At 36.7% G+C, this 144,179-nt stretch overlaps 4 protein-coding genes and 1 long non-coding RNA gene across 7 annotated transcripts in view; 4 read left to right on the top strand and 1 right to left on the bottom strand.

Moving 5' to 3' along the window:
- LOC127832476 (complement C1q tumor necrosis factor-related protein 8-like) overlaps positions 1-6,258 on the top strand; it is a 16,926-nt gene extending 10,668 nt beyond the window's left edge. The window contains exons 3-5 of the mRNA XM_052357981.1: positions 530-633; positions 2,324-2,456; positions 6,029-6,258. Coding sequence (XP_052213941.1) covers positions 530-633; positions 2,324-2,456; positions 6,029-6,213 — 422 coding nt within the window. The 3' untranslated portion in view covers positions 6,214-6,258. The remainder of the gene's footprint in view (positions 1-529; positions 634-2,323; positions 2,457-6,028) is intronic.
- A 27,523-nt stretch (positions 6,259-33,781) lies between these two features.
- Positions 33,782-63,689, top strand: LOC127832487 (uncharacterized). Its single transcript, XR_008026919.1, has 3 exons — positions 33,782-34,140; positions 62,826-63,293; positions 63,451-63,689. It is a non-coding gene; the product is annotated as an uncharacterized LOC127832487 (long non-coding RNA).
- On the top strand, positions 41,659-59,054 carry LOC127832478 (histone-lysine N-methyltransferase PRDM7-like). 3 transcript variants are annotated; one of them, XR_008026908.1, is made up of 6 exons: positions 41,659-42,719; positions 46,615-46,664; positions 49,674-49,750; positions 49,944-50,135; positions 55,998-56,163; positions 56,916-59,054. XR_008026908.1 is itself a non-coding variant. In XM_052357984.1 (4 exons), the coding sequence occupies exons 2-4, from the start codon at positions 50,067-50,069 to the stop codon at positions 57,149-57,151; spliced, it is 471 nt and encodes a 156-aa protein (XP_052213944.1). In that variant the 5' UTR covers positions 49,507-49,750; positions 49,987-50,066; the 3' UTR covers positions 57,152-59,054. The 3 variants fall into 3 exon arrangements, 2 of the variants coding, with proteins under 2 accessions (XP_052213944.1, XP_052213943.1); XM_052357984.1 differs by lacking the exons at positions 41,659-42,719; positions 46,615-46,664 and having other exon boundaries at positions 49,507-49,750; positions 49,987-50,135; XM_052357983.1 differs by lacking the exons at positions 41,659-42,719; positions 46,615-46,664 and having other exon boundaries at positions 49,508-49,750.
- Positions 63,690-73,552: 9,863 nt separating the features above from the next.
- Positions 73,553-75,144, bottom strand: LOC127831138 (uncharacterized). Its single transcript, XM_052356129.1, has 4 exons — positions 74,941-75,144; positions 74,458-74,757; positions 73,950-74,247; positions 73,553-73,641 (listed from the first exon to the last, which is right to left on the bottom strand). The coding sequence occupies exons 1-4, from the start codon at positions 75,142-75,144 to the stop codon at positions 73,553-73,555; spliced, it is 891 nt and encodes a 296-aa protein (XP_052212089.1).
- A 15,181-nt stretch (positions 75,145-90,325) lies between these two features.
- On the top strand, positions 90,326-140,231 carry LOC127831137 (catenin beta-like). The gene is given in 20 exon segments (XM_052356127.1): positions 90,326-90,368; positions 92,346-92,423; positions 92,955-93,127; positions 93,807-93,870; positions 98,254-98,375; positions 103,390-103,494; positions 104,949-105,445; positions 106,424-106,520; positions 106,522-106,629; positions 107,096-107,240; positions 108,109-108,212; positions 108,598-108,804; positions 109,863-109,978; positions 110,342-110,480; positions 111,147-111,308; positions 127,870-128,020; positions 128,532-128,656; positions 128,814-128,922; positions 132,027-132,259; positions 140,043-140,231. Coding segments are annotated over 20 exon segments (2,967 nt in total).
- The last annotated feature ends 3,948 nt before the right edge of the window (positions 140,232-144,179 follow it).

Raw genomic sequence — 144,179 nt, 5'->3', positions numbered from 1 at the left:
TTTCGGCGGAAAGTGCCGTCTGTGATTAGCCTGTGATGTCTTCATGGGCTAATCTGGGACAACACTTAGTGCACATACATCTGGGACAACACTTAGTGCACATACATAAAGGACCGTGTTCCCGGCGCTAGGATCAAAATGCAATTGATTGCCAGTTTTTCTGGCGTTTTCGATGCCAAATAACTAAATATATAAATACATCTATAAGCGAGCCGATTTATACGAGCGTATAGCGTCCTTATTAGCGACGACGGTAGTTCGCTGACGTCACTTATTGCTTGATCGCACGAAACAAATCTAGGAGTCGAAAATAATGAATATCGACGAAAGTATATTGTTCTTTATGTGCTTTAACTTTGTGTCAAACTTGGCACGCACCACTGCTAGCTATTATACTATTTTGACTTTGTGCATGGCATAAGCGACATCTATAGCTTGTTTATGTGAACAGGAGTATTTTTCTAAGGTCTATGTTTGGAATTTTTAAGTCTAAGAACAGGTTGGTGAATATAGTCCCTGTATGTTGCAGTGACCTGTGGTTGCCCGGGCCGCCGCCCGCCGGTAGCGTTCTCGGCGACTCTGACCAATGAAATCACATCACTGGGGACCAACCAGCAGGTGCCTTTCGACAAGGTACCCGCCGTTTTCCTATACGTTACAGCATACTAAATAATTGAGATTTGCATTTCAATACTCTTAAAAAATCATATTGATTTACTTAAAGACATGTTTTCAGTAAATAACACTCGTTTTGTTATACTTGTTTTGACCTGTGTGCAGGAAAATCATTGATCGCTCACCAAGAAATCACTGTGTTCTATGATTGGAGACTACATTGGGAAATGTTCGCGAAGGCGGGTAACAATAAACTTAAACGTAGCCGGGGAAAAAAAAAGTTGGAAATAGTGAACTTTTATTCGTGCATAGTTCTTAACATATCGCATTTGATACCTTCTTTATTTCATACATGCATTCAGCTTATTACGATCTTTAAGAAAGTGTATGATAACGGGGGTCGCTACATGCAAAATTTTGACTTAACTGTTTGTATACGGAGTGGAATTACCGGTAGTATATTGTTGCCTAAAGGGGGGTGAATGCATCTTAAGTTAGACGATTTTTGCATCATTGACAAGTCCACGAACACAGGGTGATCCTATTCGCGGTGTAAGGTTTTTGTCCAAGGGTCCAAGGTTTTGAAGCCTATCGATCGAATAAAACATTAAATAATTATTCTTTAGCCTCGGTCTGAGAAAACTGATCGAAATGCATGTGCATAAAGTGTCGTACCAGATTAACCTGTGCAGTCCGCACAGGCTTACAAGGAACGACACTTTCCGCCTTATTTGGATTTTCGTTCAGAACAGACTTCTTTTAAACGAAAATGTCCATAAAAGCGGAAAGTGTCGTCCCTGATTAGCCATTGCTGTAGTAAGTGTCGTCCCTGATTAGCCATCGCGGTAGTAAGTGTCGTCCCTGATTAGCCATTGCGGTAGTAAGGCCCTTTTGCCTAGAGCACGGCTTAATTAAAATTGTAAATCTATCATTGATTGGAACATATGTTCTTGTAGATTATATATTGCCTCGATTGCACAGACAGACAGACAGACAGACAGACAGACAGACAGACAGACAGACAGACAGACAGACAGACAGACAGACAGACAGACAGACAGACAGACAGACAGACAGACAGACAGACAGACAGACAGACAGACAGACAGACAGACAGACAGACAGACAGACAGACAGACAGACAGACAGACAGACAGACAGACAGACAGACAGACAGACAGACAGACAGACAGACAGACAGACAGACAGACAGACAGACAGACAGACAGACAGACAGACAGACAGACAGACAGACAGACAGACAGACAGACAGACAGACAGACAGACAGACAGACAGACAGACAGACAGACAGACAGACAGACAGACAGACAGACAGACAGACAGACGACAGACAGACAGACAGACGACAGACAGACAGACAGACAGACAGACAGACAGTTTATTTCGACTTGCACAATGTACATCGTCGACAACACATAATGATAACAGTACAGTTTGTCAATTGTGCATGCAAAGCTATCACTATTAAACACCTGCAAGACGAGTAAAGTTGACTGGCGATCAGTGTTGCTTTTAAATACACAAGTGTACATGCTAATACGTAGTGTAATTGTGATACGTAAAAATGTATCACTTCAATTTAATATAACTGTTTTTTAATTCAATAAAACATTTCTATTTCGTAAGTGAAAACAAAATAATTATGGAATGACAAAAGCACGCTGTTATGTTCGTTCCCGTGTTCAGGTTCTCACAAATGTGGGTGGGGCCTACGACAGTCGCCATGGTGAGTTCCGCGCCCCCTACGACGGCACGTATGAGTTCTCCGTGTCGCTGTACATGCGTGGAGCGCGATGGGCGGGCCTAGAGATAGTCAGAGGTATGCAAGGTATTGATGGGCGGGTTTAGAGATAGTCAGAGGTACGCAAGGTGTTGCCAGACGGGCCTAGAGATAGTCGGATGTATGCAAGGTGTTGGTGGGCGGGCCGAGAGATAGTCAGAGGTATGCAAGGTGTTGGTGGGCAGGCCTAGTGATAGTCAGAGGTATGCAAGGTGTTGGCGGACCTAGAGATAGTCAGAGGTATGCAAGGTGTTGGCGGGCCTAGAGATAGTCAGAGGTAAGCAAGGTATTGGTGGGCGGGACTAGAGATAGTCAGAGGTATGCAAGGTGTTGGTGGGCGGGCCTAGAGATAGTCAGAGGTATGCAAGGTATTGGTGGTAGTCAGAGGCCTGCGAGGTGTTGGCGGGCCTAGAGATAGTCAGAGCTATGTAAGGCGTTAGTGGGCGGGCTAAGAGGTAGTCGGAGGTATGCAAGGTGTTTGTGGGCGGGCCTAGAGATAGTCTGAGGTATGCAAGGTGTTGGTGGGCGGGCCTAGAGATAGTCAGAGGTATGCGAGGTGTTGGCGGGCCTAGAGATAGTCAGAGGTATGCAAGGTGTTGGTGTTGCTATTGTTGTTGGTGTTTGTGATGGATCGGTTGTTATGTTGTGGTTGTGGTTCGAAATATATTTTAGCTTCAGTCTTTACGGGTCATCCGCACACCATGAAAAGCGCCTTGAATATTTAAGTAGTTTGTCTCACGTTTTGTCCTTATTATTTAAATTGTTTGGTTATGTATCCAAATGGCAAGCGTATTCTTGTATATTAAACTTGAGGTTGTTTTCCATGCTTTTTTACTTAGCATTTAAACTTCCACCTTTTTAACAAGGTTATTTCAGTAGTTATTAAAGTTAATCTCAAGATTTTTATTGTTCGCTGTCGGACTAATAGAAGCCAAAATACTTTAAAGGGAAAGTCCCTGTCAGTAGTAAAATGCTGATACAATAAACATTACCTTGTAAGATCATGTTACTAGAGAATCTATCAAAAACAACAATCAGTCGAATTCCCCGACGTTTACAATTTTTCAAACTTCCGTCTTTGTTGTTTATCACATATCAACATTTTAAATCTCGTATAGCTATAGTTGTTTACCAGCACCTATATTAACTTTAACCTAGATTCGTAGCGCGTAAGATTTGCGATTGTACTTTTCGTTTTGATAAGGATTTTGTTGTGGTTTTGCTGCTGTACGCTGGGGTTTTGTTTCACAGAGTGATTAATGAACGTTTTTGAACGTTTTTGTGAGCGCGCATTGAGAGTTTCAAAGCATGCTTTAATATAAATTTGTCATTTTTTTTACAGACAAGTAGAATAATATGCGGCTTCAGAGCTTCGTTTGTTTAACGACACACATAATCTGCTTCGAGGTCTCCCACATCGCATAAGGCGTAACATACCAGTTACATAAACACACTTGCTTTGCTCGTGCCAGCTTTCTTATTATTTTAATACAAGAGTATTTACAATTAACGACCCCACTTCACGTCTACAACGATTATTACCTTTAGTCAATCGTATTTTAGAATAAAACATTACCCATTTTGCACATAATGGTGAGCGGATGTTGTAGATGTTCCTTCATATTGGAAATGCAATACTCCTAAATTTTAAGGAAATAAATGTTGTCAATGAAGCGAACTGGTTTTAATGGATAAAAACGCTGTTTTTATGGTACATTTATAATTAGACTTCGCAGAGATTAAAAAGTCTTAAATGGATAAAAACGCCGTTTAAACGGTACATTTATAGTTAGCCTTCGTAGAGTTTAAAATGTCTTATATGTGTTAACGATACCCATATCATAATAAATATTCGTTATTTTAAACCTAAGATTTTATTGGTTGCGATAATTAAACAATAGGTCGCTCGTCGCATTCAACTATTGAATGTAAGCACAAAACCATATAGGAATAAAATAAGAGATGCACAGAAGTAAACAGGACTTCATATTGAAATATTTGCGTTTCTTTTCCTGCAAATCTCTTTATTTTTTAAATATTTTATTATTCAACTTCCATTTATCCGCATATCTCAAGTTTAGATACATGTATTACATAAAATCTAGCCACAATGCAACAATTTCGTCGCAGCAGTGATGTAACACACAAGGCGAAGTAACTGTTGAAAAACGGATGTATTTAGTATTGTAAGAGTTTTGCCGCTTAACTTAAAAAATATTGCTAATAAAATGATTTGTGAGACCAAATAATGCGACATTAGATTGAACTCTTCATTTTTTGGTATAGCATAGATAACAAAACGACTACCGGGGGTATGCCAAGTCTTACCTACGCCATTTTTGAAAAACAAAAACCTTTTTTTTCCAAGTAGATGTTTAAGATGTTTTTTGGCCGAGATTTCTTGCGAAAATTATTTGCAGCGATGTGCAACTGGGTGTTCTGTGTGAAACAACGTTTAGATTTCGTTTGGGTTACAGGTTTTTTTTTAAATCTAAAAATACATTTGGTTCTTTTCATTTTGTCTTTAAGGGGCGAGTAATAAGCAACTATTGAAGAATTGCATGATTTATCACTACGTAGTTGTGTCTTGACGGATTACGCCCATTATACCTGAACCTATGAAAGCTATCTCAATATATCGCATGAAAACACGGTGCCTATACCACGTGACTTTTTAAGATCTGTGTTGAGAGAATAAAGCGCGACCCAGTTGACATTTCTAAGGATCTCTTTTTAAATATTTCACCATTTTAATGGTATAAAATAGAGCCCGCTCATTCGTGAGAGTTTTCTATAAGTATCATGATCTTTAAAAAAACAAATAAGTATTTTTTTCAGTAAAGCGCAACCGCGCGTTTGTAATAGTAAGTCCCAACACAGATCCGACATTTTTCTAACCATTCAATCGCGCGGTTGCACTTTACTGAAAAAATACTTATTTGTTTAATCATGATAGAGAATGAATTATTATAAATGAATTAAGTTTTTTTTGCAAACATGTGGTCCTGCCGTGCACTTACATGAACAACTTATTTGTAAATCGCACCTTTATATTAAGCTATTCCGTAGATGTAAATGTGCGATGGTAATACAACTTCAGCAAGTAAAATGTTATGCAAGAAAATCAAATGTTGGAAAAGCAAGCGAAGACATGGGGTCCAGAAGAGACGCGTAACCAATGTTTACCATAATTTAGATTCTTTAAATAGAAGTATTAATATCAAAACTGAATGTCTTTATTAAAGGTATATCTTCTTTGTTTTGGTATGCTATCCACACTTAAGGGGCATTACCTAAACAAACGACGTTTATGTGCAAGCGTCTAACTCGTGTTTATTTGATAAATGCTATACTTAATGGGTCCTGTTCCGAGAGAACCTTGCCTAATAATTGTCAAGTATCGTCCCAGATTAGCCTGTGCATTTCGCACAGGTTACCAGATACTATCCGCTCTAAATGAATTTTGCGTTTAAAGTTTGTTTCTCCTAAACCGGAAAGTGTCGTCCCTGATTAGCCTGTGTGGTCTGCACAGGCTAATCTAGGAAAACACTTCACGCACATGCATTAAGCCCTGTTTTCCCAGAGCTTGCCTCATATGTTTTAACCAACAGAAGGCGTTGCGGTGTCCAAGGTGCGGACTGGGGACGGCTCGGAGTACACTATGGCCGGGACTACGGTGACCCTGGCGCTGAGGGCGGGGCAGGACGTGTGGGTGCGGCACATCGACGAGTCGGACAGCAACGCCATTGACGGCGAGACCTTCCCTACATTCTCTGGGCATCTCCTGCAAGTCTAGGAAATGTGCATTTGTATCATGTGAAAATAAAGTGTTCCGTTACAAGCTCTATTTTTTTTTCCGCAGCCAGATTTTTTTCTTTAACTAATTCATCACTGTGTGTTATTCTCGCTCGACTTCTTTTTCAAATACTTCTTTTTCAAACACACACCCTACCAAATTCTTCCCTTTCTGAGTACTTTAACCCTTTGCATGCCGGGATATTTGTCGTCTGCTAAATTAGTGTGTGCTGAATTTCTAAAGTTATCATTTTCTTCATTTTTTTTCGAAAACCACTATCAGAATAGCAAACAGTTTGGATCATGATCAGACGTCACGTTTTGTGGCGTCTGATCTTTATCCAAACTGTTTGCAAAGGCCTGTAAAATTCGGTTCCAGCGTTAAAAGGATTGAATCTTGACCTCAACTTCATGTACGTTTATTCATTTTCACCGCTCTTCATTATATTCTCTATTTTCATCCTTATCGAATCACTTTGACTCAATACTGCACTGTAAGAAAAACGAATTACCGACTTAGTCAATCAATCCATACACTATTTTATATTGTCAATACAGCTTTTCTCTTGGCCGGTTTCCACGTCGACCTCGCTCAAGCGTGTCCAAGAAAACAGTCTTGCGTAGAAAGTCTTGCATAGTAACATATTATACGAACGAAGTTATGAGATAATATCTATGAGTTGTATTTACTGTGCGGTTTGTTATTACTTCACCTATGGTGCCAAAAGGTGCCAGGCGTTTGGTTAAGTGAAGTGATGGTTATAATTACTATTTCACGGCGTAGGAGTCTTTTTTTCATAAATATTAACATAATGTTATACCATTATTTCAAATCCTTAAATTGCATGTAATTATTTTGGATCACATGGTATTTCCAATTTGTTTAATGGTTAAGAATCACATATTATAAAATAATAATAATAATAATTATTATTATTATTTTATTATTATTATTTTTATTATTTTTATTATTATTATTATTATCATTATCATTATTATTATTATTATTATTATTACAACAACTGTATTTATGTTCCTTCATGACTATATTTTGTTATTTAATGTTATGTTGATATGCCTAGTTACTTGACAGCGAATAATGTGTGTATTTAAGCATGAAAACGATGTATATTTACTAAATAAACTATCTGCCAGTCTGTCTGTCTATTTTTAATTGTTAAGAATCACAACTTTGCTCTTTAACATGTGACTTCACGACGTCAAAAACACGTGACGTAAATATAACGCTATTGTCATAGCAGAATTTCATTAGCAAAAGAGTCACGCTGCATATACAACCATGAGACAGATTGTCAAAAGTTGGCACGAGGCGATTATACGACGGAGATGGGATACAGAGAATGACGAAACGGATCAAGCAAAGATACGACACGAAATTGAGAAAACAAAAAGAGATAGAGAGTTAAAAAACGCAAAACGTGAACGCAGCAAAGAACCCAAGCTAATGAAAAAGCTTCACCGCCGAAGCAGGAAACGTGCTCTGAAAGCACTGGCTAATGATGACTGCTCATCTAATCATGAACAAGGTGGTGGGGATCGATACCAGACCGCAGAGGAAGATGTCGTAAAATGCGAGGAGGTCAACATCGAATGCGCCTTGTTGGATGAAGACGTCAGTATGCTGATCATGTTTTCGGGCTTTCATTGAAACTGTTTGCAATGACTGTTTATAAAATACGTGTGTTATTTCGTGAATAATAAATGTGAAAGGTACGAGTTAATCCTATGCTATGAACGAATAAAACATGTAATTTATCTGCATCTTGTGCAATTTATAAATATAAATATATATCGTATAAATACGATGAGGTTTTTACATCGAATACTGAACAGCTAATTAAACTTATTTCACTTTATTTAAACGCTTATTGAGGCACTCCCAGGTCCATTTCGAGTATAGACCTGACAATGTGTCTCTTCGTGAAACCTCGAGAACGCTCACAGAAAGCGAATCCGAGACTTCACGGTCACAAGACGGACACCAGTTTCAAAACGCGACCACGAATTTTCAAACAGAGGAACACGGTTTTCTTAAGTGAAGAAAAGTACTTCAAAATAATCGTGTTTTTTATTTCCAATTTAAATATCTTAACGCTTGAGATCTACCGTATGTTCGACGCACGATTAAATTGCTGATTATATTAGTATTTATTTTTGCGTAATATCGCGATATTTGCGACAAAAATGATGAGGATAAAGCTATTGATAATGTTGATGCTGATACAATATTGATGAGCGATAGGAAGAAAAAAGGTCGACCATCGGTTAGTTTGGACAAATAAGAAGATTACAAGTTACCTTGTGTTAGACACACAAATATCTTTTAAAAAATCGCGTGTCTAAAGCAACTTCTGGGACTTTTCCATTAATTTATTTGTAAAATATAACCAGATTGAACAGAATAAACAATTTTAAACCAAGATGTCATATACTTAAAACGCAAAGAAAAACACAACCTAAACAAAACATATTTTAAAAATAAGCGCAAGTGCACATGTCGACGTTATTGACGTGTTTATCTCAAAACAACATATTGATTACCACCTACAAGCACCGTTGTAGCGATTAATTTTCATTATTACTTTAAAATGGGGACGCAAGTTACTGCGTGTTGTGTATATATCAAGCTTGGCCCGATTTAAGCAACGGCGAGCCTCGTTCAATGCCTCACCTGATATATCAATCGTGATACATCGGCTATCTCCGGACTCCTCCGTAAGATTTAAGCAATACTGGATCACTTCAGCACGTTGATTGGAATTTTGGTGGAAAACATGTTAACACAACATCTTGTTATGAACAAATGGGGCTTTTTGTTTATCCCCTCCCTGTCATGGACCATATAACTAAATAGGTTACCTGCTCATGCACACAATGATACCTTCTTAATCTACAAACATAAAAAATAAACATATTAGGGCATTGTCCACCAAATAAAAAGTTTAATTTAGTTGACTCGATGATCACGCCAATACTTCGTTTTTGGTCTCATATATGGGGATATTAATATGTGGAGATTGTCGAATCTTGTCACCTTATGTTTTGTAAACGGTATCTTAAAAGATGACTACACAATATTGTATACTTTTTGGTGAATACGGAAGATTAGCACTATGTATAACTATAATACCATTTGTAAACGGAATTGGTGTAATTTACTTGAAATGCAACCTTATTGTTATCTAAGAAATTGCTATTTATTACTTAACTCACTTTATGAATCTGGTCGGACATAATGTGCATTCAACATTAGACATTATTATTTTCAAATGGTTTTGAAGATCAGCAGGTATAAGCTCAACGAGATAAAAGAATTGATGCGCCATTTGCAATTGTTACACTGGCATTATGCAAAGTTTGGTCGACAACTTTGACGCCGACATTTGATCCCAGAAAGGTTAAGTATCTAAACACTCATTGCTAATGTAAATAATGCAATCAGGATCTTCCTATACACACGAGATTGATGTTGGCAAAACCATACAACACACACACACACACAAATCAGACAACACACACAAAAATCAGATAGGGCCTAGCCGGCAGAGTTTGATATTGATATTGAGCTATTTCTTAAGAATCGAATAAACCGCAGGTGCCCCTAAAAATAGCACAAAAACATGTGTTGACAGTGAAAGTTCTGGCCAAAAGGGTTGTGTCCGCAAACCATGCAAAGCAAACTGACTTTGGTTATCGCAAACTGACGTTGGTTATCGCAAACTGACTTTCGTTATCGTCAAGATACACCTACCACACATTCATGTCCTGAATACAATGGATATAATGCGCGGTTATTCCGAGAGCATGCATGTATATATGAAACCTGCAGACCGGGACACGATAATCAGGGTGCAGAATCAACGGGATTATCAAGGATTTACACACGGGCTGGACAGAGTGTAAACACAACGTAAAGAACTTTACTTTTGCAAATATCGCAAGTTATTAAAATTCATTTGCAAAAATGTAAAGTGCATAAGACAGTTTTTCTTGCAGTTTGTGCCGATATCGTCAGGTATACGAATAAAGCTTTGAATACGCCTTAAGCTAAAACATAATAACTCACGAATAACGCGACTAACGCTACCAAATGATTGAAAAAAGTAAAACAAACCGACCTCTAAGTCCATCATAAAGCTTTGGACAACTGGTTGATCACGCCCCAGACCTTACAAGGGTCGATATATTGTGACACAGTTTGCATTTCTTCTCCTTGACATCATGACCAAGAGTAGGGGCATCTGCCTCAATTAATCTTAGTGTCGCAATAAGGCATTTCCAGACTGCAGTTCACAAAACGGCTTGCGGACGACGAGGAAAGTGCCGTTGAACTGCTGAAGTCTTGTCAGCTGTTTGGTGGTAGCGAACTCTATAGTCCTTTGTTAGATTAAATAAGTACATTTGTTCAATTGCAAGTATGTATAGTAATGCTTCTCATGGGCACGTTTTAGGATGAGCTTCAACGTCTGTGGTTTTTGAAGGTTGACGTCTGTGGCGCTGAAAACTTGTATATCCTCTTCTATTGTTCGTGACCACCCGGTCGTTATGCGGACACCATCTCCAATACACCACGATGAAGACGATTTCTGTAATCTTGTTTGTTTCGTCTGTTTCAGATTATTTACAGGTTTTAGAATTAATTTCTGAAGTGTATGAAATAATCACCAAATAAAGATGTAGTTCTAGTTTTCATACTATAAAGTCGATAATAGAGGTATTATCTAGCTCTTACTCCGATAGTATCGCTCCTCCTCATAGTATCGCGCCTTTAACGATAAAACCGTCAAGAAGTGCTGGAAAGTTAATGTTTTTTTCTTCAAGTTTTGGAAGTTGTAATTTATTTGATGGTTATCCATGACTTTTAAGACGATCATTCTCATGATTTCCGATGTTCGATGGAAAGTAGGTCATGTTTATTCCAGGGTATTGCTTTGATTTTTAATTATCTAACACACAATTATGTTAGTTTGTTTATGGATTAGAAGTAGCTTAATCAAATGTTTTATATGCCGGTTATTTTTGACTAAAATGTAAAACTATTTTAAGAACAACATGATCAAGAGTTTCGTTTATCCATTAAGTTGCTTTTTTTAGAGCAAGAAATATATAGCTATCGAAATTCATTTACTGGTATTTCGTAGAAGCAAAGACCTATACAATACATTTTATAGGTCTTTGGTAGCAGTGGATGCTTTTTCGTTTTATTACATGACAAACTTTAATAGAAATAAACTTTTAACAAACTTTTATCATGGGAACCAGACTGCGTGATGTTACTGTTTTGAAATGTGACCGTAATGACCCATCTAGACATTCTGCGCTACATAAAATTACATATCTTTAGGGTGGGGGTAAACTATAGTCTTTAATAATCAATTAGGTATATATTACATGTAGATGTATTTCTTGTGTTAAGGTTAAGAGAGAATGTCTCAAAATTTTGGATAAAAACATTGAAACTAATGACAGCTCCCTAGCAAGGAAATTTTGAATCTTCAAAAAGGAGGTTTTCACTTTTGGCGGAAGTCAATATTATCACGCTGCATTAGATTGAACTCTTCATTTTTTGGTATAGCTTAGATAACAAAACGACTACCGGGGGTATGCCAAGTCTTACCTACGCCATTTTTGAAAAACAAAAACCTTTTTTTTCCAAGTAGATGTTTAAGATGTTTTTTGGCCGAGATTTCTTGCGAAAATTATTTGCAGCGATGTGCAACTGGGTGTCTGTGTGAAACAACGTTTAGATTTCGTTTGGGTTACAGGTTTTTTTTTAATCTAAAAATACATTTGGTTCTTTTCATTTTGTCTTTAAGGAGCGAGTAATAAGCAACTATTGAAGAATTGCATGATTTATCACTACGTAGTTGTGTTTTGACGGATTACGCCCATTATACCTGAACCTATGAAAGCTATCTCAATATATCGCATGAAAACACGGTGCCTATACCACGTGACTTTTTAAGATCTGTGTTGAGAGAATAAAGCGCGACCCAGTTGACATTTCTAAGGATCTCTTTTTAAATATTTCACCATTTTAATGGTATAAAATAGAGCCCGCTCATTCGTGAGAGTTTTCTATAAGTATCATGATCTTTTAAAAAACAAATATGTATTTTTTTTCAGTAAAGCGCAACCGCGCGTTTGTAATAGTAAGTCCCAACACAGATCCGACATTTTTCTAACCATTCAATCGCGCGGTTGCACTTTACTGAAAAAAATACTTATTTGTTTAATCATGATAGAGAATGAATTATTATAAATGAATTAAGTTTTTTTTGCAAACTTGTGGTCCTGCCGTGCACTTACATGAACAACTTATTTGTAAATCGCACCTTTATATTAAGCTATTCCGTAGATGTAAATGTGCGATGGTAATACAACTTCAGCAAGTAAAATGTTATGCAAGAAAATCAAATGTTGGAAAAGCAAGCGAAGACATGGGGTCCAGAAGAGACGCGTAACCAATGTTTACCATAATTTAGATTCTTTAAATAGAAGTATTAATATCAAAACTGAATGTCTTTATTAAAGGTATATCTTCTTTGTTTTGGTATGCTATCCACACTTAAGGGGCATTACCTAAACAAACGACGTTTATGTGCATGCGTCTAACTCGTGTTTATTTGATAAATGCTATACTTAATGGGTCCTGTTCCGAGAGAACCTTGCCTAATAATTGTCAAGTATCGTCCCAGATTAGCCTGTGCATTTCGCACAGGTTACCAGATACTATCCGCTCTAAATGGATTTTGCGTTTAAAGTTTGTTTCTCCTAAACCGGAAAGTGTCGTCCCTGATTAGCCTGTGTGGTCTGCACAGGCTAATCTAGGAAAACACTTCACGCACATGCATTAAGCCCTGTTTTCCCAGAGCTTGCCTCATATGTTTTAACCAACAGAAGGCGTTGTGGTGTCCAAGGTGCGGACTGGGGACGGCTCGGAGTACACTATGGCCGGGACTACGGTAACCCTGGCGCTGAGGGCGGGGCAGGACGTGTGGGTGCGGCACATCGACGAGTCGGACAGCAACGCCATTGACGGCGCAACCTTCCCTACATTCTCTGGGCATCTCCTGCAAGTCTAGGAAATGTGCATTTGTATCATGTGAAAATAAAGTGTTACGTTACAAGCTCTATTTTTTTTAATTTCCGCAGCCAGATTTTTTTCTTTAACTAATTCATCACTGTGTGTTATTCTCGCTCGACTTCTTTTTCAAATACTTCTTTTTCAAACACACACCCTACCAAATTCTTCCCTTTCTGAGTACTTTAACCCTTTGCATGCCGGGATATTTGTCGTCTGCTAAATTAGTGTGTGCTGAATTTCTAAAGTTATCATTTTCTTCATTTTTTTTCGAAGACCACTATCAGAATAGCAAACAGTTTGGATCATGATCAGACGTCACGTTTTGTGGCGTCTGATCTTTATCCAAACTGTTTGCAAAGGCCTGTAAAATTCGGTTCCAGAGTTAAAAGGATTGAATCTTGACCTCAACTTCATGTACGTTTATTCATTTTCACCGCTCTTCATTATATTCTCTATTTTCATCCTTATCGAATCACTTTGACTCAATACTGCACTGTAAGAAAAACGAATTACCGAGTCAATCAATCCATACACTATTTTATATTGTCAATACAGCTTTTCTCCTGGCCTGTTTCCACGTCGACCTCGCTCAAGCGTGTCCAAGAAAACAGTCTTGCGTAGAAAGTCTTGCATAGTAACGTGTTATACGAACGAAGTTATGAGATAATATCTATGAGTTGTATTTACTGTGCGGTTTGTAATTACTTCACCTATGGTGCCAAACGGTGCCATGCGTTTGGTTAAGTGAAGTGATGGTTATAATTACTATTTCACGGCGTAGGAGTTTTTTTTTCATAAATATTAGCATAATGTTTTACCATTATTTCAAATCCTTAAATTGCATGTAATTATTTTGGATCACATGGTATTTCCAATTTGTTTTATGGTTAAGAATCACATATTATAAAATAATAATAATAATTATTATTATTATTTTTTTATTATTATTAATTTTTATTATTTTTATTATTATTATTATTATCATTATTATTATTATTATTATTATTATTACAACAACTGTATTTATGTTCCTTCATGACTATATTTTGTTATTTAATGTTATGTTGATATGCCTAGTTACTTGACAGCGAATAATGTGTGTATTTAAGCATGAAAACGATGTATATTTACTAAATAAAATATCTGCCAGTCTGTCTGTCTATTTTAAATTGTTAAGAATCACAACTTTGCTCTTTAACATGTGACGTCACGACGTCAAAAACACGTGACGTAAATATAACGCTATTGTCATAGCAGAATTTCATTAGCAAAAGAGTCACGCTGCATATACAACCATGAGACAGATTGTCAAAAGTTGGCACGAGGCGATTATACGACGGAGATGGGATACAGAGAATGACGAAACGGATCCAGCAAAGATACGACACGAAATTGAGAAAACAAAAAGAGATAGAGAGTTAAAAAACGCAAAACGTGAACGCACCAAATAATCCAAGCTTAACAAAAGGCTTCACCGCCAAAGCAGGAAGCGTGCTCTGAAAGCACTGGCTTATGATGACTGCTAATCTAATCATGAACAAGGTGGTGGGGATCGATACCAGACCGCAGAGGAAGATGTCGTAAAATGCGAGGAGGTCAACATCGAATGCGCCTTGTTGGATGAAGACGTCAGTATGCTGATCATGTTTCCGGGCTATCATTGAAACTGTTTACAATGACTGTATTTAAAATACGTGTGTTATTTCGTGAATAATAAATGTGAAAGGTACGAGTTAATCCTATGCTATGAACGAATAAAACATGTAATTTATCTGCATCTTGTGCAATTTATAAATATAAATATATATCGTATAAATACGATGAGGTTTTTACTTCGAATACTGAACAGCTAATTAAACTTATTTCACTTTACTTAAACGCTTATTGAGGCACTCCCAGGTCCATTTCGAGTATAGACCTGACAATGTGTCTCTTCGTGAAACCTCGAGAACGCTCACAGAAAGCGAATCCGAGACTTCACGGTCACAAGACGGACACCAGTTTCAAAACGCGACCACGAATTTTCAAACAGAGGAACACGGTTTTCTAAAAGTGAAGAAAAGTACTTCAAAATAATCGTGTTTTTTATTTCCAATTTAAATATCTTAACGCTTGAGATCTACCGTATGTTCGACGCACGATTAAATTGCTGATTATATTAGTATTTATTTTTGCGCAATATCGCGATATTTGCGACAAAAATGATGAGGATAAAGCTATTGATTATGTTGATGCTGATACAATATTGATGAGCGATAGGAAGAAAAAAGGTCGACCATCGGTTAGTTTGGACAAATAAGAAGATTACAAGTTACCTTGTGTTAGACACACAAATATCTTTTAAAAAATCGCGTGTCTAAAGCAACTTCTGGGACTTTTCCATTAATTTATTTGTAAAATATAACCAGATTGAACAGAATAAACAATTTTAAACCAAGATGTCATATACTTAAAACGCAAAGAAAAACACAACCTAAACAAAACATATTTTAAAAATAAGCGCAAGTGCACATGTCGACGTTATTGACGTGTTTATCTCAAAACAACATATTGATTACCACCTACAAGCACCGTCGTAGCGATTAATTTTCATTATTACTTTAAAATGGGGACGCAAGTTACTGCGTGTTGTGTATATATCAAGCTTGGCCCGATTTAAGCAACGGCGAGCCTCGTTCAATGCCTCACCTGATATATCAATCGTGATACATCGGCTATCTCCGGACTCCTCCGTAAGATTTAAGCAATACTGGATCACTTCAGCACGTTGATTGGAATTTTGGTGGAAAACATGTTAACACAACATCTTGTTATGAACAAATGGGGCTTTTTGTTTATCCCCTCCCTGTCATGGACCATATAACTAAATAGGTTACCTGCTCATGCACACAATGATACCTTCTTAATCTACAAACATAAAAAATAAACATATTAGGGCATTGTCCACCAAATAAAAAGTTTAATTTAGTTAACTCGATGATCACGCCAATACTTCGTTTTTGGTCTCATATATGGGGATATTAATATGTGGAGATTGTCGAATCTTGTCACCTTATGTTTTGTAAACGGTATCTTAAAAGATGACTACACAATATTGTATACTTTTTGGTGAATACGGAAGATTAGCACTATGTATAACTATAATACCATTTGTAAACGGAATTGGTGTAATTTACTTGAAATGCAACCTTATTGTTATCTAAGAAATTGCTATTTATTACTTAACTCACTTTATGAATCTGGTCGGACATAATGTGCATTCAACATTAGACATTATTATTTTCAAATGGTTTTGAAGATCAGCAGGTATAAGCTCAACAAGATAAAAGAATTGATGCGCCATTTGCAATTGTTACACTGGCATTATGCAAAGTTTGGTCGACAACTTTGACGCCGACATTTGATCCCAGATAGGTTAAGTATGTAAACACTCATTGCTCATGTAAATAATGCAATCAGGATCTTCCTATACACACGAGATTGATGTTGGCAAAACCATACAACACACACACACACAAATCAGACAACACACACAAAAATCAGATAGGGCCTAGCCGGCAGAGTTTGATATTGATATTGAGCTATTTCTTAAGAATCGAATAAACCGCAGGTGCCCCTAAAAATAGCACAAAAACATGTGTTGACAGTGAAAGTTCTGGCCAAAAGGGTTGTGTCCGCAAACCATGCAAAGCAAACTGACTTTGGTTATCGCAAACTGACGTTGGTTATCGCAAACTGACTTTCGTTATCGTCAAGATACACCTACCACACATTCATGTCCTGAATACAATGGATATAATGCGCGGTTATTCCGAGAGCATGCATGTATATATGAAACCTGCAGACCGGGACACGATAATCAGGGTGCAGAATCAACGGGATTATCAAGGATTTACACACGGGCTGGACAGAGTGTAAACACAACGTAAAGAACTTTACTTTTGCAAATATCGCAAGTTATTAAAATTCATTTGCAAAAATGTAAAGTGCATAAGACAGTTTTTCTTGCAGTTTGTGCCGATATCGTCAGATATACGAATAAAGCTTTGAATACGCCTTAAGCTAAAACATAATAACTCACGAATAACGCGACTAACGCTACCAAATGATTGAAAAAAGTAAAACAAACCGACCTCAAAGTCCATCATAAAGCTTTAGACAACTGGTTAATCACGCCCCAGACCTTACAAGGGTCGATATATTGTGACACAGTTTGCATTTCTTCTCCTTGACATCATGACCAAGAGTAGGGGCATCTGCCTCAATTAATCTTAGTGTCGCAATAAGGCATTTCCAGACTGCAGTTCACAAAACGACTTGCGGACGACGAGGAAAGTGCCGTTGAACTGCTGAAGTCTTGTCAGCTGTTTGGTGGTAGCGAACTCTATAGTCCTTTGTTAGATTAAATAAATACATTTGTTAAATTGCAAGTATGTATAGTAATGCTTCTCATGGGCACGTTTGAGGATGAGCTTCAACGTCTGAAAACTTCTATATCCTCTTTTATTGTTCGTGACCACCCGGTCGTTATGCGGACACCATCTCCAATACACCACGATGAAGACGATTTCTGTAATCTTGTTTGTTTCGTCTGCTTCAGATTATTTACAGGTTTTAGAATTAATTTCTGAAGTGTATGAAATAATCACCAAATAAAGATGTAGTTCTAGTTTGCATACTATAAAGTCGATAATAGAGGTATTATCTAGCTCTTACTCCGATAGTATCGCTCCTCCTCATAGTATCGCGCCTTTAACGATAAAACCGTCAAGAAGTGCTGGAAAGTTAATGTTTTTTTCTTCAAGTTTTGGAAGTTGTAATTTATTTGATGGTTATCCATGACTTTTACAACGATCATTCTCATGATTTCCGGCGTTCGATGGAAAGTAGGTCATGTTTATTCCAGGGTATTACTTTGATTTTTAATTATCTAACACACAATTATGTTAGTTTGTTTATGGATTAGAAGTAGCTTAATCAAATGTTTTATATGCCGGTTATTTTTGACTAAAATGTAAAACTATTTTAAGAACAACATGATCAAGAGTTTTTCCATTAAGTTGCTTTTTTTTAGAGCAAGAAATATATAGCTATTGAAATTCATTTACTGGTATTTCGTAGAAGCAAAGACCTATACAATACATTTTATAGGTCTTTGGTAGCAGTGGATGCTTGTTCGTTTTATTACATGACAAACTTTAATAGAAATAAACTTTTAACAAACTTTTATCATGGGAACCAGACTGCGTGATGTTACTGTTTTAAAATGTGACCGTAATGACCCATCTAGAAATTCTGCGCTACATAAAATTACATATCTTTAGGGTGGGGGTAAACTAAAGTCTTTAATAATCAATTAGGTATATATTACATGTAGATGTATTTCTTGTGTTAAGGTTAAGAGAGAATGCTCAAAATTTTGGATAAAAACATTGAAACTAATGACAGCTCCCTAGCAAGGAAATTTTGAATCTTCAAAAAGGAGGTTTTCACTTTTGGCGGAAGTCAATATTATCACGCTGCAGAATCAGAAAAGAACATTGAACGCAAATTGTGAAAAAACTAAACGTATGGGTGACACTTTTCTAGGTAAATAAACACAGCACATGGATGACATTAATGAGTAATGTAGCCAAAGCTAGGACTGCATTCTGTTTGAATGTACTGTGTTCAGGGTCGTGCTAAAAGGCGGATAAAAGAGCGGATGATATAGCGTATATAGTAAAGAGCGGATAATATAGACAAAGAAGGATTATCGGAAAGAGCGGATGATATGAACAAAGAAGGAAATAGAAGACGATATGGATTGTTATTGAACGATTGTTTTGTAATTGTTCTCGCGTTATGTTTTGGTACTGGAATATTTGAAAGTAAATATTAAGTTATTTAAGTTTAAATATAAAGCACAATAGTATTTTTAGTCTACTAAATATGTATGTATTTAGTAAATAATAACTTCGTTAGATATTGACTTAAGTTTAAACAAAAAGCAAAATACTATTAAATTTCTCTCTAAATATACATGAGGTAGTTTGCCAACAAAATGAATATGTTGCCCAGCTCTTTCCACGTGGAGGCCACCACTTGTAAGCGCCAAATTTTCAAAAAAAAAATAGGCCGAAATCGTCAATTATATAAACAATAAATTAAATTTTGAAGCAAGTGTAATTAAATATATGGTACATAATATAAATACATATAATAAAAAATGAGTCATACATTGCTATTTATCCCGTATTATGTTTTTATATAATAGAAGTTATTACATGTTGCAAAAATTAGATAATTATCAATGGCGATCAGCCGCCAAAAAAATCTGTAAAGAGCGGATAATATAGACAAAGAAGGATTATCGGAAAGAGCGTATGATATGAACAAAGAAGGAAACAGCGGATGAAATATACAAAGAAGAAAACTGCGGATAATATGAATAATTAATAAATCTGCGGATGTTATATACAAAGAACGAAACTGCGGATGATATGTTCAAAGAAGGAAACTGCGGATAATATGAATAATTAATAAATCTGCAGATGATATATACAAAGAACGAAACTTCGGATGATATGTACAAAGAAGGAAACTGCGGATAATATGAATAATTAATAAATCTGCGGATGATATATACAAAGAACGAAACTGCGGATGATATGTACAAAGAAGGAAACTGCGGATAATATGAATAATTAATAAATCTGCGGATAATATATACAAAGAACGAAACTGCGGATGATATATACAAAGAAGGAAACTGCGGATAATATGAATTATTAATAAATCTGCGGATGATATATGCAAAGAACGAAACTGCGGATGATATAAATAATTAATAAATCTGCGGATGATATATACAAAGAACGAAACTGCGGATGATATATATAGTCTGCTAATCTTAGTATAATAGTACATAGTAAAACGCACCAATGGCGGCCGAGCGCAAAATTTTGCGATCGGCCGACAAAAAATCTGTAAAAAGCGGATAATATAGACAAAGAAGGATTATCGGAAAGAGCGGATGATATGAACAAAGAAGGAAACAGCGGATGAAATATACAAAGAAGGAAACTGCGGACAATATGAATAATTAATAAACCTGCGGATGATATATACAAAGAAGGGATTTGCGGATAATATATACAAAGAACGAAACTGCGGATGATATGTACAAAGAAGGAAACTGCGAATAATATATAGAAATAAGGACCATTAAATAAATAAAAATTATCTGATGCAAATAAAAAAGTAAGCTGCGGATAATGTGTACAAAACTATCACTATTGAAATGCACTTTAAATAAATAATAATGATCTGATGCAAATAAGAAATGAAGCTGCGGATAATGTGTACAAAACTATTACTATAAAGAACTTATATAGAACTTACCGATTTCTGGCACAATTGCTTGTAAAATTCCAGGTGACCTCGCATGAAATCTTTCACTTTAAATCGAGGGTATGGGAACACTGGGCACAAACTGCTCGACTTATGATACTTAGTCTGTGAATGTCCAATTAACATGGCCATAATGACGCTATTTCTGCACACACGCACGCACGCACGCACGCACGCACGCACGCACGCACGCACGCACGCACGCACGCACGCACGCACGCACGCACGCACGCACGCACGCACGCACGCACGCACGCACACACACACACACACACACACACACACACACACACACACACACACACACACACACACACACACACACACACACACACACACACACACACACACACACACACACACACACACACACACACACACACACACACACACACACACACACACACACACACACACACACACACACACACACACACACACACACACACACACACGCGCTTCAATAATAAATATTTGTTACGAAAAAACACTGTGTAATGCTCACTATACTATAGATATGCTGTAAATGTTTGTAAAACAGCTGGATGATTTTGAAATATATATACGCAGTCGACATTTACTCTATCATTACAGCTGGTAAAAGGTGTGACATGTGGCTTTGATCATATACTTGTTAATGTAAATTAAAGGTACAACTGACTGACGATCATTACAGTTTGATAAAGGTGTGACCTGTGGCTTTGATCATATATTTGTTAGTGGAACTTAAACGGTACAACTTACTGACAATCATTACTGTTTGTTAAAGGTGTGATATGCGTCTTTAATCATAAAATTGTTAATGAAAATTAAAGGTAAAACTGTCAATCAACAACAACAACAACCTTTATTAGCATATAAGCATAATACAATGCTTTTTTGCCACAAAACAGAAAGTTACGCAGTGTGTGTGTTAAAAATACATTGATTCAATATTCAATAAGAGAAGTTTACAAAAAACAGTAGTACAGCAGTAATCAATATAATTATATCATCAACTGTAATACGAGGAAAATGTAGAATTATTTTAATTATACAAACATATTCAATGAAAAAATAAAATTAAAAATAACATGGCTATGTCTTGTAGAAGTTAACAATTATAACTGATTGTCTATATTATTACGCATTTCATTAGCATTGAAAATATATTTCGCAAATATATTTAGCAATCATTATAGCAGATCACAACAAATCCAAGTATCAATCTGTGAATAATTACAAACGTTTAACAGACATGGTACCTTAACAACACAATAAAAGTTGATATGTTAAGTATTTGTCTACAGTTGCTTCTAAACAAATTAATTGTTCCTTAAGTATTAACTGGTAAGTTGTAAGACTTGGATGATCAAACAAAATTGTTAATAAGCCATGCATTTTGGTGGAAATGTGAGAAAAACATCGAATTAATTGATTCATTTATAAGTGAGCATATGAATTGCGATTACATCGACATATTGTGAATGTCGTTTTTTTTTACTTAATTAGAACGGAAACAAACAAAAATTAAAACAACGACAAATATATTATACTTTTTTTTATTTCATGAAGTTTACATATTCATATTTGCTGCACATAATACATACAGCATTTATGTACTTTTACTTGCATGTGCAAATAGTGAAGATGTCATTAGAAAATATTTCCTTTGAAATTTGTAAAGTTTAATATTTACGTTATCTCATTCATATATTGGTAAAACCGCTATGCTACGCTTTAATGATCTGGGTGACTTGTTCTCAAAATTATTATCCGCTTATCAACAATTAGTTTTAAATAACATGCCAATTTTTTGTGTACTAGGAGCAATCGATAATCGATAATGCGCTAAATAGCTTCAGTAAGGACACTAAGGGTGCGTATTAATGATAACAATAGGGAGTCTTAACAGTTGTTGTTTACTTTTTCCAGAAAAAAGATATATATATATATATTATGATGCTTTTGTGGATAAAAATGTAAATCATTTTATAAATCTAACATTACTGATGTGTTTATCACCAATAAAGTAATGTCTTCTATTAAAATTTGATGTGCAATAAAACTTGGTTTTACAAAAAAATAATAATCTTATCATCCTTTTTCATCGAATCATAGCCAAACATATTTTTAATACTAATTCTTGTTAGCCATTCAGTGTAATATGGTATATTGTCTGTCCATTATCATGTCCACAGTTTCCTTACTTGTTACTATCATCCGCAGCTTCATAATGTCCGCAAATTTAAAAATTATTCATATATCCGCAAATCCCTTCTTTGTATATATCATCCTCTGTTTCCTTCTTTGTTCATATCATCCGCTCTCTCCGATAATCCTTCTTTGACTATATTATCTGCTCTTTAATATATACCCTATATCAAATATATCATTCGCAGATTCCTTCTTTGTATATATCATCCGCATTTTCCTTCTTTGTTCATATCATCCGCTCTTTCCGATAATCCTTCTTTGTCTATATTATCCGCTCTTTACTATATACCCTATATCACCCGCTCTTTTATCCGCCTTTTAGTACGTGCCCTGTGTTCATGCAATGAAATGGGTCATTTTTCTCAATTTTTCATTAAAAATGAGGTGGGTGGGGGGAAAGATCAAGGGCCATTGTTTCACAAGTGAAAACGCCAGCCTTGTCTTTGGTTGTATTTTCAATGTATGTTGCCTATGTTATGACACTGACACAAAAAGGCTTTCTTATCTGTTTTGATGAAATGGATTTGACTGTTTACAGCCTTTCGAAACTCGATATTTGGTCAAAAATATATCCCCTGCCCACTTAAATTTAAACAAACAAGAAAAAGTGTTACAAATGGACAATACGTTGATGAGGTTGATAAATGCTGTGATATTCGATCAATATTCGCAATACAGGGCTTCCGCTGTAGCTCGCCAAAGTCGCCAATGGCTAAAATTTAACCATTTCGGCGAATAAAAAAATTGTTTGGGAAGAACCTTCGGCGAGCAATTTTTTTTCCTGAAAAGTGCTGTCCCAGATTTCAAACTCTTTAAACCGTACACTGTGCTTCTATACATCACCGTGTTATTGACTGGAAAATTGGAAATGCAGTCTGCATCATCACACCGGTCAGAACCGGACATCGAGACAAAGGAAATAGTCTGGTGTGAAAACAAAACAACGGTATAACTGTACATCTTATTGGCTTAAGGAGTGTTGAGGCAGTTTATTTAACCTAGAATATATTTATAGCAACACTGATGATGCTATTATCACAACTCAATATTTTTGTTATCAGCATCATCCAATGACCGAGTTGGTTCATACACTAGGCGACCCGTGATTTTTGCCTAATTAGCGGAGTCAAGGCGGGCATTTTCAGGGCTCAACATTAACGGTTGTCCTATTGCTCCTGGCAAGTAACAGTTGGGTCCGGGCAAGTTATTGTATAATCTAGTTGTCCGCCCGGGCAAGTGAAAAAAACCCAAAGAGCATTTAATTTAGACTTTAATTGGTGTAATCATTTTGTTAAATGGTCAAGAATAAAGAAGATTTTGTGATGTATCATTTTTTGATCTTTATTAAAAAATATGAGGTTTACAGTTAATGTGATATTTCATGTTTGGGCAAGCTGCTTTACGTTCAGGGCAAGTAGATTTTCTAAGTACTTGCCCTGCAGGGCAAGTTGGTTATTCGGTTAATGTTAAGCCCTGATTTTGCTTTTTGGGTGTAAAATCACCGCGATTTCACGTGACTCGTCGCTCCGACGTCGCGCGAAAGCAAGATAATCTTCGCGCTAAATCCCCTCAATGTTGTGATGATTCGCTGCGATTCGCCGCAATTCGCCGTGATCGCAGTGGAAATCGGTGACATCGATGATTCGCCAGTTCATGCATACAAACCGAATCGTATCGATAACTGTATACATAACGCTTTTCTAATGTTCACAATTATCAAATAATCCATCATAATTGCAACATCACTTACGAAAAATAATCTTAAACATTTATGTCGGTAAATATGTTTGAAAATTTCATGTACACAACTATATGACTACGCCATTTTTCAGAAGTGTCAAGAGTACAGTGCATAATGTGTAACACAGCTTTCATTGGACGAGCGTATTTAAATTTAGATCCAATGCAATACGATCTTACAAAAAAAACGCTTTATTGCGTCATACGCCGTCATGTAAAAAACGTTTTCCTCCTGGAAATTGTGCTATTGATGCATATTATTATCAAAACAATTTTTCGACAAGTAAAGCGTTGTAACAAATTAATTTACAATTCAGAACAATTATACCATAAATAAATGTTCCGTTAATGCCCAAATGAGAATAATAATTTATAATCCGAAACACACTTCCGATGTTTTAATGTTAACACGACGTTTACAAATGCTTCCAAAATAGCCATAATGTATATTTCCCGACAAAAGAGCGCGAAAATTATGCGGCAATGTACAAGGTCAAGGTATAGAGTGTGCAAGTATTGATTTTTTATACAAACTGCGTAGCGCAGAGAACATTGAATTCTGTTGATTTCGGTTAAATGTTTCTTTGGTATTTTTAAAACAGTTATATCGCCAACAATTTGATATTTCTTTTAAAGTCATATCAAATCAAACACGCTGTATCCGTATCGTTACTGATAGAAGTAAAACATAATACCTTGACTTGTATAGTTTTTTTGTTGTGAGAGACCATCTGAGTAAACGCCGAAAAATATATACAAACTGTTATTTTTTGTCAATGCTCTTTGATCCATTATCGCACTTAATTGGCAGCGCCATCTTGTTGTTTCTGTGATTGACACATCTTTTTACAGTTTGAACACGTACAAAGAGTGCCAATTAGACACTAGAACAAACACTATCACCCGCTGGACAGTACACAATAAATAATCAAATGTTGAGGGTTTTTTGTTTTGGGCGTGAAAACCCAGAGAAATGCATGTACATTATACATCATCATATTTATTGAACTCTGCGAATGCTTAGTGCTACGTTGATATACTCGTTTTTTTCAGCAAAACAGACACAATGTTTAATGGCTTTAATATATAGGCAATTATGTAATAACAACATATTATATAACACGATGTCATAATAGCAGGTACTTAAAAATAGAACAGTTATGTATTTCCGATTTCCGGCTTATCAAGCATTGTGAATGTATGTACAACGCTGGGAAAGTAACGCGAGTAACACGAGTTATCCGCATTGGAGCCTGAAACAGAAAATAAATAAGTATAGCATAATTTAGTTCAAATAATGAGACGTAATCTACCGATTACATTTAAACTTAAAATGAAAGTGTTACTTAAACAATTTTCCGTGCCTTAAGGCGCGAATATTTTACAAAACACTGTTAACAAAAGGGCTACACGTTATAATTCTTAATGAAAAGAAAAAATAAGTATTTACATAATTAATAACGTCAATAAACACACACGGTAAGATCAAAGTTTAAAAGGAAAACTTATATCATATTTCTCATAAATTACCAAATTATAAGTTTCGTCTAAATCAAATACCATGTATAGAGAAACAAGGTATTTATAACCGACCAATGACGAAACACTATGCAACTTTCAATTAACACAGTGCTACGCTACATGTATATGGCAACAATGTGGAATTTGAACAGTGGGAGTGTATTTGGGCCTGGAATATAATTGATTGTAAGTTTTAATAAACATTCTGCTAATGCAATTAGTAACATAATGTTTACATGTTATGTTCAATAATTATTGCATGATCATTCTGCGCTGTTATATTAATTTGGAGCCGTTAAAGCTTCCGACATTACTTCATCAAGTTCATGTCGGAACAGGAGTATTTTAGCTAATAAGCACATTGTTTACAACAACAACAACAGCTTTATTTTTGCAATGTATAATGTAAGTGTATACATATATGTTACATGTAATGTAGTGTAACCCTCAACGTAAATCGCTTAAAAAGGGGTATCACGGCGGTTTGCGGTGATTTGCGCTGATTCGCGCTGATTGCGCAACAGCGAGATACATCGCGCGACGGTCGCCGAGACATCACCCAAATTTTCTTGTCGCTCGGAAACACCGCAATTTGTCACGTTGCATCGATTGCGGTGATGCGAGAATCGCGGCAAAAATCACGGGTCGCATAGTGTAATTCAATTGTCAGTGGTTCGATCCCAGGTGGGGTTAACTTTTTTTAATTTTTTTATTTCTTTAATTATGCCCCCCTTCGAAGAAGAGGGGGTATATTGCTTTGCTCATGTCGGTACGTCCGTCCACCAGATGGTTGTCAGACGATAACTCAAAAACGCTTGGGCCTATGATCATGAAATTTCATAGGTACATTGATCATGACTCGCAGATGACCCCTATTGATTTGGAAGTCACTAGGTCAAAGGTCAAGGTCACGGTGACTCGAAATAGTAAAATGGTTTTTGAATGATAATTCAAGAATGCATACGCGGCCAACAGGGCACACTCTGAACAATATTACTGAAGCAACTGGTCTGTAATCCTAAATCTATAATTATCAGTCCTATGAAACATCATCCTTTTAGTAAAATACAGTGGATCAGTAAAAATATGATCAGAATATGAGATTTTTTGTATATTTTGTATATTAAATATTGTGTTAATGTTTATTTTTGATGATTATTATAAATATAAGCCGAACAGGGGAGGTAATACACTATAGAGGAAACAAATGCAATAAGTTTAAATTTATTGTACAGATTTGCCTCCCTTGTAATATATTTAAATTTTACCAAATGTAAGGCTAACTGCATTTTTGTAATGCATACTACTACTACTACTACTACTACTACTACTACTACTACTACTACTACTACTACTACTACTACTACTACTACTACTGCTGCTGCTGCTGCTGCTACTACTACTACTTATTCTACTACTACTACTACTACTACTACTACTACTACTACTACTACTACTACTACTACTACTACTACTACTACTACTACTGCTGCTGCTACTACTACTACAACTACTACTACTACTACTACTACTACTACTACTACTACTCTACTACTACTACTACTACTACTACTACTACTACTACTACTACTACTACCAATACTACTACTACTACTACTCTACTACTACTACTACTACTACTACTACTACTACTACTTCTACTACTACTACTACTTCTATTACTTCTTCTACTACTACTACTACTACTACTACTACTACTTCTACTACTACTACTACTACTACTACTACTACTACTACTACTACTACTACTATTTCTTCTGCTACCACCACCACCACCACCTTCTACTACTACTACTCTATTACTACTACTACTACTACTACTACTACTACTACTACTACTACTACTACTACTACTACCACTACTACTTCTACTACTACTACTACTACTTCTACTACTACTCTACTACTACTCTACTACTACTACTACTACTACTACTACTACTACTACTACTACTTCTACTACTACTACTACTACTACTACTATTTCTTCTGCTACCACCACCACCACACCACCATCACCACCACCACCACCACCACCACCACCACCACCACCACCACCACCACCACCACCACCACCACCACCACCACCACCACCACCACCACCACCACCACCACCTACCACCACCTACCACCTACCACCACCTACCACCACCACCACCACCACCACCACCACCACCACCACCACCACCACCACCACCATCACCACCACCACCACCACCACCACCACCATTCACAGTGACAAAAAACGTATTCACACAATGGCTGCTACTACAACTTATAGCCCATATAGGGGGGCATGCATGTTTTACAAACAGCCCTTGTTTCATTCTTGTTTTAAACTGGAGCTTTTTAGTCATGTTGCTTAAATTTATCAATTTAAAGCATTAAATCACATACTCCAAAACAAGCCGAAATCTGTGAACAAGTACATGTAAGTTATTAATGATTAAGGTCGAGTTTGATACTGTATCAAGGGTCTCTGCCTGGTCTGGGGGAACAGTACCTGTACCCTCAGGTGGGGGGAAATTAGTGTCGTTTGTTTAAAAAAGGGTGATTTTCCACCAATTAATATATGAATACAAAATATATACCTTTTACACCATTTATTGGTTTGCATTATCTTCTTACTGTCATACAGTTTAAAACTTGAAAACATTTAAGCTGTCTCATTCATAAATCAAAAATGTTTCAATGTTTATCAATGAAATGGAGATAAATATGTATACTGTCAGGGCCCTCAATATATCAAATCTGCCGCCGAATTTCAGCGGCAGTCCACTGTCTGAAAAGTATCGTTTTTTTCCCCACAAAAGTGATTTTTTCCCCTCAGAAAATGAAAAAAACAACAACAAAAATCACTGATTTATAGTTGAAAATTGACTCCAATATATCACGGTCCGTTATATTGCGTTTTCCAATATATCGCGAATCAGCTATGGCTTCCAAAAATCGGACAAGCATAATCCTCAAATACTTAGTAACATGTTTTAATCTGAGAATTCGCTTAGATAAAATCAGTTTCAATCTGGTATTTTACCCTATTTTTAATTTTCTGTTTAATCTGACATTCATTATCCAGTTTTGACCAGATTGTTTGCTTTCATTGTACATCACTTTAACACCTGTGTACTGCGATAAACAATAACCCCGCTTGCCAAACATCACAGGTCATTTAGGGTGTTACCATTCTCTCTTGAATTTGCTTTTAACTACCTAAACAAACCACCCATGAAGGTGTATACAATTATAACTGTAAATGTCACAAGTCAATGCTGACCTATCTCAACAATCTTTGTGCGTATGATACAGTGTGAACAACTTGCTTTTAATTTAGAGGTAAAGATCCCTCAGTTTGTCCAGATGCACTACCCATGCTTTCCATGAGGAAAATGACGTCATTGTGTACATGGGTCTAATTTGTGCATGCTTTCTTGAACAATAAAACTTGGCAATTGTTTTTTGATTAAAAGTTTAATTATACGCATTTGAAAATACTTACATGGAATAATGTTTTGTGTAAAACCAATGAATAACATATGGATATAACACATACTTAAATAAGGTAGGTAAAGAGCGTATTTTGAGGATGCCTATCTATGCTAATGCATACAAAAACATGCATGAATAACCTGACAAATTTAATTGCGCTGGATTTATCACGGTCGCGATCTTTGGACCCCTTCAACCGCGATATATTGGAGTTGCAGTTAATACAAGTTTAAGACAAACTTTGCATGCAACTGGACTAGCTTGTTTTAGGAACAAAAAGGACATAATGTTGGACTTTTAAATAAGATTATTGTTATATAGATTGAGTAAAAGTCCACCTTTCTGTCCTATAGACAGTCACATATGTAGAAATATATGTTTATAACAGTTAAACACAGTTGATGTTTCTTGTTATAAAAATTCCCCCATTTACAAAAAATTCCCCCTCCTAAGGGCTGCGGACCCCTTCCCCCAAAGTAGTGTGAGGGCGCTGACTGTACACACCATTGAATAATGAATAGTATACTGTGTCATAAATCATCTTAAAATTAAATGTGGGGCATTGGCATGATCTAAATTGTTATTTACAACTTCACCATTCTGGGTCGCAGGCCCTTAAAATGATCCAGAGCATGACTGATTTGCACAGGTGTCAATCATACTTATGCGCTGTCTGAGCTGTGTTTCCATTCGATTCATTACATGGTGGGTGGGATAATGGCAACGAAGAATCGATAATTGTTTGGCTGTCAATTTCAGTACGAGACAGCGTCTTGTTGTTTTCATTACATTTCGGAAGCGGTAACAACGTCGAGTATCGACACATTGTTGATTTTCATTTGTTTTGATTAGCTCTGTCTCGTCGTTGATTTCATTACCAGTACTTTAAATCTGACTTAGCGCTTTCTGGTTCAATAAAATGTCAATTTTCTTGCATGAATTAGAAATGGTTTTTGTAATTTTCTTTCTATATGAATTATATTATGCGACATGACAAAAAAAAAGACCAAATGTATGCAAATATAAGCTTTGGTTCCCAAATAATCACTGGCCTTTCGGCTATTTTTGTTTATTATGTTTTTTAAACCACATGTTATTCAATCAGAAACGGGCCCCACTTAAAGCAGGTGCGCGGAAAGGTTACACAGCACTAAGATTTTTTTCCGATCAAAGAGGGGAATTTTCGTCTGAAATGGGGGAAAAATATATGCTTTATGACAGGGGGAATGGGGCCGAATTTCCGCCAAAAAATTGCAGATTGAGACCCCTGTGTATGGTATTATGTTTGTGATTAAATATTGCTTTTAGCTGACCTGAGCACGACGTGCTCATGGTGAGCTTTTGTGATCGCTTTTTGTCCGTCGTGCGTTATGCGGCGTCAACATTTGCCTTGTTAACTCTCTAGAGGCCACATTTATCGTCCAATCTTCATTGAATTTGGTATGAAGATTGGTCTGAATGATATCTTGGATGAGTTTGAAAATGGTAACGTTTGCTTGAAAAACATGGCTGCCAAGGGGCGTGGCATTTTCCTTATATGGCTATAGTAAAATCTTGTTGACACTCTAGAAGCCACATTTATTGTCTGATCTTCATGAAACTTGGTCAAAAGATTCATCCCAATAATATCTTGGACGAGTACTAAAATGATGCCGGTTGGTTGAAAAACATGGCCGCCAGGGGGCGGGGCATTTTTCTATATATGGCTATAGTAAAACCTTGTTAACACTCTAGAGGCTACATTTATTTTCCGATCGTCATGAAACTTGCTCAGAAGATTTGTCCCAATGATATCTTGGATGAGTTAAAAAATGGTAACCTTTGCTTGAAAAACATGGCTGCCATGGGGCGGGGCATTTTTCCTTATATGGCTATATATGGCTATAGTAAAATCTTGATAACACTCTAGAGGCCACTTTTATTGTCTAATATAATTCTTCATAAAACTTGGTCAGAAGATTAATCCCAATAATATCTTGGAAGAGTTTGAAAATGATGTAGGTTGGTTGAAAAACATGGCCCCAGGGGGCGGGGCATTTTTCCTTATATGGCTATAGTTTAACCTTGTTAACACTCTAGAGGCCACATTTATTGTTCAATCTTGATGAAATATGGTCAAAAGATTTGTCTTAATGATATCTTGGATGAGTTCGAAAATGGTAACATTTGCTTGAAAACATGGCTTCCAAGGGGCGGGGCATTTTTCCTTATATGGCTATATACATGTAAGGCTATTGTAAAATCTTGTTAACTCTCTAGAGGCCACATTTATAGTCCGATCTTCATGAAACTTGGTCAGAAGATTAATCCCAATAATATCTTAGACGAGTTCATAAATGATGCCGATTAGTTGAAAAACATGGCCACCACGGGGGCGGGGCATTTTTCCTTATATGGCTATAGTAAAACCTTGTTAAGACTCTAGGGGCCACATTTATTGTCCAATCTTGATGAAATATGATCAGAAGATTTGTCTTAATGATATCTTGGATGAGTTCGAAAATGGTTACGTTTGCTTGAAAAACATGGCTTCCAAGGGCCGGGGCATTTTTCCTTATATGGCTATATAAGGCCCAAAAAAATAACGTTGTGGTTCTGGTAACATTGCCAAAATTTCTAGGTAGGGTAGGTCGATTATTTTTTATTTTTATTTTTATTTTTTTCTCCAGACAAGATGCCTATTTTTAAAAGTCATTTTATGCTGATGGTTTTCACATAAAACCTCTATGTACACCATAGAAAAGTGTTCCCATTATTGGGTAGTGATCTTCTTTGTATATTAATCATTTTAACAACTCTTTTTACCAGCCAGGTGAGATTCAACCTATGATAAAATCCAACAGAACTACCACCGTGATTCCGGTTTCGCCCAAAAACTAAGTTTAATACGGGTGTATGAATGTAATGAATGTAACTTGCTTAAAGAATATATTAATGTTATTAAATCACGTAATTGACAAATAAAAAAATCACTGTTTTACCCCACCCACTCACGATCGCATGAAACTTACCCAGTGCTGGGGGGGGTATGGGGTGCACCCTCCATACGTTATTTCTATTACCTTTGTAGAGTGAAATGACGTTATTTGGTGGAATATGACTCTTCAAGAAAAAACAGCAATGACATCATTGATAACGACATTTAAAAAAAGTTTTACCCTTCCCTGCATAGATATGCATAATCCCGTCACGATCGGTTCCGTATCAAACATACTTTCTATCTATTAATGCATATACTTACTACTTTTCCCGTCGCTACTCATTACCCGATAATACCGTATATTCCAGTTGTAAAGCAAATTGTGGTTAATAAGATAAAAGTGCTATAGAATTTAAAGACACACAAACATTAGCCATTTTCTAAAGTCAAATAAATTTTGGCATTTGTTACTATTTAAAGATGTAATGAAATAACGTCCAATCGGGGCGTTTTTTTCCACTGAACACGCGTAAATCGCCTGACGTGATGTTCATTTTTATACAAAACAAAATACATCCACACTTTCCATGCGACGTTGTACATGTCTGCATAATTTTCGCGCTCTTTTTACTGAGACAAAGGATAAAGCACCATTTATTTGACTCTAGAATTTGTTAATGTCGCGTTAGCATTAAAATTCGGAAGCATGTTTTGGATTACAAATTGAATAATGCTCATTTGAGAATAAAACAAAGCATTTACAGTTGTGCGTAATTAATTATGCCCCCCTTCGAAGAAGAGGGGGTATATTGCTTTGCTCATGTCGATCTGTCGGTCCGTCCACCAGGTGGTTGTCAGATGATAACTCAAGAACGCTTGGGCCTAGGATCATGAAACTTCATAGGTACATTTATCATGACTCGCAGATGACCCCTATTGATTTTGAGGTCACTATGTCAAAGGTCAAGGTCACGGTGACCCGAAATAGTAAAATGGTTTCCGGATGATAACTCAAGAACGCATACGCCTAGGATCATGAAACTTCATGGGTAGATTGATCATGACTCGCAAATGACCCCTATTGATTTTGAGGTCACTAGGTCAAAGGTCAAGGTCACGGTGACCCGAAATAGTAAAATGGTTTCCGGATGATTACTCAGGAAAGCATACGCCTAGGATCATGAAACTTCATGGGTTGATTGATCATGACTCTCAGATGACCCCTATTGATTTTGAGGTCACTAGGTCAAGGTCACGGTGACCCGAAATAGTAAAATGGTTTTCTGATGATAACTCCAGAACGCATATGCCTAGGATCATGAAACTTCATAGGTAGATTGATCATGACTCGCAGATGACCCATATTGATTTTGGGGTCACAAGGTCAAAGGTCAAGGTCACGGTGACCCGAAATAGTAAAATGATTTTTGGATGATAACTCAAGAACGCTTTTGCCTAGGATCATGACACTTCATAGGTACATTGATTGTGACTCGCAGATGACCCCTATTGATTTTCAGGTCACTAGGTCAAAGGTCAAGGTCACAGTGACAAAAAATGTATTCACACAATGGCTGCCACTACAACGGACAGCCCATATGGGGGCATGCATGTTTTACAAACAGCCCTTGTTCAACGATAATTTGTTAAAGAGCATTACGTGTCAAATAAATGTTTTGACCATATTATGCATGAAATGCACAATATCCACGAGGATTTTACCCGGTTGCCATCATCTGTCTTCTAAGTAAGTGGCCGAGATATCATCGTGGAGGTGTACACCGTAGGGACTTGAGTGTGTTAGATAACAAAGCCAACAAACTGCCATAAAATCATAAACTTATGAAAATTACGTCACACGTCGTCTGTATGATTTTACTGCAGGTACAGGTATGACTGCTTACGAGTGTTGTCGCTCATTCAAAGCGTTCGCTCTAATTGGCCAATTACAACGACGATCAGCCTTAAGGTGGGCTTTAGGTGTGTAAAGAGATACATGACGTAATTGACAAAGGATCATAAATCGGCTCTCCCAAATTTCGGCTAAGTCGATATCACTTTGATATTTATCCTACCGGAAAACGGTAAACAAAAGTTAAGGGTCGGCACGGTCAATAAAAACTTTAGGGTTGGCGCATTTTCCTAGGTAGGGTCGGGTGACCGGAACCACAACATTTATTTTTTTAGGCCTAAGGCTATTGTAATATCTTGTTAACACTCTAAAGGCCACATTTATAGTCCGATCTTCATTAAACTTGGTCAGAAGATTAATCCCAATAATATCTTGGACGAGTTCAAAAATTATGCCGGTTGTGTTGAAAAACATGGCAACCACGGGGGCGGGGCTATTTTCCTTATATGGTTGTAGTAAAGCATTGTTAACACTCTAGAGGTCACATTTATTTTCCGATTATCATGAAACTTGGTCAGAATATTTGTCCCAATGAAATCTTGGATGAGTTCGAAAATGGTTTTGGTTGCTTTAAAAACATGGCCACCAGGGGCGGGGCATTTTTCCTAATATGGCTATATATGGCTATAGTAAAACCTTGTTAACACTATAGAAGCCACATTTATTGTCCAATCTTCATGAAATTTGGTCAGAAGATTGGTCTCAATGATATCTTGGATGAGTTCGAAAATAATTATGTTTGCTTGAAAAAAATGGCTTCCAAGGGGCGGGGCATTTTCCCTTATATGGCTATAGTAAAATCTTGTTAACACTCTAGAGGCCACATTTACTGTCCGATCTTCATGAAACTTGGTCAGAAGATTCATCCCAATAATATCTTGGACGAGTTCAAAAATGATGCCGGTTGGTTGAAAAACATGGCCGCCAGGGGGCGGGGCATTTTTCCATACATGGCTATAGTAAAACCTTGTTAACACTCTAGACGCCACATTTATTTTCCGATTTTCGTGAAACTTGGTCAGAAGATTTGTCCCAATAATGTATTGTTATCTCAGGTTAGCGACTTTGGGCCTTTCAGGCCCTCTTGTACATTTTTATATTATACATTAACAATATGGAAAGTGAATACATTCATATATTTAAAAAATGTTTCGATGCACAAATACACAAATATATACAAAAATGCACATTTCAGAATTCCTCTTTGTCATGGATCTGGACATGTGTTGTGTCCGGTCCCAGGCAAATGATGTGACTGCATGCCCTCAGTAGTAAAAGTTAATCGTTTATAAGTTTTATACATAATCATAATTGTTGACATTGTTGCAATTTACATGTACCACATTAATATACATCGCGTTCTGATTAACACCTACACATAATAATTACTCACACTTATCCGGCCATATATTATTAGTGGGATGAAACATCAACCCATTTTCCGCACAAATATCAGTGGCACAATATAGGTAGTGGATCAAAACGTCCATAAACTTTTATGAAGGGTTAATTAAAGTTAATTCTATTAGTTTTATTTAAATTTAGTTTTACTTTAATAATGCACATGATAAACACAGAAAATAATCTTTCAGGTGTAATAATGTCTATTGTGTTCATTAATTTAAAAATTTTTTTAAAATAAAGTGTTGTTTGTTGCATGCTTATGTTTATTTAATTATTTATAGTCATTGTTTTAATATTCTAACAACGATAAGTTATTTTTCACCTTTTTCAAAAATTATATTCGAAGGTATCAATGAAAACTGTATTGTTATTGATGAGCTTGAAGCCGTATTCATGACCACTAATATTTATTCGAACACGCTAACTAAGTGTTACCACGTTTGTTGGAAAAACAGATACCATGATCATCGCTATTACTTAATGATGAAACGAAATGTTAACAACAAGGAACAAACTTTACTATGTCTAGATAAAGTTTCCAAAACCATGCAAAAATGAATATAAATATGTTTGTAATAAGATAGTATTCTTTCATTTGAATCAGTTAGAGATTGGCTTCTATTGCACAGTACGCATTACCCGGTATTGTTGACCAGAGCCCTTCTTTATTTTTTAAAGTGAGATTATACGATTTTGTCATATTTATTAATTTATATGAAATGTTTAAAACACGTATACATCTATTGCAATATACAATTGTAAATTAAAATAAAAGTTAAGAAGAACATGTGTAGAAAAATCCAAAATAAGCCAGATATTTAATTCTGAAATCGAAAATGTCTGTACAATCGAATTCGCCAGCATGTATATCATGCATGTACGATGTGAATCTAAATTTAGTTTTAGTGCAGATTCGTTCATACGACACAAAGGCACACTTTTGTTTAAAGGATCATTTTAATTTTCTGCAATGATATCTATTCATACGACACAGTAACACTAACTCAGATCATAATAAAAAGACAAATGCTTTGGTTATTGTAGGAAAATATATACAAAATACCTACGTCACAATCGGCTCGGGCGCAAAATTTGTCTTTTCTTCATTTTATGAAATTCGTCTAGAAGTTCAATGACTATGTATAATTATTCTTGCCTATTTTGTGTTATTGTAACATATTTTTATCAATATGTAACAATTAAACACATATGCAAATCGTATAGTCTCGCTTTAAAACAAGTTGGCACACCTTAACAATTCATATCTTAACCCTGCATACAAAAAAACAACAACAAAAAACACATGCACAAATATATATCAAGATTAGTTTTTCAGATCACTTAATGTAATGATTGTAACTGTAAAGTGGTTTGCACATTTTTAGCTCACCTGAGCACAACATGCTCATGGTGAGCTTTTGTGATCGCTTTTTGCCGTCGTGCGTTATGCGATGTGCGGTGTCAAAATTTACCTTGTTAACTCTCTAGAGGCCACATTTATTGTCCAATCTTCATGAAATTTGGTCAGAAGATTGGTTTCAATGATATCTTGGATAAGTTCGAAAATGGTTACGTTTTTTTTTGAAAAACATGTCTGCCAAGGGGCGGGGCATTTTTCCTTATATGGCAATATATGGCTATAGTAAAATCTTGTTAACACTCTAGAGGCCACCTTAATTGTCTGATCTTCATGAAACTTGGTCAGAAGATTCATCCCAATAATATCTTGGACGAGTTCGAAAATGATGCCGGTTGGTTGAAAAACATGGCCGCCAGGGGGCGGGGCATTTCCCCTAATATGGCTATAGTTTAACCTTGTTAACACTCTAGAGGCCACATTTATTTTCCGATCTTCATGAAACTTGCTCAGAAGATTTGTCCTACTGATATCTTGGATGAGTTCAAAAATGGTAACCTTGGCTTGAAAAACATGGCTGCCAATGGGCGGGGCATTTTTCCTTATATGGTATTATAAGGCTATAGTAAAATCTTGTTAACACTCTAGAGGCCACATTTATTGTCCAATCTTCATGAAACTTGGTCAGAAGATTCATCCCAATAATATCTTGGACGAGTTCGACAATGATGCCAGTTGGTTGCAAAAACATGGCCGCCAGAGGGGCGGGACATTTTTCCTAATATGGCTATAGTAAAACCTTGTTAACACTCTGTAGGCCACTTTTATTGTCCAATATTGATGAAATATGGTCAAAAGATTTGTCTAAATGATATCTTGGATGAGTTTTGAAAATGGTAACGTTTGCTTGAAAAACATGGCTGCCAAGGGGCGGGGCATTTTTCCTAATATGGCTATATAAGGCTATCGTATAATCTTGTTAACACTCTAGAGGCCACATTCATAGTCCGATCTTCATGAAACTCGGTCAGAAGATTCATCCCAATAATATCTTGGACGAGTTCAAAAATGATGCTGGTTGGTTGAAAAACATCGCCACCACGCGGGCGGGGCTATTTTCCTTATTTGGCTATAGTAAAACCTTGTTAACACTCTAGAGGTCACATTTATTTTCCAATCATCATGAAGATTTGTCCCAATGATATCTTGGATGAGTTCAAAAATGGTTTTGGTTGCTTTAAAAACATGGCCACCAGGGGCGGGGCATTTTTCCTTAAATGGCTATATATGGCTATAGTAAAACCTTGTTAACACTCTAGAGGCCACATTTATTGTCCAATCTTCATGAAATTTGGTCAGAAGATTGGTCTCAATGATATCTTGGATGAGTTCGAAAATAACTATGTTTGCTTGAAAAATGGCTTCCAAGGGGCGGGGCATTTTTCCTTATATTGCTATAGTAAAATCTTGTTAACACTCTAGAGGCCACATTTACTGTCCGATCTTCATGAAACTTGGTCAGAAGATTCATCCCAATGAAAACTTGGTCGAGTTAAAAAATGATGCCGGTTGGTTGAAAAACATGGCTGCCAGGGGGCGGGGCATTTTTCCTTATATGGCTATCGTAAAACATTAAATTGTTTACACTCTAGAGGACACATTTATTTTCCAATTTTCGTGAAACTTGGTCAGAAGATTTGTCCCATTAATATCTTGTTATCTCAGGTGAGCGACTTTGGGCCTTTCAGGCCCTCTTGTTACACATTTGTTAGTGTTGTGACCATATCTGTCTTACGAAATTGCCTATGAATGAACATTTTCAGAATCACACATACTTAGAAAAGTGGCCTCCAAAAAGTTCAAAATGAGAAAACAAAAGACAGAAAGCAATACCTGGAAAAGTGATCTTAAAAGCAAGTGCACAATTAGAAAGGACTTTGCTTCCAAAATCCAAACTAGTGTAAACAATATATCAGCTAGGGTAAGTTCAGAGACATTAAATTCTGACCAAACAATAGATGACTTGAACTCTGTTTGTGTCAAAATTGAGAATGATGAATGGTATAGTACGGCTTCTGTTTTTTATTCCGTTTGTGCCAAACCAGAAAAAGTTTTATGGGTAAAGAGACATCCGGATTGCAACAAACAAGATGGCTTCACCCCTGAATGTGTGAAATTAGAACAGATGGATTGTGAAGTTATGTGTCAAGATGTTACCAGCCAAGCTTTCTTCAATTCTGTATCTGTGAACAAAAACACGACTTCCAATTCAAATGCACAAGATGAGCTCCATTCTGTATGTGGGACAACACAACATGCTTTAAATCCAATTACAGACCAGGATTATACAACAACATATGATTTCAATAATGAATGTGGTATAGCTAAACAGTATATAAAGACAGGAACAGACAATGGAAATACAACAGCAAATGCTCACAATGCTTTATGTGATCATACATATTCAAAAACTCCTGAGAATCAAGCTGAACTGGCCGACCTTAATTCTGTATATCTGACAAGGGAAGAGATCGAACTTTCAAATGTTGACGAATATTGTGCTAAATCAGCTGAGGGTGGAGGGACAATACAAATGGACCAATACTCCAACTTAAATGTTCCAAGACATTTCGAACTCGGAAAAAGATGGAGGCGAATTTTTTGCACTCAATATCTCAAACAATAAAAATGGATTCACCATGAAATTATGTATGCCCCACGATCGAATGATCGGGGCTATATTGTTTTTGGCCTGTCTGTCTGTCATTCTGTCCCAAAACTTTAACCTTGGTTAAAGTTTGATAACTTTTGCAATATTTAAAATAGCAAAGTTCTTCATATTTGGCATGCATTTGTATCATGAAGTTGCACATTTTAAGTGGTGAAAGGTCAAGGTCATCCTTCAAGGTCAAAAGTAAAAAAAATACAATCCAAGGGAAGTAATAAGCTTTAAAAGGGAGATAATTTCTAAACCTGCCAAATTTAATTTAATTATATTTTGAAATTTTATTTCAAAGCGGCGCAATAGGGCGAATTGTGTTTCTGACAAACTTATGTCTTTTTAATTATGTAATAATATTAAAGCACAGTTTTTACAACAAGCCGGATTGCATAATGCTATTCGTAGTTATGGCCAAGAATTTGTAAAAAGGCTTAATTTACCTTGTCTGCTCATTTAATCCGATTGTTTACGTGGGATCATCATGCAACATGGTGGCTATGTTTGTGGCCATTAATATCCACCAAAATTAATAATCAGCCAAATTGCATGAAGCCCACCTATTTTAAGGCCCTTGCATAAGCAAGTATTTGCCAGATTAATGTCGTCTGCTTTTTAATAGGTAGTTTATAAGCTAGGAGAGATTTCATAGGAACCGAAATACCATATACATTTAAGTGAGTTTGTCCCGGAAAAGCATGTTCAGGGTTGAATGTGAAACTGTTGTAAATGCTAAACATTTCTAGATTAGATAAAGTACATGTACATGTAGTTTTACACTCATTGACTCAACCCTTTCTGTGGAGACTATACAAGCTGATCAATCCAAGATGACAGTTAACACATGTGCATTGTTTCTTCATTTCTCATTGCTGCTGTTCTGATGCATTCAATATTTGACCGAAACGACTGCATCAGTATTTTGTTATCTTGTTGAATGTTTAATTTTTAATCGTCTGAGAGGTGCTTTGGTTTTTTTTTTGACATCATATTGAGTCGATAATCTTTACAAAATCTTGCATTTTCTTTGGAAATTGTATTCTTGGATTTTTTAGAATGTCGGATCTAAGACTTCAGACTTGAAAATTTGTGGGGCATTTGATTTCATGGATGAGAGGACCCAAAATCTTAATAATATGCTAATAATATTATATATTACACAGGGATTTCAATAGATTTTAAAAACCAGGAGTCAATGACCCCTGGACTGAAATTTTGAGGAGTCCAATTGAAAAATGGTGGGGTCAATTTTGAAGCGCGTTAATCGTGTTTTTGTCTGTATTATTCATTTTTTTAGATAAAAATATGCTCTAAGAGTAACACAATATCTTAAAAAGTTATACTGCTTTAATAAATAACAAAACAATGATACATAACAACATATTTTAATGAATTGGTACATTAAATATACTTCCTTATAGTTATAACACATTTAAGTCTTTAAACACATTTAAATAATTTAAGATATGTACCGGTAGCACCTTTTCATCAAATATTTATCGTCATTATATTATCACCCCTATGATAGCTTTTCTAACAAAACACAATCTAAATGCATGGAACATCTAGTATATCTATTACTGTTTTTCCGAATACTATACATGACCGAAATATGTACACTTTGGAATGCCTTACCTGTAGTAGTTTTACTTTAATAATCTAAATTTTTCTTGTTGTTATCGGGTTTAACAAACCTTATCAAATTTTTGTTAAATCCAGTTAATGCTTACTCCATTATTGAATCGCCATTACTTGCAATTTGAATCGCCAGCTTTGAATTGAACGCGGGTTGAATGTTAAGTCCGCCATTTACAATGTCGAAGGTCATGACGCAGCAATTTAATTCTACTCGGATAATTTATATCTTATCGAGAAAATGTGTTTTCTCAATGTTTATGTGTTGTATTATTACTTGTTAGTATAAAAATGAACTGTGATTCCAGTTTATATAAGATTGGTGTTACTCGTAAATATCGGTGGATTAACAACTGACAAAACTTGCTGGACTTAGATCTACGTAATTAATAGACCTTTGATCAATATAGTTTTTACTTAATTAATTTTGCCGACTTTCTTTAACCGTGCCGGCTGAAAAGTCTGCAAAAGACCTGCAATTATCGGATGGTCAATCAATTATCATGTAATCACTGCTGCTAATTACCCAGTTAGTGGGCACGCACTATTTAGACGGTGACATGTGTATTGGAAGAGATGAGATAAGATAAACAACGCCCGGGGTATTCCCTCGATTATAGACCGAGTTTCAAATACTGAAACATTAATTTCAATTAGGAGCACAGCGGGATTTATTACCACGGAACTCGAGATGTTAACTGACTGACGCACGGGTCAAATTTTCGACGCGTCAAAATGACGCACAGCAGAAAAAAGGGTTGCGTCAAAAATGAGTCATTTTTAATTTCTTCGCGTCAAAACGCAGGATTCTGCGTCTATTGAAATCTCTGATTATTACAGTATTGTTCCCTTGTTTACCTGTGCCAAGTAAAGATACTCAACACACTTGAAATCCAGTATAAGAAAAAAAGAGTCACACAGAATCCGTATTTTTGCGAAAAAAGAGGGTGTTGGAAAACTTACTTAGTAATAACAAAAGCTTAATTTTAATGATATGCTTGCAGAGAATGCTTTGGCACGGACTGCCCCGCTTTTCCTGGAACCAGCTAAGATTAAATTGGAGGAAAATGGTGACCATGTGAAGAAAGTTAAAGTATGTATAAGTAACCAGTATTTTGTTAGTTCACCTGAGCACAATGTGTTCCTGTTGGTTGAAAAATATGGCCACCAGGGGGCGGTGCATTTTTCCTTATTTGGCTATTGTATAAAACTTGTTAACACTCTAAAATGTCACATTTATTGTCCAATCTTCATTTAACTTGGTCAGAATATTACCCTGGATGTGAACGAAAATGGTCCCGGTCTGTTGAAAAATGTGGCCGCCAGGGTGTTCACTTTTCATGAAAGTTGGTTAGAACTTTTGTTCTAATGAAATCTTGGGCTGCGAAGAACAGGTTAGTTCCTTTGAATCTGAGGTGAGCGACTTTGGGACTTTCCGGGCCTCTTGTTTTCCTCTGATTGCAATCAATATTGGGAGGTATTGAGCACTGTACTGGTCCAAACATACATGTGTCCGTCCTGAAGATTGTTGTTCCAACCTATATTTTACTACTGAGTGGACTTAGCTCAAACTTTGACTGTTGAATGACTTTCATGTGTGATTATCATAAAGTAAGGAATTACGGCTGCAAGAAGGTTTTACAGAATTATGGTCGTTCGTCTGTTTTTTTCTGCAAAAGAACATATAGTCACAAAATGTTTGTTTTTAGCTCACCTGAGCACAACGTGCTCATGGTGAGCTTTTGTGATCGCCTTTTGTCCGTCGTGCTTCCTCCGTCGTGCGTCGTCAACATTTTGCCTTGTGAACACTCTAGAGGCCACATTTATTGTCTGACTTTCATGAAACTTGGTCAGAACCTTTGTCCCATTGATACCTCGACTGAGTTTGAAACTGGGTCATGCTGGGTCAAAAACTAGGTCACTAGGTCAAAAAAGAACAACCTTGGGAACACTGTAGAATTCACATTTGATGCCCAATCTTCATGTACCTTTGTCAAAATGTTTGACTTAATGATATGTTGGTTGAGTTCAAAAATGGTTCTGGTCCGTTGAAAAACATGGCCACCAAGGGGCATGGCAGTATTCCTTATATGGCTATAGAGAAATATTGTGAACACTCTAGAAGTCACAATTTTTGCCCAATCATCGTGAAACTTGGTAAAAACACTGGTTTCATTGATATCTCGGCCGAGTTCGAAAATGGTCCAGATCGGTGAAAAAACATGGCCGCCAGGGGGCGGGGCAGTTTTCTCTCTAAATGTATAGTGAAAACATGTGAACCCTCTAGAAGTCACATTTTTGGTCCAATGTTCATGTAATTTGGTCAGAACATGTGTTTTCTGAATATGACGGTTGAGTACGAAAATGGTTTGGATCGGTAAAAAAGCATGGCCGCTGGGGGGGGGGGGGGGTCATTTTCCTTATATTTATATAGTAAAGCTGCTTGTGAACACTCTAGTTTAGCATGTCAAGGGAAGTAACTGCAATATGGCTTTTGAAAAATTGTGTTGAATTGACAGAGTTGTCTCCCTTTTTAATTTTTTTTTCACAGCACAAGAAGATTAAGTGGAATTAATTATAAATAATAGTTTTAACATTCTGGAAGATAGCAAACTTTTGAATATGTTTTTTATTGTTTGATGATTCTGTGCAATATGGCATTCTTTTGTCAAACGATTAAAGCGAGACTTATAAATTTGTATATGTGTTAAATTGTAATATATTGATAAATGCAATTTACAATTGCTCAAAATAGGCAAGACATTGAAGACGAATTTCATATAATGCAGCAAAGACAAATTAGTGCCCCGAGCCGATGGTGACGAAGATATTTCGTACATATTTTCCTACAATAATAAGAATTCGTCTTTTTATTAGGATCGGAGTTAGTGTCTGTGTGTCGTATGAATAGACATCGCTGCAGAAATTTAAAAACAACCATTTAACTAAATTTAGATTGACATCGTACATGCATGATATACATTCTGGCGAATTCGACTTTACAGACATTTTCGATTTCAGAATTAAATATCTGGCTTATTTCGCATTTTTCGACACATGTTCTTCTCAACTTTTATTTTAAATTAAATTGAAATGTATGAACTTGTTAACACTCTAGAGGTCACATTTATTTTCCGATCATCATGAAACTTGGTCTGAAGATTTGTCCCAATGATATCTTGGATGAGTTCGAAAATGTTTTATGTTGCTTTAAAAAAATGGCCACCAGGGGCGGGGCATTTTTCCTTATATGGCTATATATGGCTTTGATAAAACCTTAATAACACTCTAGAGGCCACATTTATCGTCCGATCATCATGAAATTTGGTCAGAAGATTGGTCCTAATTATATCTTGGATGAGTTAAAAATAATTATGTTTGCTTGAAAAAAAATGGCTTCCAAGGGGCGGGGCATTTTTCCTTATATGGCTGTAGTAATATCTTGTTAACACTCTAGAGGCCACATTTATGTCCGATCATCATGAAACTTGGTCAGAAGATTCATCCTGATAATATCTTGGATGAGTTCAACAATGATGCCGGTTGGTTGAAAAACATGGTTGCCAGGAGGCGGGGCATTTTTCCTTATATGGCTAAAGTAAAACCTTGTTAACACTCTAGAGGCCACATTTATTTTCGGATCTTCGTGAAACTTGGTCAGAAGATTTGTCGAAATAATATATTGTTATCTCAGGTGAGCGACTTTGGGCCTTACAGGCCCTTTTGTTTAAAATCTTTAGCTGCTTGGCGGAATTTGCTTAAACTTTCACTGCGTGATTAATCTTAATGTAAAGACCACAGGTGGTTAGCGTGTGGCTATGATATTAATTAGTGAAAACATCATTTTGAATGATAAATAATCATATTATAACGAAAAATTAACTTTTCTGAAAAAAAAAATTTCACTATCAAATATATATATAACAAGGTATGCAACTCAAAATCACCCCAAAACGGGGTGCATCGCTTTGAACAGCCATATCTTCATCAATTGTGCAGCGATTTTCACGATCTCGGTCTTATTCAACGCAGAAATGAATTTCCTTTCTGGAAATGTATATGTCTTGCAATATTTTTACAAATGCTGGGTCAACTTTTAAGAAATAACACGATACACAACACGCATGACCCAGTTGACAGTGATCATGTATTCTTTATGAATGAAATCTCCAGTTGTAAAGACACACCTCCGCATTGGACCAATGAAATCACTCGTATGTTTAAAATGTCAGTTAGTTGAAATGTATGTAAACAAAGGTTTCAAACGGCGCTGGACAGTTAGTCTTGATGCAGAATGTAACGACAAGAACGGTAATAATGTTTTTTCATACGTTTTATTGAATTATGGTATCGAACTACATGAACTTTGTAGGGAAGTTGCCCTTTACTCCGTGAAGATATCAGTCTTAAAGACAGCATGATCACTGTCAACTGGGTCATGCGTGTTGTGTATCGTGTTATTTCTTAAAAGTTGACCCAGCATTTGTTAAAATATTGCAAGACATATACATTTCCAGAAAGGAAATTCATTTCTGCGTTGAATAAGACCGAGATCGTGAAAATCGCTGCAAAATTTATGAAGATATGGCTGTTCAAAGCGATGCACCCCGTTTTGGGCTGATTTTGAGTTGCATACCTTGTTATATATATATTTGATAGTGAAATATTTTTTTTTTCAGAAAAGTTAATTTTTCGTTATAATATGATTATTTATCATTCAAAATGATGTTTTCACTAATTAATATCATAGCCACACGCTAACCACCTGTGGTAAAGACGATGGTTAAGAATCACATTTTTGCTGTGACCAGTATTTGCAGAATACATTCCCTTTGTCTGTTGTTTAGGTAGAGTGTGTTTGTGAATGAGATATTTTATAACTGTTCGCCTGTTGCATGGAATGCTTTTCTGTTTTGATTAAAAGATAAATGTTATCAGAATAAAATGTGTTGAATGTAATGTATTATTCATAATCAACACCATTGCAGAGAATGAAGAAAACGATGTCCCCAGAAAAAGACAAGACTGAGTATATTCTGTAAGAGAGGAACCTAGCCAGCTGTATGAGCCTGGAACCCTTAGATAATGACCATTTTCTCTGTAAACCAAAGAACAAAACATCCATTACATTGCATAAGAAAGTATCACGAAAGACTAACAAACATCATTATAAATTTTAGCTTCTTGAGCACTTAGTTTACAAGTTGAGCTTAAGTGGTAAGTTCGGCGACATTTGTTGTGCATGGTCAACAATAGGCTTGTAACCACTTTACAGACAACATTTAAACCAATATTGACAAAAGTGTGTCAGTATGTTTATAGTGAAAATATTGAAACCAAGTTATAACCCGGGTCAAGTAGGTTAAAAACTAAGCTAATTTGTCAAATCATTGAAAATCTGTATTACTACTCTAGAAAGTACATTTATTAATCAATCTTGATAAAACTTAGTAAAAATTCTAAATTTTGCAAAATTTGACATTATATTGGGTTTAGTTGAGTGATATCTAGGACAGCAGGTCAAATTGTGCAAACCTTCTAACCCTTTAAAGCCTTGTTTGTGATTTAATCTTGATGAAACTTGGTAAAAATTCTAAACTTGGTAAAATTTGACATAATATTGTAAGCTCATCTATTTTTTGAAAAAAAAATTTGAGCTATTGTCATCACCTTGGCGTCGGCGTTGGCGTCCGGTCAAGTTTTGCGTTTAGGTCCACTTTTCTCATAAAGTATCAATGCTATTGCATTCAAACTTGGTACACTTACTAACTATCATGAGGGAACTGGGCAGGCAAAGTTATGTAACTCTGGCGTGCATTTTGACAGAATTATGTGCCCATTTTATACTTAGAAAATTGAAAATTTGGTTAAGTTTTGTGTTTAGGTCCACTTTATTCCTACAGTATCAAAGCTTTTGCTTTCATACTTGCAACACTTATTAACTATCATAAGGGGACTGTGCAGGCATAGTTATGTAACTCTGACTGGCATTTGGACGAAATTATGGGCCCTTTATACTTAGAAAATTGAAAATTTTGTTAAGTTTTGTGTTGGGTCCACTTTACCCCTAAACTATCATAGATATTGCTTTCATACTTGGAACACTCGCAAACTATCATAAGGGTACAGTAAAATGACAAGTTGCATAACTCTGGTTGTCATTTTTACGGAACTATGGCCCTTTTTTGACTTAGTTACTTTGAATATATGGTTAAATTTTGTGTTTCGATCCACTTTACTTCTAAAGTATCAAGGCTATTGCTTTCAAACTTCAAATACTTTAATGCTATCATGAGGTTACTGTACCTGGCAAGTTGAATTTTACCTTGACCTTTGAATGACCTTGACTCTCAAGGTCAAATTATTAAATGTTGCTTAAAATGCCTTAACTTCTTTATTTATGATTAGATTTGATTGATACTTTGACAAAACTACTCTTACCTGACATACTACAATAGACTCAACCCAAACCATCCCCCGTGGCCTCCCCCCTCCCCCCCGAATCCCCCCCTCCCTATTTTTTTTTAAGATCATCTCACAAATGACCACCACACACTCACACTATACTATACCCCCCCATCCCCCCAAATTGGTTTTTTTTGAAACGGTTAAAAAACACAACTATTTATTTTTATTATTTTATGTTTGAAATACCGTCCAAGCATCGCACCCAAGAATACACCCCCTCCTCCCACCCCCTCCCACCCCCCCGAATTCCGCCTCCCCCTAATTCCCCCCTAATTTTGTTTTTGAAGATCATCTCACAAATGACCACAACACCCTCACACTATACTATCCCCCCCCCGAATCCCCCCCCTAATTTTTTTTAAGATAATCTCACAAATGACCACCACACCCTCACACTATACTATACCCCCCCCCGAATCCCCCCACCTAATTTTTTTTTTGAGATCATCTCACAAATGACCACCACACCCTCACACTATACTATACCCCCCACCCCACCCCCCTAATTTTTTTTTAAACGGTTAAAAAACAAATATTTATTTTTATTATTTTATGTTTAAAATACCGTCCAACCATCGCACCCAAGAATACCCTCCCCTCCCCCCCGATCCCCTGCCATAATTTTTTTTTAAGATCATCTCACAAATGACCACCACACCCTCACACTATACTATACCCCCCACCCTCACCCCCAAATTTTTTTTTTTGAAACGGTTAAAAAACAAATATTTATTTTTATTATTTTATGTTTGAAATACCGTCCAACCATCGCACCCAAGAAAACCCCCCCGAATTCCCCCCCCCCCTATTTTTTTAAGATCATCTCACAAAACATCCACCACACCCTCACACTATACCCCCCCACCCCACCCCCTCCAATTTTTTTTTTTGAAACGGTTAAAAAACACAAATATTTATTTTTATTATTTTATGTTTGAAATACCGTCCAACCATCGCACCCAAGAATCACCCTCCCTTTGTTGTTTTTTTTTTGCATTTTTTTTTCGCATTTTTGGAAGATAATGTAATTAATGTCCACGCCCCCACACTATACACCCCTCTTCACTCCACCCCTCCCTCCTTTGTGATTGAAAATGAGAGTCCCTTCACCTTTAAAAAGAAAATAGATGAGCGGTCTGCACCCGCAAGGCGGTGCTCTTGTTTTAAGTTAAGTGATAAATTGTGCAACTAGGACAGCATGTCAAATTGTGCAAACCTTCTTACCCTTTAAAGCCTTGTTTATGATTCATTCTTGATAAAACTTGCTCAGAATTGCAAAGCCAAGTACAACTATAGGTAAAAACTAGGTCACTGGGTAAAAAAAACACCACATAGTTACCATATGACAAGCCATATAAAAAGTTAATCTTGAAGAACATTGGTCAGAATGTTTAACTTGAGAGTAGCCTGTTCAGATTTTGCTTGTTAAGATTTTGCTGTCTTTCAGATATTTTCTAAATTAGCGGTCTTATACTTTTCATTATAAATATAAGTGGGTTATTTAAATCTGATGTTCTAGTAGCTGATACAAGTCTTTGACTTAATTTGATTATTGCAATGTGTTTATTTGCTCTCTTAGACTGTGGAGAATGCAATAAGGAGTTTGAAGTGGACTGTCCTGTCCATGGACCCTATAACTACATACAGGACAAAGAGGTGAGGCTGTATTCATTTCAAAACATAAACTACATGTTGTAGAAAAATCATGGGCATATGAGACTGTTACTTAGAAAGTATTTTACCGAATATAATGTCGATTAATATAAGAAATGCCTTTAATATGCACTTATTGTTCAAATACAAAAAAGTGTTTACACTACATATACCGGTACTGTAATACAAACTGCAGGTGTAAGAAGAAGACCCTCTTAAAGCTGAGCATACCTTTCCAGATTGCCTTGAAATCAAAACATCCAAAATAGCTGGAGCTGGTCTTGGAGTGTTTTCCAAGGAGGAACTGGAATCCAGGATCATGTTTGGACCGTATGGGGGAGATATCATCACTGACAACCATAAGTCACAGTATTGCTTGCAGAGGAAGGTGATGCTAAGCTTGATGCATTGATACCTATTTGTAGTTTGAAATGCAAGAGTAATTAAAAAAAAAGTCTCAATGTCAGAAAATACAGTCCTTAATTTTCAACAAATGAATTCTCTATCTGGCAGTCTATAGAGGGGATTCAATGTTTATTATACCGTCACAGAGTGGGAGGCATTAAACAATGTAATTGCCTGTCTGTCCCTTAGCTTGTCTTTCATCCCAAAGCTTGTAATTTGATTAATCTTTAACTAATGGTTTGATCTCTCGCATACTGTTTAATGACTTTATTGTGTAGATGATTGTAAAAAATGGCATTGGACATTCAAGGAGTTTAGGCAGGATTATGGTTTTTTATGCCCGCAGATCGAATGATCAGGAGGTTTTTGTTTTTGGCCTGTCTGTCTGTCATTGTATGTGTGTGTCTGTCCCAAAAATTCATCTTGCACATAATATGAAAACTCTTGAGTCTAGTTTTTTAAACTTCACATGTGTATGCATCTCATTGAATCTACAATTGAACATGGTTTGAGGTCACTAGGTCAAAGGTCAAGGTTACTGTGACCTTTACATTAAAAATATAACCTTGTTTCTGAAATAGCTGCCGTGTGGCTTCAAAGCGCAGAAGGGGGCATTGTGTTTCACAAACACAGCTCTTGTTGTCTATAGTTCAATTCTGACGCATGTGTTGTCAATGTTCTTTATTAGTCCCCTATCGGTTTCACCGGAGGGGACTTATGGTTTTCGCTCTGTGTGTCTGTCTGTCTGTCTCTATGTCTGTGAGTCTGTCACAGTTTTCTGGATCCTGCGAAAATTTTAACATTCTTAATATTTTTTCATGAAACTTGAAACATGGATAGATGGCAATATGGACATTATGCACGTCATTTCATTTTGTTCCTACGTCAAAATTATGGTTGCTATGGCAACAAATAGACTAGAAAAGCTGCTGAATATGGTGGTTTTCTGGATCCTGCGATAACTTTAAAAGTTCTTGATATTTTTCATGAAACTTGAAACATGGATAGATGGCAGTATGGACATTATGCACTTCATTTCATTTGTTGTTCCTACGTCAAAAATTATGGTGTCAATGGCAATAAATAGACTAGAAATACTGCTGAATATGTATTGCTGAAAATGGTGGTTTTGTGGATCCTGCTTTAACTTTAAAAGTTCTTCATATTTTTTCATGAAACTTTAAACATGGATAGATGGAAATATGGACATTATGCACGTCATTTCATTTTGTTCATACGTCAAACATTCTGGTTGCTATGGCAACAAATAGACTAGAAATACTGCTGAAAATTGTGGTTTTCTGGATCCTGCGATAACTTTAAAAGTTCTTCATACTTTTTCATGACACATAAAACATGGATAGATGGCAATATAGACATTATGCACTTCATTTCATTTTGTTCCTACGTCAAAAATTATGGTTGCTATGTCAACAATTTAAAAAAAATCCAATAATGGTGGAGCCGGTAGGGGACATATATTGCTTGGCAATAGTCTTGTCTATTTGGTGATGCTTGTTAAAACTTTCCAATATGAATAATCTAAATGCATGGATGATTGAAACAACAAAAAAAGTTTTGTTGCAGCAAGTGTTGGCAGAATTGTTGCATTTGTCTGTTTTACCACTATGGAATATATAGTCACCCCGGATCGAAAGATCGCGGGTATATTGTTTTTGGCCTGTCTGTCTGTCATGCCGTCATTCTGTCATTCTGTCATCAAAACTTTAACCTTACATTAAAGTTTTGAAATAACTTTTGAAATATTGAACATAGCAACTTGATATTTAGCATGCATGTGTATCTCATGGAGCTGCACATTTTGAGTGGTGAAAAGTCAAGGTCAAGGTCATCTTTCAAGGTCAAAGGTTAAATATTATTGTATTTTTCTTTCCTAAAACTTTAACTTTCGTTAAAGTTTTGTCATAACTTTTTTAATATTGAAGATAGCAACTTGATATTTGGCATGCATGTGTATCTCACGGAGCTGCTCATTTTGAGTGGTAAGGTCAAGGTCATCCTTCAAGTTCAAAGGTCAAATTAATGGCTTCAAAGCGGCGCAATAAGGGGAATTGTGTTCAGGGTTTTTTTGCCCGATTTTGTAGCCGAAATTCGGCTATATTCCCAATCGCAAAAAGTATACTTTTTTCCTAAAATTTGCTAAAAAATTCCGAATTGGGAAAAAAAGCTAATGGCATCGGCTTTTTCGATTTTTAACAAAGCCTAGTCCGATGCAGTCACGTACAGTTTAAGCTCATCTATTTTTTGAAAAAAAGAGCTATTGTCATCACCTTGGCGTCGGCGTCCGGTTAAGTTTGGCGTTTAGGTCCACTTTTCTCATAAAGTATCAATGCTATTGCATTCAAACTTGATACAATTACTTAGTATCATGAGGGGACTGGGCAGGCAAAGTTGGATAACTGTGTTAGACAGAATTTTATGCCCTTTTTTAAATTGAAAATGTTGGTTAAGTTTTGTGTTAAGTTTCATTTTTTATTCCTTAAGTATCAAAGCTATTGCTTTCATACTTGCAACACATACTAACTTTCATAAATGGACTGTGCAGGCAAAGTTATGTTTCTCTGACTGGCATTTTGACAGAATTATGTGCATTTTTTATACTTAAAAAATTGAAAATTTGGTTAAGTTTTCTGTTTAGGTCCACTTTATTCTTAAAGTATCAAAGCTATTGCTTTCATACTTGCAACAGTAACTAACTATCATAAGGGGACTGTGCAGGCAAAGTTATGTAACTCTGACTGGCATTTTGACATAATAATGGGCCCTTTAAACTTAGAAAACTGAAAATTTGGTTAAGTTTTGTGTTTTGGTCCACTTTACCCTTTAGTATCACATATATTGCTTTCATACTTGGAACACCTGCAAACTATCATAAGGGGACAGTAAAGAACAAGTTGCATAACTCTGGTTGTCATTTTTACGGAATTATGGCCCTTTTAAGGCTTAGAAACTTCGAATATATGGTAAAATTTTGTGTTTCGATCCACTGTACTTCTAAAGTATCAAGGCTATTGCTTTCAAACTTCAAATACTTTTATGCTATCACGAGGGTACTGTACTTGGAGAGTTGAATTTTACCTTGACCTTTAAATGACCTTGACTCAAGGTCAAATTATTAATTTTTGCTAAAATTGCCATAACTTCTTTATTTATGATTAGATTTGATTGATAAATTGACAAAAAACTCTTACCTGACATACCACTTTAGACTCCACCCAAACCATCCCCCACGCTCCCCCTGAATTTCCCCCAAATGACCCTCAATTTTTTTTAAAGATCATCTCATAAATGACCACCACACCCTCAAACTATACCCCCCACCCCTCCCCCCCCCAAAAAAAAATCTAATTTATTTTTTATTTTTATTATTATGCCCCCCTTCGAAGAAGAGGGGGTATCTTGCTCGGTATCTATGTCGGTCTGTCGGTCTGTCGGTCGGTCTGTCGGTCTGTCGGTCGGTCCGTCCACCAGGTGGTTGTCATACGATAACTCAAGAACGCTTGGGCCTAGGATCATGAAACTTCATAGGTACATTGATCATGACTCGCAGATGACGCCTATTGATTTTGAGGTCACTAGGTCAAAGGTCAAGGTCATGGTGACTCGAAATAGTAAAGTGGTTTTTTGAATGATAATTCAAGAATGCATACGCGGCCAACAGGGCACACTCTGAACAATATTACTGAAGCAACTGGTCTGTAATCCTAAATCTATAATTATCAGTCCAATGAAACATCATCCTTTTAATAAAATACAGTGGATCAGTAAAAATATTATCAGAATATGAGATTTTTCGTATATTTTGTATATTAAATATTGTGTTAATGTTTAATTTTGATGATTAATATAAATATAAGCAGGACAGGGGAGGTAATACACTACAGGGGAAACAAATGCAATAAGTTTAAATTTATTGTTACAGATTTGTCTCCCTTGTAATATATTTAAATTTTACCAAATGTAAGGCTAACTGCATTTTTGTAATGCATACTACTACTACTACTACTACTACTACTACTACTACTACTACTACTGCAACTACTGCAGATGCTGCTGCTGCTGCTGCTGCTGCTGCTACTACTACTTCTACTACTTCTCCTACTACTACTACTACTGCTACTACTACTACTACTACTACTACTACTACTTCTACTGCTACTACTACTACTACTACTACTACTACTACTACTACTCTACTACTACTACTACTACTACTACTACTGCTCTACTACTACTACTACTACTACTACTACTACCACTACACCACCACCACCACCACCACCACCACCACCACCACCACCACCACCACCTGAGTATTGGCCTTTTTCTGTTTGTCTGCTTTGGAATTAATTATTGCTTTGACTGTGTCCAAAGTGTGCTGTTTTGGAATCAGTATCTGTGCCACATTTCTAGCTGATCTTTAATCATGCTGGCATGTAAAGATTTTACACACCTTGTGAAGCTGATTCATTATATAAAACAAGTGTGTATTTCAAAGGGTTAAAGTACTGTAATATTTTACATGAATGAAAGTAAAAAACAACAACAAATTACTCAGTATATTTGTTCTGTAGAAAATATTGTATGATCATTGTCGCTGTTTAGTTTATAAGTGCATTATATGGTATTCTGGTCTATCAATTTTGCTCTTAATAACAAGAATATTAGGTATCATGTTTTAGCCAGAGACCAGCGGGGCTTATGTCATGGTCCTGTGTCCGTCGTGCGTGCGTGCGTCCGTGCGTTAACTTTTTCTTTAAACATCTTCTCCTAAACTACTGGTCTAATTCTGATGAAATTTCTCAGGAATGTTCCTAGGGTGAACCTCTTTCAAATTTGTTCAAATAATGCCCCTGGGGTCAAATTTGACCCTGCCCCTGGGGTCAGAAAATTGAAAATTTGCTTAAATAAGGCCTATTTTGTGAAAACTTTAAAAAGCTGCTCATCCATAACCATTGGGCCTAGGGCTACCAAATGTGGTATGTAGTGACATCTTATAGTCCTCTACCAATCTTCTTCAAATTATGCCCCTGGGGTCAAATTTGACCCTGTCCGGGGGGTCAAAAAATTGAAAATTTGCTTATATAAGGCCTTTTTTGTGCAAACTTTATAAATCTTATTGTCCATAACCGTATGGCTTCCAAATTTGGTACGTAATGACTTCTAATAGTCCTCTACCAAGTTTGTTCAAATTAAGCCCCTCAGATCGAATTTCACCGTTCCCCAGCGGTCACAAAATTGAACATATGCTTATATTGGGCCCATTTATGCAAACTTCAAAAATCTTCCTGTCCATAACCATTAGGCCTATTTCTACCAAATTCGGTATTTAGTGACATCTAATAGTTCTCTACTAAGTTTGTTCAAATTATTCCCCTGGGGACAAATTTGACCCTGCCCTGGGGGTCACAAAAATGAGCGTATGCTTAAATAAGGCCTATTATGTGCAAACTTTAAAAATCTTCTTGTTCATAATTATAGAGCCTAGGGCTACTAAATTTTCCAAGAGAAGGTCAAGGTCATCCTTCAAGGTCAAAGGTAAAAGAAAACAAATCTAAGGGAAGTAACAAGCTTTAAAGGGAGATAATTTCTATTTATCATTTGGCAGGTTCAAGTCATTTTTACAAGGGAAGTAATATTTTTTACTATATCCCTTTAAAAAATATTACTTCCCTTGTAAAAAGTATCTGTACCTGCCAAATGATAAAAAAAGTCAATCAAAGCGGCACAGTATGGGGCATTGTGTTGCTAAGGAACACATCTCTGGTTGTGTATCAATCATATTTACTGTTTGTAGTTTATAGCAAGATTCTATGCAATTCAGATCTATAAGGATGACAAAGGGAGTGACTTTGTGGATGCCCAGAACAAAACCACCTCTAACTGGATGAGATATGTTAACTGGGCTATGACGGAGGCAGATCGGAATCTTGTAGGATTGCAGTACAAAGGAGGCATCTATTACTGCACATTGAAGTCAGTTTCACCAGGTATATACCCCTGTTGTATGACTAAAGATATGAATGTTCAATGTGAATCTGTCTGATTAGTGCTGTCTCACCTTGGTTATACGAGTTCAATTTCCTGTACTAGCGGGTGGGAGTTTGTTTATTGTCTCCTTACAGGAAATGTGTTATTTTCTCTGGATTCTCGGATTTCCCCCACAGCACTACACAGCTATATGAATATCTCAGAGTAATAAATAAATAAATAGTTGGACATTGAAGCTTTAATTCAAATTTCTTCCCAATTCTGAGTGCTGTCTTAGACACACTCCATGTCCTTGCATAATTCAGCCTCAGTCATAGAAAAACCTAATAAACGTCATAATGTACACACCACTTAATATAAGGTAAATCCAAGTAATTGAAAACCCTGCTTTTCACTACGTCTAAACAGTCTTGAACAAATAATGTTTGTTTTACCAACTTGCCTTTCTACTCCAACATTCCCTTACAATTATTTAACATTTAGAAATAGCAAGAAACACATAAATATCCAAAACTATGAGTTTGAACGTAAAACCTGTTCTTTATTTCAGTTTAAGAATCAAAAATAGAATATGTTGATATCAACAAGAAGAACGTACATTTTGAATGTAATAAAATTAACACATTTGCACTTGTTTAAGATATATGTGTATAAATGTGGGGTATCAGTCACATTTGTTACAAAGTTCTAGTTGAGACATTCAGATTTGCAGATGTTTTATAAATACTTGTTAATATTTATATTGGTTCAGATGAGGAACTGCTGGTCTGGTACAGAGATGAATTAGCCAGAGAACTTGGTCTCATCAGACCCCAAAACCTGCCGAGCAGTTATTCAAATAAAAACACTGGTCACTTTAAGGAACACATGACTATACTTACAGTAGAGAGACCGTTCAAGTGTGGGGTGTGTGGTTATGCTTGCTACGAGAGTGGTGACTTGAAGACACACATGCGAAGGATACATTCAAAAGAGAGACTGTTATAGTGTGAGCATTGTGGTTATGCTTGTAAACATAGTAGTACATTAAAGAAACACATGAGGATACATACAGGAGAGAGACTGTACAAATGTGAGGAGTGTGGTAAAGCATTTAAACTGAGTGGTTACTTGAAGACACACATGAGGATACATACAGGAGAGAGACCGTACAAATGTGAGGATTGTGGTTATGCTTGTAACCAGAGTAGTGCCTTGAAGACACACATGAAGATACATTCAGGAGAGAGGCTGTACACATGTGAGGAGTGTGGTTATGCTTGTGACCACAGTAGTACATTCAAGAGACACATGAGGAAACATACAGGAGAGAGACTGTACAAATGTGGGGTGTGTGGTAAAGCATTTAAACACAGTCATACCTTGAAGATACAAAGGAGGATGCATTCAGGAGAGACTGTACAAATGTGAGGAGTGTGGCTTTGCTTGTTACCAGAGTAATACCTTGAAGACACACATGAGGATACATACAGCTACAGGAGAGAGCCTGTACAAATGTGAGGAGTGTGGTTATGCATGTAACCAGAGTTATTACTTGAAGAAACACACGAGGATACATACAGAAGAGAGACTGTAAAAATGTTATGTGTGTGGCTATGAATGTAACAGGAGTGAAACCTTGAAGACACACATGAGGATACATACAGGAGAGAGACCGTACAAGTGTGAAGAGTGTGGCAATGCTTGTCACCAGACTTCTGACTTGAAGAAACACGTGAGGATACATACAGAAGAGAGGCTGTAAAAATGTGAGGTGTGTGGTAAAGCTTTTAAACAGAGTGGTAACTTGAAGACACACATGAGGGTACACACGGAAGAGAGACTGTACAAATGTGAGGTGTGTAGTAAAGCATTTAAACGTTGTGGTAACTTGAAAATACACATGTTGATACATACAGAAGAGAGACTGTACACATGTGAGGTGTGTTGTAAAGCATTTAAACACAGTAGTACCTTGAAGACACACATGAGGATACATACAGGAGAGAGACTATACAAATGTGAAGAGTGATGTTTTGCTTGTAACTAGAGTAGTACCTTGAAGACACACATGATGATTCATACAGGAGACAGACCGTACAAGTGTGAGGTGTGTGGTTATGAATGAAACAGGAGTGAAACCTTGAAGATAAACATGATGATTCATACAGGAGAGAGACTGTGCAAATGTGAGGAGTGTGGCTTTGCTTGTAACCAGAGTTCTGACTTGAAGAAACACATGATGTTTCATACAGGAGAGAGACCGTACAAGTGTGAGGTGTGTGGTTATGAATGTAAAAGGAGTGAAACATTGAAGACACACTTGAGAATACATACAGGAGAGATACCGTACAAGTGTGAGGAGTGTGGCTATGCGTGTAACCAGTGTTCTTACTTAAAGAGACACATGATGAAACATGCAGAAGAGAGACTGTAAAAATGTGAGGTGTGTGGTAAAGTATTTAAACAGAGTGGTACCTGGACACTACATGAAGATACATACAGAGGAAGAACCGTTCAGGTGGGATGTGTGTGCCTTTTCATTTTAACATAATAGTCACTTGAAAAACACTTGATGATACATTCAAGAGAGAAACAAGAGTGAGTTGTGGTTATGCGTGTAAGAAGAGTGGTCAATTGAAGACACACACAAGGATACATTCACGAGAAAGGCTGTACAAGTGTAAGAAGTGTGTGTTTCTGCACCTAACACGAGTGGTTACTTGTAGAAGCACATGAGGATACATAATTGAAGAAATATCTTAAACAGGAAAATATCACAAATCTCTGATAAAAGAAGTGTAAGGGCTTTTTGTGATTTATATAAAGTTTTTATAAACTTGTATAGTAAGATAACTAAATAATCTTCTCTTAAACGATAAGCCATGAAGATTAAACGTTTTAAGTTCAATTATATTGTGTTTCTCTACCAAGTTTGTAAAAATCATCATAAAAACATGCCTTGCCCTGCATCTTTTTTGTTTCCATTTTCGTATAAACTGAACACTTGAACAATCTTTCTCTCTGGAACTATAAGGCCCAGTGTTATGGTATTGGCATCTAACATAAATTGAGCTTCTGTGTTAAGTTTGATCACAACTGGAACATTGATGAAACCTGTGTTCCTTATATGTTATAAAACTGACAAAAATCACTGAAACCCCTATGCACAAGGGTTTGGTAGTTTGCATGATACATGGCATGGTTGTTTTCAATCCGAGTTTGTTCAAATGGTGCCCCTGATTCAAAATTGGCTCTACCGTGTTGTAACGTGTTTCCTGTACAGTATAAAAGTGAAAACTCCTCTTAAACAGCAAGGCAGGAAGTTTGGTATGTGACCATTATATCGTTTTGTTTTCCTCAACCTTTTTATGTCCCCCAGTTTATACTGGGGAACATATTTAAACCCCCACAAACGAAGTTTCGGGGGATATATAGGAGTGAACTTGTCTGTCGGACGGTCGGTCTGTCTGTTGGTCCGTATTAAGTGTCCGCTCTCTAATTTAAGTAGTTTTCATCTGATCTTCACCAAACTTGGTCAGAAGTTGTATCTAGATGATGTCTAGGCCAAGTTCGAACATTGGCCTTGCCGGGTCAAAAACTAGGTCACGGGGTCACGGGTGCGTTTTAAACATTCAGCATATGTCCACTCTCTAATTCAAGTAGTTTTCATCCAATCTTCACTAAACCTGGTCAGAAGTTCTATCTACATGATGTCTAGGCCAAGTTCGAACATGGGCCTTGCCAGGTCAAAAACTAGGTCACGGGGTCACTTAGTGCGTTTTAAACATTCAGCATGGTGTCCTCTCTCTTATACAAGTAGTTTTCATCCGATCTTCACCAAATTTGGTCAGAAGTTTTATCTAGATGATCTGAAGGCCACGTTTGAACATGGGCTATGCCAGATCAAAAACTAGGTCACAGGGTCATTGAGTATGTTTTACACATCGAGCATGGTGTCCGCTCTCTATTTCAAGTAGTTTAAATCCGATCTTCACCACACTTGGTCAGAAGTTGTAAGTAGATCATGTGTAGGTCAAGTTCGAACATGGGCCATGCCGGGTAAAAAACTAGGTCACGGGGTAACTTAGTGTGTTTTAAACCTCACCATGTTGTCCGCTCTCTAATTCAAGTAGTTTTTATCCAATCTTCACCCAAAATTGGTCAGAAGTTGTATCTTGATAATGTCTAGGGCCAGTTTGAATATGGGTCATGCCAGGTCAAGGGGTGACTTAGTGCGTTTTAAGCAACACAATGTTGTCCGCTCTCTAATTCAAGAAGTTTTCATCCAATCTTCACCAAACTTGGTCAGAAGTTGTATCTAGAAGATGTCTAAGTCAAGTTTTAATATGGGTCATTCCGGGTCAAATACTAGGTCACGGGGTATTTAAGTGCGTTTTAAACCTCACCATGTTGTTCGCTCTCTAATTCAAGTAGTTTAAATCCAATCCTCACCAAACTTGGTCACAAGTTTAATTTAAATGATCTCTAGGACAAGTTTGAACATGGGCCTTTTCGGGACTTAAACTAGGTCACGGGGTCCGCTCTCTAATTCAAGTTGTTTACATCCGATCTTCACCAAACTTGGTCAGAATTTTTATGGAGATGATCTTAAGGCTAAGTTAGAACATGGGCCTTTCTGGGTCAAAAACTAGGTCAAGGGGTCACTTAGTGCATTTAAAAATTGAGCATGGTGTCTGCTGTTTTTGTGATGACGACATGCAAAATATTATGTGTCAATGCGGCATGTGGGGGTATTCGTCACGTCTGTGACAAAGCTCTATTTTTTTGTTGCCCGGTCTGTTTGTTTGTTTGTTCGCGTAAAACTTTGACATTGGCCATAACTTTTGCAATATTGAAGATAGCAACTTGATATTTGGCATGCATGTGTATCTCATGGAGCTGCACATTTTGAGTGTTGAAATGTCAAGGTCATTCTTCAAGGTCAAAGGTAAAAAATATGGGGGGACATAGTGTTTCACAAACACATCTTGTTTAAAAAGAAAAGATTTTGCCCATTTGATTGAAACAGACATTGTGGTAAACTTGTTAGTCCCCTACCGGTTTCACCAAAGGGGACTTATGGTTTCACTCCGTCCGTCAGTCAGTCTGTCGCACTTTTCTGGATCCTGCGATAACTTTTAAAGTTCTCCATATTATCCCCCGCCAGAGGCGGAGGAATATTGTTTTGGCGTTGTCCGTCCGTCCGGCTGTCCGTCCGTCCGGCACTTTTGTGTCCGGAGCCATATCTTGGAAGTGCTTTGGCAGATTTCATTGAAACTTCGTATAAGTTTATATATGCATAAGAGAATGATGCATGCCAAATGGCATTGTACACCATCTGTTAAAAACATAGTTATGGCTATTTGTATCTTGAAAAAATGCTTTTTACTATAGACACTTTTGTGTCCGGAGCAATATCTTGGAAGTGCTTTGGCGGATTTCATTGTAACTTGGTATGAGTATATATATGCATAAGAGAATGATGCACGCCAAATGGCATTGTACACCATTTGTTAAAAACAGTTATGGCCCTTTGTATCTTGAAAAAATGCTTTATTCCTATAGGCACTTTTGTGTCCGGAGCCATATCTTGGAAGTGCTTTGGCAGATTTCATTGAAACTTGGTATGAGTATATATGCATAAGAGGATGATGCACGCCAAATGGCATTGTATACCATCTGTTAAAAACAGAGTTATGGCCCTTTGTATCTTGAATAAATGCTTTATACAATTGGCACTTTTGTGTCAGGAGCCATATCTTGGAAGTGCTTTTGCGGATTTCATTGAAACTTGGTATGAGTATATATATATGGATAAGAGGATGATGCATGCCAAATAACATTGTACACCATCTGTTAATTACAGAGTTATGGCCCTTTGAATCTTGAAAAAATGCTTTTTTCAGTGTCAAATATAACCCTTTTGTGTCAAGAAGCATATGGGCGGGGGATATCAATTCAACGAATTTGCTTGTTTTTTCATGAAACTTGAAACGGGGCTAGATGGCAATATGGACATTATGCACGTCATTTCATTTTGTATCTACGTCAAGAATTGTGGTTGCTTTGGCAACAAATAGACTAGAAATACTGCTGAAAATGGTGGCTTTCTGGATCTTGTGACTTATTTTAAAGTTCTGATTATTTTTTCATGAAACTTGAAACATGGATAGATTGCAATATGGACATAATGCACGTCATTTCATTTTCTTCCTACGTCAAATATTCTGGTGGCCATGGCAAAAAATATATTTAAAAAAATCTGAAAATGGTGGAATTTCTGACAATGTTGGAGCCGGTAATAGTCTTGTTTTAATTTTATATTTGCCAAGTTTGAAAGTGTTTGTGGTCAGTCAAGTATTCTTATACTGAACTCTGTAGACTAGTATAAATATAACGGTTACTCAAGTTAAGTGCATAAACTGTTTATATTAATGACCTGGCTAAAATCACATACGAAGGGCCAGTAATATGTATTTACATGTATATAAATACAGCAAGGACATGATTGGCATGTGAATTTACCCAAAAATAATAATTACAATTAATATCAGTAAAATGGTTTCCGGGTGATAACTCAAGAATTTTTAGACCTAGGATCATGAAACTTCATAGGTACATTTATCATGACTTGCAGATGACCCCTATTGATTTTCAGGTCACTAGGTCAAAGGTCAAGGTCACAGTGACAAAAAACGTATTCACACAATGGCTGCCACTACAACTGACAGCCCTTATGGGGGCGTGCATGTTTTACAAACAGCCCTTGTTAATAAACTTATTATGCCCCCATTTCGAAGAAAAGGGGATTTATAGTTTTCGCACTGTCGGTCGGTCGGTCGGTCAATCGGTCGGTCGGTCGGTCACACTTCGTGTCCGCTCTCTAATTCAAATAGTTTTCATCCGATCTTTACCAAACGTGGTCAGAAGTTGTATCCAGACAATATCTAGGTCAAGTTCGAATATGGGTCATGCCGGGTCAAAAACTAGGTCACGGGGTCACTTAGTGCATTTCAATGATTTAGCATGGTGTCCGCTCTCTAATTAAAGTAGTTTTCATCTGATCTTTACTAAACTTGGTCAGAAGTTGTATCAAGACAATATCTAGGTCAAGTTCGAATATGGGTCATGCCGGGTCAAAAACTAGGTCACTGGGTAACTTAGTGCATTTTAAGAATTTAGGATGCTGTCCGCTCTCTAATTGAAGTAGTTTTCATTTGATCTTTACTTAACTTGGTAAGAAGTTGTATTAAGACAATATCTAGGTCAAGTTTGAATATGGGTCATGCCGGGTCAAAAACTAGGTCACGGGGTCACTTAGTGCATTTCAAGGATTAAGCATGTTGTCCGCTCTCTAGTTTATGTGGCTTACTGATTTATTTTGATATTCTAAGACATTTGTATGCCCCCGAAGGAGGGCATATAGTGATCGGACTGTCCGTTCGTCTGTCCGTCCTTCTGTCCGTCACACTTTGCGTTTAGATTTCGAAAAATGTTCATAACTTCTATGTCGCTTCAGATAGCAATTTCATATTTGGCATGCATGTGTATATGGACAAGGCCTTTCCAAACGCACACAAATTTTGACCCCTGTGACATTGACCTTGAACTTATAGGGTCCGCGTTTGGGATCGAAATCTGCGTTTAGGATTTGAAAAAAAGCTAATAACTTCTACCAAGCGTTTATACAGTTATACTTTTATGTAGTGACAAAGTTACAGTTGGCGGCATCCGTGTCCTGTGGACACATTTCTTGTTGAACATATTCTTAGCTATGGTTGTGAAGTATGACGGTTAAAAATAGTGACTGTGTGAAGATTGAAAGAATACCTTTAAGATACTGTAAGCAAGTGTTAGGTGTGAGGTTTTCAAACACAAAATAATTTCGTTAATGGAGAACTTGGACGTGTACCTTGAATAAATTAACGTATTATGTGTGTCTTAAAGTACTGGTTTAAAATATAACAATCACGTACATAATCGTTTTTGATATTTTATAACATGATCATGATATACACCCAGAAAAAAGTCGTGGGTTAAATCTCTCAGGGATTTATTAGATGGATTAAGATTTAGTGAAGTATGTTTTTTAAAGGGGAAGGAGATCTTAATATATTTTATCCATAGCTAAGCAACGAATATCTAATACGTTTTTCGAAACCTGGTGAAGTGAAATGCAAAACACGACCAGATGTAGAAGTTACAGCCTTTACAGTAGCTTAAAGTTCCAGCAATATTTTACTGTAGTAAATGTTTCACAATTAAGAATTGAGTTTACTCGAAGTGGAAGCAAGGAGATATCACACGCCTGAAAAGACAATGCTTCAAAACAGACAAGTTTTCCGCGGTCTGAGACATATGCCCCTCCAAACAGGGGTTTGAATTAGTGACCCCAATTTCAATGGGGGGTCATCTACTGTCCAAGACCAATGCGAATGTGAAGTATAAAGCCAATTCGTTGATGATTTGTTGATCGGAAACAATTCTCACACTTATTGTGACAGTAACATTGACCTTTGACCAAGTGACCCCAATTTTGATAGGGGTCATCTACTGTTCAAGGCCAATGCGCATGGAAGTATCGAGCCAATCGGTCGATTCGTTGTCGAGCTATTGATCAGAAACGCTTTTCCCACTTATTGTGACTATGATCTTTGACCTAGAGACTACTATTAAAATTGGAGTCTCTAGGTCAAAGGTCATATTGTTCAAGGATCTACTGTTCAAGGCCCATGCACATGAGAAGTATCAAGCCAATCGGTGAATCAGTTAACGAGTTCTTGATCGGTAACGATTTCATGCGTAGTGTGTAACAATGACTTTGACCTAGTGGCCTCAATTTCACGATTGACGAGTTATTGATCGAAAACGATTGTACTCTTAATTTGTATTAGTGACCTTGACCTAGTGACCCAAATTTCAATAGGGGTCATCTACTGTCCAAGGTCAATGCTCATGTGAAGTATCAAGCCAATCGGTCAATTCGTTGACGAGTTATTGATTGGAAACTATTTTCACTTAGTGTGATATTAACATTGACCTAGTGACCCAATTTCAATAGGGGTCATCTACTGTCAAAGGCCAATGCACATGTGAAGTATCAAGCCAATCGGTCAATTCGTTGACGAGTTATTGATCGGAAGCGATTTTCAACCTTAGTGTGATAAAGACATTGACCTTTGACCTAGTGACCTAAAAGGTTAGCAAAAGAACAATGTTTTATTGAGTTATTGAAGTCCAAATAAAATCATTATAATAATTTGACGTTATACTATAAGTAAAGTTATTTAACATTGTTGCTCTGACGATTTGACGTTATTGTGTATATTGTATATGCCCTGATGAGTTGTGAGAAACCGGTCGGCATATTTTAATACAGTTTTTCTTATACCCATGCGACGTTTGTTAACTTTTTCAATAAATATTGATATCTTAGTCCGGATTCACTTTACATTTTTAGCTCAGCTGTTTTTGGAGAAAACCCTAGGTATTGTCATAGCCAGCTCGTCGTGTCCGCCGTCCGCGTCGTGCTAACACCTTTACATTTTGTCAAGGTTTTGAACATTGGCTCTAAAATCAAAGTGCTTCAACCTTCAACATTAAAACTTCATATGTAGCTGCACCTTGATGAGTTCTACATGCCACACCCATTTTTTGGGTCACTAGGTCAAAGGTCAAGGTCACTGTGACCTCTTTAAAAAGAATCTGACAAGCTTTCAAAATTGCACCCGCAGCCAAGCGTGGCACCCGTTATGAGGTGCTCTTGTTTCATATATATGATAGTGATTTTTTCAGAGAAGTTGGGTTTGCGTTTTAATTTGATTATTTTTAATTCAAAATTATGTTTTTACTAATTAATTACATAGCCATACGCTAACCACCTGTGATTTATTACACTTACTTGTACATGAACAATCACCGCGTTGACCAACCCCCTAGTCACTTGATCTGGTTTATATTTGGAGTTCTTTGGTGTCACTGTTGTCTGAAATTTGCCATCTCATAATGTAACATTTGACAGTAAGAGTCAAAACTAATATATAGTATTACACTAACTAGTGCCGACGACCGAGAAAACGTTATATTCAGTTCTCTATATCATATGTGAATCCGTAGTATATATTTGCTGCAGTTTAGGCTGTCGTTTCTATCGTTTATTTTACTGCAACATGTACGTTTTTTAAAGTGGCAAGAATGTTAAAAAAACCATAGTGTTCCTCCCACTACTGAAAAAGATAGACAAACAGAAACTTCGAGTTTCGCAAATAGCATGGTATAACGCGCTGCAATATAATAATTGCAAATGTGTCCATATAGAGAAAGGAGAAATCAAGTTATTTTTTTGCATCGCTGATTTTATCAACAACGTCCACACATAAAGAAAGTAAACATTTAACAAAAATACACATCTTTCACTCTAAAATAATCGACAATTTAACCGTTTGAAACATAGCCATTGCTTCGAAAAACTTTCAAAATAATCGCTTTTATGCACACTCGAGTTTTCTCAAAGATTTTGCCTTTATTATTCAAAGTACATGTATGTCACTTTTTAAATGTCTCGTTTCAATTCTGAATGAAAGCTCAGAGCTGTGTTAAGGTTCATGGGGGGGATAAAATTCATTAAAACTTCGCTTTGGTTTTTCTTCATTGAATGTGGTACAATATGGTCAAACTATATATCATTTTAAAGCTAAAGACGGATAGAATAACATAAACACATTTTTTACATTCAATATTTGTGTGCTTTATTCGTATTTTGGTTTAAAACCAATACTTTTTTACACTAATTTACAAAATCTCAATCTTAAGTTAGGAATGATATGCACTACCTTAAGTTGAATAAATACAAAGCTATATACATATACAAGGTCAAGTTAGCAACATTTCACAGAAAATTATTGTCATAAAACAACAAATGAGTTTTTATTCAACTGCCTTTTTGGATAAATATCCTAAACATAGTTCTAAAAATAACTAAAACGTAACTACTTTTTAACAATCCAGGTATGGTGGATAATAAGAGTCACAATTCTATTTCAAAGGCTTAACAATTTTGTTATTTACCTCTCAACCAAATTGCAAATTTTAAACCATCTCAAATTGAAATAGATTGCAGACGACATATAAAATTGTAAAGGAATATAAAAAAATTGGCAAAACGATTGATTTTATATTTCGATTCATTCTACCCATTTGAAAGCGTGGCCATCGCTGTGATCCGTAGAAAAACGTGCAAAACAAATCGGTCGAAACCACGTGCAGGTGTGAGAAAACCGGGTATGTGTATACACATACCTGAGATAACACATGCTTATTTTGACAGTTTGGTGGCAACTTGTAAAACAACTATTAACATTAATCAGCAAGAGATCGCACTAAATAACAGAAATGACCGCGTAGAGATATCATCACTTACCCTATTTGAAATAGTTTCCAGCTGAAAATTGTCCCCCACACGTCTTTTTAGTTAATTTGTATTGTTTTTCTGGAGCCGAAGTGCATCTCACAGAATATCCAACCAACTTCCGTTGTTTTCACTTTCGTTATTAAAAACTCCGTTTAAAAGAATTATTACTACTTTTAGATTGTAAAGCGATGTATTATTATATATTATCAATAGAATAGTATACCGTGATGAATTGAACGGAGTAATCTAGATCTTTCTGTCAGTCTGTAAGCGTACTATTTTATGCGCAATAATAAAGTATATGTGATTCGACAACGATTGTAAACATTGGTGAAATGCTTCTTACATAGTTATTCTTTTGAGTGTTTATGAGGTCTGATCGTGCAGTTTGCAAACATCAACGGAAAGATTACAATCCAATGCATTTGTCATCGTCAACCGTATGGAATGTCAATTAGGCGATGAGTGAGTTTTTAGCATGTTTCTTTCTATTTTATTAATTTAAAAATGGCTGCCCCCATGGTGATGAAATGACATGTGTTCGAGTTTTGATATTTCTAGATATGCAAACTTTTTTTACTATTTAAGCGTAACTTGCCCTCGTCAATGTCGATATCATTCACTAGTTATATAATTTTCCGCCGAAATACGTGGAATAAACATGATTCAGATTTTTGAAAACAATGTATATTTTAGTGTTAAAATCTCTTTGTATTTTGATTGATTTTGTGGATGTTATGATACGTTGATGTACAAAATTGGTAGCAGTTTGAAGGAAAAACATCCATTAAAGCATATATGTATACATTATCAATGTGGCACTCTTCCTTTAGTCAAATTTGAGTTCAATGCTAGGGGTCCCACATTTTTCAAAATGAAGCCTCTACATGAACCTTAACATTTATAGGTGCGAGAAATTAAGCTGGAAGTTATAAGATGCTGATCATGTTTTCGGGCTTTCATTGAAACTGTTTGGAATGACTGTTTATAAAATACGTGTTTAATTTTGTGAATAATAATTGTGAAACGGACAAGATAATCCTATGCTATGTACGAATACAAATGTAATGTATCTGCATCTTGTGCAATCTATTCGATGCAAGTATTTTATTAACATCGAATACTGAACAACTTATTAAATTGATTTTACTTGATTTCAACGCTTATTGAGGCACTCTCAGGTCCATTTCGAGTACAAACCTGACAATGGAAAAGCCGTTGAACGCTCCCAGAAAGCGAACCCGAGACCTCTCTGTCATAAGACGGACACCAGTTTCAATACGCGACCATGAGCGTTCATACAAACGAACACGGGTCTTTATAGTGCAAAAAAGTACCACGAAATAATCGTGTTTTTTTTATTATTTCCAATTTAAAATTCTGAACGCTTGAGATCTACCGTATGTTCGACGCACGATATAAGTGCTGATTATAAAAGTATTTATTTTTGCGTAATATCGCGATATTTGCGACAAAAATGATGAGTGTAAAGCTATTGATTTTGTTGATGTTGATAAAATATTGATGAGCAATAGGAAAAAAAAGTCGACAATCGGTATGGTTGGTCAAATAATATGAGTACAAGTAACATAGTGTTAGACATACACATATATTTTAGAAAATCGCGTGTTTAAAGCAACTTCTGGGACTTTTCCATTAATTGATATATGTAAAATATAATCAAATCAAACAGAATAAACAATTTAATACCCATATGTCATATATTTAAGACGCAGAAACAACACAACCACCACAAAACATAAAAAATAAGCGCAACTGCACATGTCGCCGTGATTGACGTGTCAAACTCAAAAAACCATATTGATTCTCGCATACAAAGTACACTCGTAGCGATTCTATTTTAGTATTACTTTAAATTGTGGACGTTGAGATGTGATAAAAAGAAATTTTAACGTTACTGCTCTATTGTTGTGTATATATCAAGCTTGGCACGATTAAAACAACGGCGAGCCTTGTTCAAAGCCTCTTCTGATGTATAAATCGTGATACATCGGATATCCCCGGACTCCTCCTTAAGATTTAAGCAATAAATCGTTTGCTCATCCAGAGTGCTGATATATTACACAACGATTGGTCAGTTACCTTTATTCTCTATTTATCTTGATCAAATTGAAGTATTAGTGTTTCGCAATACTGGACCACTCCAGCACGTTGATTGAAATTTTGGTGATGCTCAAAATGATACCTTCTAAGTCCACAAACATTAAAATAAACATTTGGTCATTGTCCAAGAAATAGTTTTTTTTATTTAACTGACTCGATGAGCACACAAATACTGGGGTATTGGTCACATACATGAGAATATTAAACTGTTTAAATTGTCGAATCTATTCACCTGTTTTTAAACGGCAGCTGAAAATAAAGATGACTACAAAGTATTGTTTAGTACTTGGTGAATACGGAATATTAGCACTATGTGTAACATATAATACAATATTTATACGGAATATGTGTAATTTATTTAAATGCACTCTTAATATATATTATTGTTTTCTAATAAATTGTTATTTATTACTTAAATCACTTTATTAATCTGGTCGGACATAATGTGCATTCAACATTAGACTTTATTATTTACAAATGGTTTTAAAGATCAGCGAGAGACAATAATTGACGCACTATTTGCGATTGTTACGCTGGTATTATGCAAGGATTGGTCGACAACTTTGATGCCGACATTTGGTCCCAGAAAGGTTAAGTTTCTAAACACTCATTGCTAATGTAGATAATGCAATCCGGATCTTCCTCTACACACGAGATTAATGTTGGCAAAACCATACAACGAACACAAAAATCAGATAGGGCTTCGCCGGCTGATATTGATATTGAGCTATTTCTTAAGAATCGAATTAACCGCAGATGCCCCTAAAAATAGCACAAAACAGGTGTTGACACTGAAAGTTCTGGCCAAACGGGTTGTGTGTGGCCAAACAAGTTGTGTTCGCAAACCATGCAAAGCAACCTGACTTTGGTTTTGGATGTCGCAAACTGACTTTGGTTATCGCAAACTGACTTTGGTTATCGTCAAGATGAAGACCTACCACACAGTCATGTCCTTAATACAATGCGCGGTTATTCCGACAGCATGCATGTATAATATATGAAACCTGCAGACCGAGACACGATAATCAGGGTGCAGAATCAACGGCATGACAAGGGATTTACACACGGGCTGAACAGAGTGTAAACACAACGTAAATAACTTTATTTTTGCATATATCTCAAGTTATTGAAAGTCATTTGCAAAAATGTTTAGTGCATAAAAGACAGTTTTTTCTTGCAGTTTGTGTCGATATCTTCAGGTATAAGAAAAAAACTTTGAATACGTCTTAAATCGGTGACAAAATTTCACGTTGCGTAAAGCCTTATCGTGCAGTATACATGGATTTTTTTAATCAAGAAAACAGGCTTATAAAATTAAGTGTTGTTATGTATTTCACATTGCTATAAGCAGTATTTCTCATTGCCATAAGCAGCATTAAAATTTGTATTTTATGCACTAGTTGATATTCTTACGAACAATTGTTTTAAAGTTATTTTTAAAAAGCAGCACTTACCGGTGTGTATACATCCATTAACGTTTCATTTTGAACCCAACACAGTAACGTTATCCTACATCCTGATAATGACATCCCTTCAAAAGGCAACAGTCTTATCAAGCTGGTGTGCATACCGAATTTATAACTTGGCTTCTGAATCTTTGTTAGTTCTCAATGTTTGCCGGTATATGGACCAGTCTCCCATATAAAATAGCCAAAGACGGCTTCTGTTTCCATTGACGTTGCCTGGTTAGCAGGCATGGATTAATAAAGGCATTTTATATCAATATTTGAAAACGAAATTTATTATGCATTGTATTATTACTGTATTTACATGTACTTGTAAACTTGGGCGAATACATGTTGGATTTAAAAATCGTACCTGTTGAAAGCACACGTAGTCTGCATTTCGGGCAGAAATGGAATTGCCACTTACTTTCGCATCAAGTGGCATCAATATATTGACGGCCTCGCGTCTCTCGTGCGTCGCCTTAAGGCACATTGCGTTAATGCACCTCACAACAGCGTGGCCCCATCTTAAGCGCGCACCATAGTGCTGAAATATTAAATGTAAAGGTTGATTGAAGATTTGGCATCTACCTTTTTACATAATTACACATGAAATAACTCTTCTCCTACTACTACATGATTGAACAAGCTAAAACATAATAACTAATAAATAACGCGACTAACGCTACCAAATGATTGAAAAAAGTAAAACAAACAGACCTCAAAGTCCATCACAAAGCTTTGGACAACTGGTTAATATCGTCCCAGGCCTTAATTGTGGCGAAATATGGTGACATAGTTTGCATTTCTTCTTCTTGACAGCATGACCTTGAGTAGAGGCATCTGCCTAAATGAATCTTAGTGTCGCAATAAGGTTTGTGCAGACTGCAGTTCAAAAAACGGTTTGCGGACGACGTGGAAAGTGACGTTGAACTGCTGAAGTCTTTTCAGCTTTTTGGTGGTGGCGAACTCTATAGTCCCTTGTTAGATTAAATAAGTACATTTGTTCAACTGCAAGTATGTATGGTAATGCTTCTCATGGGCACGTCTGAGGATGAGCTTAAACGTCTGTGGTTTTTGAAGGTTGACGTCTATGGCGCTGAAAACTTCTATAGCCTCTTCTACTATTCATGATCTCGATCCCGGTCGTTATGCGGACATCATCTCCAATACGCCACGATGAAGACGTTTTCTGTAATCTTGTTTGTTTCTTCTTTCTCAGATTATTTACATGTTTTACAATTAATTCCTGGTGTGTACGAAATAATCCTTAAATTAAGATTTAGTCCTAGTTTGCATACTATTAAGTCGGTAATAGATTATCTCTTACTCTCATCGCTCCTCCTCAAAGTATCGCGCCTTTAACGAAAACCTTCAAGAAGTGCTAGAAAGTTAATGTGTTTTTTTAATTTTTGGAAGTTGTAATTTATTTGATGGTTATCCATGACTTTTACGACGATCATTCTCATGATTTCCGGTGTTCGTTGGAAAGTAGGTCATGTTTATTCCATGGTGATGCTTTGATTTTTAATTACGTAACACACAATTATGTTAGTTTGTTTATGGACTACAAGTCATCAGCTCATCTTCGCCTGTGGTCCCATCTGGGACATAGGCCGCCAACCAGCTTCCTCCAGGCGTCTCGGTTCTGGGCGAGTCTCTCCAGCTGTCCCCATGTTTGGCCCATCTGCTTAGCATCTGCATCCAGGTCACGGCGCCAGGTGTTTCGAGGCCGCCCTCTCTTTCTTTTCCTTTGGGGGTTCCATGTGAGGGATTGCCTTGTCGTATTGGATGCAGGCTTGCGAAGGGTGTGGCCTATCCACCTCCAACGTCTCTGAAGGATGTCTTCTTCAACTTGCTGCTGATTTGTTCTTCTCCATAATTCTTCGTTGGAGATCTTGTCTGGCTAGCGGATCTTGAGGATCTTCCTTAGGCAGGTGTTGATGAAGACCTGTATTTTCATTATGGTGGTGACAGTGGTTCTCCAGGTCTCTGCTCCATAGAGGAGTAGCGGCTTCACAATGGTATTGAAGAGCCTAATCTTGGTGGTGATGCCAATTACGTTGGATCCCCAGATGTTCTTCAGCTGATGTAAGGCTGTTTGTGATTTACCGATGCAGGTACTGACAGCTGCATCCGTTCCTCCCTGGTTGTCCAGAATGCTGCCGAGATAGGTGAAGCTGTCCACCTCCTCCAGCGCCTCTCCTTGGACTGTGATGGGTGTGTTGTTTGATGCGTTGGTCCTGAACACCTTGCTCTTCGCTTTGTTGATGGTGAGGCCCAGTTTAGCTGAGTTCTCCGTTACTATGTTTATCTTTTCCTGCATCTGTTGTTGGGTGTGGGAGAGAAGAGGCAAATCATCGGCAAATGTTATCAGAGTGTTCACTGAATTCCATTCCGCTTCTGCTCCGTTGATGTCTTCATTACCTAGTCTATGACCAGTAGGAACAGGAAAGGTGAGAGTAAACAGCCTTGCCTCACACCAGTTCTCACATCAAAGGCATCCGTGAGCTGTTCTGCCGTGAACAATTTTGCAGGTCATTCCCTCATAAGACTTCCTGATGATGTTGGTGATCTTTTCTTGCACTCCGTAGTTTCTCAGAAGTCTCCAGAGGGACTCCCGGTCAACGCTGTCGAACGCCTTTTCATAGTCAATAAAGTTGACATACAACGGCGAACTCCACTCCAGGGATTGTTCCAGAATGATGCGTAGGGTTGCGATCTGATCCGTGCACGATCTCTCCGTTCGGAAGGCTGCTTGTTGGTCACGGAGATGCGGGTCTACTGTGTCTTTCATTCGGTTCAGTAGGATGCGATTAAATACCTTTCCTGGGATGGATGACAGCGTGATTCCTCGGAAGTTGTAGCAGGAACTGAGGTCGCCTTTCTTGGGAAGCTTGATGAGGTAACCCCTTTTTCCACTCTGTTGGTATTTCTTCTTTTTCCCATATCTTGCTGAAAAGCGGGTGTAGTAGGTCCACACTGGTCTCCACGTCAGCCTTAAGCGCTTCTGCCGGTATGCTGTCAGGTCCTGCAGAATTGCCGTTCTTCAATTGTTTAGATGGCGCTGCTGATCTTTTCTTTTGTGGGAGTGCAGCATTTGATTGGCAGATCACTTGTAGCTGGCAGAATCTCCGGTGGGTTCACAGGGGCAGGCCTGTTGAGTAGCTCCTGGAAGTGCTCAATCCACCTCTTCTTCTGCCCTTCATCCCCTGGTATTATTCCTCCATTTTTGTCCTTACTGGCCTCTCTGGCTTGGCAAACTTTCCTGCTGATCTCTTGGTGATGAAGAACATATCTTTAGTTCTGTTCTGATAGGCTGCCTCTTCTGCCTCTGTTGCAAGCGTCTCTAGGTAGTTCCCCTTGTCTTCTCTGATACTTCGCTTGAAGCTCCTATTTGCTTTGGTGTACTCTTCTTGTGCTTTCACTTTTGCGGCGCGTGTTCTGCTGTTGTTTACACTTGCCTTCTTTTCTCGTCTTTCCTCAACTTTTTGGAGCGTCTCTGCTGTCATCCACTTCTTGTGGGTGTAAGACTTGGGGCCCAGTACTTCTTGGCATGTTGAAGTCTGTGCTTCTTTCACGTTCTTCCACTTCTGCTCTATCGTCCCTTCTTCAAGCAGCTCCTCTAGGACCTGGAACTTGTTGGAGAGAGTGACCTTGAACTCTTCTTGCTTCCAGGTGTCTTTCAGAGTGGCAGTGTTGTACCGTTAGCGTTGGTTGGGCCCCCCTGTCCAACTCTTCTTCAGCTTTAGTTTAAATCGGGCGACAAGGAGATGATGGTCCGAAGCCACGTCTGCTCCTCGCTTGACACGTACATCCTGGAGAGAGCGACGAAAACTCCTTGCGATGCACAAGTGGTTAATCTGGTTCTCCGTTGACAGGTTTGGTGACACCCAAGTTGCCTTGTGTATCCTTCTGTGGTGGAAAACACTCCCTCCGATGACCAGGTTACTTGTGGCGCACAGGTCGGCGAATCTATCCCCGTTGTCGTTCATCTCGCCTAACCCTTGCTTTCCCATGATCTACTCATTTCCTCGGTGGTCACTGCCGATCTTGGCGTTGAAGTCACCCATTAGAATAATGATGTTTCTCTTTGGTCTGTCTTGTATGATAGTTGACAGTCTATTGTAGAAGTTGTCCTTCTCATCCTCTGTACTGTCGTTTGTTGGGGCGTAGCACTGGATCATGTCCATGTTGATCCTCTTCTTCTTTGTAAGGAAAGAGGCCATCATTATCCGAGGTCCGTGTGCCTCCCACCCAATGACTGCTCTCTGTGCGACTTGGAAAGCATTAGGGCTACTCCCTTGGTGTGTTCTGCATCCTCCTGCTCATGCCCCGAGAAAAACAGTAACTCACCGGATGTCAGTCGCTTCTGCCCAGAGCCAGTCCATCTTGATTCACTGATCCCTAGGATGGTGAGGTTGAACTTCCTTATCTCTGCGGCCACCTGTGCTGTCTTCCCGGGCTCACACATGGTTCGGACATTCCATGTACCGATGGTGGTAGTGGTCCTGGTGGAGATGATGGTCTTCGGCCTGATGGCTTCCAGTTGACACTGGCTTTCACCGTCCGGCGTCATACGTCCTCCAGCTGGAGGTCCACCTTCTCCCAGGTCAGTGATGTATGTTGTTATTCTGTTTGGCGTTTCTGTAAGGTTCAACAGGGTAGGGTAGCTAGCCCTACGCCCAACCCTCCTCCTTTTTCAGCGCGGGCTTGGGACCGTCCTTGGCGGATTTATGGACTACTAGTAGCTTTATAAAATGTTTTATATGCCGATTATTTTTAAATAAAATGTAAAACTATTTTAAGAACAATATGATCAAGAGTTATGCGCATAGTAACATATCTAAGCAACGAATCAGAAGGGCCGATACTATGAGACAGCTTTACATGAAACAGCTTACTACAGCTAGGGAGCTAAGTCTAGCGAGTATATTTTTGACAACATTGCGGCGCAAGTTTCTTTGTTATGTCCAAGAATACACATATAACTATAGATTGACATATAGCACATACGTGTTTTGTATTTGGTCTCTTCCGAAATTCTTATGTATTCATTAAAAGGGCCGATACTACTGAAAGACATGCTATATAAAATCTACATGTTTGAAAAATTGCGTTACCTTTTTTTTGGTAATAGAAATATATGGCAATTGAAATTATTTCGAGGATGTATGTAGAATGATGATACATACAGAAGAGAGACTGTACAAATGTGAGGTGTGTGGTAAAGCATTTAAACTGAGTGTTAACTTGAAAACACACATGAGGATACATACAGGAGAGACCGTATAAATGTGAGGAGTGTGGCTATGCTTGTAACCAGAGAAGTAACTTGAAGACACACATGAGGATACATTCAGGAGAGAGACTGTACAATTGTGTAGTGTGTGGCTATGCTTGTAACGAGAGTAGTACCTTGAAGACACATATGAGGATACATGCAGGAGAGAGACCGTACAAGTGTGAGAAGTGTGGTTATGCATGTAACCAGAGTTGTACATTTAAGAGACACATGAGAATACATTCAGGAGAGAGACTGTACAAGTGTGAGGATTGTGGCTATGCTTTTTACCAAAGTAGTACCTTGAAGACACACATGAGGATACATTCAGTATAGAGACTGTACAAGTTTGAGTGGTTTGGTTATGTATGCAAAGTAGTACCTTAAAGACACACGTGAGGATACATTGAGGAGAGAGACTGTGCAAGTGTGAGGAGTGTGGCTATGTTTGTAACCAGAGTTCTGACTTGAAGAAACACATGAGCATACATACAGAAGAGAGACTGTTCAAATGTGAGGTGTGTGGTAAAACATTCAAACAAAGTGGTACCTGGACAACACATGAAGATACACACAGAGGAGGGACCGTTCATGTGGGATGTGTGTGGCTTTTCATTTAAACATAGTAGTTACTTGAAAAAACACTTGATGATACATTCAAGAGAGAAACAAGTGTAGGTTGTGGTTGTGCATGTAAGAAAAGTAGGCACTTGAAGACACACATGAGGATACATTCACGAGAAAGGCTGTACAAGTGTGAGGAGTGTATGTTTCTCCACGAGTGATAACTTGTAGAAGCACATGGGGATACATAATTGAAGAAATATCTTAAACAGGAAAACACCACAAATCTCTGATAAAAGAATTGTTAGGGCTTCTTGTGATTAATATAAACTTGTATAGTAAGATAACAAAATAATATTCTCTTAAACGATAAGCCATGAAGATTTAACATTTGAAAGTTCAATTATATTGTGTTCCTCTATCAAGTTTGTTAAAATCATTCCCTATAAAAAAACGTGCCTTAATTGTCCTTCATCTATTTTGTTTCCATATAACGTATATACTATACACTTGAAAAATCTTTCTATCTGGAACTATAAGGCCCAGAGTTTTAGTATTGGCATCTAAAATAAGTTGAGCTTCTGTACTTAGTTTGTTCACAACTGGCACATGGATGTAACCTGTGTTCCATTTATGTAGTAAAACTGACAAAAATCACTGAAACCAATATGCACAAAGGTTTGGTAGTTTGCATGATACATGGCATGGTTGTTTTCAACTAAGTTTGTTCAAATGGTGTCCTTGATTCAAATTGGCTCCACCGTGTTAAAATGTGTTTCCTGTACAGAATAAAAGGGAAAACTTTCACAATCTCTGAAAATGCAAGGCACGAGGTTTGGTATGTGACCATTGTATTGTTTTGTTTTTTTTAACCTTTTAAAAAAAAGCTTTTGTCCATTTGATTGAGCCGACATTGTGGTATACTTGTTTGAATTATATATTTGCCAAGTTTGAAAGTGATTGTGGGCAGTGAAACATAGGGAACACTGTAGAAGAATAGTATAATATAACGGTAACTCAAGTTATGTGCATTAACTGTTTATATTAATGACCTGACATAAATCACATACGAAGGGCCAGTTTATGTATTTACACATATATATAAATATATATATATATTTATTTATTTATTTATATTAAATTGATATAGTGTGCACATTCCATTAGAAATGTACACATAGATAAATATATGAATATCATCTTACCCCATGCTAGTATGCAACAAGTATATTCAAAAAGTATTAACAACACTTAATAATACATAAACTAATATGTTTCTTGGAAGTGAGCATGTTACTTAATGTATTGTTTACAATGCATAACACAATATTGCTTAGGCATTTACGGAATACAGAAAGCAATAGTATATTTTCCAATTTGTTTCACTGACAAGTAATTCAGAAGTTACCTAAATATATAATAGAAACGTATGTAGTAATCAATACAAAAAGTACATTTTTTCTTAAGTTTGCACGTCAATAATTGAATTCTTACCATGCATAAAAACAAAACATGTATATTTGGGGTGTAAATTACAAACTTTGGAAATGTTAAGACGTGTATTGTTTTAATGTATCAACATTTAATATTGGTCAAAAATCAAATTAATAAAATAAGCAGCATCGTGCACATTTATATGTTTTTCTAACTACTAATAATATGTGCTTAACGCAATATGAATTAACAATGTTCTTGTCAATAATTATATTGATATCAATAGACCCAATATGTATGTTTTGAAATACACATAGAAATAAATGCATTAATGGTATTTGTTAACAATATACTTGTCAATAATTGTATTGATAGCAATAGACCCAATATGTATATTTGAAATACACATAGAAATAAATGTATTAATGGTATTTGAACGAATATGCATATCAAAAATGTGCATGCAAACATTAGTATTGCCAAAATGTATAAATAATCGATATTGGTTTAATGATTTAAGTAGCAAAAAAGTATAAGCATGTTTTTTTTTTCTTAAATACTTTGATAAGCATAAAGCACTTTTTGTAAACGCTCTTTTTACATTACACTTTTTGCAAGTTATACTATTTAAAATGTAATGCACCCCTGATGCCTAACCTATAATTTTGCCTTTCGATAGTAGGTGGGCAACACATCAGAAATCAGTGTATTACTTTTTTCCTTATAAAAATCAACGTCATTGTCAAGTTATTAAACACCGATCCTTTAACAACTGTCGCATATTTTCGTGTTGTTAATAGCAAATACTTAAAGGAAAGGCATACTTTGACAACAATCGTATTTTAACTGATGTATACTGAGATGTTAAATTTTTTGTTTTCACTATTGTGTTTATCTTAAGTGTAAGTAAAAATACTAAACATGATATTATTAGCATCGGCAAACACCGATAAATAGTGTATTGATAAAACATCTCACCTCAGTTTTTCTATCAAGCATACATGCACATTTATATGTAATTGTTCAAGAATCTAACTAATAGAATAAGCGAAACGTACGCATTCATATTTTGTCTTATCACTAGTTATATGTCTTGAACGCACTATGTATGTTCGAAATATACTTGTCAATAAATATAATGATAGAAATAGACATAATATGTATATTTGAAATATGCATATAAATACATGTATTAATGACACTTGAATGAATATGTATATGACACATGTGCACGAAAACAACTGTATTGTTAAACTCTATAAACAATCAATAATGTTTAAGGGTTTTAGTGGTAAATTACTAGTAGTGTGTTTTTTTTCCTTATAAATATGTTGAAATATTATTTATTAACACTGATTACATTATTTATTACATAGATGATTGAACAATACTTAATATTGAACGAGGTATGAGCTACTTTTTCAAACATAGAATAATTTGTGTAATCGCGCATTTCTTTTATACCACATTACTGCAAATTATGTTATTTAAAATGTAATACACCTCTGATGCCTAACCAATATTTTTACCTTTCGATAATAGGTAGGCGACACATCAGAAATCAGTGTATTAATATTTTCCTTATACGAATAATCAACTGAATCAACATCTTTGTCAAGTTATTAAAGACCGATCCTTTAACGACTGTCGCATATGTTCGTATTATTTAAAGCAAATACTTAAAGATGAGGCATACTTTGACAACAATCGTGTAATAACCGATGTATACTTAAATGTTTTATTTAAAAATACTATGTTTATCTTAAGTTTGTATGGAAGTACTTATTATTATGTAAAGCATACTTGCATGTACAACATGTTTAATATTATCGTCAGCAACTCACCAATTATTTGCAGATAAAGTAGAATAAGATGTCTTGTATACTATAGATTTTGCATGTTAGCCCATATCCATATTAAATAGCATGGATATGTTTATTCATCTTTCTGAGATAGTATCTAAATGGACAAGCACGTACTTACATATAATTTATTATAACCCCACTCTTTATGAATATTAAAATATGTACACTTAATGTAAAAGGGCTAAACAACAAAGAAAAACGTATAAAAATGTTCAAATGGTTAGAAGAAAAGAAATATAAGATATGCCTACTACAAGAAAGTCATTTGACGGACACTGTTATTGAAGCATTAAAGCACGAATGGGATGGTGTTATTTATCTGAGTGGACATCACACAAACAAACAAGGAATCACATTTCTTTTAAAAAATAACTCAAATATATTAATGTCAGCAACTTCAAAAACATAATACCTGGAAGACTAGCGAGCCTTGACATTACAATACACGAAACACAAATAACATTTATTAATGTTTACGGTCCTAACTTAGATACAAGTAACTTCTACAAAACACTGCATACCTTATTAATGACAATTCAGATAAAAATAAAATAATTGGCGGAGACTTTAATACCATAATAAATCCAATATTAGACAAGAAAAATGGCAATTTATATACACATCTGAAAAAAAGGACATTGTTGAATGAAATTATTGAAAATTGTAACTTGTTAGATATTTGGCGTACATTAAATCCATCCGAGTGCAAATTTTACATGACATTCAAACTCCAAACCAACTATATACTGCAGGCTAGACTACTTTCTTATATCGGAATCATTATGTTATATAATCGACAACAGTTACATCAAACCAGGTTTCATGACTGACCACTCCCTTGTTGCTCTCAAACTAAACAACATTCAACCAGAACGAGGGCCGGGCTATTTAAAATTAAATAATAGCATTTTATTAGATACTCAATATCAAGCCCAAATAAAACAGGAAATAACATATACCGTACAAAACAACAATGATGCAAACCCAAATACTTTATGGCAGATTATAAAAGGTAACATACGCAATACAACAATAAGATACTTATCATTCAAACAAAAAGAAACACGCAAACTTGAAGAAAAAACACTACATGATATAGAAAAATGACAAACACAAATACATAACAATAATATCATCGACAAAGTCAGTATTGAAAGTGAACTACATTAAAAAAAACAAGTGTTAGAAGACATTTATCATGAACAACTTAATGGAATAATCCTAAGGGCGAGAGCTAAACACATAGAACACAATGAAAAAAATACAAAATATTTTGCAAACATCGAAAAACGTAATAGTGAACAAAAAACCATTCACAAACTTGTCGTTAACGATATTGAAGTAACCAATAGGATACAGATTCTAGAAGAACGATTATTTTATGAAAACCGCTATAAAAAGAAGCAAACCTCAACCAACACAAATTTCAATACTCCTTAATCAACTCTAAATGATAATGAAAAACACTCATGTGAAGGACTCCTTACTGAATACGAATGTGGGATAGCACTTAAAGAAATGCAAAATAATAAAAGCCCGGGATCAGATGGTATAACAATTTAATTTTACAAAATATTTTGGAATGAAATAAAAACATATTGAATCAACTCCCTAAACTACTCTTTCAATAATGGAAATCTAACTGTTCTGCAAAAACAAGGTATCATATCACTTATCCCTAAACCTGGAAAAAACCTAGAAACCTTATCAAATTGGCGCCCTATAAGTTTATTGAACAATGACAATAAGATTGCAACAAAAAGCATCGCAAATAGAATTAAAAAAATATTACCTTCGATTATTTCAAGTTCACAATCCGGATTTATAAAAGGACGGTATATCGGCGAAAATGTACGATTGATACAAGAATGCATTAATTACTTCAATAGCACAAATAAATCAGGTCTAATATTCTTTGCAGACTTTGAAAAAGCATTTTACTCCCTCAACCTATTCCTTTATGTTCTCATGTTTAGAGAAAATGAACTTTAGAGAAAATATTATTAAATGGGTGAAACTTTTTTATAGTGACATAAGTAGTATATTTATAAATAAATGGGTTCTTCTCTGACAGTTTTAATATCGAAAGAGGTGGTAGACAGGGATGTCCACTCTCATCGTCGCTATTTATTATATGTATAGAATTCCTATCTCATTTTATACAATCTAACACAAACATAAACGGTATAGTCGTTAAACCAGAAGAAGAAATCAAACAGTCATTATTCGCCGATGACGCAACTTATTTTTGCACTAACAATCCTTGCTCCTTTAACAACTTGATAGAATCACTGACCCTGTTTGGAAACGTATCAGGACTAAAATTAAACAAATGTTAATGCACTGTGCTAAAGAAGGTAATTATAGGCATTCAAACATTCATCTTAAAACGGAAATGAACTTCAATTGGACAGCAAACGAGGCATCAACGTTAGGCATAACATTCACAAACAATGAGAGTGAAACAATATTAAAGTACATATTACCCAAACTACAAAAATTCAAAAACTGTGTTAAATTATGACAACATAGAAAACTAACCTTAATTGGAAAAATAACTGTATTAAAAACCTTTGCACTACCGAAATTAATATATGTACTTACCGTTCTTCCAAACCCAGATAATAAAATCATTGAAGATATAAAAAAAAATAATCTATATTTGATTTTTTATGGGATGGCAAACCCGACAAAATAAAACAAATACAATTAATACAATCTGTAAAGCTTGGAGGTCTACAACTGACTGACATTTATTCGTTCATAAATTCAATCAAATCCAGTTGGGTCAAACGTATATTAGATACCACAATAAAGAGTAAATGGACGTTGTTTTGTCAACAAACACTAGCCAAATATGGTGGCTCTTTAATTTTTGAATGTAACATTAGTGAGTCTCTAATACTTGATATAGCAAAAAAGAATATGTTTGTATCTAATATACTATCAGCTCGGAGTAAGGTCACAGATATGTTAGAAGAAAAAAGTTACAGGAAAATAATTTTATGGAATAATAAAAACATAAACGCAAATGATAGCACATTCTTTTATAAAAACTGGTTTGAAAAGAGCATGAAGTATGTCGATCAACTATTTGATTACCGAATAAACGATTTTTATTCCTTTGATAATATTTGCTTCTTGTATGAAATCACAGCAACAGACTTCCTTATGTATTACACGCTGATAAAAAGTATTCCATCACATATAAAATATAATATAAACGCAGACAACACGCAACACATTAGAACTCAATTTCTAGAAAAACTCACAACAAAACAAAAACCGAACAAACTATTATACAGAATACGAATAAACAACAAGATTAACGAATTACCCAAATTCCAAATAAAATGGCAAAGTATATTCCAAGAGCATGAATTTAACTGGAAAGAAATATTTATTATGTCATTCAAAACAACAATCGACATCACACTAAGAAACTTTCAGTTCAAATACCTACATCGAATTATCACCACCAATAAATATCTTTTTAAATACAAATTAGCTAACTCTTATTTATGTGACTTCTGCGGTGAAAATATCGAAACTATAGAAAATATATATTGGGAGTGCAAATACATCAAACCTATCTGGAATCAGTTTGCATGCTTTCTTTGCCAACAGCAACTAAACATTAAACTATCCCTCTTAAATGTTAGTTTTGGAATTAACTCATTAAAATTTATAGACGGTAATAAATTGTGAATTTTATTATCACATTGATGAAACTTTTTATCTTTAACATGAAATACAAGAAGCAATTACCAAATTTTTATTGTTTTATACATAGCCTGAAATTAAAAATTCAGATTAAGAAAGAAATAGCCCTCAGTAATGATACATTGCATATTTTTGAACAAAAATGGAATCGAATTAAATTTTCATAATGCTTGTCCATTTAAATATACTACTTTCTTAATGCTAGTTTATCATTTCATATATTCAATTTAGTTTTTTTCAGTTTTTTTAATCTTATTACATCATTGATTATTATATATATAAGAACACATCCCGTTCCCACTGATTGTAATATTACAAACCAAGGTCTAAAAAAACACCTTATAAGGCATATCTCTGTATAATTTGTTAAAAAAAACATTGATTGCAAATGAAAAACAGTGTATGTATACAATATATGCTTTAAAATGAATATAAAAAAAAGAAAATGCAATTTGATAAAGTTCAAGGTATTTTGGTTGTTCCGTGTTGAAAATCATATATATGTTGGCCTTTGATTTGTCCAAATGGTACGTTTGTGCATCATGTATTGGATTGGTTGGATTTGCCTGTATATAAATACGCGTTCTTAAAATGTCAAAATGGCATGTTTGGGAATGCCGACTAACATTTTAGAATGCTGGCATTAAAAAAAGATTTTAAAAACCAAGATGAACAGATTTGAATAGAAAACTGGTTGTTTTTGACAATTAAAAAGAGTATGGATGTAAACAGTACACGGCGGTATCGCCCCGTACGAAAAAAAAGCGGAATCGCCAGCACGAGAATGAGCGTGATTAGGTGTAGGCGGTATCGCCAAGTACACCGGTGTTATGATTATTAATACAAGATTTGTGTCGATTTATTGACATATAGTTAGCATATATGCGAAATAGATTGTGCATTTGTTTTTCTTATGTTTTTTTTGTATTTCTAAGACAAGATGTTTTTACCGAAATATTTTTACACTATTGTTTTTTCAGAGTTACAAAGAGGAAATAGGCGAGTTGCCGATGGTTTTATTGGACAAAGTGGAGCTGCTCCCCGACCTACTACTAAAATTCAGAGCTCAGAGTACCAGTAAAGTTACCATAATGCGTCTGAACGTTTTCAAAAATGGTCTAAGCCTAATGGGTTTGGGAGTAGTGACATTTTGCCCGCTAAAGCATTTGCTAATAAAGGGTTTAGAGTCAGGAATGTTAACAAACAGATGCCATATACAAATTAACGTGAATTGTTTAATGAATGTCGTAAAGCCACATGTGGCAGACGTGACAGTTTATTGTTTGCATTCTTTGCGAGCAGGCGGTGTTTCTGCCGCCGCAAATAATGGTGATGAGGACCGAATGTTTAAACGTCATGGCAGATGGACAAGTGAAAGCGCTAAAGACTGATATGTGAAGGACAATTTACATGAGAAGTTGTCTAAAAGGTGTCTTTATGCTTAGGACTATAGCATGTGCCGTAAAGAACATCCTTTACGTTAAAATTTGTATACATAATTTCATAAGTAAATATATATCTAGTATATTGTTGTATTTTTGTTCCAATCCATTTTTATGTTCTATATACGTAAAAGATAATATTTTTATGTTCTATATATGTACAAGATAATATTTTTGTCTTGATAATTTTCCTATTTTCCCGTTCTTTGATTTCAGCAATTTCACCAAATACAAATAGCAGTTTGAATTGTTTGAATTGAAAAGTGTGTTTGTTATTATTATCAGACTGGGACAGGGTTTATGGGAATAACACTTTGCTCTGATAAGTTGATGACATATATTGGCAGGTGACTTATTTTATTGGATTACAATTTAGTGTGTGGTAAAGGTATGAAAATACCTGTAAAGTCAAACTGCTAATTTAAAGTTGTTCAAAAATTGCCCTAAGGGAACAACACATTGATTAAATGTTCGACGGATTTCCCGCACCTAAAATCTTAAAACGAAATAAAAAATATTTTTAATTTTATTTTGCGCCGGCAGCAACAATATTTGGTCCGCAAATATAAGTTCAAAGACTTGGTTTAATTTAGCCTACGGATTATACGATATAGGCTGTTATAACGCTTTCCGGTATTAGATTGGTTTATGGTAAAAGAATGGCGGCGTTCGTCTGCCTCGTTCGGGGGCAGTGTACAGTTATTCTTGAAAATTCCCAGGCCGACAACCACTGATCTGCAAAATACCCTAAAAGCAAGGCCTTCAGTCACAACCTGAAAAAAGATTCAGACAATATTCAGTGCAGCTCATCAACAGCTTGAAAATAATGCAAAAAAATGCAGAAAATGCTTTTTAAATTGATATCTGGGGTAAAATAGACCTTTTCGGGGGTCTCAGAACTTGCCCGTAAAAACCCAATTTTTTGATAAACCCGGTAATCAACTTTATCTTTCCGGGTAAGATTATGCACAGAGTCGACAACATGCTTTGCACTATCACAGCAAAAGCTTTCAAACTGAGCCAAACAAAATTGGTCATTACCATTAAACTTTTTTGATCTGCTAACTTATTTAAACCCACCGTTGAAATATGTCAAATGTCGGCTGCTTCAAGCAGGATGTATATGTTGTTACTTCTCACTGAGCATGTGCAGAATGTTGACTTAAATCCAGGTCCTTAGTTTCGCATATCTGCAAACAAGTGAAATTACTAGAATATTGACCATTTATACTTACATTTCAGCTTCTGGAGTCAAAAAACTATTTGTTTAAGGTCATAAACCTTAAATTCTATAAACATTGCTAAACTAACAAAAGTACTGCATTTGATTATCGTATAATACCTTAATATGTATTTATATTTATTTTTATTTCGCTCGCTCGCTCCATTTCCGATGTGCTAAAATCCGTAGAACAAATCTTCAATTTGTTGTGGCCTAATTGAACAGTTTCAACTTTGATACTTACATGTACCTTTGAAAAATTTGACTGAATGTTGTCAGCAGATAATTAGTAGTTATGCTTCATTTTAAAACTGTACCAGAGAAAATGATGGGTTGCATTTCACGCGCTCAAGTGAAAGAAAATTGTGTTTAAGTTTTGATATTTTCTAATATACATTTTTTGCGTAAGTGGAAATAAAAATTGGCAAACATAGAAGATATCTAGACTTTAAATTATATAGACAACGACAAAAAGCAGAATTGAAAAAAGTTTGTTATAGTTTTTTTATCTCAGGACTTTTTTGCTACAGGATTTCTTGTTACACATTGTGTGTGTGTGTGTGGTTTAACAGAAGAAATATTTGTGTGCTCTGAGAACCAATTTGAGCTTGCCATATCTGTGAGATTCAGTGACCTGTGTTCATATACAATGTGTGGATACAACATGAATCAACAAGGATCAACTCGGGTCATTGAGTTCTCACACTTATAATTAAAGGAAACTTGAATTATTTTTTTTTAAATGGCAAGAATAACTACTGTACTTTTTGTGATTTAGAAAATAACACAATACACAAATGATTATGTGTAAATTTGTAATGTCTGGTTAACAAACAATCAGTTTATAAAGTTGGTTAAAAATGAATATATAACCTGTCCCGTGTTAATCAAATCTCCGTTAGTTTGGAAAATTGTGAGAGGATATAAGTATTTTAACTTGTATTTGCATGTTTTTAAATGCAGACCCTATACACAATTTACCAGTAACGTTTTAGTGGTAATGCAAACCCAATCTTAGTTCAGATGTAGTTTTCAATTGTAAAACATTTTATGACACATTGTACACAAATTGCAAGAATCGATGACATTTGTATTGCATTGTTATCTGTCATGACAAAAATGTTAACAGATGTTTATTTACAAAAGTTTTGAAGGTTATATTAAATGAATTTGATCTTTAAATCATTTTAACCAAAATACTTTATTAGTAAAAACTGAAACACAGCACTGTCATTTAATTTCATTTATCTAACTAAATGACATACATTTGTTTAAGCAATATGAAATAAAAACTATCACGAACAAATCAAAGAATAACACTGAGTAAGGTAAGAGATAAATGTTGACAGAGGATTTACGTATTGCTGTACTGAGCATACTTTTTAACCTGAGTGAGTGACCAATTGACTGTGAGTGGTTTTTTATGTGCTTTTTTGACGTTTAAGAATAAACTTTTTCCCACTCAGAAGAAAAGGGAAAATGGCTATGTGCAAACAGCATAAAACCAGAACAGCCTGCGGGTAACTCTCAGTCTGTTCAGGTTTTATGCTGTTTGGTGCTCATCAGTATCTAAAGGGTGGCGATGAAGCTTTTAAAGTCACTATCACGCTCACCAATACATACGGCTACTGTATAATGCTATATAAAAACATTCGACAACAAGTAGTACCATACGATGGTTAATTACAATAGGAAGACCCTAAAAAGATAAAAGTATCATTGATGTAAAAACGTTATATTACAAGCATTCGGCAAGTTTTAATCATCTAAATATCTAAATATCATTCAGCGATGTAATCAACTTACGCTTTCGAGTCAGGATCGGATTCATTCGAGTTGCGTTCATTTGCACAATTTATACAAGCCATTTTCGCAATCGCTAAGTTCCAGTTACCATGAATTTATTTTGATTTCACAGAATGATTATTCATGAGAGCTACGTCATGCCTCCGACGCTTACCGTATCCAATCTCGTGTTTGCCCGTAAATGTTCGGATATTTCACGGGAGATATAAATGGAATTATTTGTGGCCACAAAAAAATAAAAACGAGCATTTTGTATCTCGTTAAATCAATTCTACCAGACAACATCTAACGTTGAAATTTTGCATTTTGCTAAAAGGAACATTGATTTTTTTTATGGGTTAGCTTTATTTAACGAAATATTCGATATTTTTGAGCGTGATTGTTACTTTAACATTTGAAGTCTAGTAAGGAAGGTCTTAAATTAAATACAACTTTGTGTGGGACTACAAATTTGTCAAGATAGGTGCTTCTTTTCCACTTTTTGGGGAATAGGATTGGACACTTTGAATTTAAATTGATTAAAAAGGATTGTTTAACTTTTGACATAAGTTGGGAAATTAGTCAAAGCTGTGGCCTAAGTAGTGTGTTTTTTGTTCAATTTCGTTCCCACTGGAAATTAGCACAGATTTTTCCCCAAAATTCCCAATTGAAAATTTGCATGTTTTTGTTAGCTCACCTGAGCACAATGTGCTCATGGTGAGCTTTTGGGATCGCCTTTTGTCCGTCGTGCGTCCGTCGTTCGTTGTCAACATTTTGCCTTGTGTACACTCTAGAGGCCACATTTCTTGTCCGATCTTCATGAAACTTGGTCAGAACATTTGTCCAAATGATACCTAAACCGAGTATGAAACTGGGTCATGCTGGCTCAAAAACTAGGTCACTAGGTCAAAAAATGGAAAAACCTTGTGAACACTGTAGAAGTCACATTTGGTGTTCAATCTTCATGTTACTTTGTCAAAATGGTTCTCTTAGTGATAAGTTGGTGGAGTTTAGGGGGCGGGCAGTTTTCCTAATATGGCTATAGAAAAACTTTGTGAACACTCTGAAAGTCACACATTTTTGCCAAATCATTATGAAACTTGGTGAAAACATTGGTTTCAATGATATCTCGGATGGGTTAAAAAATGGTGCAGATCGGTGAAAAAACATGGCCGCCAGGGGGCGGGGTAATTTTCTCTCTATGTATATAGTGAAAACAGGTGAACACTCTAGAAGTCACATTTTGGTAAAATCTTCGTGAAATTTGGTTAGAACATTTGTTTCCTGGATACGACGGTTGAGTTCGAAAACGGTTTGGATCGGTTAAAAAACATAGCCGCATGGGGGGGGGAGGGTCATTTTTCCTTATATTTATATAGTAAAAAAAGCTGGTGAACACTCTAGAATTCACATTTTTGGCAAACCATCTTGAAATTGTGTCTAAACATCGATTTTAATGTAATAAATGCCTGCTAATATCTAATAGCTTCTATTTGTTTATCCGGAAATTTCTGGAGCCGCCACTATGTGTCCGCAGTTTAGACTAGGTCGGAACTAAGTGTAACGTAATCCAATCTCCACGCAGAGTTAACAATACAATTCTCTACAATAATACACTGGGAGAATGTTAAGCATTGCCATTATTTGCTTATAATGATTTTACTGTGCCGTATGACAATCTGGTATGATGACCAGTTAATTGTTTTACTCTTGTCTTTCTTTTAAAACAATAATTGTATATAATTATATAATTATATAATGGTATATAATGATAATGTAATACTTATCCAGCAGCTCGAGTTTCACTTCTATATATTTCATGTACCGGCTGCACGAAAGTCGCAGATATCAGACATAGGAATTTCCAGAGCCGCAAGCGTGATGAAAATCCTGTGGACCTTTGCCACCGTGCATGGTGCAAGAGGTAGACCACGTGGCTTCGGCCATGCGTCGGTCGACGTAAGACCATATGGCTCCCGCCATACTTCGGTCTTTGCACGGTGCCGGGCAAAACGTAAACCACGTGGCTCTTGCCATACGTCGGTCGACGTCAGACCACTTGGCTCCCGTCATACGTCGGTCTTTGCCCATTGACGTCGACCACGTGGCTTCGGCCATGCGTTGGTCAACGTCATACCATATGGCTCCTGCCATACTTCGGTCTTTACCCGGTAAATTCACCGGTCATTCCGTTTACCGAACTACGGTCCCCGGTCATTGACCGGTCCGACAGTGGTCACCGGCGACCTGTCCGGGCACCGGTAACCAGGGACAGGTCCGGTCGCCGGTCACCGGGTATTACCCGTTGACGTCACCGGTCATATTAAGACCGGTCCGTTCACCGGTTATTGACCGGTCCGGGCAACGGTCACCGGTCATTGACTGGTCCGGTTACCGGGTATTGCCCGGTGTCGTCATCGCTCATATTATGACCGGCCTGTACACCGGTCACCGACCATTGACCGGTCCAGTCACTGGTTATAATAACCGGTCCCTTCCCCGGTCATATTATGACCAGTCCGGTCACTGTTCATTGATCGGTCCGTTAACCGGTCATTGACCGGTGCGATCACAGGGCACTGTTCACCGGTTATTGCCCGGTGACGTCACCGGTTATGTTATGACCGGTCCGTTCACCGGTCACCAGGCACCTGTCACCGGGTATTGCCGAAAAGAAGCAAAAGATAGAAGAGACGAGAGAATAGAGATAAGGAAAGATGAAACATTACCCGGTCACGTCACCGGTCATATTTTGTCCGGTCCGTTCTAAGGTCAACGGGTATGGTGACCGGTCATTTGAAGTCACCGGTCATTCTATGACTGGTCCGGTCACAGTTTAGCCTTTGACCGCTCCGGTCACCGGTCAGCTTATGACCGTTCCGTTCACAGGTCAGTCTATCACCCATCCGGTCACCGTTCAGCTTTTGACCGGTCCGGTCACCGATATTCGGGTTTGCTTTGCCATTTCACTGGTCAAGCAACCCCTGCCTTGAGAAAGGGAGGCGCTACACGGGTGTAACGCTCTGTTCCATCGCATTTCAACTTCCGTTTATACGTTCAGACGACGTTGTCGGCACTCAACAACTTCCTCTAACCTAAGACGCTACTTTAGGAGATCTATTTCCAGCTTTGCCGAACTTTGTCTCGGTATTGCAGGGATAAGGGACATCGCTCCTCCTAACGTAGGCGCTCTTGGACCCCCCGGTCCCCTTGGCGGTCCCCCTTTTATTCCTTGATGGAATCTCAGGACTCTTTTTCACTTGTGTCGGTCCCCTAATTGTCATCCACACACGTTTCAGCCGATTCTACAGCCACTGGGGCTTATTTGTCTACGAAAGCAAGTTCGTTTAACTTTTAGTCTCCAGCGTCAGGGGTTCATCTAGCCACTACGGCTACCTATTCAGCTTCACGGTATCTTCTACGTTGCCTAGTCATATACCCCCGGCTGCTACCCCATAGAATCCAAATACATTATGGAATGAGCATTCTTCAGGACACTTTGCGCATTTCATACTGATACTATAAGTTAAGAAAATACATACATCTGGTAATCTACTTCTGTCTCAGCCGGCTTCATGCAGATCACTGGTCTTGCAGACGGTTCGGCTGAAGCGGGCTCGGATTCTATCGTTGAGGCCGAACATTACTATTTGGCCTCTATTAATCAAGTCTAGGAAATTTTGTACAAGACCCTAGGTGATGACTTTTGATCCTGTCCTTCCCTGTCGGCTATATGCTCTGCAGTCACTGTCACGGATCAGTTGGCCCGCAAACGTTAGCCCAGCAGGATTAGCAAGGTGACGTCTTGAGTCGACCTCCGCCTTCCAAGTGGCTCGACTACAATGTAAATGGTCCAGTCACTGGAACCCAACTAATAAGTCTGCTCCATCGCCATGGAAAGCCCCTAAGGACCTGACGGAGCCTACACCGCTTGATGGCGGTAAAAGCTACAAGTCCTCTGTACCCGACCCGACTATCGGTTTGACCTTTCCAAACTGCCGGGTCTGGATCCTGACATCAGCAAGCTTTTGCTTACTATGCCAGTTGCTTCTACCACTATCTCAATTCCTTACTCCATGTTGGAGAATTAGGAACTGAGAGGGGACCGTTCCATAGGTCTTGCTAACCAGCCGCATCGCAGCCACAGCAATGTAGATGGATTGGTAGCTATCGGACTCAGGTCCGAGATGCTAATGATCTAGACGGACCTCATCCTCTCTACTCTGCCTTTATTTTCTTGTGGGAACAAGGCGTGAACTCGCTCAGAACTGCTCCGTTCACAAGAGATTCCCTTTCTGGAGGCAGTATACAGGCGGCTATCACCAGATCTGTGCTTCTCTGACAAAAAACCCCAAACAACTCTGGCCAGCGCAAAGGGACTTTTTAACGTCCAGCTTTTAAGCCCCCGGCAACCCCGACAGCCAAGAATACTAAGAATTTCAACTTTCTGCTCAAAAAGGCATTCTTCTATGCCACATCCGGATCCTTAGATGCTGTCTTCCTATAACAGATCGTCTTCCCATCGAAATTCGTCTGGTAAGGATTCATATTAAAAGGGCAAACCCAAGCAGGATCAGAAGACTTTCAAGCCTTCAACCGGCAAGGGCGGACCTTCCCAAGGTCAGCCCTAGGGACCCGCCCTTTCTACCGCCACCACCTCTGATGCTGGAGATACCAGTCGCGGCAATAGTTATGCACTTCGCGTATCGATGGATCCAATAACTTCGGAAACTTGGGTTCATTCCCTAGTCAAAAAGGCCTCACTTTTCCATTCGAAAAAAAGGCCTCCACTTTCCTGCGCTCCCATAGATCTGGTATCTCCTAATCCACAAATTCCATATTCCATTCTCGGACTCTTGGAATAACATGTGGTAGAAATGGTTCAATACCCTTTTCTCCAGAATTTTACAGTCGCCTTTTCCTGTTTTAAGAAAAGCGCCTACTTCAGATCGGTCATATACTTAAAAGTGTTCAACACTTTTCTAGTCAACCGACTTTCATGTCTGGTCGGAGTGGTCCGGTCAACGGTCATTCTGCTGGGACGTCTTTTCCTACATCCGCTTCAGCACTATCTCTCAGCTTATTGGAAATGGTCTCCGGGCTATCTGCTTACAGATTATAATCCTTCCGTACTTAGTCCCACACCTTCAGTGGTCTTCTTAGGAGTCTCACCTGCATATCAACAATCTCGAAATGCGATCAGTTTTTCTAGCTGTATTTCATTTCCAATCACATCGTCGGACTCCTGTGTGAAGGTTTCTACAGACAACACATCAGTCCTGGCTTACATCTAGGCACAGAGGTGAACACACTCTCATTCCCTGTATCTTAAAACCATTAACTTACTTGTTCTCTGCGAGAGCCTCAACTGAACATCTCTCTCTTGTCCAAACACATACCAAGTCGTCTGAACGCCCTGGAGAACGGTTTGTTTCGTAAATACCAGTTTTTTTCCGTCTGATTGGCCACTTCATCATGAAGTAGCCAACCAGATTTTTCTCACGTTCGGTTATTCACTGGTCTGCCTGTTAAGACCAAAGACACCCACATACTTCCTCTGTACGTGAGTCCAGTTTACGATCCAGCAGCGTGGGTGGTAGACGCTCTTTTGTTCGCTTGGGACAACTGGACGCTTACACCTATCACTCACCCATTCTTATTCTCTAAATCTTGAAGAATTCAAGGTGACCTTTTGCCAGATCCTCCGGGTTGCCCATTGGTTGCCCACGAGATTCTAGTTCAACGACCTTCTCAGTCTCCTGCGCGACTGTCCCAGGAAACTTCCTCACAGGTCAGATCTCCTATCTCAGAGAGACATTCGTCATGCGGATCCAGACATGTTCCACTACACGTCTGGCCTTTATCCAACAATCCCTACAGAAGAAACATTTTTCTGTTAGATATTTGTTGCCTTTGCAAGGAAAGTTCTACCAGAACAGTCTAAGCTGCTCTCTGGAAACTCTTCTGTGACTAGTGTCTTCGAGGACATTTGATCCCCTAAATCACTCTGCTAGATGCATAGCGGATTTTTTCATCTATCTCTTTGATGATAAGAAATTTTCTCTTAGCTCCATCAAAGGATATAGATATATGCTTTCGCATACCTTGGCTTTTCGTAAGTCATCACTTGTTTGTGCTGACCCAGCCATTTCGGAACTGTTTCGAACCATGGAACTTTAACTTCCTGTTTTTCGTCCCCTTACCCTTTTATGGGATTTGGCTTGCGTTCTTTGGTCGCTTACTAATGCTTCTTTACAGTTCCTTATCTGGAAGACCGTTTTTCTTCTTACTATGGCTTCAGCAAAACGGAGATGTGAAATGCATGCTCTTTCTGTCGAAGACGACCATCTTCATTTTGATCCGATGACGCCGTCATTTTGTTGAGTCAGCCAGGATTTCTTGATTAATATCAACTCTCTTTTATGGCTTCTAAACCATTCAAGGTCCCAAGTCTTTCAAGAACTTGTCGACATGAAGATGAAGATAGACTCCTCTGCCCAGTCAGGGCTTTGAAGTTCTACTTCAGCAGAGTTAATTCTATTCGAGGTTCTCGCAAGAGACTCTTCATTCCCTTTAAAAAAAGGGGGAGCGATGTATCTGCGGAATTTATTTCTCGTTGGGTAGCCTCGACTCAAAAAAGCTTACTTTTCTCTCTCATCTACGGATTCATCCCTTGTTTAAGAGCAGACCGCATGAATTACGAGCTCTGTCAACTTCGTGGGCGTATTTTTATCACACCTCACTCTCTGATGTGCTCCATGGTGCTTTCCGGAGGAATCAGACAACCTTTTATCTTCGTTCTCTTGAGTTCCAACAAGACAACTTGAATTTGTTGGTTCCCTTTTGGTTTCTACGACATATACATTCTTACTCTTAGCTGAGAAGTCAAGTCAATACCTTACTTACAAAGATCAGCTGATTATCTTGGATATGGGTTCTGCTGTGATGTGGATTGTGGAGTTATACGCGAACCTTCCCGCCGCAGCCGCAAATTCAGCTATTAGATAGCAGGTAACGTAATTATGACATTGAAACATTTTTTTTAAATAAAATTCATTTTAAATAGACCCACCTTGGAAGGTAGAAGCTATTAGATAGCAGGTAAGTATTTAATAATTACAATGAATTTTACTTAACAAATTGTTTTATAGATATCTCGGACGAGTTCTAAAAAGGGTCATTATGGTTGGAAATACATGGCCGCCAAGGGCTGGAGCAGTTTTCTCTATATGTATATAGTGAAAACATGTGAACATTTTAGAAGACATACTGAAATTTGGTCAAACCATTGGTTACGTGCATATCTCAGACAAGTTGAAGATGGCCATGATCAGTGGAAAAACATGGCCACAAGGGGGTGGGGCAGTTTTCTCTCTCTATGTATATATTTATAGTAAAAACATGTGAAAAGTCTAGATGACACATTTTTCGTCCAATCTTTATGAAATTTGGTCAGAACATTTGTTTCCTGGATGCGATGGTTAAGTTCGAAGATGGCTCGGATCCGTACAAAAACATGGCCGCCAGGGGGAGTCATTTTCCTTATATTCATATAGTAAAAACGCTTGTGAACACTCTAGAAGTTACATTTTTTGTCTAATCATCATGAAATTTGGGCATAACATTGGTTTTGTGTCTCGGACGAGTTTGAAAATGGTCGTGATCATTTGAAAAGACATGGCCGCCAGGGGGCGGGGCATTTTTCTCTATATGTATATAGTGAAAACATGTGAACAGTCTAAAAGACACATTTTTTGTCCATTATTCATGAAATTTGGTCAGAACATTTGTTTCCTAGATACGACAGTTGAGTTTGAAAATGGTCCGGATTGGTAAAAAAAACATGGCCACCAGGGTGGGGGGTCTTTTTATTACATTTATATAGTAATTAAAGCTTGTGAACACTCTAAAAGTACAATTTGTTTTTCAATCATCATGAAACTTGGTCAAACATTGGTTTTATGGATATCTTGTTATGATATCTAGGCCGAGTTCCTTTATGGTTACGTTCTGTTGAAAAACATGGCTTTTAATGGCTTTGTAGTGTAACCTTGTTTACAATCTTCTAAGAAATTACCAATATACACGTTGAATGAAATTTATGCATATTATAATGTTCATGATCTCCATGCAGTCATCTGAATATTAATTCTTTCGATAAGATAAACAGTTTAATTGCCACTTTTTATGTTCCTTTCTGAAGAGGATTATTATGATGATGATTTGGTTGGAGATGAAGTGCAACAAACATATTTATGCCATCTGAAATTCCTTTATTAAAAACTCTCAAAATTTTAAGAAGTAATATTGATTTCACAGAAAATTACTGAGGGGAGAAACAATTGTATATAACTTGAATTGTTTTGACATCCAATCGTGAATGCATGGCTTGTCAGGAATGCACTCTTATTTCGCCAATGATCTCATTCATCCACCTGCTTATCAGCAACTTATTAATTCTCTATTGACTGTGCCTGAATTGTTCTAGTACAGTAGTATTTATTGATGCCCTCTGAAATGGTAATATGATGTAACAGGCTTGCAGTTTAAATGCCCTTAGTGTCTAGAAATAGACCCAGCAGCTGGGAACTCACATCAAAGACCTACAGACTGAAAAGAGTGGAACATATATTGTTATGGCACAGTTTATAAATGAAGTCGGTAGTGCTGGTGTGAATATCAAAGATTTGTGATAAAAATAGGATTGGTTGTTGTTTTAATTGGAAATATCATTGCAAGGTGAGTCTGCAAATAGTTCCAGTTTGTTTAAAAGCAAACCCCTGAGTTGGGTGGCAGATTTCTTTTCATTGCTACATGTATAGTGAAACATTGTAAACTCTCTATAAGTCACATTTTTTATCAATCTTAATAAAACATGCTGAGAACCTATGTTCCTATGATATATTGATTTACTTTGAAAATGGCTCCGGTGCTCTAAAGATCATGGTTTCCAGGGGCGAGCGAATTTCTTCTTGTGAGCCTTATGATTATATTTATGTTTCATGAAGTACTTTTATTATTTTGAACTCTACCTTTCCAGAATAGTTTAGTTCCTTCGGGTCTCAGGTGAGCACCTTAGGGCTCATGGCTCTCTTGTTTACAATTAATAGTTTATATTGATTCAAAATATCACAACGGGTATAATACATTACTTGAAAGAAGCTCATAGTTTCAGTATATTCGGTAATAAAATTTCGCGATGTAAAATCGAAAGTACATCGCAAAAATAGTTGACATAACGATATACACACTATAAATAACGCAAGAAGATTGATCATTTTATATATCAAATGTATGCAATTCACTACGCATGCACAATTTGTATTCCTGGGTTTACCAAGTGACGATGATGATCAATCTACTTGAGTTATTTATAGTTAACTGGTAGTTACCTGGAACACATACCAAGTAAAATTGTATTACCGAATATACTGAAAATATGAAAACTTAACAACCTTTTTAAGTAATGTAATATACAAATCGCGATATTTTAATCAATATAAACTAATAATTGTAAAAAATACGCTATTTAAGAACTTTTCATTTTTTCGTAAATCTGTTTGACGGTCCAACATTTAGATCTCAACATTAAGTTCATCTTTCATCCAGCTCCATTAGTTGAACCGTAGTAAATATTATATTATAAACACTTTCTTTATTATCAATTTTGAAGCATTTGTCAGCAAAACAACACTTACTTCCAAATAGTCAAAACACCACGATTTTTCAATCCAAAGGTACCTGACCCCTTTTCCCAAAATGGAAAAAAACTTCATAGCCCATTCGTAAATGTTTGTCCATGGTTTCAGTGAACCCATGGTACATGGACCTTTCGGAGATGCCTATGGACAACAGCCACCAACAGACGATGACGTGGCAGCAGAACCAGTACATGGCTGACTCTGGTATTCAGTCAGGGGCTACAACTCAGGTAAAACATTTGGCATTTATAAAAATTTAACACTTGAAAATTGCAGGGAAAATTTGTGGAATTTAAAAGATTGTCACATTTAAAATTACTGGGACACGTCATTTGCGTTAATATTTGTCTTTGTATGTACACAGAATAAGTCAAATAAAAGGTAAATGATGGATAAGAAATCGCTAGATTTGTTGGTTGAGTATTCTTATTTTAAACATTTTAAGGCTAATTCCTCCGGTCGTAATATTCCGGATTGATCCGAACATCCGGATTTCAAGGAACCAGGGTCACTTTTGAGATCAATTAAAATTCGAGGAGTTTTGTTGGGGGGGGAGGGGTAAGGAGCGAATCTTGGTTAGTTTCGGTTCTACACAAGGCAACTCCTGCGTCGATATCATAAAATTTATTAGTTTATTACAGGTGTCTGTTGTTTATTTTACCCTCGAAGATGATTTCGTTACCGCGCCACAGGGTGCATTTGTTTTGCAAGCTGTAACATATTTCTGTGAATTCCAATCGAGCGCGCCAAGTATCAACACAACGTTTATCAACATGGAGTAACGACGAAAAAATTCTCAAGTTTTTAACTAAATTTTGACCACGTAACCTATGTTTAAAAGCTTATAAACGTAATTATTGTTTATATTTGTATTGTTTCTTTACATAAACGATTAGTTTGATAAACTGTGACATTGGAACAAAGTGTGAACACTCTAGAGGCTACATATATTGCCCGATCTTCATAAAACTTGGTCAGAACTTTTGTCCCAAAGATACCTCGACCGAGTTGGAAACTGGGTCATGCTGGGTCAAAAACTAGGTCACTAAGTCAAAAAAAAGAAAAACCTAGTGAACACTGTAGAAGTCACAGTTGAGGCCCAATCTTCATGTAATTTAGGTAAAATGTTTGTCTTAATGATATGTTGGCTGACTTTAAAAATGGTTCCGGTCCGTTGAAAAACATACCCGCCAGGGGGAGGGGCAGTATTGCTTATATGGCTTTAGAGAAAACGTATAAACATTCTAGAAGTCACAATGTTTGTCCAATCATCATAAAACTTGGTCAAAACATTGGTATTACTGATATCTCAGACGAGTTTGAAAATGGTCCAGATCGGTAAAAAAACATAGCTGCCAGGGGGCGGGGCAATTTTCTCTATATGCATATAATGCAAAACATGTCAACACTCTAGAAGTCACATTTTTAGACCAATCTTCATGAAATTAAGTCAAAACATTAGTTTTTCTGGATATGACGGTTGAGTTTGAAAACGGTTCGGATCGGTAAAAAAAACGTGGCCGCCGGGGGGGGGGGTTGTTATTTTCCTTATATTTATATAGTAAAACAAACCTTGTGAACACTCTAGAAGTCACATTTTGTGCCAAAATCATGAAATTTTGTCTAACAATCAATTTTATAGATATGTCACACGAGTTCGAAAATGGTCATTATGGGTGAAAAACATGGCCACTAGGGGGTGGGGAAGTTTCTTTATATGAAAATAGTGAAAACATGTGAACAGTCTTGAAGACACATTTTTTTTGCCCAATGGTCAGAACATTTGTTTCGTGGATACGACGGTTGAGTTCGAAAATGGTTCGGATCGGTTAAAAACATAGCCGCCAGGGGGAGTATTTTTCCTAATATTTATATAGTATAAAAGCTCGTGAACACTCTAGAAGTCACATTGTTTGCCTAATCATCATGCAATTTTGTCAAAACATTGGTTATGTGGGTATCTCGGACGAGTTTGAAAATGGTTGTGATCAGTCGAAAAACATGCCGCCAAGGGGTGGGGCAGTTTTCTCTATATGTATATAGTGAAAACACGTGAACAGTCTAAAAGACACATTTTTGTCCAATCTTCATGAAATTAGGTCAGAAAATCTGTTTTCTTTGTTCCAATGTCACAGTTTATAGAACTAATCGTTTATGTAAAGAAACAATAAAAATATAAACAATAATTTCGTTTATAAGCTTCTAAACATAGGTTACATGGTCAAAATTGTCTTTAAAGTTGAGTTCGAAAATGATTAGGATTGGTAAAACAAACATGGCCGTCAGGTGGTGGGCGTTTTTTCCTTATTTCTGTATTGTAAAAAGCTTGTGAACAATTTTGAAGTCACATTTTTTGCCTAATCATCATGAAATTTGGTCAAAACATTGGTTACGTGCATATCTCGGACAAGTTGAAGATGGCCATGATCAGTGTAAAAACACTGTCCACAAGGGGGTGGGGCAGTGTTCTCTCTATATATAAAGTATAAACATGTGAAAAGTCTAGATGACACAAATTTTTCGTCAAATCTTTATGAAATTTGGTCAGAATATTTGTTTCCTGGATACGACGGTTGAGTTAAAAAATGGTTCGAATCTGTCAAAAAGACATGGCCGCATGGGGGTTGTCTTTTTCCTTATATTTGTATAGTAAAAAAAGCTTGTGAACACTATAAAAGTCACATTTTTTAGCCAATCATCATGAAACTTGGTAAAAACATTGGTTTTATTGTCGGATGAGTTTGTTGAAAATGGTCGTGATCAGTGGAAAAAACATGGCCGCCAGGGAATGGGGGAGTTTTCTCTATTTGTATGTAAAAATAATTTTCTTTATATATATATATATTTTTTAAATCTGGGTATTAAAAACATGGCCGCCAGGGTGGTTGGGGTAATTTTCTATATAGGCTTACTGTGAATACTTTGGAACACTTTATTTTTAAAGTCAATAATTTGAAATATTTGCTGAAGAGTTTTAATCTTTGTTTCTTTCCATCTTAGTCTTTAGGTTAGCGACCCAGGGCCCTTTGGGGCCTCTTGTTTTACTTTGTTTTTCTGTAAGATATTTTTGCAGGTGTTAATACTCATTTATTGTTTTTCTGTTGTTTTTTTTTCATTATTTTACTTGGATTGCTTTACTTTAATATTTTTGTTACAGTTGTTTATTATACTTGATACCGGGTCATTGAAGGTCACTTCAATTTTTTCTATTTTGGATTTATTTTTATTATTTTTGGATTTATTATTTTTTATTTATTTTTTTTTTCAAAATATTTGGTTAAAGTAATCTATGTTGAAAAATATAAGTAAATTTTTGAAAAAAAACTTTTTTTTTGCTATACTAAAATGCATTTAAAACTGCTTGGAAATGCAAGATAGAAGGTTAAGAAAATAATTTAATTCGATGTGATATTTTGTAGTGCTGTTTATATTATGGGCTTAGATCGTACTTTTTAATGATTATTTTTTTTATTGCAAATTTTTATTCTGTCTAAGAATCTGAAGCATCTTTCGAGAATGGTAAATTAATTTTTATTCTTTGATTTTCTGTTTGATATTTTTGCAGATGTTAATACTCATTTATTGTTTTTCTGTTTTTCTTTTTCATTATTATATTTAGAGGGCTTTACTTTTAATATTTTTGTAACATAGATGAGAATTGTTCATGTCAGTTTAAGATCGTTGTTATTTCACGAGTGATTATAGAAAATACCTTTTCACGGGTGTCGCAGCCACGAGTGAAACTATTATTTTCATTTGATGAACGATCTTACACTGACATGTACACATTTTTGTTAATATTATGGCCCTTTTTCAAGAAAATAATTAACAGATGTTTTCCTTTCGCTGAAAAATTACCCTGTCTCCCGTGGCGTGCCTCAACACGTGTCAATATACAAAATGACGTCATTATTCCAGCGAAATTCTCTAGTTCAACTATTTTACAATTTTAATAAACGGTGAAAAATGCATAAAATAAAAAGACAATTTGTTGGATTGGGTGGAATACTGATTTTAATTCACTTGTGATCATAAAAAAATAAGATAATCTTGATATGATAATTTAAAAATAGAAAAAGTAGCTCCGAAAATTTGTTATTTTCACCGGTGAAAATAACAATTTGTTTATTTTCACTGCTGTTATTTCACTGCAAAAATGTCATATTTTATCATTAAGTATAAAAAAAAGTTGTTAATTAAACGTTATACCTAGTCATTGAAGGTCACTTCAATTTTTCCTATATTGATTTGTTTTTAAAATATTTGGTTAATGTCATAACTGTTGAAAACATTCTTGGAAAAAAAATTTCCTTTGCGATAATAAAATGCATTTTAAACTGCTAAAATGCAATCTCGAAGGGTCAGAAAATGATGCAAATCAATTTTCGTCCGGGGGCCTTCTTCACAAACTAGAAGTGATGTAAAGAGTTGAAAAAATGAAACAAAAGTACCTATATCTTCGTTAATAAGTTATATTTATAAGTAATTAGTAATCCATATGTAGGTCGTTAGTTTCTAATAAAGCTGCAGGAGTTTCACTGGCCTGAAATAAGTTGTTTGCCACTTGTTATGTTATGACTTTTTCTACAAGATTTCCTATTATTACCCATATTACAAGAAGTAACTGTAATAAGTCTTAATACGCTTTATTTTTTGATATAAATAACATTTTGCTATATGATTAATAACACATGTGTCCAAAATAATAATAATAAATAAATAATGTTAATATTACTAATGGTAGGCTGCACAAATATTTCATATTTCATATTTATTTATTCAAATATAAAACTTTAAAACCAAAGAAAATGATTCTAACAGTTTGCATTTGTTTTGAGCTCTAAAATAAAATTATTGTCACCATGAAGTAGCATAAACTTCATTTTCTATTTTTTAACACTTTATTTCAACTCATTAACCAAAATAAGAATTGTTGAAAGTTTTATTTGGTCGCGATAAATATGTGACAGTATGACAATAAAACTTTAATTGCAGAGCCCTTAATCCTCCTTCCAAACAATATCTGTATTTGTTCAAATAACAATTGTCTGTCCTTATTCAAAATAAATTTCATCATGATTGAGGGCAGGCAGTGTTTAAAAGTTCAGAAATCAAATCCAAAAAGAGATTAAAGATCCATATCGCGTAACATGTATCCTGTTGGTATTGAATGGGGCCAACTTTGACCCCTAATAAGCCCTAAAAGTTTCTGGTCCAATTAATGTATCGTATCCTGTATATCAGGCATGGCCCCTGAGCGAGAAGAGCCACGTGGATGACCTTGATGAGCCAGACCAGAACAAGGACAACGGGCGCATGATGTTCAACTGGAACCACCAGGGCATGGGGGTGGGGGGCTTCACACAGGAAACGGGTGACGATGAGTTATTCCCTAATTAGTGGACTTATTTCGAGAAACAAAAAATCACAATCCTTACATTGTTTTATTCCCTAAATGGCCAGAAAAAGGTCTGGCCTTTGTCTGTGTGGATGTTTGGTATGCAGAATATGTAGTACAATATTAAAGAGGTTCTATCAGTTGTGTTTATAAACAAGAAATTGCTTAGCTTTGTAGATTGTGAACCATATTTCACTTAATATTGTGTTAATTCGTAATATGCTGAAAACTGTGGTTTGTAGCGTATGGTTATTGTCCCCTATCGGTTTTCGCTCGGTCTGTCAGTCAGTCTGTCAGTCAGTCTGACAGTCAGTCTGTGTGTCACACTTTTCTGGATTATGTGGTAACTTTAAAAGCTGTTCATATTTTTCCATTTAACTTGAAACATGGATAGATGTCAATATGGAGATTATGCACGTCATTTTGTTCCTACGTCAAGAATTCTGGTTGCTATGGCAACAAATATGTAAAAAAAACATACTGACAATGGTGGAGTTTCATTGGTAGGGGGCCATATTGCTTGGTAATCTCTTGTTTTATGTAAATTTAGGCACATACCTTAAATTATGCAGTTAATATTTCTCATGAATTTCGAAAGGTCATTCTACGAATATTTGCTTGAATGTTTCTACCTCCTGTGGGGTTATAAACGTTACATTGGCAAGGATTTTTATTTCTGGGGATTATATGGTGTAAAATCGTGTGTTTAATGTCACATCTTTGTATTATTATGTCCCCCACCACTATAGCGCGGGACATATTGTTTTTGCCCTGTCTGTTGGTTTGCTTGTTTGTTGGTTTGCGTCAAACTTTAAAATTGTCCATAACCTTTGCAATATTGATTATAGCAACTTCATATTTGGCATGCATGTGTATCTCATGGAGTTGCACATTTTGAGAAGTGAAAGGTCAAGGTCATCCTTCAAGGTCAAAGGTCAATTATATGAGTCAAAATCGCTCATTTAATAGAATCTTGCAATATTGAAGATAGCAACTTGATATTTGGCATGCATGTGTATCTCATGGAGCTGTAAATTTTAGTGGTGAAAGGTCAAGGTCAAGGTCATTCTTCAAGGTCAAAGGTCAACTATATAGGGGGACATAGTGTTTCACAAACACATCTTGTTTTTTGTTTAATTTTGTTTCTCTTACTCGTGCTGATAAGGTGAGGCATTTTTGTTATTAGTACATTACTGATACTACTTATAGCTTTTAAGTAAAGTGTTTTATTATGTTTGAGTAAATCGATTTATCTGATTTACGTATTACCTTCCATTGTGTAGGTGTAGATAATTTTACTATATTGACCTCTGCTTATCAGTTTTGTTTAGATTTTAGTTTTTGTAAAATAACAGCTTCTTAAACATTACCTTGGTTTGTAAATACCTCATTTATAAATGTGATTTCAGACATGTATCAGCACCTGAACCAGACTTGCTCTCACCGTGTCTGGGAGGCGATATTCCCGGAAACTCTCAAGGAGGGTCTCCAGATCCCAAGCACCGAGATCCACCCAGATCAGCCAACTGCCGTGCAGAGCCTTGCAGAGCCCTCACTGATGCTTAAACACGCCGTCGTGAACCTGATTAACTACCAGGACGACGCGGATCTCGCCACAAAAGCGATTCCCGAGCTGACCAAGTTTCTTTGCGATGATGATCAAGTCGTAGTCAGCCAGGCGGCCATGATGGTTCATCAGCTCTCCAAAAAGGAGGCAAGCCGCGCGGCGATCATGAATTCGCCACAGATGGTGGCGGCGCTTGTGCCACACATGAGCCACACAAACGATTCTGAGACCACGCGCTGCGCGCTGGGTACCCTTCACAACCTGTCCCACCACAGACAGGGGCTCTTGGCCATATTCAAGTCTGGGGGAATCCCAGCTTTAGTCAAGCTGCTGAGGTATGTCGGGTTCGAATGGTTCTCTTAAATTGTGCATGCTGTAAAAATTGATGTGTCCAAATTTCTATTTAAATAAATTTTCTTGTCATTTTTTAACCTCAAAATTTATGCTTAGGACATTATTAGTTTTTAAAGCACTCAAAGCTATTCAATTTGATTATTTTCATTATTTATCAACCAGGGCTTTATTCCATTATGAACCTTATAAATGCCCCTTCGCCAAAGAGAAAAAAGGCCCCTTTCTCAAAGAGAATTTCTTAAAAAAAGATACAATTTCCACAAACTTCAAGCTTAATTTGGATTTTTTTCCTTTTTCTTAGTTTTGGTGATGTTTTCCTTAAAATGGAAGGCCAGGCCCTTTTCCCAAATCAGGAAACAAGCCCTGTATCAACATAACTGAGATTGTGGAAGATATTTTCATTGCTAAACTTAAACATTGGGGAAAATTGCCCTTTTAAAAAAAAATTATCTTGTTTGAAGGCGCTTTAATTAAACCTCAGCTTACGAATAAAAACGAGCCATAAATCTTAAATTTAGGCTAAAATATCTTTGATCTGACATTTTGCATTCATATCCTAAATAACTTTGAACTTTTAAAAGAAAAGCAGAATAGCAGGAGGCCCCTTTCTTGTTGGCTCCACCCTTTTAAAGTAGGTTTAAACTAAAAAAAAAATGTGCATTTTCATATAAATTATAATCATTTTAATATATATTTCATTGTTCATAAATGAAAACAATTTTAAAATTGACAATTTCAGAGTAACTTACAGTACTACTTGAGATAAACACCAAAATTATATTGAGTAAAGCATATACCTTGGAATTATCCTGAATGGTTGACTAAATAAAATAATTTTAGTAGAAACAACACAGTAAACAATTTAACACATCATCAGATAAGATAATTTAAGGCTTATCAGGTTTCCCCTTCCTCTGCTCTGTTTTAACGCTGGATAAATCCTTCAATATTGATTCCAGCTCGTCAGTGGATTCTATATTGTTCTATGCCATCATCACGCTCCACAACCTCCTCTTGCACCAAGAGGGCTCAAAAATGGCGGTACGGCTGGCGGAGGGGGGGCCTACAGAAGATGGTGGCCCTGCTGCAGAAGAACAACGTGAAGTTCCTCGCCATCACCACCGACTGCCTGCAGATTCTTGCCTTCGGCAATCAGGAAAGCAAGGTAAGGGGTTAAAATGATATGATAATATAATAATACATAATGCAGGTGTATACGGTGAAAATGAGACCAGTTTATACGGTGAAAATGAGACCAGTGTTTACGATGAAAATGAGACCAGTTTATACGATGAAAATGAGACCTACGCTACATCACAGAAAGATTTATTACTTAAAATTTAGCAACCAAAATTTAAGATATATGAGTTATTAATACAGGATACTTTATAATTATTCTAATTTATTCTAATGTATATAACAAAAATGATGTAAATATGTAATCTACAACGAAAATCTTTCTATTGTATAAGAAAAAAACTTATTAAGGCATTAAATTAATGTCATCCAGTATTTTTGAGACAGATGTTGTCACCTGAAATATTAATTTATATTAATCATTTCCATAGTTGGCCATCTATGAATATGATTGGAAATCCTCCTTATGTCTCATGCTTGTAACCCTTTTTCAGCTGATCATCCTGGCTAGCGGTGGCCCAAGGGAGCTTGTACGACTGATGCGCTCGTACACATACGAGACGTTGCTATGGACAACATCTCGTGTCCTCAAGGTGCTCTCTGTGTGCCCTAGCAACAAGCCAGCTGTTGTTGAGGCTGGTACGTGATCTTAGACAGTAAAGTTATTTTGTAGTAGTAAACTTTTCTCTAGTTTTAAGTGTGGTGTTATTTTAGTTATTTGGATTAAATATACTTGGGGATATTGGGAAAGTGGTTAAAATTTAGGCAACAAATTTGACCAAAACAATATGCTGATTGTTTCTTTTAGCTCTTTTATAAAATAATGAAGAAAATGGCAGTCTGCTTTTATAATGGATATTTACAATCGATATTGGGAAAGTGGTCAAAATTTTTGCAACACATTTGACCAAAAAATGTGCTGTTTTTTTTTAGCTCTGTTATAAAATAATGAAGAAAATGACAGTCTGTTTTCATTGTGGATATATGCAATGGTTTGTGTTATTAACCTAATGTTTTATCAACCTAAAAAATAATGTTCAATTATTTTATTATCAGTAAATTAAAATTCGGACTTGCATAAGAAATGTAAGAAATCATGTTTTCTGCACCTCAGTTGATATACAAAATAAACATGTGGTATTTTGCTATGATTTGTTTCATAAATGTTAAAATAAATTTATTCAATAATCACTAGTTATGAATAATGAAAATCAGTAAATTTAAATTTGGACTTGAAATGTTCCCAGCACATCAGTTGATATAGACTGTGTTTTTCTTGATTTAAGGTTAGGGCCTTGCCTCCTATTTTGGTGGGAAAATATTGACAAAACTAGGAAAGGGAAAAAATCCCAAATAAGCTTGAAATTTTGGGAAAATTGCATCATTTTAAAGAAATTCTATATGGGGAAGGGACCTTTTTCTTGGGGAAAGATATTACACTCTTGCTGAAGAAGAAAAAAAGCCCTGATATATATAAAAAACATGAGAGATATTTTCTGCCATTTAGGTGGGGTGCTGGCCCTGGCCAACCATCTGGGTCATGAAAGCCAGCGCCTTGTGCAGAACTGTCTCTGGACACTGAGAAACTTGTCTGATGCTGCCACCAAATGTGTAAGCTTTTGTTTCTTTATGTCCTTTTGGATTATTCCTGCTCTTATTCATAGCTGTATGAAATCTTTTTAGATTTGCTATAATTTATTTTGTCATTTATATTCATGTATATTCAGCGGAAAGTCGTGCACATAAATTTAGTAATTATTAATTAATTTATTTATATATTTATTAGAAATGTTGAAATTTGTTTTTTGCACTTTTAAGCTATAATTCTTGCTATAAAATACTTCATGGGTCATAGCTTGAGAGATTAAACTGAAAAACAGGTTTTTGGCGCAGACTGGAATTAAATTCAACAATGTAATTCTCTTTGAGAAAGAATGCAATTATTCTGACACATTATTGCTTTCAGCTTACACATTTTCTCTTTTTTCCTCTACAGGACAGCATTGATAACCTGCTTAAGATGCTGGTGCAGCTCCTTTCGTCAAACGACATCAACGTGGTGACCTGCGCCGCGGGCATCCTCTCCAACATCACCTGCAACAACATGCGCAACAAGATGATCCTGTGCCAGGTGGGAGGTATCGAGGCCCTTGTGCGCACCACCCTGCAGGCTGGGGACCGGGAGGACATCACTGAACCTGCTGTGAGTAACCGCCGCTAGCTGGTTTCTTTATTCTTTATTGTGCGTTATTTATGGCTGCTTATTGTACTCCTGTCAGCAAGGAACCATTATTTCATTGAGTAAGAGTAAGCAAATGTTTAAGGGGCTCAAATGGCAAATATCGCCATACGGTTGTGAGTACAGGCCATCCGGTTTCTGTATTGTATGTACTTTTATGGGTTTTATTTGTACTTATTTGTACTTATTTCATCGTATTGCTGCATTTTTAGTTTCATCCTTTTAATTTAAGCTCAAATACATCAAAAGCCTAGGGCTTATTGAAACACTCATGAACTCTGTTTTCTGGATAGAACCAGTACTTGGTGTCTTTGGGGGAAGATAGCAAGAAAGCTTCCACATCGGGTTACTGTCTCAAGGCTAACACCTTACTGTATATGCTACGACGACAGGGTGTCTAACGAAAGATCACGACAAAGATTTCCGAGTGCAGGTAGAATCTGCAACATTGCAGTCACATGGTGTCGCACCATGTCCATTAATTACCCTATTGTGACATTGCCCTTAACGTGTTCGTTGTATATAAATAGCCCTGACTGGAAATCAATCTTTTTAACCAGAGTTTCAACGAAGTCACATGGTGTCGCACCATGTCCATGAATTACCCTATTGTGACCTTGCCCTTAGTGTGTTCCATGTATATAAATAGCCCTGACTGGAAATAAATCTTTTAAGCCAGAGTTTCAACGAAGTTTACTAGCAGGTCTTGCCTGTGATTTCATTTTGGACCAGTTTGATCAAGCTGATGGTCACTTTTACTGAAAAAAGAAAGAAAAAATGTTTTTGCTAAATACAGTAACTTAAGTTGTTGTAGATGGAGTATTGCGCCATGTGCTAGAAGCTTTCTTGTAGACCTGGCTTTGGAGTGAACATTTATTAAAACAAAATAACTTCAATGCCGAAATACCTTGCCTTGATGTGTTGCCTGCTCGCATAAGTAATTTCAAGTATTTCTTGAGAACTGACCAGAATAATCACATTTTTGTTTCCCAGGTACGTCTTATCACATTTCTGTTTTCTAGGTACGTGCATTACGTCACCTGACATCACGCCACCACGACTCGGAGATGGCCCAGAACGCAGTGCGACTCCACTTTGGCCTGCCTGTGCTCGTGAAACTTCTCCACCCACCCAGCAGGTCAGTGATTCTTTCTGCCCCAAATTACATTCTCTTACAGGTTTTTCTAACAAGAACTAATAACTAATAATAACTCTTTCCCCAAAATGGAATAAAAATACATCCCCCACCCCCACTCCCCATCCCCTAAAAAAGCTAAATGTTTCCAAATATTGGTTAATTAAGTCAATTATACAGCCATAAAGTCAGTAGCGCTTTATAATTATTATAATTTAAAAAATCCACTGGAACATGCAATAATAAATAATCCTATTAAGTATCATTCAATGAATTTTTTCCAACTTTCATGGTTTTATCACGCTATTTTTCCGTATCCAAAAGACACAGGGTATACAATATAAAGCAAAATCAATACCACTGCAGGTGGCCACTCATCAAGGCGGTTGTGGGTCTGATCCGTAACCTCGCGCTGTGCACGGCCAACCACGGCCCCATGAGGGAACACGGCGCGCTGCCCAGGATCGTTAAGCTTATGATCAGGGCGCACCAGGAGACACAGATGGTATGCTTACTTACCAGCTTGTCTCAGTATGAAATTAATCCAGGAATTATGTTTTTCGATATGTAAACATATGATATGGTATTTCGGTTTCTGTTTCTTAATCACTCAAATACTTAATTATTTTCTTTACTAATAATATAGTAATATAAAATTATGTTAAAAGAATTGGGAGTCAATTTTTGTGGATGGGACTTGCATTGGTCGTCTAATGACAGTAATACATGTTTATTTAGTTTAATAATATGGGCTTAATCAGTTGACAAGCACCACTTGTTCCATTAATGTTAAGTTAAAGATTGATTTTATATGTTTATTTTGTTAACAATATCATTCTAATTCATTCATTTACACACATAAAAAAACAACATAAACATTTGTGACCAAAATCTCACTGGTATTTATTGTAATATGTGACCAGTTAAATTCAAATAACAAACCCCTATTTCAGTGTGCCTAAAAACCTCCCAACATAAAAAACATGCATTCATTATTATTGTACCTATTTCAGCGTGCCTCAATCAGTTTCATCTGCCAGGGTTCACATTTATTACTGTACCTATTCCAGCATGCCTCAATCAGTTCCAACGACCAGGTTTCTCATGTATTACTGTACCTTTTTCAGCGTGCCTTGATCAGCCCATTCATTTATTACTGTACCTATTTCAGCGTGCCTCTATCAGTGCCAATGACCAGGGTTCAGGCTGCGTGGACAATGTCCGCATGGATGAGATTGTAGAGGGAACCGTCGGCGCCCTGCACATCCTCGCGCGGGAGGCACACAACCGCGCAGTCATCAGGGGCCAAAACTGCATACCCCTCTTTGTAAAGGTAAGAGGTGATGTCTCACCTCCTACAAAAATGAACTTATCCGATTTACTTAGAGCGGTCACGTGCCCATGGTGTATTTTCCATACACCCTGAATAGTTTCCATACACCCCGAGTAATCGAGTTGTCTGTTGGGAAATACTCGTTACACAGTAGCTTCGCTCTCATATGGTATGAAATAACTGAGGGTCTATATCCCATACACCATCAGTTACTAACAGTGTAACTAATAATGCTCAGACGTTGGTCTAATGAACCTTTGTAAATGACATGCCACTGGAGAACGTCTTATTTTTGGACTTGTTCTAAAATAAAAGTTTTCACGTGAATATTTTTTAATACACGAATATTATGAATAACTAGGTGATTTTCACGGTTAGCCTTATTTGTAAAGAGTTAGACACTCGCTCATACAAAATGACAAGAGTAAGAAGCATTGTCGCAAACGATGTCGCAAAGTCGATTGCATTGAACATCTGAGTCAAAAAATGACAAGAGTTAGAAAGAAATTGCTTTAATAGTGTTTCACGGTGCAAGCAGTCAATAAACCTTAATTCATTCACAAGAAAAATGACAGGAGTTAGAAAGAAACACGTGCTTTAACTGTGTTTTCGGTCACGAGTGGTCAATATACTTTATATATTTACATGCAAAATAACAAGAGTTAGAAAAAAACCTGTCTTTTGCATTGAACATCTGAGTCCACAAATGACAAGAGTTGGAAAAAATTGCTTTACTAATGTTTCACGGTGCAAGCAGTCAATAAACCTTTATTTATTCACAAGAAAAATGACAAGAGTTAGAAAGAAACACGTGCTTTAACTGTGTTTTCGGTCACGAGCGGTCAATATACTTTATATATTTACATGCAAACTGACAAGAGTTAGAAAAAACCTGTTGTTTGAATTGAACATCTGAGTCCAAAAATGACAAGAGTTTGAAAAAATTGCTTTAATAGTGTTTCACGGTGCAAGAAGTCAATAAACCATAATTTATTCACAAGAAAAATGACAAGAGTTAGAAAGAAACACGTGCTTTAGCTGTGTGTTAGGTCACGAGCGGTCAATATACTTGATATATTTACATGCAAAATGACAAGAGTTAGAAAAAAAACCTGTCGTATGCAGTGAACATCTGAGTCCAAAAATGACAAGAGTTAGAAAAAATTACTTTTATAGTGTTTCACGTGAGTTCAAAAATGACAAGAGTTAATAAAAAAAATTGCTTTAATAGTGTTTCACGGTGCAAGCAGTCAATAACCCTAAATTTATTCACAAGAAAAATGACAAGAGTTAGATAGAAACACGTGCTTTAACTGTGTTTTCGGTCACGAGCGGTCAATATACTTTATATATATTTACACGCAAAATGACAAGAGTTAGAAAAAACGTGTCGTTTTCATTGAACATCTGAGTCCAAAAATGACAAGAGTTAGAAAAAAATTGCTTTAATAGTGTTTCACGGGGCAAGCAGTCAACAAACCTAAATTTATTCACAAGAAAAATGACAAGAGTTAGAAAGAAACACGTGCTTTAACTGTGTTTTCGGTCACGAGCGGTCAATATACTTTATATATTTACATGCAAAATGACAAGAGTTAGAAAAAAAACCTGTCTTTTGCATTGAACATCTGAGTCCAAAAATGACAAGAGTTGGAAAAAATTGCTTTAATAGTGTTTCACGGTGCAAGCAGTCAATAAACCATAATTTATTCACAAGAAAAATGACAAGAGTAAGAAAGAAACACGTGCTTTAACTGTGTTTTAGGTCGCGAGCGGTCAATATACTTTATATATTTACATGCAAAATGACAAGAATTAGAAAAAAACCTGTCGTTTGCATTGAACATCTGAGTCCAAAAATGACAAGAGTTAGAAAAAAAATTGCTTTAATAGTGTTTCACGGTGCAATCAAGTCAATAAACCTAAATTTATTCACAAGAAAAATGACAAGAGTTAGAAAGAAACCTGTCGTTTGCATTGAACATGAGTCCAAAAATGACAAGAGTTAGAAAAAATTGCTTTAATAGTGTTTCACGGTGCAAGCAGTCAATAACCTTAATTTATTCACAAGAAAAATGACAAGAGTTAGAAAGAAACACGACGTGCTTTAACTGTGTTTTAGGTGACGAGCGGTCAATATACTTTATATATTTACATGCAAAATGACAAGAGTTAGAAAAAAAACTGTCGTTTGCATTGAACATCTGAGTCCAAAAATGACAAGAGTTAGAAAAAATTGCTTTAATAGTGTTTCACGAGGCCAGCAGTCAATTTACTTCATTTTTTCAAATGCAAAATGACAAGAGCTAGAAAAACACAAACTTTAATTGTGTTTCACGAGGCCAGCAGTAAATATACGTCATTTATTCGAATTGAAAAATGACAAGAGTTAGAAGAAACATATCGTTTAATTGTGTTTCACGAGGCGAGCAGTCAATGTACTCAATTTATTCAAATGCAAATGACAAGAGCTAGAAAAACACATGTTTTGATTGTGTATCACGAGGCCAGCATTAAATATACGTCATTTATTCACATGCAAAATGACAAGAGCTAGAAAAAACATATCGTTTAGTTGTGTTTCACGAGGCCAGCAGTCAATTTACTTCGTTTATTCAAATGCAAAATTACAAATGCTAGAAAAACACATGCTTTAATTGTGTATCACGAGGCCAGCAGTAAATATACTTCATTTATTCACCTGCACAATGACAAAAGATATTAAAAGCAATTCTTTAATTGTGTTTCACGGTGCCAGCAGTCAATAATACTTTATTATAATATTTAATATTTATAATAATTATACTCATTTATTCATATGCAAAATAACAAGAGTTTAGAAGAAACTTATCGTTTATTTGTGTTTTGGCCATTGATCACTTACAATAAATAAAGGACCACATGCTAGTGTATAATGAGAGAGCAATACTGCAATAGTTTCAATGATATACAATATAATTGAAGGTCGCGGTGGTGTAATGGATTTGTTGTCCGCCTAGCGATCGGGAGTTCGTGGGTTCGATCCCTACTCGGGTAGCGTTCTCATTATCTCCTCGATAGATACCAAGTTCTGGTTCTTCCCAGGAAACGGACTCGAGAGTGTCTCAATAAGCCTTAGGATTTTGATGTAATCGAGCAAAAATAAATAGGCTTAAACTAGTTCAAACATTTACTTATGTAATTGATATCATTTGGCAAATGTATGAAGCCGTTTTACAATGGAAGTAATTAGTAAGCTTTAATAACGCCTTTGAGAGCAAACTCAAGACACAACAGTGATTCACTATAGCAAAAATATATGCACAATTTATTTATAGAGATTGAATTATACAAAAACAATACATAATACAAAAGGCTGTCACATACATGTAATGCTCGAGGAGTGGGCAAATGTATGAAGCCGTTTTACGATGGAAGTTATTAGTAAGCATTAATTACGCCTTTGAGAGCAAAGTAAAAAATTATGTTTCGGTCGTTCTAAAGGTAATGACGTTATGCATTTTCGGTCATATTATGTACCGTAGTGATGTTACACATACTGATACATGTAGTGGAATGTTGCAAAAATTTAATATGAAATTGTTCAAAATGATCTTACTTAAGTAAACTTAAACAAATTGCTTAATGTATTATTATTTATTCGGTTACAAATCATCCGATCATTATGTTTTACAACATTGCAATAAGTGAGCAAATACGTTTTTAAAGTTTAAAAGACATACTCATAAATACATACTCAAGACACAACAGTGATTCACTATAGCAAAAATATATGCATAATTTATTTATAGAGCTTGAATTATACAAAAACAATACATAATACAAAAGGCTGTCACATACAAGTAATGCTCGAGGAGTGGGCTTTGTCACAGATATTGGCTATACAAGTTCAAAGTGGTTGGCATATGAAACGTGTGTAAGGACTTTTTATCATCAAAATACAATAAAGCTACCTTTGCAATTCAGTAGAAACGAAAGTTTGTATAACTTTGCACAACACTTCATAGAGAAATAACTCATGAAAAAAATTATTGAACTTACAATATTTGCCTACATGTTCATGTATTTCTTGATACTTAAGTTCCAATTCGGTATTAGAATCTTTATTTTCGTTTTAGTTCGCACATATTTTTAAACACTGCGTACCCACCTATTTTAATTGTATGTATACATGTATTTAACTCACGTTCATACAGTATCCTTTTATGTTTGATATATGTGGCATAAAAAATCATCGATCTGTGAACACACTCCTTTAAATGTCATTAACAGACCCTCACTGCAACAACTAACTAACTCTACCAAAATTTGCTAAAAATAATCATCCACAGTTCTTAAATTAATTTGAAATTAAACACAAGAAAAGGCCAATAACCCTACAAAACACCATTAACAAACAGTAATAGAAAATGCATATGCAGGACTGCGGGAGAAACAAACACAATTTCAGATTTGTATTGTATTGTTTTGCCATGAAGAGGTAACACCTTCACACAGGCATCTTCTCCTTAATGCTAGTTCCTGTACAAAGAAAGAAGCAACAAGGGCTGTTTGTAAAACAAGCATGCTACCCTATATGGGCTATAAGTTGTAGTAGCAGCCATTGTGTGAATACGTTTTTTGTCACTGTGAACAGCGGTGGTGGTGGTGGTGGTGTTGGTGGTGGTGGTGGTGGTGGTGGTGGTGGTGGTGGTGGTGGTGGTGGTGGTGTGGTGGTGGTGGTGGTGGTGGTGGTGGCGGTGGTGGTGGTCGCGGTGGTGGTGGTGGTGGCGGTGGTGGTGGTGGTTGTCGTGGTGGTGACGGTGGTGGCGGTGGTGGGTGTGGTGGTGGTGGTCGTCGTCGTTGTGGTGGTGGTGGTGGATACAATGCATTACAAAAATGCAGTTAGCCTTACATTTGGTAAAATTTAAATATATTACAAGGGAGGCAAATGCTGTAACAAAAAAGAACATGCATAAACGGTAGTTGTTTCCCTTGTTTGAACCATGCTAAATCCTTAAAATGCCTATTTCCAGTAACTGTGACCTTCACCTGTGACCTTTGACCTAGTGACCTCAAAATCAATAGGGGTCATCTGCGAGTCATGATCAATGTACCTATGAAGTTTCATGATCCTAGGCCCAAGCGTTCTTGAGTTATCGTCTGACAACCACCTGGTGGACGGACGGACCGACAGACAGACAGACAGACAGACAGACAGACCGACATACCGACATGAGCAAAGCAATATACCCCCTCTTCTTCGAAGGGGGGCATAAAAATACTATGATAACTACACAGAATGATAACACATTTAATGTTTTAGAACATTTTTTTTGTAAAAGAATATATTCTGCCATCATTGTAATTTGGTAAATTAGATGTTGATGTATCTCATTTACTGTGAATTCGAGTATTGGTATGCTTCTATTTTTTAAATTTATTAGTATTCTACTTTAACAATGTTGGGTCAGGCTCTTAATTTCTGTCAGCGGAATGAAATATCAGCATCTTCCTGCATCATGTACACTCGGTGACCCTGTGATAATCCTCCTTGCATCCTCCTAGAATCCTCCTCATGTGATTATCCTGCTTGCATCCTCCTACTGTGATTATCCTCCTTGCATCGTCCTGTGATTATCCTCCTTGCATTCTCATTCTGTGATTATCCTTCTTGCATCCTCCTACTGTGATTATCCTCCTTGCATCCCCTTCCTGTGATTATCCTCCTTGCATCCTCCTCCTGAGATTATCCTCCTTCAATTTCCGTCATGTGATTATCCTGCTTGCATCCTCCTACTGTGATTATCCTCCTTGCATCCTCCTCCTGAGATTATCCTCCTTGCATCCTCCTCCTGAGATTATCCTTCTTGCATCCTCTTCCTGTGATTATCCTCCTTGCATCTTCCTCCTGAGATTATCCTCCTTGCATCCTCCTCGTGTGATTATCCTCCTCCTGTGATTATCCTCCTTGCATCCTCCTCCTGAGATTATCCTCCTTGCATCCTCCTCCTGAGATTATCCTCCTTGCATCCTCCTGTGATTATCCTTCTTGCATCTTCCTCCTGAGATTATCCTCCTAGCATCCTCCTCCTGAGATTATCCTCCTTGCATCCTCTTCCTGAGATTATCCTCCTTGCATCCTCCTCCTGAGATTATCCTCCTTGCATCCTCTTCCTGAGATTATCCTCCTTGCATCCTCCTCGTGTGATTATCCTCCTTGCATCCCCCTCCTGAGATTATCCTCCTTGCATCTTCCTCGTGTGATTATCCTCCTCCTGAGATTATCCTTCTTGCATCTTCCTCCTGAGATTATCCTCCTTGCATCTTCCTCGTGTGATTATCCTCCTCCTGAGATTATCCTTCTTGCATCTTCCTCCTGAGATTATCCTTCTTGCATCCTCCTCCTGAGATTATCCTCCTTGCATCCTCCTCGTGTGATTATCCTCCTCCTGAGATTATCCTTCTTGCATCTTCCTCCTGAGATTATCCTCCTTGCATCTTCCTCCTGAGATTATCCTCCTTGCATCCCCTTCCTGTGATTATCCTCCTTGCATCCTCCTCCTGAGATTATCCTCCTTGAATTTCCGTCATGTGATTATCCTTCTTGCATCCTCTTCCTGTGATTATCCTCCTTGCATCTTCCTCCTGAGATTATCCTCCTTGCATCCTCCTCGTGTGATTATCCTCCTCCTGTGATTATCCTCCTTGCATCCTCCTCATGTGATTATCCTCTTCCTGAGATTATCCTCCTTGCATCCTCCTCGTGTGATTATCCTCCTTGCATCCCCCTCCTGAAATTATCCTCCTTGCATCTTCCTCGTGTGATTATCCTCCTTGCATCCTCCTCCTGAGATTATCCTCCTTGCATCCTCCTCCTGAGATTATCCTCCTTGCATCCTCCTCCTGAGATTATCCTCCTTGCATCCTCTTCCTGAGATTATCCTCCTTGCATCCTCCTCCTGAGATTATCCTCCTTGCATCCTCCTCCTGAGATTATCCTCCTTGCATCTTCCTCGTGTGATTATCCTCCTTGCATCCTCCTCCTGAGATTATTCTCCTTGCATCCTCCTCCTGAGATTATCCTCCTTGCATCCTCCTCCTGAGATTATCCTCCTTGCATCCTCCTCCTGTGATTATTCTCCTTGCATCCTCCTCCTGAGATTATCCTCCTTGCATCCTCCTCCTGAGATTATCCTCCTTGCATCCTCCTCCTGAGATTATCCTTCTTGCATCTTCCTCATGTGATTATCCTCCTTGTATCCTCCTGTGATTATCCTCCTTGCATCCTCCTGTGATTATCCTTCTTGCATCTTCCTCCTGAGATTATCCTCCTAGCATCCTCCTCCTGAGATTATCCTCCTTGCATCCTCTTCCTGAGATTATCCTCCTTGCATCCTCCTCCTGAGATTATCCTCCTTGCATCCTCCTCCTGTGATTATTCTCCTTGCATCCTCCTCCTGAGATTATCCTTCTTGCATCTTCCTCCTGAGATTATCCTTCTTGCATCCTCCTCCTGAGATTATCCTCCTTGCATCCTCTTCCTGAGATTATCCTCCTTGCATCCTCCTCATGAGATTATCCTCCTTGCATCCTCCTCCTGTGATTATCCTCCTTGCATCCTCCTCCTGAGATTATCCTTCTTGCATCTTCCTCGTGTGATTATCCTCCTTGCATCCTCCTCCTGAGATTATCCTTCTTGCATCTTCCTCATGTGATTATCCTCCTTGTATCCTCCTGTGATTATCCTCCTTGCATCCCCCTCCTGAGATTATCCTCCTTGCATCCCCCTCCTGAGATTATCCTCCTTGCATCCTCCTCCTGTGATTATCCTCCTTGCATCCTCCTCCTGTGATTATCCTCCTTGCATCCTCCTCCTGAGATTATCCTCCTTGCATCCTCCTCCTGAGATTATCCTCCTTGCATCCTCCTCCTGAGATTATCCTCCTTGCATCCTACTCGTGTGATTATCCTCCTCCTTAGATTATCCTTCTTGCATCGTCCTCCTGAGATTATCCTCCTTGCATCCTCCTCCTGAGATTATCCTCCTTGCATCCTCCTCCTGAGATTATCCTCCTAGCATCCTCCTCCTGAGATTATCCTCCTTGCATCTTCCTCCTGAGATTATCCTCCTAGCATCCTCCTCCTGAGATTATCCTTCTTGCATCCTCCTCCTGAGATTATCCTCCTTGCATCCTCCTCGTGAGATTATCCTCCTAGCATCCTCCTCCTGTGATTATTCTCCTTGCATCCTCCTCCTGAGATTATCCTCCTTGCATCCTCCTCCTGAGATTATCCTCCTTGCATCCTCCTCCTGAGATTATCCTTCTTGCATCCTCCTCCTGTGATTATCCTCCTTGCATCCTCCTCCTGAGATTATCCTTCTTGCATCTTCCTCGTGTGATTATCCTCCTTGCATCCTCCTCCTGAGATTATCCTCCTTGCATCCTCCTCCTGCGATTATCCTCCTTGCATCCTCCTCCTGTGATTATTCTCCTTGCATCCTCCTCCTGAGATTATCCTCCTTGCATCCTCCTCCTGTGATTATCCTCCTTGCATCCTCCTCCTGAGATTATCCTTCTTGCATCTTCCTCATGTGATTATCCTCCTTGTATCCTCCTGTGATTATCCTCCTTGCATCCTCCTGTGATTATCCTTCTTGCATCTTCCTCCTGAGATTATCCTCCTAGCATCCTCCTCCTGAGATTATCCTCCTTGCATCCTCTTCCTGAGATTATCCTCCTTGCATCCTCCTCCTGAGATTATCCTCCTTGCATCCTCCTCCTGTGATTATTCTCCTTGCATCCTCCTCCTGAGATTATCCTTCTTGCATCTTCCTCCTGAGATTATCCTTCTTGCATCCTCCTCCTGAGATTATCCTCCTTGCATCCTCTTCCTGAGATTATCCTCCTTGCATCCTCCTCATGAGATTATCCTCCTTGCATCCTCCTCCTGTGATTATCCTCCTTGCATCCTCCTCCTGAGATTATCCTTCTTGCATCTTCCTCGTGTGATTATCCTCCTTGCATCCTCCTCCTGAGATTATCCTTCTTGCATCTTCCTCATGTGATTATCCTCCTTGTATCCTCCTGTGATTATCCTCCTTGCATCCCCCTCCTGAGATTATCCTCCTTGCATCCCCCTCCTGAGATTATCCTCCTTGCATCCTCCTCCTGAGATTATCCTCCTTGCATCCTCCTCCTGAGATTATCCTTCTTGCATCTTCCTCCTGAGATTATCCTCCTTGCATCCTCCTCCTGTGATTATCCTCCTTGCATCCTCCTCCTGAGATTATCCTCCTTGCATCCTCCTCCTGAGATTATCCTCCTAGCATCCTCCTCCTGAGATTATCCTCCTTGCATCCTCCTCCTGAGATTATCCTCCTTGCATCCTCCTCCTGAGATTATCCTCCTTGCATCCTCCTCCTGAGATTATCCTCCTTGCATCCTCCTCCTGAGAATATCCTCCTTGCATCATCCTCCTGAGATTATCCTCCTTGCATCCTCCTCCTGAGATTATCCTCCTTGTATCCTCCTCCTGAGATTATCCTCCTCCTGTGATTATCCTCCTTGCATCCTCCTCCTGTGATTATCCTCCTCCTGTGATTATCCTCCTTGCATCCTCCTCCTGAGATTATCCTCCTTGCATCCTCCTCCTGAGATTATCCTCCTTGCATCCTCCTCCTGAGATTATCCTCCTTGCATCCTCCTCCTGAGATATCCTCCTTGCATCCTCCTCCTGAGAGTATCCTCCTTGCATCCTCCTCCTGAGATTATCCTCCTTGCATCCTCCTCCTGAGATTATCCTCCTTGCATCCTCCTCCTGTGATTATCCTTCTTGCATCCTCCTCCTGAGATTATCCTTCTTGCATCTTCCTCCTGAGATTATCCTTCTTGCATCTTCCTCCTGAGATTATCCTCCTTGCATCCTCCTCCTGAGATTATCCTTCTTGCATCCCCCTCCTGAGATTATCCTCCTTGCATCCTCCTCCTGTGATTATCCTTCTTGCATCCTCCTCCTGTGATTATCCTCCTTGCATCCTCCTCCTGAGATTATCCTTCTTGCATCTTCCTCGTGTGATTATCCTCCTTGCATTCTCCTCCTGGATATTATCCTCCTCCTGAGATTATCCTCCTTGCATCCTCCTCCTGTGATTATTCTCCTTGCATCCTCCTCCTGAGATTATCCTCCTTGCATCCTCCTCCTGAGATTATCCTCCTTGCATCCTCCTCCTGAGATTATCCTTCTTGCATCTTCCTCATGTGATTATCCTCCTTGTATCCTCCTGTGATTATCCTCCTTGCATCCTCCTGTGATTATCCTTCTTGCATCTTCCTCCTGAGATTATCCTCCTAGCATCCTCCTCCTGAGATTATCCTCCTTGCATCCTCTTCCTGAGATTATCCTCCTTGCATCCTCCTCCTGAGATTATCCTCCTTGCATCCTCCTCCTGTGATTATTCTCCTTGCATCCTCCTCCTGAGATTATCCTTCTTGCATCTTCCTCCTGAGATTATCCTTCTTGCATCCTCCTCCTGAGATTATCCTCCTTGCATCCTCTTCCTGAGATTATCCTCCTTGCATCCTCCAAATGAGATTATCCTCCTTGCATCCTCCTCCTGTGATTATCCTCCTTGCATCCTCCTCCTGAGATTATCCTTCTTGCATCTTCCTCGTGTGATTATCCTCCTTGCATCCTCCTCCTGAGATTATCCTTCTTGCATCTTCCTCATGTGATTATCCTCCTTGTATCCTCCTGTGATTATCCTCCTTGCATCCCCCTCCTGAGATTATCCTCCTTGCATCCCCCTCCTGAGATTATCCTCCTTGCATCCTCCTCCTGTGATTATCCTCCTTGCATCCTCCTCCTGTGATTATCCTCCTTGCATCCTCCTCCTGAGATTATCCTCCTTGCATCCTCCTCCTGAGATTATCCTCCTTGCATCCTCCTCCTGAGATTATCCTCCTTGCATCCTCCTCGTGTGATTATCCTCCTCCTTAGATTATCCTTCTTGCATCTTCCTCCTGAGATTATCCTCCTTGCATCCTCCTCCTGAGATTATCCTCCTTGCATCCTCCTCCTGAGATTATCCTCCTAGCATCCTCCTCCTGAGATTATCCTCCTTGCATCTTCCTCTGAGATTATCCTCCTAGCATCCTCCTCCTGAGATTATCCTTCTTGCATCCTCCTCCTGAGATTATCCTCCTTGCATCCTCCTCGTGAGATTATCCTCCTAGCATCCTCCTCCTGAGATTATCCTCCTTGCATCCCCCTCCTGAGATTATCCTCCTAGCATCCTCCTCCTGAGATTATCCTTCTTGCATCTTCCTCCTGAGATTATCCTCCTTGCATCCTCCTCCTGAGATTATCCTCCTTGCATCCTCCTCCTGAGATTATCCTCCTTGCATCCTCCTCCTGAGATTATCCTCCTTGCAATCCTCCTCCTGAGATTATCCTCCTTGCATCCTCCCTCCTGAGATTATCCTTCTTGCATCTTCCTCCTGAGATTATCCTCCTTGCATCCTCCTCCTGAGATTATCCTCCTTGCATCCTCCTCCTGAGATTATCCTTCTTGCATCTTCCTCCTGATATTATCCTCCTTGCATCCTCCTCCTGAGATTATCCTCCTTGCATCCTCCTCCTGAGATTATCCTCCTTGCATCCTCCTCCTGAGATTATCCTCCTTGCATCCTCCTCTGAGATTATCTCTGCATCCTCCTCCTGAGATTATCCTCCTTGCATCATCCTCCTGAGATTATCCTCCTTGCATCCTCCTCCTGAGATTATCCTCCTTGTATCCTCCTCCTGAGATTATCCTCCTCCTGTGATTATCCTCCTTGCATCCTCCTCCTGTGATTATCCTCCTCCTGTGATTATCCTCCTTGCATCCTCCTCCTGAGATTATCCTCCTTGCATCCTCCTCCTGAGATTATCCTCCTTGCATCCTCCTCCTGAGATTATCCTCCTTGCATCCTCCTCCTGAGATTATCCTCCTTGCATCCTCCTCCTGAGATTATCCTCCTTGCATCCTCTCCTGAGATTATCCTCCTTGCATCCTCCTCCTGAGATTATCCTCCTTGCATCCTCCTCCTGTGATTATCCTTCTTGCATCCTCCTCCTGAGATTATCCTTCTTGCATCCCCCTCCTGAGATTATCCTCCTTGCATCCTCCTCCTGAGATTATCCTCCTTGCATCCTCCTCGTGTGATTATCCTCCTTGCATCCTCCTCCTGAGATTATCCTCCTTGCATCCTCCTCCTGTGATTATCCTCCTTGCATCCTCCTCCTGAGATTATCCTCATTGCATCCTCCTCGTGTGATTATCCTCCTCCTGTGATTATCCTCCTCCTGTGATTATCCTCCTCCTGTGATTATCCTCCTTGCATCCTCCTCCTGAGATTATCCTCCTTGCATCCTCCTCGTGTGATTATCCTCCTCCTGTGATTATCCTCCTCCTGTGATTATCCTCCTTGCATCCTCCTCCTGAGATTATCCTCCTTGCATCCTCCTGTGATTATCCTCCTTGCATCCTCCTCCTGTGATTATCCTCCTTGCATCCTCCTCCTGAGATTATCCTCCTTGCATCCTCCTCGTGTGATTATCCTCCTTGCATCCTCCTCCTGAGATTATCCTCCTTGCATCCTCCTCCTGAGATTATCCTCCTTGCATCCTCCTCCTGTGATTATCCTCCTTGCATCCTCCTCCTGAGATTATCCTCCTTGCATCCTCCTCCTGTGATTATCCTCCTTGCATCCTCCTCCTGAGATTATCCTCCTTGCATCCTCCTCCTGAGATTATCCTCCTTGCATCCTCCTCCTGTGATTATCCTCCTCCTTGCATCCTCCTCCTGTGATTATCCTCCTTGCATCCTCCTCCTGAGATTATCCTCCTTGCATCCTCCTCCTGAGATTATCCTCCTTGCATCCTCCTGAGATTATCCTCCTTGCATCCTCCTCCTGAGATTATCCTCCTTGCATCCTCCTCCTGAGATTATCCTCCTTGCATCCTCCTCCTGTGATTATCCTCCTTGCATCCTCCTCCTGAGATTATCCTCCTTGCATCCTCCTCCTGTGATTATCCTCCTTGCATCCTCCTCCTGAGATTATCCTCCTTGCATCCTCCTCCTGAGATTATCCTCCTCCTGTGATTATCCTCCTTGCATCCTCCTCCTGAGATTATCCTCCTTGCATCCCCCTCCTGAGATTATCCTCCTGCATCCTCCTCATGTGATTATCCTTCTTGCATCCCCCTCCTGAGATTATCCTCCTTGCATCCCCCTCCTGAGATTATCCTCCTGCATCCTCTCCTGTGATTATCCTCCTTGCATCCTCCTCCTGTGATTATCCTCCTTGCATTTTAACACACAATACATGTATGATTACAATATGATGATTACAACAGACTTGCATTTACATAACAGCAGCCACAATTACCTTAGGCTGGTTGTAATGAAGTGCAAATCTGCTTATTGATCACTTCCACATTCACTGAAATTCAATCTGAACACACACAGAAGTTTTGTTTTCAATGCCGATTGTGGTACATCATTTTAACAACTTCAGTATTATTAAAAGAAACATTGTAAATGTCTACTGTACAATGTTTTATACAAAATATACATGCTTTAGGCCTTAGGCTATGGGGAACGGTTTCCCATTCAGCCACTGGACCCTTTTGTTGTTGAAAATATTTGAGCCTGATTCAATAACAAACAAGAACATATAAATAAATTGATTATGTTTCTACTATTACCATATGTTTGCTACATAACAAGCTATTACATGTACTTAATGAAAAGGTTTGTTTATGTCTATAACTGATGTTCTAGTTAAGAGTAAGGGTGTCACGTTTACAAATTTTTCTAAACGTTTAAACGAAATGAAATAAACGAAACGTTACCGTTTAAACGGTATCCCTATGTTCATTTTAAAATAATCACGCATCAGTTCCATCACTTCTTCAAACTGAAAGTAGTACTTATTTAGTACATATCCCATTCGCACATGATGTCATACTAAAACCAACTGTTCTCATCGTTGTCTAAACAATGGGTTACAATTTGTCTACTTACATGCCGTAATATTTTGACACGAATGTGAATTATTTACCAACATTCCTTAAACAAGAGTAAACCAGTTTTAATTTTTTAACGTTCTACTTATAACACGATGTATATCAAAAGATGCATACTTAAATTTCAGTAAAATGTTCCTATACGGAGATTGTTCGCCATATCTCGAGAAATGAATGGCGATGAATAAACGTCGTGAATATTTCCTCGGGCCGACGCGCGTTGAATGCTCAAGAGGATTCGGGGCATTCTCATGCAACAAAAGCCGGGAAATTCATGATGATGCGCGTTAAATATTCAAGAGGTCTAGTCCATACATGGTGTATTGTTATGCTTACGGTATTGTGAATAAGGGCCATCTGGCGCACAGGATACAAATAGTTTTTAATACGAGTCTTTTTCAGCAGCGAGGGCCCTCTCTACACTTTGGGAGATTGGGGCCGGGGCCCTTAGAGGGTGGAATTTTGCGTCGTTTTGGGCGAAAATGGGAATTTTAGAAGATCTTTTCACCAACCACTGAGCACTTAAAATTGCGATATTTTAATTTATATTTATATATGATTTATATAAATAAATAACTAATCAAAGTAAGTAGCACCATACCTGCAGGCAACATAGGTATAACATTAAAAAAAATGGAGGGGGGATTTATAGCTGAAATAAGGGAAAAAAGTATACTTTTTCATGGGGGAAGCCGCCGATATTCGGCAGTAAAAAATGCCAAACGAGGGCCCTGGCAGCTGTTAAAAAGCTTTGAAACGTCACAACGTAATGAACTAAAACGAATTTTATTGATATAGACTGGCGTTTAAAGGTTAACTGTTTTTGTTAAGGTTTTTGAGCAAAACATGAAACGCGGCCGTTCAAACGTTTAAACGTGACAGTAATGTTTTGATTAAATAAAAAAGTGGCGATAACAAAAAAAGTAAACGATATATATGTTTCTTCTAACTCTTGTTATTTTTAATATGAATATATAAAGCATATTGAAGGCTGGTGACCTAAAATACAAATAAAGCATGTGTTTTTTCTTACTCTTGTCATTTTGCATGCGAATAAATGAAGTATATTGACTTTCCCCGGACCCAAATTGCCACCCCCATTTATCCCAGGGGTTCCAGATTGTTAAATGTACACATATTGGGAATGGTTTGACTTTTCAACAAGGAATATTGACGAAAATACAGTTTGAATAAAGAACCTGTGTTAATGTATTATATAAACACAAAGTATAAAACGCACTATGTGCCTATTGACGAAAGATTGAGGAACACTGGACAAGACCGTTTTCATCGAGAACACTCGAGTTGCCATTCCTGTTTATCATACCTATACGAGATTTTTTAACTGCATATTTTTGTTATTATTTGTTGTTGAAAAGTCAAACCAAACACAATAGGTGTACATTTTACAATCTGGAAACCAAGGGGTAAGCTGGGGTGGGGGGTAGGGTCCTGGGGAAGGTTGGGTGGGGGAATTAATTATACTGCTGCTTTATCAGTGAATTATGCAATATTCTATCTTAATATCCGCAGTATTTTGATAAATTATTAATATTAATAGGATTTCGGTATATCTACACACCGATTTAAACACACTTAACGCACATGGTTAAACAAACCCTACTCCCTAGTCATTTTTCATATTAATAATGTATTTTGACTGCTGGTGACCTACCGGTACTTCTTTTGCCAAAGCCTTTTCTGCTGTAGCCAACAGCATACCTCGTATTTGTTTGTATTTCGTGGTCACGAAGGATTTTTATGCATTCTTCAAGTGACCCAAAAAGCACGTACGGTCACATCCTCGGCCATTTTGTAGTTGAACAGTTTTCGGTAACTCGCAGGACAGAGAACGATTCGTGGTACACACATAACTCTTGTCATCTACCGTTCTAACTCTTTACAAATAGGGTCTACGGATTTTCACTAATTTTCAAGAAGTGTTTATTCCTACAATTATCTCGTCATGCAGAATTGTGATTGTATCCACTATTCAGTTTATTTACTCCTTTTAATGTCAATACTGGTTTACAACTACTAATGAACTCAATTGGATGTGTTAATATGTCAAATGTTTTTTTGAATCCTGTTAGTCATGGAATGCCATTTTTCTGTAATAAGCAGAATGCAAAATCCACATGTTCATATTTTCCTAGCTATAAAAGCAATCCTTTCACACTCAGAAGCAAAGTTCAACTGACTATATTCAACAAGCATAAAACCATAAACGAGTTCAAGTAGCTTACAGTCTGTTCAGGTTTTATGCTGTTTGTTGCTCATATGTATCTTAGGGTTGGAAATGAAGACTTTAAAACTTGAATCTGTAAATGAAGGACCTTACTTGAATTTGATTTTTTAGAGACTACAGATGTGTCAAAGCGTGTCTGCATGGTGCAGGGTTTACATGTTTTCCAATGTAACTTCAGCTCCTGTTATGTCCTGGTTTATTACGAAATCCAAATGTTTATATCCCTACTACTAAAATAATATTTACCAAATGTAACTTCAGCTGCTGTGCTCGCCTGTTGAGAACATCCAGCGTGTTGCAGCAGGCGTTCTGAGTGAGCTGGCGGCGGACAAGGAGGGCGCCGTGCTGATAGAGCGAGAGGGCGCCACCGCACCGCTCACTGAACTGCTCCACTCGAGGAATGAGGGAGTTGGTAAGCAGTGTGCCTTTTTTTCCACTTTGGGCAGGGTTACTTTGAGTTGAGGAAAAATGCATTGTTTTGACTAAAATTGAAAAATGTTGGCTGTTTTTTTACTCCTAAAAAAGAAAAATTATGTATAAGAGTGTTTTCAATATTTTTGTATTTAATACGATTCAACTTATAGAACTTGATGGGAGATAAACTTAATTTAAAAGATATATTTATTTTTTTTAAACCCTTTCATATCCTCAATTGGGGAAGAACATTGGTAAGGGAGCTAGAATAGAGAAGCTTGTACAGTAATTGTTCTCTTTTTTGAGGGCATATTTTTACTGAAAGAATGGCCTTTCTAGATGTTAATACCTTGCAATTGGATTGTACAAATAATGTAATAGCATTTTGGTAATGCTATTATACAATATATTTCAAACTGTTGTGAAAACATATTTAATGTCAGACATAAATTTATGGGTCCTATCTATATAATATAATTATATAGCAATTGGTTTGCCTAATGTTTCAGCCACATACGCTGCTGCTGTGTTGTTCAGCACGTCTAATAACAAGCCCCAGGACTACAAGAAGCGTCTCTCTGTGGAGCTCACCAGCTCAATCTGCCGAGGGGATCAGAACATGCCTTGGGCTGAGGTAAGGAAAGATTTTTTAGGATTTTAATAAAATATTTAAAAGCTGATGAAAATGAAATACATTTTTAGAGCTTTAAATTTTTACATAAATGTTGTATAGAAATAGTGACTGTTTAGTAAAGCTATTTTTATCCGATTTTCAAATAATTTATTTTTAGCTGCCCGGTTTCGATGACGTTGGTCTTGGCCAGAACGAGTTCTGCCGACCCAGTGAGCAGCAGATATACCAGGGGTCACATGGGGTCTCCCAGCATGACATGAGCAGGGATCAGTCAAACGTATTGTATTAATTATTATTATTTTATAAAAAATAAATTTATTATTACTTAACTTTATGATGCCCCCGAACCAGCGGTTCTGAGGTCATATTTAAATCGCACCGTCCGTCCGTTAGTTAGTTAGTCTGTCCGTCCGTCCGGATTAGTTTCCGCTCAATAAGTCAAGCAATTGTCATCAGATCTTCACCAAACTTTATGAAAATGTGTAAGGCAACAACATCTAGGTCAAGTTCGATACGTAACGACCCTTGAATCATCTTAATTTTGTTTCTCGTTTTCGCTCGATAACTTTGGCAAATGTCATAGGATCTTCGCAACACTTCATGAAAATGTGTAAGGCAATAACATTTAGGTCAAGTTCGATAATCGGCCAAATTGACCTAGAAACTCCTGAGTTATGACCCTTGAATCATCAAAATATTGCGTTTGTTCTCGTTTCCACTCAATAACTACAGCTATTGTCAATACTTCATGAAAATGTGAAAGGCAATAACATCTAGGTCAAGTTTGATACTCAGCCAAATTGGTCAAGGTCACGGTCATCCTTCAAGGTCAAAGGTCATATATTTGTTTTCAAAGCTGCACAGTAGGAAGCATTGTGTTTCACGAACACAGCTCTTGTTTTATATATTATTATAGTATTTACCCCACTTTTACAGCGAATTCGGTTGATTAAAGCCGTGTTTATTAAGTTTTATCTATAATTAATGGCAAGGCTATAATCAACTGAACGAAATGACGTCATCAACTGCCGGACCGGGACTACTTTTTCCCACGCACCTCGTCACCTGTATTTGTCAAGTGCATCAATAATAAACACAATATCAAATGTTTGTCAATCTTAATGACCTTAAAACAAAGAAAAGTAGTAAAAACGTGTTTGTTGTCATTTATTGTCATTAAAACCATTAGTATTAGGTAAATTTAACACTATGTTGCACATAGGTTCTGTTGTTGTTGCTCCCCTTTGAAGAAGTCAGTTCGAGTTGCTCCCCTTTGACCGTGGAAAACAATCGTCTGGACCAAGACATCCTGTGTTAATTTACAAGCTGTACTCGGATATGCGTTCATCTGATTTTTCTTCAAGTTAGCACCCTTTCTACCTGGCAATACAGCTTTCCCAAGCACAAGAGAATAACGAACCACTCAGTTCGCAAATTCCTGGTCCAAAAACTTCGAAATGCAAACATTCCACCAACTGAAACCATGGCCATAACAGGGCTCAAAATGTCCATTCCATAACCAATTATTCCAACATATTTGTTGAACAGCAGCAAAAGTATTCAAACATTCTTGCTCGGTCCAGTAAATGTAACAATCCAACAGCTTCCTCTTGTTCACCTTCATGCACCGAAACAATGGCCGAAATGCAGCCTAGACAACCACTGTCTACCGTCGAACAAGTTGATCTTAATTTTCGCCCCACCCAGTCACTTCACCAGCAAATGTCTTTCTCTAGTTCGAACAACTCACAATTCTTTGGTGCCACTTTCCACATTCAAAACGTTAATGTATATAATAAGCTTAAATCCAAGTAATCCTTGTTATTTCGTCGCGAAATAACCACATATTATAACAAAGAAGCAAATATTGTGCACCTCGAGATCGACTTGATAGTTTGATATCGAAAGTGAATTGTGTGTGGTGTTAGGCTACGTTGTAAACAAATGTAGTTCCTTTTATATAAAAACTTAATGTCATATTGATATTATAAAACTTTAAGATTTGAAATTCAATATGATAAAAATTGTAATTAATAACGCTCGACTCTTTGTTACAGAACGATATTCTGATTAAAAAGAAATGATTATTTGATCAGCGGTTATTTTTGGAACGCAGAGTAATACACTGACCTTGGTTACACTACAGTCATTATCAAAGTACGACAAACACTCATGAAAACTAATTTTGTTTAAATACAAAAAGTTTACTGAATAAAAAGTGGGATAAATAGAATAATAGGTTAGTGTTGATTATAGATCAGGTTTATCATGCTCGGCACGAAAACGAAAAAGAACTCGGCAAGGCTCGTGCTTTTTGTTTTCTAAGCCTCGCATGATAAACCTGATCTATAATCAACACTAACCTATTTTTCTCTATTTATCCCACTTTTACAGCGAATTCGGTTGATTAAAGCCCCGTTGATTAAATATCATCTATAATAAACGGCAGGAAATGACGTCAATAATTCGACGAAATGACGTCATAAATCCAGCAAAATTATCCAGTCAAACTAATTTTGGTAACACAAAAAAGTTTACAAAATAAAAAGTGGGATAAATATAATAATAGATTAGTGTTGATTATAGATCAGGTTTATCATGCTCGGCACGAACACGAAAAATCACTCGCCAAGGCTCGTGCTTTTTGTTTTCTAAGCCTCGCATGATAAACCTGATCTATAATCAACACTTACCTTTTATTCCCTATATAAATTAGCCTTGTTCTGTGAAATCGTGGTTTAATGCATCTGTGGAAAGTGTCATCCCAGATTAGCCTGTGCGGTCCTCACAAGCTTATCAGGGACGACCATTTCTCCTTTTATGATATTATTTGTTTAAAGAATGTCTTTTATTAGGAAGAATCCAGTCTTGGAGGAAAGTGTTTTCACTGATTTGTCTGTTTTGACTTCACAAGCTTATCTGGAACGAGACACTTTGTGCACATGCATTAAACCCCTTTTCACAGAGCGAGGTTAGGGCGAAATTTAATACTTACACTGCATTTCTGTAAAAGCTAGGCTTAATTTGGAGGCATATCATCTGGCTTGAACAGAGCGATCCTGACTTTGATCGTCATTTTCGCTATGGATTTTTCTACCTGGGTTTAATCTCTCAAGTGAAAGCTCTAGTTTGCCATTATACATAGTGATGTTAAATTTATCCAAGTTCAAATTGACTGAAGATAGAAAAAATGTATAGAAAATAAAGAGGATATTTGTTGGCTTTTGGTAGATTATCAAAATTTAATTTACAAGCGATGAGACTTTTTTCACATTAATATATATATATATATATATATATATATATATATATATATATATATATATATATATATATATATATATATATATGTATTTATTTATTTTTCCCCCAGGTTTTGATGACCAGCTGCCAATCAAGTCCATGCAGCGCCTTGACCTTGGTAGCAAGGGTAACCAGTACATGGACGACATTAACATCGGCCCCAGCGGTGACCTCAGCTTCCCTAGCATGGGCGCTGGGACCCACGGCATGCCCATCCCCAGCAGGGGGAGACAACTATGGGGCCATGACAGGACAGCAGTGGTTCGATACGGATCTGTAGACAATCCCGGGCCAATGCCCGTACGGTAGTAGATCTATAGAGACCCTGGGACAGCAGTGGTTTTAGGATTTGTAGAGACCCGGGTTGTTGTCGCTAGAGTGGATTATCGTTGTAAAGAATTGCTCTCTCCCACTCTTAATGGGTAAGCATGAACAAAACTCCAACGGATTGTTTTTTTAAATGATCTCAAAATGATTAATAGTTTATTTTTCTACAGGTATATGTTTAATTTAGTTGGACAAACATTGTGGTTGCTATGGTTATGGCTATCATGTAAAACAAATCTGGATCCTGCAATAATTTAAGAACTTAATCTTGGTTATTAAAACTAATGGAGGTCCTCTTCTAACTTTGACAAGATTAAACCAAAAATGAGGGCTGTTTTTGTCTGTGAAAATAAGTTATTTTGGAGTTTAGTGGATGTTTGCCCCTTAAGGATTGGCGTTGGACATGTGTTTAGACTTTATAAGCAAACAAACAATTTGTCACATGACGTTGAACAACAAACACATAGTATCTGTTATGTATTTTTATGTTAATATTTAAGCGATTTTAAGGGGCTTTATAAGTATATCTACCTCTGAGTTTGACCATTGTCAAACCAAGCATATGTGCCTCTGATTTGCACCATTGACCGATTAAGTATCTTTACCTTTGAGTTGGACCATTGTCCAACCAAATATCTCTACCTCTGAGTTGGACCATTGTTCAACCAAGTATCTCTACCTCTGAGTTGGACCATTGTCCGACTAAGTATCTCTACCTCTGAGTTGGACGATTGTCCAACCAAGTATTTCTATCCATTAACACGGACTGCTCTTAACAATAGCGTTCAAGCACATGTTTTCTGAGTCGTAAATAACGGCTTTGTCGTTTCTACAAACTGATATTTCTCTGAGGCTAATGTCTATGTTGTTCCTCTAGCCTGTTCGTAACAAATATGCATTGTAATACAATGCGGTTGCCTCACAGCTATTAATTACATACTCCATACTAATTAAAGCCTCAACAGTGCATTCGGGACAATTAAACATAGTAATTATATTAATCATCAATAGGTCATGGAACTTGTCTGTACGTTAGATGTCATATATGTTACGGTATAATATGATATGGTTAACCCGAATACATATTTAATATATAAAAAACAAAGACACATTTTAAATATACTTTATTTGCCAACGTGCAACGTACACTTACATAACAAACGTTGCTAGAATACAGCCATAGAAAATACAGTACAAGCAGTCATATTACAATAATGCATGCCAAAGCTAAAGAAATGTAGTACACAAAACACTCATATTTATGAAGGTTAGTTAGCACTACAAACATAATCCACCAATTCCCACGAAGTTTTATAAATGGTTAGCAACTACTTCGCAGACCATGCATTGTATGGGTTACCTTTTTACGTCTTCAATTATAAATAAAATGTTTTATTTCAAGACATACATTAATAATTTTCAGATTTGTTTGCAAACTGATACCAATATATAAGTTTTACAATCAAAACTAAAATGGTTATCAATGTTACAATAGCAGACATGATGTGATGAAACCATATTTTAATGACCTTGCAACTCCAAAATAAATGAACAATGGTTTCTGTTTTACAGATAGTACATTTTTCTGCGACACATATTTTCATTTTTTTTGTAGCAAGTTGTTTGTCGATAGTATATTGCGAGTCAGTCTTACTTGGAACCATTGATTGTAGGAAAAAAATGTGGTTTCAAATACCGTTGCATGTAGATTGTCCCATTTTGAGCTCTCAATACTAGAAGGCTATCCCGTTTGGCTAAGCCTGTTGGTATTTCATTGTAGTGTATTAACATATTATATATGCAAAAGTTATTTTTGTTGTGCAATATTATAGTCTTGATATATACCGGAATGATAGGGAAACAATAATCATCGTTGACTGTTGCTATATTTTTGAGTTTTTTGCAATCCTCAATATTTTGAATCGCTTTAAGCATTCCTTCAAATTGCATAAAATTGACACTTATGCCAGTTTTTTTTTCAAATTCCGTTCAAATATAAATGCTTCGTTGTTATTCATGTTATCTTGAAGAAATCGTACTCATTTGTTATATCGACTAGGATTATAGAAAAGGTCGCTGTATAATTGAAAACTTGTGATTATATAACATTGTCCATTGCAAAAAGATCGATACAATTTGTGAATGATTACATAACATCTTTAAAAAATGGATTAAACATATTTCTTAAACACGACTTAATCAAGTATTTCCTAAAGTTAGCTATTATTTCCTTATACTGTTATATTTGTGAGGATTAATCCATAGCATTTACTACTTATGTAATGAGTCTGCGTAACTATAGTCATTTTAACTTAAACTTGTAAACGTGTTTACATTGCCAATGCTATATAAAGAGCTTTGTAATTTATAGCAAAAACATAAAACTAATAATTTATATTTACTAAACATAGAGGTTTTATATCTAGAAAAGTAAAGAAAATATTTTACAACAAGATTTGTTTCAATGGAGTTGTTGTAAGTATTTGTTTTTGTTTTTAGAAGGATTTTGTTTTTAAATTGTTTTGCCATAACATTTGTCTGGGTAGCATTATTGATGGTTTGTAGAATGTATGATTCACCTAAATTGAATCCATTTTTTTGGTGTTGTTCATATTTATTTTTTACAAGGGCAATCTAAGATTCAATTTTTATTCACGTATTTAGGTATTCAATAAAGTGAGGAAAGGTTGGTACGCATTTTTTGTATTTCATTTTAAATATAAAAGATTTTAATAGTATCACAATAAAGTTGAATACATCAGAGTGTATTTTTTTCTCAGTGCATGCGAAGAAAGCATGAGTTTTATTTATTTCAATTAATATGTTTTTACTGGCAAGAAACGTTTCCATCTTTTTCCATATTATTTGAATGTGTTGGCACTCCCAAAATAAGTGGTCTATTGTTTCAATATGTGATTGACATAAATCACATAATGTGCTGTTGCGAAGTTTGCATTTAAAAAGATATGTGTTTATGGGGACAATTCGCATGATAAATTTATATTGAAAGCTGCGTAAAGACATGTCGATGGTTGAAATGTGGGGAATAATATGGATTATTTTCCAAGTGGTTGAGTCTATATCGGTTAAAATCGTGTTCCATTTGTTTTCAAGAATGTCATTGTCCTCGTTTTGTAACTGAATATTGTATATGAATTTATGAGGGTATTTTGTTTTGATTATTGCTTTTGACAAAGTTTCGTCTGGTTGATTGATATCGAGGTCATGAATGCTTTCTTCAGTTTTATATTATGTTGTGATAGATGTGATTAGGGTATTGAATTTCATAAAGTCGTTGTTATTGATGTCGTAGAGGTATTTAATGTTTTCAAAATTATACATGGTTTTATTTCTGAAGTCAAAAAGTCGATATATGTATTGTATCCCTCTGTCATACCAATCGCAATAAAATAATGTTTTTCCGTTGGCTGTTATTGACTTGTTATTCCATATTATTTCCTTTTTGATGCGTTTTTGTGAATGCCGTGACTTGTATATTGTATTTGCTGCAGACCACGATGTAATGACGTCGTGAAAAAAGTGTTACCACCGCTTATTTCTGTTATAGTTTTTTCACTAAGTCCGCTTTCAAATTTGCATATATTTTAATATAATATATTATCAACACGCATATTATCACGCTTGATCCGTTATTGCCTTAATTCTTCATTTCATTTAAGGTGTTGCAAAATTTTAAACACGAATCAAAACTGAAATGGACTTTTGTAGGCACAAAGACTATTAAATGGCCTTTAAATTAATGCGTAAACTTCTTACTTTCCAACAGAGTTATAGCATGTGGCCGCAATAAATTAATTTCAACCTTGATTTGGAAATGAGACAGAAGTCAACAAAGTCGTATATACATGTCAGCAAAACATACCGAAATGTTTGACAAAGAGTAGCTCAGATAACGATTCAATCAATGCGTTTTAAAGAACAAGCCTTGAAGATGCTGTGTGCAAAAAATCTTCTAAAAATGTCAACTATTCATCTCTTTACGCAGACTTGAACATCAAAGTGATCCGCTATGGGTAATGATCTGGTAATGGTAACTTGACTGTACATAAAAAAGGTGACGAAGTGCGTGTGCGCGCATGCGTATGAAATGTGAACAAATGAAGGGTTCGAAAAAAAGGTGAGGTTCGAGAATAGATACTTTAACAATAGATCTAATTGTTTTTTGTGGTGATAATAGAACAGTTGACGAATGACGTCACGCGCACCTGCAAAGTTTAGACTACGCCCACTGGTTGGCAAAAAGAGGTACAATTCATAGTAAGCGCATATAGAGAAGGTTGACAGAATCATCATTTTTAATGATAATCATGCAAAATATCAAATATGATTTTACTAATTACTTGTGAATAAAACATAAGCATGCAAGGCAATCCATCTTTGGAACAATTATATTGTTGTTATTATTTGTTTTTACTAACAACGAACTCCGGAGTGGAACACAATCTAAGAGCTCGATATATGGTGACCACAAAAATCTCTCTACTTGACATTTCTACGCGACCATTTGTCGTAAAAGCATTCTCATTAATTGATTTCTTTTCAGAATAAATTAAAATTAATGAACAAAAACAAATAAGGATGAAAACAAACAACCAATAGGTCGATTATATGTACGCAACATAGGGTAACTGATTGTAACCTTTATATGTCTGAAAAATCTTACCTTGTTACACATTAATTCAATTCTCTTGATTAATGTGATTGTTTTATTTAAGTGTTCACACTAATTTTGACACTCTTTGTTGCAGCATTAATATCCCGGTGTTTAATTGCACGTTTGTTCATCACAAACCGATTATCTCGATATGATAGGATACTGTCCAAACAAACAATTACAAAGGAAACATGGTCTCATAAACCCAGGGACCTATACTTATATCAGTGTCTGGCCATTAAACACAAGTAACGATACCTCCATGTCATCTCTTGGCATATTGAGCAGTCATTTAAGCCAAATTTAAAAGCTAAATACTGAACAGTTGCTTCAATAAAATATTTTAACATTAAAAAAAGAACACATTTGTCGGAAATGGATATACAGGAACTAGTGTATATATACATATATATGAAAATTTAATCAAAATAATACATTGTTTAATAACTATGCATTTAAAATATTGTGCAAATTTACTGCTACGCAATTAAGGTATTTAACGGGTACCTTCAAAAGTACACTCCGCTATTACGTGTATTCACCATCATGAACACAAACACAACAGGTAAAAAAATAATTGCGTAAAATAAATTACATGTATGCATTTTCATAAAACGCTAGATTTTTATCACTCTGTATTACTAGTAATTAGATTTCAATGTATGTATACATGCAAAGATAGTTCAATTTGCATAATATGCAGCGATTTTCTGTTCGTATGCTAAAGTGTATTTATATTGTCATTCAATGTAAACGAAACAAAAAGTCATTCCATGCAAAAGAAAATTACCTCAATATTAAGAACTAATAATGTATTCCGCTTTTTATGACTTTGTTTTATAATTGATTAAATGCACCTTTGACACTATCGATCGCTGATGAAAAATAACACTATCCACGCCACTTATAATTAGAACACAATTTATATATGTTTTATTATTGTTGAAATATATTTTTTAAGTCTTAATATCAGAAAGAATACCTCTAATTTAATGTTGTGGAATTGTCAATATTTAGTCTTCTGATCACGTTTACAATATGCAATTATAACTACTTTGTATTTGTATGAAGAGGAAATTGTATTTGTGAATAAACATTTATTTGGTACTAAATATGATATTTTTGCACTATTTTTTAAGAGTTTTAATGTTTATTTCGGTTTTATTACCAATTTATTGACTAAACAAAAGCCCTTTTTTATGTTTTACGTTACTGTAACCAGTGTTTTTGCCAACCAGTCAGTGCGCATGCGCAAAAAAATCCCGAATGGAAACAATAACATTCAACTGGTCTATACAATATAGGTGGGGCTTAAAAGGTACTCTGGTTGACCCACATGGCACAAGACCATGTCAACTTTAAAATATGTTTTTCAGTGAGTCAGAGATTAATGCATAGAATTAAGCTCTTAATATTTAAAATTCTTCCCACCTTTTGAGTCTAAACTGCAGGAGCTCCAGGTCCACACCTTGTGATATGCACGATAATGCATATTCATTATCACACACTGTCATGTAATTATTCAGGTGAGGAAGGAACTAAGAAATATAATACATGTACACAATTGTTCACGGCTTTTTAACCCTAAAAAATGCAGCAGAGGTAAACCTGTTGTGAAAAGTTGATGTTAAAGAAATTAACAATAATCTTCAGTACACTTGATTGACCACACAGACTACGGCTAGATTGCACTTTACCGGTACGCAGTTGTGTTTACGGCAGTTCCTAAAACGCGTACGGTAAAACGCATACAATATATATATATCGTCGAAAAACGCATACGATATGAACGCGCGGTAGCCCCCGATATTAAGGAAATATATAGGATAAAAAGGATTATTATGTTTAAGGATTATTAGTTAGGTTTTGCGGGTTAGGGTTCGCTTTTCCGTTCGTTTTTACGTACCGGTAAAGTGCAATTGCCCCCAGAATATATCCACAGGCAGCAGTATCATAAATTTGCCCCCCCCCGCACTTACCCCAGGGGTTCCAGATTGTTAAAAGTAAACGTATTGTGTCTGGTTTGACTTTTCAACAACAAATACTGACATAAATACCCCTCGTATAAGTATTATATAGTGTATATATAATTCCTTTACGAAAGGTATTTTTGCAAACTGTGTTTTTTGTCAATATTCATTGTTGAAAAGTCAAACCAGACACGAAACGTGTACATTTAAAAATCTGGAACCCCTGTGGTAAGCTCGAGGGGGTGTAGGGTCCGGGGGGGGGGAGCAGAGCAAATTTATGATACTGCTGCCTGTGACTAGATCTACAATACTGTAACGACACTGAATTGCACTTAAGTATGTGAATAATTTCATGATTGTTTAATTAATGGATTAATTTTTTTTAAACATTTTACCAACAAAATGTTTTTTTTAGTACATACATAAAATACAAAAAAAAATCGATTATACAAGTGGATTATTGCCATTCGATCCAAACTGTTTCCTGTAATTTACAGTGTAATTGTCAGTGTTATGTGTGGATATTTATGAACTGTGACAACATGTTCGTCCACAGACATGATGAATTTTAACATGAATCTTGGACAAACATTTGTCAGAGCAGCAAGTACTGGTACTCGCATGAGGATGGTGCAACAATCTTGTTAAAAATCAATCTGGTTGTCACATATTTTCGTGTCCTTAAAATATTCAACATATTGCAAGCCAATGATTTGCCTAGATAAACATATTTTAACATAAACTTGTAACTGTTAATTACAGAAGGCATATCGCTACCATATAGCATTAGCTCAAAAATATTGTTGAACAAAAATGTAATTCTATATTGACAAATTTTTGTTTTATTTCTGGTTTGATGGCCATGAAATGAGTCAATATACATAATATTGTATATTATATAGAAGATTATTATTAAAAATCAATTATTTGAAAAAAAAATAGGCGAACTAAAAAACTTACACACAGTAGCACTAGACAGCAAAATATTGAATAAAGGAAGCTGGAAAATGTCTAAAATTGATATTGTATTTGATTGATTACATTGATGTTAACTGTATTTTGAATTTAACATACATATATGATTACTCAAAAAGGTGTTTTTTGTATAAAGTTATATGGAAAGCCCCATCAAACTCCCACGGGGTTCTTTGTAAATGGGCGGGGTAGCCCCGTCAAACTCCGATTGGAGTTCATTGAAAATGGGAGTTTTACGGGGTCCCCCGTCAAACCTCCTACGGGGGACCCATCAAACCTCCAATGGGAGTTTAATGGAAATTGGAGTTTGGCGGGGCCCCCGTAAATACCCACGTGGGGAAGAAAATCTACCAACACTATATTTTCTTATTTAAGTACATATTTCTTACAATTATGACATGAGCATGTGTATTTGTAAACATTGGAACAGAAAACAAAGCATTATATTTAAAATTATTTTTTTGGTAAAATATAGGTAAAATTCACCCGTCTGGAAAAATCTACCGTGGGAAAATTGCAATTCTTAACGGGGGAGCCAAAACCCCGTTGGAATTCCATGGGGGATGGCAACTTTATCATCAAATAACTCTTTTTTCCAAAAACATTGTAACTCTTTTTTTCAAATATATGTATGTACTCATTGCCCCCTACAAATATGCAAAATTTCATAACAATTGTTCAATAAAAAAAAAAATGTTTGCAAATAATCTGGATTTGCAAACTTAATCTGGATACTAGTTAGATGTTAAAGTTAGCGTTGTGTTAATATATTTGTAGTTTTTCGTTTTCAATGTAAGTGGACATGTTATTAACGTTTGCCAATATGTTTTTCCCACAAATATAATCATATAAGGCAAACGAATGGAAATACAAAGCTAATTTAACAAATAAATAAAATACACATGTTTCGTTAAAGTTATTGAACTTTAATAAATCCTATCGTATGAGTTGATTTGAATGCGCCACCTAATGCAGACAGTTTTCTCTTACAAATATGCTATCGCGCCTAATAAACTTGCATTACAAAGAAATATTTCAAATATCGTCAACCCATGTTTATAACATTAGGCTCTGTGCTTTGTTTGTTGTTCAAAAACCCATACCTTCTGTTTTTTATGAGAAAATAGAGGAAACGTGTGGAGCTGGATTAGTACAAACAGAGATTTTAGCTGGTGAGAACAAGGGCATATTCTGCATTATGTTTATCAAGAAATCAAATACGAGTAGTGTACCCTTGAACATGTCGATTGTAGATACAACACACTTTGTTGAGATATTAACTAACATGTTAAAGCGTATAACATATATATTTGAATGAAATTCCGAATTAATTAACACACATGAAATACATAAACGATTTCAGTATACACTTAAGTCATTGAGGCAGTGCGGGGACATTTAACTATCTTTTGAAATATGTGTCTAAGACTCTCGAAGAATCAATAAACAAGGACTCTAGCCCAAACACAATTTACATAAAGCTGCTCATAAAAATCATGTTCCAAATAAAAACACTTATTTCAAATATTAACATTCATTTATTTTAAGAGGATATTTGCAAACATTATTCTGTTTAAATGATTACACAGTAATCTTTAAGTTAATGTCCCCTAAAGCGTAAATGGCATGGTCATGAACATAAATATTAAATCGGTCAGTAAAGTTAAAAAAATGCTATTAGTATACCAATAGTCCCATGACCTTTTGTACTTCAGGTACTTATATGTATTAAACTTCCATTAAATCTAACATGTACATACCATTATACTCTTTACCGATATTCTCATTATCTGCATGTTTAAATTAACAGGCGTTTAACACACACATCTGTCTTCATTAAACAAAAACATAAGTAACACACAATATCATCTGTGCAAATTATATATATATATATATATACTGTTTTATAACTATACACTTTTTTAACTAATCAATCATGCATATTTAACCGTCAATTACACCAAACATGAATGGTGTAAATTGACCCAAAAATACTTTCTTTATTTACATGTGTAAAGCTTTCAAAAATGTAAATATGGTCAAAAACATGTAATCATAAACTATACATACATTTTAGCTAGCTGTATCACACGTGTATTATAACACTGAAGTTTAAAAAAAAAATAGTGTTTATTTTGCTGTAAAACATTAATCATAAATTCCTTTTTTTTTTTAAACCATTAAGATAGTTCGTTAAAATGTACGAACTACATCATTAAAACGAACAAGTACATATGATCAAGGTTAGTGTGGTAAATAATAAAAAGCAAAAGTAACCCAACGGAATTAATAGCACGCTGGATATGTATCACTCATAAACAAAGATTAATACTACATACACAACTTCGATTTGCAATTGTACAGCCGTTCCTTTTTTTCAGCTGTTGGTAAAAAGACATCTAATTTGTTATTAAATTCATGAATTGTTAAAACTTATAACAGATTTAGACCTAACATATACATCTTCGTTGAACATTTGTTTTTATTTATAGGACCCACAAAAATCCAAACATGTAAGTGGTAAGCAAATAATAATGGTTTTACAGTAATACCTGTTTCATTTTCAAAATGTTCCAAATGTCGTAATGAAGAGGCCACTGAGTGTAGGATATGCATCCGTTATCAACACACTTTTCTCTAAAGAGAACACCAACAGGTTGCTTGGATATACCAATAATACATGCGACGCGCTACTCGTGAGTGTGAAGGCGCACTAACGATTGCATTGGAATAGGAGTAATGGAATTTGTTTCCGACATTGCCAGTGATTTCTTTTTTTGTAGATGGTGCCTTGCTTTCAATACATTTGGTGATTTGGTGTGATTGTGAGCTGAATAACATTTTTACATTGTTAAATTGTTTTTTTCATGTTAAATTGTATATGTATTAATAGCATTGATTTCGAAAGGACAATGAAGGGTTGCTTTTCGAGACTGGACGATGATTTTACCTGATACATTTTTCTGTGTATTTATATGAAATTCATCAAAGAATTTCTTTGAATAATAACTTGTGGTGTCTAGTAGATTGAATTCAAATATTAATATAGAAAACACATACAACTGTATATATAGGTTTATACATTTTAAACGATAATGACTTTGTAATTTGTACTTTTGTTGAATTTGTGACATTCTGCCTATTTGGCGTGTTCAACGCCTTGCCTATGTAATGCACCAATGTACCAAAAACACAAAAAAGTCTTACCCATGCAAGCTTTGCGTTCATGGCATAAACTCTGCAATTGTTTCGTCCAGTAGCCACATTATTAATTGCACCACAATTGCTACACTGTTTGTGCAATACACATGGCAGTCCGAAATCCCTGCTTTCTTCTGTGTTAAGTAAACTTATGGGTTCTTGACAAGCACACCATGCTGAAAGCGATTCGGCCAATGTGTCGAGTTCAACGACAGGTTTACCAATTTTCCAACTGGCATCGCTGTTTTCACATGTGGTCACGCTTACCGACGATCCGATAGAAAAATCATCAAAATAACAGTGGTCATACTAGAAATCCTGATTGTCGGTTATACGTTCATTTAAATCCACATTGTTCTGTTCTTTGGAACGTTTTTGGAAAATTTACCTTTTAGGTTTCGTTTTGTATTCCTAATTTTATCCAAATTAGACATTTTAAATGAAAATAATTAAGCAAACTTCAATGATATCTGATTCAGTGATATCAGAACAATGGCGATATCTTAGTGTAACATAGCTGTGGGGAGGTGTAACAGATAGGGACCGATTAGTTTCACGACTCTTGATGGTGTTTCTGGGAAAAATGCTGGGGACAAACGCGGGACTCTGGGGATTCTAAGATCTGTTCCCTAAAAAAGAAATTCTCAATTATACCAAACGGGTTGCAAAAAAATTAATTGCATAACATTTTTAACAATAGTAAATAATATCCTAGGGGGGATAATATTTAATGTAGCCGAAATATGCTTATGATATAAAATTACAGCTAGAATAGGACATATTATGTCCAACCAACGTGATGACATATAAAAATTATGCAGAAATGAATATTCAGGATTTAACAATGGGACACGGATGTAAGGTGTAATGATGTACTTTACATTAAAATACATTATGTATAATTTACAACATATATCGGAAATGTATAAATGTAAACTTGGCCAAAAATGTGCTCTGTTGTTTTCACTAAAATAGATGCAAAGACAAAATGTGTACCTCCAACAAAATGAGCAGAGCACACAAAAGAATGTGCCTTTGAAGCGAAAGGTACTGTCTTCCCGTTATCGTCAAT

The sequence above is a fragment of the Dreissena polymorpha genome, chromosome 5, assembly GCF_020536995.1.
Source record: "Dreissena polymorpha isolate Duluth1 chromosome 5, UMN_Dpol_1.0, whole genome shotgun sequence".
In the NCBI taxonomy this organism is placed as follows: domain Eukaryota; kingdom Metazoa; phylum Mollusca; class Bivalvia; order Myida; family Dreissenidae; genus Dreissena; species Dreissena polymorpha.
The sequence above is the reverse complement of the archived record's forward strand: the minus strand, read 5'-3'. Positions and strand labels throughout refer to the sequence as shown.

Coding starts and splice junctions, on each gene's coding strand:
- LOC127832478 (XM_052357984.1), top strand. CDS start 50,067: ATGTTTGGACCGTATGGGGGAGATATCATCACTGACAACCATAAGTCA. Junction 50,136..55,997: donor AGTATTGCTTGCAGAGGAAG/GTGATGCTAAGC, acceptor TATGCAATTCAG/ATCTATAAGGATGACAAAGG. Junction 56,164..56,915: donor ATTGAAGTCAGTTTCACCAG/GTATATACCCCT, acceptor ATATTGGTTCAG/ATGAGGAACTGCTGGTCTGG.
- LOC127831138 (XM_052356129.1), bottom strand. CDS start 75,144: ATGGGAAAGCAAGGGTTAGGCGAGATGAACGACAACGGGGATAGATTC. Junction 74,758..74,940: donor TTCGTCGCTCTCTCCAGGAT/GTACGTGTCAAG, acceptor AACAAGTTCCAG/GTCCTAGAGGAGCTGCTTGA. Junction 74,248..74,457: donor TAGAGACGCTTGCAACAGAG/GCAGAAGAGGCA, acceptor AGATTCTGCCAG/CTACAAGTGATCTGCCAATC.